Source organism: Drosophila gunungcola (genome assembly GCF_025200985.1).
Source record: "Drosophila gunungcola strain Sukarami chromosome X unlocalized genomic scaffold, Dgunungcola_SK_2 000043F, whole genome shotgun sequence".
Taxonomy (NCBI): domain Eukaryota; kingdom Metazoa; phylum Arthropoda; class Insecta; order Diptera; family Drosophilidae; genus Drosophila; species Drosophila gunungcola.
Window position 1 is genome coordinate 571145 of NW_026453191.1, and position 135101 is coordinate 706245.

At 45.2% G+C, this 135101-nt stretch overlaps 21 protein-coding genes across 39 annotated transcripts in view; 13 read left to right on the top strand and 8 right to left on the bottom strand.

Annotated features, from left to right (window-relative positions):
• The first annotated feature begins 1203 nt into the window (after positions 1-1203).
• LOC128260907 (neuropathy target esterase sws) lies at positions 1204-15877 on the top strand. Of its 2 annotated transcripts, none has more exons than XM_052994241.1 (11): positions 1204-1980; positions 4972-5706; positions 6242-7191; positions 7250-7821; positions 8349-8767; positions 9495-9770; positions 10116-10302; positions 11477-11593; positions 13205-13416; positions 13886-14230; positions 14870-15877. In XM_052994241.1, exons 1-11 carry the CDS (start codon positions 1879-1881, stop codon positions 15242-15244), a joined length of 4290 nt encoding a protein of 1429 aa, XP_052850201.1. In that variant the 5' UTR covers positions 1204-1878; the 3' UTR covers positions 15245-15877. The 2 variants fall into 2 exon arrangements, with proteins under 2 accessions (XP_052850201.1, XP_052850202.1); XM_052994242.1 differs by lacking the exon at positions 11477-11593 and adding an exon at positions 12468-12584.
• Positions 15878-16284: 407 nt separating this feature from the next.
• On the top strand, positions 16285-19734 carry LOC128260904 (DM7 family protein GE17493-like). The gene is given in 5 exon segments (XM_052994222.1): positions 16285-16479; positions 17104-18516; positions 18908-19236; positions 19238-19390; positions 19393-19734. Coding segments are annotated over 5 exon segments (2121 nt in total). The 5' UTR covers positions 16285-16454; the 3' UTR covers positions 19594-19734.
• Positions 19735-19920: 186 nt separating this feature from the next.
• Positions 19921-38766, bottom strand: LOC128260899 (E3 ubiquitin-protein ligase Ubr3). Of its 2 annotated transcripts, none has more exons than XM_052994214.1 (11): positions 37226-38766; positions 34451-35187; positions 34141-34369; positions 33664-34076; positions 33354-33512; positions 24121-27072; positions 23621-24041; positions 22687-23504; positions 22487-22618; positions 21650-21789; positions 19921-21571 (listed from the first exon to the last, which is right to left on the bottom strand). In XM_052994214.1, the coding sequence occupies exons 1-11, from the start codon at positions 37872-37874 to the stop codon at positions 21454-21456; spliced, it is 6768 nt and encodes a 2255-aa protein (XP_052850174.1). In that variant the 5' UTR covers positions 37875-38766; the 3' UTR covers positions 19921-21453. The 2 variants fall into 2 exon arrangements, with proteins under 2 accessions (XP_052850174.1, XP_052850173.1); XM_052994213.1 differs by having other exon boundaries at positions 23621-24044.
• LOC128260900 (uncharacterized) lies at positions 27853-33285 on the top strand. Of its 2 annotated transcripts, none has more exons than XM_052994215.1 (5): positions 27853-28542; positions 28728-29051; positions 31534-32252; positions 32310-32696; positions 32757-33285. In XM_052994215.1, the coding sequence occupies exons 1-5, from the start codon at positions 28273-28275 to the stop codon at positions 33049-33051; spliced, it is 1995 nt and encodes a 664-aa protein (XP_052850175.1). In that variant the 5' UTR covers positions 27853-28272; the 3' UTR covers positions 33052-33285. The 2 variants fall into 2 exon arrangements, with proteins under 2 accessions (XP_052850175.1, XP_052850177.1); XM_052994217.1 differs by lacking the exons at positions 27853-28542; positions 28728-29051 and adding exons at positions 29791-30824; positions 30895-31059.
• Positions 38767-38872: 106 nt separating the features above from the next.
• Positions 38873-40045, bottom strand: LOC128260903 (40S ribosomal protein S14a-like). 2 transcript variants are annotated; one of them, XM_052994221.1, is made up of 3 exons: positions 39961-40045; positions 39243-39492; positions 38873-39183 (listed from the first exon to the last, which is right to left on the bottom strand). In XM_052994221.1, the coding sequence occupies exons 2-3, from the start codon at positions 39477-39479 to the stop codon at positions 38965-38967; spliced, it is 456 nt and encodes a 151-aa protein (XP_052850181.1). In that variant the 5' UTR covers positions 39480-39492; positions 39961-40045; the 3' UTR covers positions 38873-38964. The 2 variants fall into 2 exon arrangements, with proteins under 2 accessions (XP_052850181.1, XP_052850180.1); XM_052994220.1 differs by lacking the exon at positions 39961-40045 and adding an exon at positions 39688-39841.
• A 171-nt stretch (positions 40046-40216) lies between these two features.
• Positions 40217-41223, bottom strand: LOC128260902 (40S ribosomal protein S14a). The gene is made up of 3 exons (XM_052994219.1): positions 41131-41223; positions 40631-40892; positions 40217-40571 (listed from the first exon to the last, which is right to left on the bottom strand). The coding sequence occupies exons 2-3, from the start codon at positions 40865-40867 to the stop codon at positions 40353-40355; spliced, it is 456 nt and encodes a 151-aa protein (XP_052850179.1). The 5' UTR covers positions 40868-40892; positions 41131-41223; the 3' UTR covers positions 40217-40352.
• Positions 41224-41317: 94 nt separating this feature from the next.
• LOC128260901 (dehydrodolichyl diphosphate synthase complex subunit DHDDS) lies at positions 41318-43074 on the top strand. Its single transcript, XM_052994218.1, has 2 exons — positions 41318-42109; positions 42528-43074. Exons 1-2 carry the CDS (start codon positions 41453-41455, stop codon positions 42771-42773), a joined length of 903 nt encoding a protein of 300 aa, XP_052850178.1. The 5' UTR covers positions 41318-41452; the 3' UTR covers positions 42774-43074.
• A 455-nt stretch (positions 43075-43529) lies between these two features.
• On the top strand, positions 43530-54227 carry LOC128260834 (coronin-7). Of its 7 annotated transcripts, none has more exons than XM_052994098.1 (15): positions 43530-43568; positions 45408-45981; positions 46846-47032; positions 47105-47661; positions 47718-47870; positions 48042-48608; positions 49354-49537; positions 49632-49705; positions 49962-49994; positions 50074-50246; positions 50313-51236; positions 51306-51651; positions 51716-51851; positions 51909-52009; positions 52074-54227. In XM_052994098.1, the coding sequence occupies exons 2-15, from the start codon at positions 45673-45675 to the stop codon at positions 52164-52166; spliced, it is 3837 nt and encodes a 1278-aa protein (XP_052850058.1). In that variant the 5' UTR covers positions 43530-43568; positions 45408-45672; the 3' UTR covers positions 52167-54227. The 7 variants fall into 7 exon arrangements, with proteins under 7 accessions (XP_052850058.1, XP_052850056.1, XP_052850055.1 ...); XM_052994096.1 differs by having other exon boundaries at positions 43535-43609; XM_052994095.1 differs by lacking the exon at positions 43530-43568 and adding an exon at positions 43636-43741.
• A 548-nt stretch (positions 54228-54775) lies between these two features.
• LOC128260864 (uncharacterized) lies at positions 54776-60950 on the top strand. The gene is made up of 9 exons (XM_052994147.1): positions 54776-54983; positions 55602-56519; positions 57367-57785; positions 57999-58150; positions 58210-58426; positions 58487-58837; positions 58898-59689; positions 60360-60580; positions 60636-60950. The coding sequence occupies exons 1-9, from the start codon at positions 54845-54847 to the stop codon at positions 60784-60786; spliced, it is 3360 nt and encodes a 1119-aa protein (XP_052850107.1). The 5' UTR covers positions 54776-54844; the 3' UTR covers positions 60787-60950.
• On the bottom strand, positions 60811-63602 carry LOC128260865 (AF4/FMR2 family member lilli). The gene is made up of 3 exons (XM_052994148.1): positions 63388-63602; positions 61800-63231; positions 60811-61737 (listed from the first exon to the last, which is right to left on the bottom strand). The coding sequence occupies exons 1-3, from the start codon at positions 63429-63431 to the stop codon at positions 61321-61323; spliced, it is 1893 nt and encodes a 630-aa protein (XP_052850108.1). The 5' UTR covers positions 63432-63602; the 3' UTR covers positions 60811-61320.
• Positions 63603-63764: 162 nt separating this feature from the next.
• On the top strand, positions 63765-65571 carry LOC128260882 (probable dolichyl pyrophosphate Glc1Man9GlcNAc2 alpha-1,3-glucosyltransferase). Its single transcript, XM_052994191.1, has 4 exons — positions 63765-63896; positions 63948-64865; positions 64923-65033; positions 65100-65571. The coding sequence occupies exons 1-4, from the start codon at positions 63829-63831 to the stop codon at positions 65551-65553; spliced, it is 1551 nt and encodes a 516-aa protein (XP_052850151.1). The 5' UTR covers positions 63765-63828; the 3' UTR covers positions 65554-65571.
• Positions 65572-65590: 19 nt separating this feature from the next.
• On the top strand, positions 65591-67312 carry LOC128260883 (ataxin-1-like). The gene is made up of 3 exons (XM_052994193.1): positions 65591-65993; positions 66050-66263; positions 66878-67312. The coding sequence occupies exons 1-3, from the start codon at positions 65893-65895 to the stop codon at positions 67241-67243; spliced, it is 681 nt and encodes a 226-aa protein (XP_052850153.1). The 5' UTR covers positions 65591-65892; the 3' UTR covers positions 67244-67312.
• Positions 67313-67525: 213 nt separating this feature from the next.
• On the top strand, positions 67526-85166 carry LOC128260912 (serine/threonine-protein kinase Smg1). The gene is made up of 9 exons (XM_052994253.1): positions 67526-68196; positions 68257-68620; positions 68705-70994; positions 71479-75048; positions 79394-79704; positions 80444-81797; positions 82320-83297; positions 83357-83717; positions 84152-85166. Exons 1-9 carry the CDS (start codon positions 67782-67784, stop codon positions 84349-84351), a joined length of 9843 nt encoding a protein of 3280 aa, XP_052850213.1. The 5' UTR covers positions 67526-67781; the 3' UTR covers positions 84352-85166.
• On the bottom strand, positions 75418-78003 carry LOC128260913 (histamine H2 receptor). Its single transcript, XM_052994255.1, has 2 exons — positions 76963-78003; positions 75418-76192 (listed from the first exon to the last, which is right to left on the bottom strand). The coding sequence occupies exons 1-2, from the start codon at positions 77619-77621 to the stop codon at positions 75541-75543; spliced, it is 1311 nt and encodes a 436-aa protein (XP_052850215.1). The 5' UTR covers positions 77622-78003; the 3' UTR covers positions 75418-75540.
• Positions 85167-86452: 1286 nt separating the features above from the next.
• LOC128260863 (E3 ubiquitin-protein ligase znrf2) lies at positions 86453-91304 on the bottom strand. The gene is made up of 8 exons (XM_052994145.1): positions 91244-91304; positions 90091-91178; positions 88814-88940; positions 88631-88726; positions 88439-88544; positions 87556-87626; positions 87216-87393; positions 86453-86971 (listed from the first exon to the last, which is right to left on the bottom strand). Exons 2-6 carry the CDS (start codon positions 90601-90603, stop codon positions 87569-87571), a joined length of 900 nt encoding a protein of 299 aa, XP_052850105.1. The 5' UTR covers positions 90604-91178; positions 91244-91304; the 3' UTR covers positions 86453-86971; positions 87216-87393; positions 87556-87568.
• Positions 91305-91879: 575 nt separating this feature from the next.
• LOC128260915 (TATA element modulatory factor) lies at positions 91880-96033 on the top strand. Its single transcript, XM_052994257.1, has 5 exons — positions 91880-92724; positions 92779-94294; positions 94696-94990; positions 95057-95284; positions 95354-96033. Exons 1-5 carry the CDS (start codon positions 92145-92147, stop codon positions 95570-95572), a joined length of 2838 nt encoding a protein of 945 aa, XP_052850217.1. The 5' UTR covers positions 91880-92144; the 3' UTR covers positions 95573-96033.
• Positions 96034-96467: 434 nt separating this feature from the next.
• Positions 96468-98917, top strand: LOC128260918 (uncharacterized). The gene is made up of 3 exons (XM_052994269.1): positions 96468-97304; positions 98033-98348; positions 98415-98917. The coding sequence occupies exons 1-3, from the start codon at positions 96472-96474 to the stop codon at positions 98700-98702; spliced, it is 1437 nt and encodes a 478-aa protein (XP_052850229.1). The 5' UTR covers positions 96468-96471; the 3' UTR covers positions 98703-98917.
• Positions 98918-98933: 16 nt separating this feature from the next.
• On the bottom strand, positions 98934-110076 carry LOC128260916 (chondroitin sulfate synthase 1). 8 transcript variants are annotated; one of them, XM_052994265.1, is made up of 8 exons: positions 107330-107787; positions 106938-107262; positions 106542-106591; positions 105176-106074; positions 104479-104619; positions 104234-104399; positions 101203-101616; positions 98934-100789 (listed from the first exon to the last, which is right to left on the bottom strand). In XM_052994265.1, the coding sequence occupies exons 4-8, from the start codon at positions 105938-105940 to the stop codon at positions 99789-99791; spliced, it is 2487 nt and encodes an 828-aa protein (XP_052850225.1). In that variant the 5' UTR covers positions 105941-106074; positions 106542-106591; positions 106938-107262; positions 107330-107787; the 3' UTR covers positions 98934-99788. The 8 variants fall into 8 exon arrangements, with proteins under 8 accessions (XP_052850225.1, XP_052850226.1, XP_052850222.1 ...); XM_052994266.1 differs by lacking the exons at positions 106938-107262; positions 107330-107787 and adding an exon at positions 109841-110076; XM_052994262.1 differs by lacking the exons at positions 106938-107262; positions 107330-107787 and adding an exon at positions 109302-110076.
• On the top strand, positions 102132-104294 carry LOC128260917 (alkaline phosphatase, tissue-nonspecific isozyme). Of its 2 annotated transcripts, XM_052994268.1 has the most exons (3): positions 102132-103544; positions 103871-104149; positions 104197-104294. In XM_052994268.1, the coding sequence occupies exons 1-2, from the start codon at positions 102299-102301 to the stop codon at positions 104122-104124; spliced, it is 1500 nt and encodes a 499-aa protein (XP_052850228.1). In that variant the 5' UTR covers positions 102132-102298; the 3' UTR covers positions 104125-104149; positions 104197-104294. The 2 variants fall into 2 exon arrangements, with proteins under 2 accessions (XP_052850228.1, XP_052850227.1); XM_052994267.1 differs by having other exon boundaries at positions 103871-104203.
• A 1298-nt stretch (positions 110077-111374) lies between the features above and the next one.
• Positions 111375-112674, top strand: LOC128260862 (uncharacterized). Its single transcript, XM_052994144.1, has 2 exons — positions 111375-111523; positions 111736-112674. The coding sequence occupies exon 2, from the start codon at positions 111748-111750 to the stop codon at positions 112597-112599; it is 852 nt and encodes a 283-aa protein (XP_052850104.1). The 5' UTR covers positions 111375-111523; positions 111736-111747; the 3' UTR covers positions 112600-112674.
• Positions 112675-129100: 16426 nt separating this feature from the next.
• The window catches only part of LOC128260861 (dorsal-ventral patterning protein Sog), an 11827-nt gene continuing 5826 nt past the window's right edge, over positions 129101-135101 (bottom strand). Inside the window, exons 3-5 of the mRNA XM_052994143.1 lie at positions 133828-133887; positions 131378-133695; positions 129101-130979 (exon numbers count right to left, since the gene is read on the bottom strand). Of these exons, the coding sequence (XP_052850103.1) occupies positions 130779-130979; positions 131378-133695; positions 133828-133887 (2579 nt within the window). The 3' untranslated portion in view covers positions 129101-130778. The remainder of the gene's footprint in view (positions 130980-131377; positions 133696-133827; positions 133888-135101) is intronic.

The following is a 135101-nucleotide window of genomic DNA, read 5'->3' on the forward strand; positions in this document are numbered from 1 at the left end:
GAGATGAGATTCGGATTCAGATTGAGACATGACTGAGCCCCCGGTGCTTTATGCTCTAATAACCCGCGCTGCACTTGCTTTTATTGGATGTTGCACGTTAGTTTCGGACCTCCGATTCGGGTCCGGATTTCACCAAAATCCTTTAAATCAACACACATGAATATTTATACCGATTTTAGATTTTACAGTTGTTAATCACTGAATATTACCGTCGACCGTCTCCGCTCTTCACGGCTCCTTGGCTGCCAGCAATCTTAAGAGGAGTTAATTATGCTTTGCAAATTAATGTTCGACTGCATGCCAAGTCATTTTTGATTCATCTGTGTTTTTTGTAATTTAAACTTTAACAGCGCGCGCAATGTACACAGTTTGTCGCCCCGCAGCATCGATATTAACAGCTGTCAATAGCGTGTCGTGATTACCTTGAATAATACAGTTATATTGTTAAAATTTGTTTAAATAATACACAAAATATAAACTATATGTTTTCTATAGATAAGAAATTAAACTATTTCGAGTCATTTTGTCATTTGACAAAAGCATAAACAGCATCTACTTTCAAAACATTAGCTTAATTTTTAATTCGGAATAAGATCTTTTTAGTCAATTTCAATTTCGTTTTCTTGCCGAATTAAAAGGAAAATATGTTTTCTAATTAGAATTTAAAATCTCGAACAACCTTTTGGTTTTCGAATAGGAAGAAGACACATGATACTGCTCAACAATACGTTTATATAGTTTATTGCATGAGATTTTATAGTACGAATTTTATCTGCATTGACAAATTAGTTTTAAATTTTAGGTCGACTTAAAAAAAAATACAATAGTTCGACCTGATTCAAAGATAAAGATTATAGCTTTTAAAAAAAAGATTACCCAAACTTTACTACACAAATAAAACTCGATTTCGGATTTATTGTTTTCTCTATAATTCTGAGTTCAAGTTTATGATATTTCCTTGCAATTATAATGATTTTAAAGAAGTGGGTAAAAACTGTTAGTGTATTGCAAGTTTGGCATAGGAATTAACTCAATTTAGTTAATCTAAAATTTTACTTTTTGAATTTAACTGAACCGCGCATTAATCCGCACACAACGAAATCTGGTCACACTGTTGGGCTTTGTGCGTCAGCTGTAGAACAATCGACTTTCGGCCTATCGATGTTTTTCGATCTTTATTAAAATCCGGAATCGATGTTACCATCGACGTTTTCACATCCTTAGTTATTAGAACCAATAACAAAAATTCTAGAGTGCATTTGATTTTATTAGTTTGTAGTTAAGTTACATAGCAAAATGCTCGTCTATTTCGGATCCCTAAATTAAAGAAGCTGCCGTTGCACGTTGCCACGCCCCCACCCAAACCAGCCAACCACCCCCCGCCTCCGCCCACGACCAGATAGAAAGAGAGAGAGGGATACAAAGCAACAACAACACATAAAGAAAACGAAAGATTTCCGCAAGGAACCACCAATAAAAACAACAAATTGCTTTGGTTACGAGTAACTGCAAAAACAACAAGAGATTAAATCGGAATAAAAAACTGTGCTCTCTGCGTGTGTGAGGTGTGTGTTTGTGTGTGTGTGGTGCGTGCATTACAATAATTGCACAAAAACCAAGACAAACGTGGGGCGGGGGTGTTTGTAAGCGTGAGCGAGCTCGACATTTAGTAAGAACGACGGAGGCAGCACGACACGGCAACAACAAAGGGCTGTGATTTTTTCCCCCCCGCCCCGCCCCCTCTTCACACTGGCGTATTTACCAAATAAACAGGGCATAAGCTAGAACAACAAAATTACCAGTCGGCAACAACAAATCGAAAAGGTTAACGAGGGTGAAGAGAGTCGTTGGAAAACTGGCTGTTTAATAAAAAGCGCAATGGATGTCCTGGAAATGCTGCGCGCCAGCGCCAACGGCGGCTACAATACTCTCTTCTCGGACGCGTGGTGCCAGTACGTTTCCACGCAGATCACAGCAACGGTAAGTGCACTTCACCCCTTCTTTGTCTTTCGGTTTGGTTCGTAGCTGCGAATGAGTCAATTGCGTTTGGAGAGTGTGTGTCAGAACGAGAGGCCGCAAAGGATAGCAGCTGGAAAGTTTGGAATAAATAGTGAATGTGAGGGAGTATTACAGCTGTTGGGGCTTGTGTTCAGGCTTAAAAGGGAAGGATTACAGCTGTTAGGGGTTTGGGCATAAAGAGCGGGAAAGCGGGAAGCCAAATGGAAAGTGGATCAAAAAGTGAAGTGGATTTTATGCAGGATAACAGCTGTGGGAGCTGTGTTCGTGGCCAAACTAAAGATATAAATTTAAATTAACTTTGACCAAATTCATTTATTAGCTCGCCAGGTATAATATCTTGATTTAAACATGTTGTAAAACATCTTCTAGTCTAAATCCCAATATAAATATTTCAAGTTCACCCAACAATTCATTATTTTTATATAATTCAACATTTTTATAAAGAAAGCAGCTTTATTTTTGTGATTAACATCTATAAAGATTAGGAACCCTGATAAAAAATCCCTGAACGACAGATAAAGCAAGTCTTAACGGCTAAAATAAGGTAACAAACTTTTTGAAAACCCACTTGAGTATTTAAGGTAAACACCTGGTGATATTAAATTGTATCGGGACTGGAATATATTTTTGTATGTGGATGTGGGTAGCGTTATCTTTATGGAAATTTTATAATAATATGGTACAACAATTTAAAGTCACTACTTTGTCGACTAGAAGTCACCTAATTACATGTATAATTTTTAATAGCAGCTAATTTGCTATTTTTGTTGTCATATTCAATTGTTGTAAATCATTATATCTAACCCTAATTTATATTTTTAACATGAATTTCTTTTGAAAAAATCGAAACCAGTTGTGGAATTCGAATATTTTTCTTATTGGTGGTTGGTGTGGATTGCAGGATTCTAATCAGCTGCAATTGGTTGAGGTCCCAGCTAAATGATAAGAGCCAGGAAAAGAAAATGCGATAAGTTTAACCTCTTTTTTTTTTGGGGAACTTCCGTGTTTTGATTTGTCGCCTTCAAAACGGAATTGTTTTGTGGCCTTACATAAAACCAAAAAGAAAAGCAAGAAAAAAAGCCTCTGACTACGGTAGCCACATGATAACGCCACACGGCCAATAATATTGATAGTGACGGGCCTGCCGACCCCAAAAAAAAAAAAATAAACTAAGCCGCAAATGCTGATAACTGTAACCGGTTGCTAATCAGAAGCACGTGCAATTGTGGGCTGAGGGGTGCGTCCCAAATCAGTTTCCAATAATTCAATTAACCCCTTGGGGCCAAATCAATTTGGCCGCCTTGTGACTGCGCGAATTTTATCGTTATCATGTTGCCATGTGTATGTTTGTCCGATCAGATCCAAAGCAAATCCAAGTGGATACATATCGGCGTGTGTGCCATCGGTTTCTAATTAGACCGTCTGAGTCAATTGGAATTTATTGCATTTTTTCTTGTACATTTTGCAAACCTGTTGTAAAAATAAACTGTAAACAAACAATTAATGCGAGGCGTATAAAAGTAACAGTAGCTACACAGGAAGAAATTGATGTGCCATTACATAGGGAAAACATTAATATATATTTCAATACCATTTGTTATTCAAATATATTTATTCGGGATAAACAATATATAAAAATGTATTGGCCACCAGTATGATTCGAGCCCAGTTTTAAAAATAATCTTTAATATAACCCCGGCTAACCTACAAAAAATTCAATTGATATTTAAATATTTATGTAAATATCGGGCGGTTTTTTTTGTTAACGTGTAATATCAAATGAGTGAGTACAATGCGGAAACTGCAGACAATAACAAATGGCGAGCAACAACAAACCACTCGAGAAACTACTGTCACAACAGCAACAACAACAACACTAACAACAACAACAACAACAACAACAACGGTACACAAGAACAACTCGCAGAACCGCAAACAATAAAAAAAAAAACAAAACAAAACAAGTGCAGCGACGTCACGTCGTCGTTTCAATGTCAAAGTGCCTGAACGCAATAAAAATTGCGATAGCAACAACAAAAGCTATTAGACAACAACAATGTGCATATATAAGAGAAACCAACAACAAAACACAGCTGATGCACTTGATAATGCGGGCGTGACACTTGCTGGAAATAGAATTTTGAGAAATTACAAGTGTCTTCGTTTGTGCTGAATAATTTATCAAGTGTCTCAGAGAGTAGAGTGAGAAAATCACAGAAAACCCATATGAAAATTAAATTTGATTTATAATTGAAACGTTTTGAGTCCTGCCATTTCATACGCTCAACTTAGGAGTCGAAAAAATAAAAGTTGTAATCAAACAATTCATTCAATGTATATATGTATATTCCAAAACTATTAGAAATAAATTTGATTTATTTGCTATACTTTAAGAGCTTTCCTATTCACCTGAAAAGGTCAATTTGGCTGAAAGTTCAATAGAGGCGTGAGTACTAGTTAAAAATTAGCATTTGGGAAACTACAAGTGTTTGTTCTGCATAATTGATTTAGTGAAAAATAGCACAGTAAACCATATGCAATCTATAGCTGCTACACCTACATAGTTATTTTTCTTTCAAACCGCATTGGACACCATTCACAAAATCACTTATAAGCAAATATCATAATAAAAACTAAAATATTCTATTCAATTAGATTATAAGTACGGAGTCTCAAGGCCATAAAAAAGTAAATTTTTTGTCAACTTGTTCCCTATGAAAGTTCCGTGAAAATACATACATATGTACTCGTCTTTAATAGAATACCTGTGAATAATCGGTGACACTATCAGAACCATTGGCGATTTATCAAATGTCAATGATGCGGTCCTATCAAAAACCCTTTTTAGTACTGTGTAGCAATAGGAAGTTCAAGAACGATGAAGCGGAATAACCATTTTCGGAATCCATACATTTGCTAATTTCTTTGCTAATATGGCCAATTCCCTTGCAGATGTACATGTACTGCGCGTTGGGCGTGCTGGCCATGCTGTTCCTCGCCTGGTTTATGTACTTCAAGCGGCTGGCGCGTCTGCGGCTGCGCGACGAGATTGCCCGCTCCCTCAGCGCAGTGACCTCCTCGTCTGGCGGGGATCTGCGGGGCCTGCGATTCCGGAAGCGGGACAAGATGCTCTTCTACGGACGGCGCATGCTGCGCAAGATGAAGAACGTCAGCGGCCAAATGTACAGCAGTGGTAAGGGCTACAAGCGCCGGGCTGTGATGCGATTTGCCCGCAGGATACTGCAGCTGCGGCGGGACAATATGCCGCTGGAGATGCGCACCGTGGAGCCGCCGGCGGAGTATCTGGAGGAGACCATCGAGGGCAGCGACAGAGTGCCGCCCGATGCCCTCTACATGCTCCAGAGCATCCGCATCTTCGGGCACTTCGAGAAACCCGTCTTCCTGCGCCTCTGCAAGCACACCCAACTGCTGGAGCTGATGGCCGGCGACTATCTGTTCAAGATCACCGACCCGGACGACAGTGTCTACATCGTCCAGTCGGGCATGATCAACGTGTACATCTCGAATGCCGACGGCAGCACCCTGTCCCTGAAGACGGTGCGCAAGGGCGAGTCGGTGACGTCGCTGCTCAGCTTCATCGATGTGCTGTCGGGGAATCCCAGCTACTACAAGACGGTCACCGCCAAGGCCATTGAGAAGTCGGTGGTCATTCGGCTGCCCATGCAGGTGGGTTTACTCTTTGGGGTTTATATATTAATCAACGGTGTGACAACTTTATTTATTTGATTTTCTGTTCCTTCCTAACGCTTAAAGTACAAAATACACTAATTGTTTAGTGTGCTAATCACGAAGTGTAATGCTTCAGGAGATAATTAATTAATTCAGGAGATAATTAATGCTTGTAACTGTATACAGAAAGGCAATATTGGATGTATTTTTGATTTTGCTTGAATTTTTTTTATTTTTTTTTTTTTATTTTTTAATGTTATATTTTTTTTGTATATCCTTGCAGAGGATATTATTTAAAGTATATATATTCTTGATCAGCATCACTAAAGCAGTCGGTCTAGCCATGTCAGTCTGTCCGTCCGTTTCTACGCAAACTAGTGCCTCAGTTTAAAAGCTATCTGCATGAAACTTTCCCAAAAGTTGGCTTTCTATTGCAGGTTTTTAATCTAGTGGTTTTGTGGTCTAATGGTTTTACCCTTTACCCTTTTTAGTGTACCCTCTTTACCCCAAGTTCCGTTTACTTTGCTTGCAGGCCTTCGATGAGGTGTTCCAGGACAATCCGGACGTGATGATCCGCGTCATCCAGGTGATCATGATCCGGCTGCAGCGTGTCCTCTTCACCGCCCTGCGCAACTACCTCGGCCTGAATGCCGAACTGGTGCAAAATCACATGCGGTACAAGAGCATCTCGACGATCGGTGGGCCGATGAACTCGCAGTGCTCGCAATCCTCCCGCCAACCGCCCAATGGTCCCCCCACGGTGGTCACCCAGCTGAATCTGATGCAGTCTGCCGCCTCGATGCCCGGCTCGGTATCCGGATCGGGAGCGGGTGTTTCAGTGACCGTGACCCGGCCACCGCCATCGCCATCGCGACACTCGCGCGAGGAGCACACGCTGTCCGATCCGAATCCCAATCCGGACACTGGCAGTGTTCCGGGCGCGAGCAATCTGTTCACCGAGGTGCACGGCGATGCACCCAATGCGGACCTGTTCCACCAGCAGCAGCACTCGGTGGGCAATCTGTCGACGCGTCGCGGTTCCATCACCCAGGTGACGCCCGACGGGGCCCAGTCCCATCACAGTCACGTCCCGGGGGCAGCTCCCTCGATAGACATGCGACTGGTGCAGTCGTCGGCGGTGGATAGCCTGCGCAAGGAGCTGGGTCTGCCCGAGAAGGATGCGCACATCATTGAACCCTTTGTGGAGGTGCGCGAGCTGGAGCCGAACGTCACCCTCATCACGGAGGGCAATGCGGACGATGTGTGCGTGTGGTTCGTGATGACCGGCACCCTGGCCGTCTACCAGAGCAACCAGGATGCCACGCGAGCCAAGCCGGACAAGAGCGACATGCTCATCCACTTTGTGCATCCCGGCGAGATCGTTGGCGGCCTGGCCATGCTGACGGGCGAGGCCAGTGCGTACACCATTCGATCGAGGAACAACAGCAGGATAGCCTTCATCCGTCGCGCGGCCATCTACCAGTGAGTTGGGGTCACCTTTATACCATATAAATACTATATCATTGCCTCTTCCTGTCAGGATAATGCGACAGCGACCCCGCATCGTTTTGGATCTGGGCAATGGGGTTGTGCGCCGCCTGTCGCCGCTGGTGAGGCAGTGTGACTACGCCCTGGACTGGATCTTTCTGGAGTCGGGCAGGGCTGTCTATCGCCAGGACGAGAGCAGCGACAGCACATACATCGTGCTGAGCGGACGCATGCGGTCGGTGATCACGCATCCGGGCGGCAAGAAGGAGATCGTCGGCGAATACGGCAAGGGGGATCTCGTGGGCATCGTCGAAATGATCACGGAAACGTCGCGCACCACGACGGTGATGGCTGTGCGCGACTCGGAGCTGGCCAAGCTGCCCGAGGGCCTGTTCAATGCCATCAAGCTGCGCTACCCCATCGTGGTGACCAAGCTGATCAGCTTCCTCAGCCACCGCTTCCTCGGCTCGATGCAGACGCGCTCGGGCAGCGGGGCGCCGGGCGCGCCCGTCGAGGCCAATCCCGTCACGCACAAGTACTCTACGGTGGCCCTGGTGCCCATCACCGACGAGGTGCCGCTGACGACCTTCACCTACGAGCTCTACCACTCGCTCTGTGCCATAGGTTCGTATAGATCCAGTCAGCTCTTCCATCCGTGCGCCTATAACTATTGGTGGTAGCTTATAATTGATTCTAAAAACAACAGATTTAAGTGGATAGCTAGTAACACTTTTGGTTTGGGATATAAACACAAGTTACTTTCGATGGAAAACTGAGGAGAAAGTTCATAATTAAGTTCATAAATTAGTATCAAAACCATTCTCAACTTTCTTTATTTTTACATACTCTTCAACAATTGCAATCATGATTTGACTCATTTGATTTTAATTTATTCTTTTGCGTTTATTTAACAGCCCTATAGTGCTCTTTTATTTAAATTTGTAACTCATTTATTCATTTATTTACTCTATGGGAATAGGAAAATGTAATAAGAACAGAGTCAGATTTCAGCTTATAGAATATTTTATATTTTTTCCGCTAAGATTTATTCAGAACACGATGGATAAGTCCGGTAAAGTTTTACATTGCTGCCTTTGTGACTCACGTATATCAGACAATTCTAATGCTTTCCTTCCCGGTTTTTCGATTAGGACCCGTCCTGCGTTTGACCTCCGATGTGGTGCGCAAGCAGCTGGGTCCGAACATCTTCGAGGCGGCCAACGAGTACCGGCTGACGTCGTGGCTGGCGCAGCAGGAGGACCGCAACATCATCACGCTCTACCAGTGCGACAGCTCGCTGAGCCCGTGGACACACCGATGCATGCGGCAGGCGGACGTCATCCTGATCGTGGGCCTCGGCGATCGCACCCATCTGGTCGGGAAGTTCGAGCGCGAGATCGACCGGCTGGCGATGCGAACGCAGAAGGAGCTGGTCCTGCTCTATCCGGAGACCACCAATGCCAAGCCGGCCAACACGCTGAGTTGGCTAAATGCCCGGCCCTGGGTGACCAAGCACCACCATGTGCTGTGCGTCAAGCGCATCTTTACGCGCAAAAGTCAATACCGCATTGTGAGTGAGATGTAATCATTAAGGCTAATAATCTTTTATGATTCATCTTGTAACAGAGCAAACTACCATTTATTTGCCTTAAAAAATAAACAATGTATTTAAAGCAGTAGTTAGTTAGTTAGGTAGTTATTTTATAACGACACAAAGATTTGGTTAGCTAATATCTTGAAGTATATGTAATTATTGGTCATTATTTTTTTAGTTGTTTATGTGCCATGTCCAAACTTAAATTTTAATCATCGATCAATCCCCTAACTATCAGAATTTCCCAGAACTATTCCTTTAGTTATACCCTTATTTATGGTACACGCTTTGTAAAAATATTTGAACAATAGGCAGTTGCACAGAACGTAAACATAGCTATTAATGTTTATCGGTTAACTAGGGCTCATTGACATCCGCTAAGCTTCCGTAGCACCTCGTAATAAAGATAAAGCAACCTGATTTCGTAGACAAATAGCCCATTATCAAATGTTTCACCAGAAATCATAAACTTGTGAAATGTTATTATTCCATATCAAACCAACATTGAAGCAATAAACGAATGATTAGTGTGACAGCCATGGAGATTAGGCATTTATTGTCACCTCTTAAAGGCTCATGAATGATACAATTGTCGAGATAGGATAATTTTATCTAATGCATAGATCAGTGTCATGTTTTATAGCTCATATTTAAATGTATAATATTGTAATGCTTATATTTGAATTGATGTCTTACCTTGCAGAATGATCTCTACAGTCGCGTCTTGCTGTCCGAGCCGAACATGCATTCCGACTTCTCGCGTTTGGCCCGCTGGCTTACGGGCAACTCGATTGGCCTTGTGCTGGGCGGCGGTGGGGCGCGCGGAGCCGCCCACATTGGCATGCTGAAGGCCATCCAGGAGGCGGGCATACCCATCGACATGGTGGGCGGCGTGAGCATCGGCGCCCTGATGGGAGCGCTGTGGTGCTCGGAGCGTAATATCACCACGGTTACGCAAAAGGCGCGCGAGTGGTCAAAGGTGGGTCTGAATCACAATTAGCATACATATGTATGTACATACAGGGGTAGTCGAAAGTATTTACCCAAATCCATTGAAGATATGCTTGTAAATTGGACAAATACTTTTGACCACCATTGTATATGTTATACGTGGCCTTTTTTCGGGCTTATCTTTAATACCAAGAATTCCATCATAATGAGAATACTTTAAGAATAAGAATAAGACAATTATGTACTTATTTTTGATTTAAGTTAAATTTTTAAACTTGAATTGTTTTAAAAAAATTCTTGATTTCCTAAATCAATATTATTTTCTACAATTAATTCAAAACACCCCTTTTTGTTAAATTGATCAATTTATTAGAAAATGACAAAATGGTTCCTACAACTGCTGGACCTCACCTACCCGATCACATCGATGTTTTCTGGACGAGAGTTCAACAAGACGATCCACGACACTTTCGGGGACGTGAGCATCGAGGACCTGTGGATACCCTACTTCACCCTCACCACCGATATTACCGCCAGTTGCCATCGCATTCATACTAATGGTGAGTCAATCGCGCTTCGCATTTGCCTTCTCTCTCTCTCCCTCTCTCGCTTTGTATGTGTCTGTCTCTGTCATTTTGTATTTGGTGCAGTGGGTATCGATTAAAAGAGTTTTCGATTTGCTAAAAGCCTAGATTTTTATTTAATTAAATTCGGTATTTGGTGATATATTAGTGCTTAAAAAATCAGTTAATGTAATAAAGTGAAATTAACATTAATTTTACTTAGACTAATTTATAAAATTAATTTGATAATATAAATTTTGTAAAATTGGCAATGTTGCAATGATAAAGTGTAGTTTTTTGGATAATTAGAAAAGTCTAAACTATGTCTTAATTCGTAATTTTTATTAAACATATACTTTTTTTTAATTTTGTAGGGCTAATCGATATCAACTGCATTTAAAATAAAATTGTTTTGTGTGCTCTTTAATACTGTCTTTAAAATTTGGACTGCTTTCTGCGATAACTTTTGGTTTCGTTCGATAAACTTATCAATTATAGTTTCTAGAACTTTTATTAATCCTCTTTTAGTTCCTTCCGATTTGCTTTTGTATGGTTTTGTGGTGTCTGATCCTTTTGTATCTTTGGTAGCCTTAGAACTGAGTGTACCCAAAAATAAAAACCCCCAGACAATGAGACACCCACACAAGCTCGCACACACCCACACACACAGCCTCATTCCATGGCCCGCAATTTTTTAGAGGCATTTTTACACTACCAACTGTTACTTTCTGCCTTGATATCGACTAGTTATCGGCGTTGCGCTGCCAATCGATTATGCCGTTATGTTTGAATTCAAAAGTTTTCGAAACAAAATCAATCTCATTGTTGTTGCTATTGTTGTTGTTTGAAAAGCTTGTGCCAAAAGTCGAAAAAACGGATCTTGTGCTTTTTGCTAGAGACTAAACCTGTTGCTCCCAGTTTAAATAACCCCACATTGCTGCTCCCATTAAAACCCATTCCATTGGTGCTCCCCATACCAATATTATCCATTCCATTCCTCAAAATCCTCGCCAAAAAAAAGAAAAGATTGCCCAAAGCTTTTTTCTCTCAATCTCTCTTATTTTTCTCTTCTCCTCCCCCAAAACACACAAAAACACACCCAAAAAATACACATATCCACCGACTTATCATTACTGGCATGTGTCTGTCGTTGATTGATATATAATACCAGGATCTCTGTGGCGTTACGTACGCTCCTCCATGTCGCTCAGTGGTTACATGCCGCCGTTGTGCGATCCTAAAGATGGGCACCTCTTGCTGGATGGCGGCTATGTGAATAATCTGCCAGGTAATTAGCAACTAGCACTTAGCAACTAGCAATTAGAATACAATTTAACAAAACAAAAAAAAAAAAAAAAGTACTTAACCCCGAGCGTTAATCCAAAATCTCACTTTCAATTTCCAATCTAGAACTGAGTTTTTCGGCACAGAGAGCGCGCAGAGTGTTGGAAATTCCTCTTGTTCGATCATGCTTGCCTGCGTACCGATTTCCTCGTTTCCCGTTCCATTCCGCTCCGTTTGTTGACCTTTGCTCCGTTTCCAAAAATCCTTGAGATGCTGTTATATTTGTTGTTCTTGTTCATATATTCTTTTATAGATGTATAAAAGTTTGAGAGTTTTTTCGGGCTGGCAATGTTGTCAATAGTTTGCGTGGCCTGCATTTCTAACGGTAAAAAGCGCATTTGTTTACACCCTCTGTCTCAGTCCCACTCACATGACCACGCACACACTACTCACACATTTACAAACTTACACCTACACCTAAGATTGAGTGCACAAAGTTTCTTTGGTTTATCCTCTATTTATTTTAGTTTTTGATGGTATTTTTGAGTTGCTTTTTAGTTTGATTATTTCCCCGTTGTTGTTCTTGGACATTTTGTTGTATGCGTATAATAAACCCGATATCATTTGTAGTTGTAGCACTGAAGTATACCGTTATTTCGTGGATAAAAGTGTGTCTATTTCTCTCTCTCTCTCTTTATCTTTGAAACATATGACCTCTCTCTCACACACACACAACAATTGAATAAACAAACACAAACTCACGTGTCCGTATTCGTGTCCGTGCCATCAACACCCACTTATACAATGCAATCCACAATTTTGTGCTGTTGTTGTTTGTCCCAACTGTGATTTGATAATGGTGCAAAACAAAAAAAAAGGCCACCTGTGGCGGTACTGCCGCGCCAGCATGTCAATTGCGGGAGTCTTCCCGCCATTTTGTGATTACCGTGACGGCCACCTGCTGCTCGATGGCTGCTACACGAACAACGTGCCAGGTAAAAATAGCATCCACTCCGACTGCCCACGATCCAACAACCCAGACCTGCAATTCCCGTTCCAACGCTCTGCGCCGCCAACCCTGCGTTCGCTCCAGTTTTGGGAATCGAATTCCACGAGAGTCCTAAATCCCCTAGCATTTCTTTCAGTCCGATTCATTTGCCTCAAATTCCAGATTCTCTACTAAAGTAGTTAATTTTTGAATTAAATTATCTTTGGCTTGACAATCCAGAGCTGAAGAATTCGCGAAAAACTATTTATTAAATACAATATATGTACATACATACATATGTATACGTAATCGTAAAGTATAAAATTGGACTGAGATGCTGGGGGAAAGAAAGCAAAAACTTTAAAACCGTTTATATCTGCGTCTTTTATTTAATTTTAATGTCATTTGAATATACCGATTTTTTATTAATCACTATTTTGAAAAGTTAACGAAAAGTACATTCCCAGATTAACAGCTATAAACGGGACTTAAAAAATTAATGTTTCAAAAGGGTATAAACCAATAACAACAACTAATCAAACATTTGCATTGCATCCACTTGGACCACCCAAAAAAAAAAAACACCACACGCATGCTCGCCACTCCATTTCCCTGGTCACCATTTAGCCGATGTGATGCACAATCTGGGGGCTGCTCACATAATCGCCATCGATGTGGGATCCCAGGACGACACCGATCTGACCAACTACGGCGACGACCTCAGCGGTTGGTGGCTGCTCTACAAGAAGTGGAACCCGTTCACATCGCCCGTGAAGGTGCCCGACCTGCCGGATATCCAGTCCCGTCTCGCCTATGTTTCCTGTGTTCGCCAGCTGGAGGTGAGCTCTCGAGACCCCTATTGTAGAGATCCCTATGGCCAGCCCCTGGCTTGTATTTATTTTTTTATTGACATATGACGCTGTTGATTTCGAAAGGTTTCAAAAGTCTGACTGCTAAATTCTAAAGAATTCGCGTTTTTTATAAATAAAAATAAACGAGATATTTCGTAATGTTGCTCTTCATAAATCAAAATAAATAAATCATTTCGTAATAATTCTTTCGCTACTAAATAAACAAAGTATTTCGTAATGAGTTTCTTGGTACTAAAGAATTCGCGCTTTTCATTATAAACCAAACTAAACGAAAAGCTTACACTCGCTTTAGGTAGGCTATTTCAATGATTTTCAAGTCAGCATATGTACATACATGTTTAAAAGTGGTCTGCTTAAGCATTATTGTTATAATATTTGTTTTAATAAACACAGAGTTAGTTATAAGGACTAATGCGATACCCGTTTCTCCTTGCAGGAAGTTAAGAACTCCGACTACTGCGAGTACATCCGACCGCCGATCGACAAGTACAAGACCCTGGCCTTCGGCAGCTTCGACGAGATCCGGGACGTGGGCTACGTGTTCGGGAAGAACTACTTCGAGAACATGGCCAAGGCGGGTCGGCTGGGCCGGTTCAACCAGTGGTTCAACAAGGAGCCACCCAAGCGGGGCAACCACGCCTCCCTCAGCGAGTACACGTTCATCGATCTGGCGCAGATCGTGTGCCGGCTGCCGGAGACGTACGCTGTCAATACGGCGGAGCTCTTCAGCGAGGACGAAGACTGTGATGGCTACAACTCGGAGCCAACGACGCTCAACACGGTAGGTGTCCCACGATTCGGAGTGTCGACGGCAACGACGGGCTCTGTTTGATTTGTAATATATACATACTAGTATGATTTTTCGTTGTAATAAAATTAATTATGTGCTAAGAAGAAAATGTAGCCAGTATTAAAATTTGATTTTTGTTCGCAATGATATCTAAAAAAAAATATTCCAACTTCCCTCTGCTGGTTTAAGGACATTCAAGATCACAAAGCAAAAAAATCAAGATCACAACAGCAAAAAAGTTCTGTAAGCATTTTATTTAATCAATTTTTGAAATTTAATTTAAAATTATTGGCATCGCTTTAGTCAAAATAGAAAGGAAATTCATAAAGCCATTTAGGAAATAGAGATCGTAATGCAAAATATGGAAAATTTTATTAAGTATTTTATCTAAATATGAAGGGAGTAAGTACTTGGCCAAAAAGTTTTCAAAAAGGCATCAGCCTTTTATTGGCATTGCTTTATTAATTTTTTTCTGCAAAATTGGTCATTAAATTATAATTTAATATTTTACAGTTAAACTGGTTGATTGTAAGCAGCTCTAATTTGTAAGACAATAATATAAGGACAAATTATTGGATTCCAAATAGTTCGACTAACACATCAACTTCCTATCAATCTATTTTCGCACAGGATCGACGGCGCATCCAAGTGACGCGTGCCGGCAACTCGTTATCCTTCTCCGAGACCGAACTGGACTCGGACGTGGAGATCGACCTGAAGCTGGAGCGCAAGATGGACAGGGCCACTCAGTCGTCGCCGCCGACGTCCAGCAGGTCGGCCCGAGAAGAGGCTAGACGGATGGAGGACCATCGGGAGCATCGGGAACATCGGGATCGCAATTGGCATTGGCACAATGACGCGATTGATAGCGGAGCCACTGCAGCTGCACACACTCTGACCGAGCAGAACCAGCAGGATCACGTGGCGAGGACAGAGCAGCAGCTGGTCGACAAGGATGAGAACAAGGAGAACCGGAGCAGTGCGAATAACGAAACCAAAAACTAGCTTTATAGACAAAACCAATCGAGGCGGGGATATCTACTCAACAAATGGCGGCAGGAGCTACAAGCCGAGGATGACGAGGTGCCTTCCGCTTGCCAGACGCCCAAATGGCCAACTTCAGCAACCAACCAACCAACCAACCAACCAACCAACCAACCAACCAACCAACTGCAACTACTCAATCATCCAATCTCCAACGAAACAAAACTAAATGGCAATGACAAGGAAATTTGTTAACCTCTAGGTTTTATAGCAACCAAGACTTAGGCTTAGCTTAGCATTTGGAATTATAACCCATTCTGCATCCTGCATCCCCCATCCAATCCTCATTCCATATTCCCCCCATCCACCCACCCACACACAACACACTCAATACACATTGTAATGGAGGCACAAGAAGTCCACAAACTTTGTATATACATATAGTTATATATTTTTACTGAAGCAACCGATATTGTAGCCTCGAAACTGAGACTCCTTTGCAATGAGAGCCCCCAACAAAATCCCGCCCCCTGTTTGCCGCACACTTGTGTAGTCTCTCTATTATTTTAGGTAAGCAAATCGTTTGTTTAGTGGTCGGATTTTTTTTGTAAGTGCAAGCAAATAAATTTAAATAATTGAAAGTACAAAAACCAATGGGAACTTGTGTTAATCTTGAATGGTATATTTCAGGTCTATTATAGAAGTTTGAAAGGGTTTTGTTGGGAAAGACATCAGCGCCTGCTGACCGCCGCTCATGCGCATCCAAATCCGCTGGATAGGATCGCGGAGGAGCAAATCGCTGGACCGCTTGGGGCGTCTGCCGATCCTGACCCACTCCTTCCTTTGGCGCTGATATGCCTGCTGTAGTCGCAATGTGTTGACTCGTTCATTTTTTATCTGGTCTTACCAAAAAAAAAATTTTTTTTCTTCCCATTTCTTACAAGGGTTGTCGCCCCAAAATATTTTACATTAGAGATCTGGTATCCCTAGTAGGCCGTTTTTTTTTGTCGTAGTAGGCCACTTTTGACAAAGTGACATTTGTGACAGAAAATTACTTTTAACTCGGCAGCTGGAATTTCAGTACTCAACAGGATTTTCATACGAACAAACCTATATATGGGAATAGCTCCCGTTCGCTTCAACATTAATTCATCTGATACCTGAATACACAGTGAAATCGGTCTTGTATATTTCGCTACCCCAATCGTTTTCACTTTACGTTGATGTCGAAATGAAGAAGCGTACGACAAAAAAAGGTGAGGGAAACAGAACACTCAGGATTGGGGAAACCCGCCTTCAAAGTTCATCTGAGAATCTTCACCGCAGTTAAAACATTTTTCACATCGGTTAGCTGTCATACATATACATATAATGTCAATGTCAAAATCATATTAAAACATACATATATACAAAACATATGCAAAGAAAAAAATTGTATGACATTGCAAAAAAAAAACAGAAGAACATTTTTTCATGTGAAGTTTCTTGCTCAATTCACCATAACAAAAATACTTAATTTCATTCAAATAATTTGTTTTTATGTACATATTTATTTTAGTTAGTCCACGATCTGAAGACCATAAAATAATAAGCTACAAAATTAAAAAATAAAACGATTTTTTTATCGTTTCTAGTTTTTTTAACCCTGCTCGAACGGGAAAAATATCGTTTCTTGCTCTATTCAGCATACAAATGTTCTTAAATTTCATGAACCAATTCTTTTTTTATTTTTGTCTGACAAGTTAGTTAAAGCCCTAATCCTTAGATAGCTTATTTAATTGTATTAATTTTTTTTTAACAATTAAGGATTATTTTTTATTTGTAATTTGAAAAATGCAAAATGACACCGAGCACCACTGAAAATCCCTCTCATCCAACAGTGGTCAATAAGGTGACCGAACCCCAGGTGAAGTTACAGGAAATGACGAATACGATGGTCTTCAACCGACCCAGGTACATGCCCAACCTTGGCAACCTGATCATGCCGAAGATCGTGTTCGAGCATGAACACCGAATTGTGATGGTCCGGCTCTTCCTCGACGTCCAGAAGCACGATCAGAAAGCTTCGGACTCCTTTAACGGCTGCCAGGTGCAGTGCTTCCAACTGCCGAGCTTCCTGTTCCCGCAGGGTGCTCCGCTGCACCGGATCGCCTTCATGCCGGCGAAGCTGCTGCCGCCGGGCTTCGACGCGGGCGGAGTATTCGGACCGGGCATCCTGGCCCGACGATTCTATCCCGTTAACCTGCTGCCCGGCGACCTCAGGGGCCATACCCCGCCCCTTTTTGTGGGTCAACGCAGCCTGGATCCCCAGTTCTCACCGGAGGTGAAGCGACTGATTGAATTCTCGCAGAATTTTCTTCCTGCACCGCCGCCCGATCTCCAGGCTCCCGCGGCTCCCGCGGCTCCCGTCGATCCGCCAGCTTCGACGTCTGCCTCTGCAGCTGCCTCTGCCGCTGCCGCTCCCGAACCGAAGAAGTTGCCAAAGGCCAGCAAGGAGGTGATCAATCTGGAGAAGCGGCTGGCCCGCAATGACATTACCGTGGCCATGGTGATCACTCCGCCGCCACCACCGCCTACCCTGTCGCTATACCCACTGCGCAAGATCCCCGAGCAGTATAACATATATGTGCCGGATCTGACCAATGTCCGGGTGGTTATGCCGCGCATCTGCAACCTAACGGTGGCCATTCTTTCCACGGTGATCCATCCGCATGTGCCCGCCGTGGCCTTTGCCACCATGGGCGACGATGAGGTGTGTCCGCGTTTTGAGCTGCCCGAGGATCTCTTTCCAGCCAGCTATGCATTGAAGCGTCCGGTCTTCCTGCCCAAGCGCAACCTGCCAAAGGGATTTGAGGCTTGCTGCATCTTCCGTCCGGGCACCCTTCCGGAGGCCTGGTTCCAGGGAAGTCTCCTGACTGGCACACCACAGCCCCAACATAGCTCCGTCATCACACCACCGCTTCTGGTGGGCAAGTTCTCCAGCGAGGAGAATGCGGGTCGCCTGCTTAAGGAACTCCAACTGGAGGCCGAGGGATACAAGCAGGAGCTCGAGCCCAAGGCGTCCAGCGTGGATGAGGCATCTGAACGGAAATTGGAGCTATTGAAGTCCAAGATGCACAACAGACCCAAGGGCCTAATTTTGCTGGTGACGGATCAACAGCAGTCGCCATCCGAACCATTGAGTTTGGACGACACAGTCGATGCCTATGATGTCTGTAATACTAACGCCTTTATAAAAATAACCCGAGCTGATTCCACTGGACAAGATGAACCAGAACCAGATAAAGACACTGGTAAGTATTTTATACTCAATTTAAAAAATATTTGTCGCTATGATTTTCATCCATTGCGATATTTAGTTATTTTAAAAAGAAAAAAAGGTTTTCTTTATAATTTCATTTGACTTTCATATAGATTTAAATATGTGCACATTTTCTTCCATACACAAAAGGTATAATTGATTTAAAACAAATAGGACTTGTAAATGACATTAATTTAAATATTTGAAAATTAAATCATGCAATTTAATAAGTATTGTATTTAACCTTTTATATGGCATGAATAGTGATAGATAAATACTAATTTATTTTTTCCTTTTTAAATTTTTTTTAACATCGGGAAATAATGTTGCAAATATGCATCACTGCCACATATTTATTTTTACTATTACATTTTTCTTTTCAGTGGTGTGCTCCTGTTGCGGCTCCCGATATGTCCAGGAGGAAGGCAAAGTCGATGCCGCAGACGATGACGAAGCTGAAGTCAAAGCTGAAGTCAAAGTTGAAGTCAAAGCCGAAGTCAAAGCCGAAGTCAAAGCCGAAGTCAAAGCCGAAGTCAAAGCCGAAGTCAAAGCCGAAGTCAAAGCCGAAGTCAAAGCCGAAGTCAAAGCCGAAGTCAAAGCCGAAGTCAAAGCCGAAGCCGCTGCCGAAGTCAAAGCCGAAGTCAAAGCCAAAGTCAAAGCCGAAGTCAAAGCCGAAGTCAAAGCCGAAGTCAAAGCCGAAGTAGAAACGGAAACCGAACAAGATATCCACTTGGACACTTCCGCATCCGAAGGTGGTTGCCCAGGAGGCAAAGACGAAGTACCTCCGGTTCTTCAAGATCGATACCAACATCGATAGGTTGGCCGAGGCTGTGGGCGATGTGAGCAAGGCGCAATTCGAGCTGGTGCTCACGATAATGAGCAGGCGCCCGAGATCAATGTCGAGCGCGCCATGGAGCAGCTACGTATGGTACTCAAAGCCCGGAACGAGATCCGCCTGGCTACCGCCCAGCAGATGCAGGATCACATCAATAGAACGGAAACTGACATCCAGAAGGTGCTCCACAAGAATGAGCGTGATCCCTGTTCCCAGTGCGCCAAGCGCCACTAAATATTGCCATTATTCTACTAAAGAATGCTTGCAGCAATTATATATTATTATATATATTCTCTTTTGTATTGATTTTTCAATTTTATTCAGGGTTTTCGGTTTGTCACTCAGAATGCAGCATGTTTACATTATCTTTTTTGGGTGTACTAGAGTACTAGGGGGTGTGTGTGTGTGTGTGAATGAGTGTGTGTCTTGCTGTGCTGTGCCATTTAATCTCTTAAATCGTGTGTGTTTTTTGTTGTTTGTAGTTTGCAGAGTAGTATTTTTAGTTAGTCTAGGAGGCCAACCGAAACATCTAGATTTGTATAGCTAGCAAAAACAAAAAAAAAAAAAAGGACAAATGTGATATTTTAATATATAATTATACAAGATAGTGTATTTACAATGCGCAGCAATATTTTCCATGTCTTTTGTGTGTAACTCACATGCAATTGTTCTATAACTCGATGGAAATTCAAATACCAATTACTAGACAACCAGGTTTTATTTATGTTGTATTTCTTGAAAAACCTTAAATATTAGTTTCTAGTCCTGCAACTCGAGTCATTGAAATATTAGCTAGTCTTTGCAGTTGTTCATCAATTTGATCGTTCAAACTGAGAACATTTGGATGTAATCAAGTTTAGGATTGAAACAATATCGTATTTCCATTGCAGCGCCGCTAACATAACACACAATTTGTAAAATCTAATAACAAATTCACTCCCAATTCAGATTACCCTCTCCATCAATCATTTTTTTTCTTTATGCTTTATGCTTCCACGCTCTTAATTACATAATATTTATGTGTAATGCGGTATATGCAAACTAATTTCTACGCAATTCACAATTCGCTTTTCGTTTATTGGTTGTTTTCTTTTTGTTTTCTTTTTGTTTTTTTTTTGTATTTTTTTTTTTTCGTTTTTGTTTTGCATTAACTTTAGTGTATATGGTATTTATTTATATTAACTAATAATCGTTTTTCATTTTTTACATGCACATACTCATGAGGCCAAAGTTTACAATTGTTATATTGTGTATTATGTATTGTGTATCGTGTGTTATTTGTTATTTGCTTTCTTGCCTTTGTTTCCCTAAAAAAAAAAAACCTATCAAGTTAAGGACCTAAGACTTAGTTTAGGTTGAACGCAATTAGAGAGACCCGCGCGGTGCTTACAATTCGGTTTCTTTCGGGTTTTTTATATATATATATATGTATATATTTATAAGTCGCACTAAATTGGTTGTTATATATTTTGTTGTTGCTCGCGAGATTAGGCGGATTTCTATATAAGGTGTGAGTGTGTGTGTGTGTGTGTGTATTATGCGATTCTCAGTTGAACAGTTTTGACAACAAAACAATCGAATAGCTGTAGTTTTGCATCCATATTTATAAGTATTGTTATATATAAAAATGTGTAATATCAATTAATTGCAAATTGCCGACGTTGCTTCTAGGTGCGTGGGGGTATGGATGGATGAATGTATGGATGGCTGGATGAATTGGGGGGTGACCGTAAGCGAATACGGACGCAGACAGCGGACAGAACGTGACCTGGTGGTCTGGTGTCCTACTCCTACTCGTAAACGAAACTCGCTTAAACTTAGGGGACACATGGTGGTTGGGTTGGACTTGGTTTAGTTGGGTTTAGTTGGGTTTAGTTGGGTTTAATTGGGTTTAGTTGGGTTAGTATGGGCTAGTGATTGGAGGGGATGTGGGGTTGTGGGAATCTCGAGAACGAAGGGTTGACTGGTTCGACTAGGCGGGGAGCTGCTGGCGGCTGACTGTTGATTGTTGATTGTTGACTGTTGCTCGCATCCAATCCCATCTCAGATCTGTCCAACCAGCTCCTGGATGCTGCGCAGTAGGTCTTCCATATTTCACAAGAGATCCCGATGGAAGACCCAGGTGTGTTTTGTGTGAGCAAACTTATGGGACAGCCACTGCGACTCCAGCAGGTTGAAGCGATCTTGGCTCAAATACAATGGTTTGCCGCGCCTGCAAAGGGTTTGGGTTTTAAAACGGGGATACTTAAATCATCTCTATCGCTACAAGATAGCCGGCACAAACACTCACTTGAGATCGCGATCCTCCTCGTCGAAGTCGTCCAGATACAGCGAGCCCCAAAGGCAGGCGCGTCGTCCGCGGATAACGATAATGTACGTGGAGGTGACCACCAAAAAGATGCCAATGCCGCCGCCACAGGATAGCGTATGCTGTTTATGGCCAGAAATTAAATGGTATTTGATTAGATTTAAGTGATATTATTTTAAAATAAATTAAACCCTCCAAAAAAATATGTTATCTGACATTTTTGTAACAAAACCTACTAAACTGTTTTAAACGATAAATATGGTATCTAATAAACCATTTACTAAAAATATTTTGGTAAACTGTTTATGAAAATTAGTTTTATTATTGAACAATTATATTAAATAAGATTGTTTAGTAAATGTCCTTTCTCTGATTTTGTTTTCGGTGTCCAAAATTGAATTTAAAAAAGTCAATAGATTTATGTTAATAATACTCCAAAGCCAGTCTTTTGCCGAAGGATTTATATTATATGCATAATTAACTAAACAACAATTTTGTATACTGGTACAATTAAAGTCTACCATTTTATTATTAAAAAAGCATGCCAAATTTACAAAAGTTTGCTTTAATGTAATTTTTTGGTCACCAAATTTCAAATGCCATTTCGGGAAAACCTTATTTAAAGTTTTAAGTTAGCCCCCTATACAGTCGTCTTGCTTTTTTGTATTTTAATGGTCATATCTTTGTCGATTTTGTTAGAACTGACTTTAAATTTTAAGCTATTGTACAATTTAAAAGCTACATGAGGGGGTACCCCTTTTAGTTAGCTTTGTAGAATTAATTAAACCCGAAATAGGTATATACAGAGAGCCAACTCACCCGGACAGCCTCGCAGCAGTCGTTCTCCGCACAGCAGTTCTGCTTGAGGCACACGATCTTCCCGCACAGCAGGCAGATGGAGCTCTCCTTGGGCACTTTGTAGCAGTTGAGGCAGGGCCGCTCGTGGTAGTACTGCCCGGAGGGGGGGATATAGAGAAATCAGTATATATTATATAAGAGAATAGCAATCCAAATCGTACCGTGAACAAGCGTTCGTACTCGCGCGGCAGTTCGAGCAGTCGCGGCTGATGCCACTGCGAGTGCTGATTGATGAGCACCAGTTCCCTGACCGTATCCGACGGCGGACGCACTTCCATCAGCTGCTGGCACCAGAACTGCGGCAGCGTCTGCTCGGTGCCGGGTATAAAGCACAGGCCCTTGCTGGCATTGAAGCAGTCCCAGTCCATGGAGTCGGTGACCAGTTCCAGGTAGTAGACGAGACGCACAAACTCCAGTCCCGGGGCCGAGATCTCGGGCATCTCGTGGCGATAGAGATGCTGACGCAGCAGGGCAGCCACTCGCAAGAAGGGCAGGCACAGCGACTGCAGATGCAGCTCCATGGATTTGAGATACACATCGTTCGGCGACGAGTTGCTTGAGGAGGAGAAGGTTGATGCTGTTGCGGAGGTGGAGATTGACGATCCCGATCCAGATCCACATCCTGAGCTAGAGCTGGAGCCAGCTCCTGCCGCCGCTGCCGCCGAGCTGCTGGTACTGGGTATGCAGTCCCTGCGCAAGTGAGCCAGCTCATTGGTCTGGCTCAGCACCAGGGCCATGGCCTTGCCCAGCTGCGAGGAGCTCTGCTGCTGGTTGCCACCGCGACGGCGATTGTACGAGCCACTCGACTCCGGTTGGGTCTCCCCGCCGGCGGAAGTGTCACTGCTGCCACTGCCACTGCCACTGCCATACACTTTGAGAATGTGTTGGCACTCGAAGTCCGTGAGGGTGACGCACAGCTGGACCACAATCTGGTAGTACAGCAGGTTGTACATTACCTTCACCATGCAGGTGAAGTAATCTAGAGGGGGCAAAAGAAACCCATTAGCATTCATGTATTAAGTAGCATATAAGGGAAAGTTGTTATATATATATATATAGTATATATATATATTTATATATATATATAGTACTCACCCTGGTCCAGATGCAGTGGCGCCAGCAGGATGAACTTGAGCAGCAGTGCAATGGGATCCGCCAGCAGGCTGGGAATCAGCTCGAGGCAGTGCGCCGGCAGTGGTTCCGTGTCGCTCACGGGCAGGCCGGCCAGCGAGGCCCAGCTGCTCCACAGCGGCCACTCGACCAGGACGCGCACATGCACCGACAGCACGTGCAGCAGCGGCACAATGCAGTCCCGCTTCGGCTTGTAGCGCGTGGCATTCGCCGAGCAGAGCGATCCGCCGCGCTGGATGATCTCCGCCTCCAGATTGGTGCGTGCTATCGACGTCACGAAGATGAACAGCTTGCGGAACGTGATAGAGGCGCACTTGACCTTGCGCTGGGCGATGTTCGTCATCACCTCCATGGCATGGCCCATGGCCTCTGTCAGCTTTGTGGGCTGCTGAAAGTAAAGATTGAAGGTAGTTGTTGGAAGGTAAAGGCTTTCTTTTGCCAACTGAAAAGTCAATCAATCCTACCGGTATCGTCTCGTTCTCCTTGATCAGATCGGTGAGGTCGGCAACGAGGCGCTCGAAGGGCTGATTGCCGGAGCGGACGAGGTGCGTGGGCCTGTCCAGCTGCGGACTGAGCGGCAGCACCGAGTTGGAGAGCTGACGGCACACGGGGCAGTAGAACTCGCCGCGATCCTGCACCGGCTGCCGCTGGGTGGTGTACAGCGTCTTGAGGTACGCCTCCAGGCAGCTGAGATGCACGTGGTGGCCGCACGACTGCACGTGCACGCCGTTGTCGTAGGCCATGTTGTTGGACAGATACCAGGACTCGTCGCCGAACTTGAGGCTCAGCAGCTCGGTGCGCCGGGTAAACTCGACCGCCAGTCGCGTGGTGCGCTCCAGCCGGGACTCATCCTCCGCATTGAGAGGGAGCGGCAGTCGCTCGGCGATGCGCCGTCGGTGGCCCACAATGCCGCTCGACTCGACCAGTACGACCAGGCCAATGGGATTCGATTCCGTGCTGGGCGTGGTGCAGTTGCAAATTATGCAGTCGTATTCCTTCTCGCGCGGCTGCTCCTCGTACAGCTCCTCGTCGTCGTCGTCCTCGGGGCCGTAGTCCATGCTGCTGGCGGCCGCCGCCGCGGACTGCATGAACTGCTTCTGCTTGTTGGCAAAGTCCTGCATCATCTTCTGCTGGCGCTCGCGCGCCTTCTTGCGCCGCTCCTCCTTCTCCTTGGTCTCGCGCGCCTTCGCCTCCGCCTGCTTCTCGCGCTGATTGGGCCAGAGCCGGGCCCGGATGTCGTCAATGCTGACGGCGCACTGCTCGTCCTGCTTGGCGATCTTGCGCAGCAGATTACCGATGAAGAAGGGCCCGTCGCCGATGCGGGAGGCGGACACATGGATGTTCTTGTAATTGCGCCTGCTGCTGCGTCCTCTTTCGGCCAGTGCCGTGCTCTCGGCCGCCGCCATCGAGGTGCTGGCCTCGTTGCAGTCCACATCCATGGAGGAATCCTCGCCAGTTGATGACTGCTGCTGCTGCTGCTGCCGCCGCTCTTCGCCATCGCTCAACGAGAAGCTATCCAGTGTGCCCGAGAGCTGAGAGTGCAGCTTGAGCAGCAGCGACAATATACTCTCGTCCAGGTGCAGCTCATCCTTGTTGCTGCCGCCGATGGCAATGTCCACGGATCGCTTACGTGCCCCGCCCGTCTCGTAGTTCATGCGGCGGCCAGTGCCGCCACCGCTCACGCCGGAGGCGAAGCTGCCGCCGGCACCCAAGGCATTCGAGGGCACAATGTCCATGTTGACGCTGCTGGGCACCGCGACGGGCTGGACCCGCTGGAAGGGCAGCAGCATGCCACTGCCCGTGGGCGTGGTGGGCGAGAACATCTCGTTGGAGGCCACCGCAGGCGTTGTGGCCGATGGATTGGCTCCGCCACCAGCTACTCCGCCGCCCACTCCTCCCATTGCGCCCATATTATTCGTTTCGGCCAGCAGTAGATCCCGCCGAATGGCCACCTCCATGCCGCTCTCCGGCAACGTGATCTGCTGCAGCGGAAAGTGGAAGTCCAGGGCGGCCGCCGGGCTCATGTCCATGTCATGGTCGCCCTCCCGCAGCAGCTCATCATCGCTGCTGTCCTGCCGGATGACCACGCCCGTTTCGGCCACCACCGAGAGATCCGGTGGCAGGGCCACCTCCATCCCTGGCACCCGCATCGGGACGAGTGCCTGCGAGACATTCCTCCGGCTGAGGGCTCCCGGGCCCAGGCCAACTGATCCCAGGGCTCCAGTCGCTCCCCCCGTTGCCTCGTCGTTGCTTTCGGTGTCGACATGACCGATCATGCGCAACGATTGCTCCGGATCCGCCTCGACGTCGAAGTCCAGGTCCGAGTAGAAAGGATTCGAGCGGTAGCTGGAGGGTATCACTTGCGGATCGCGCGACTTGAGCGACACCTTCTTGACCACATGCCGCAGATTGCAGCTGAGATTGTCCGTGGGATAGCACTGGAAGAGCTTGGGCGGCTCCTGCCGCCCCGAGCCGTAGCCATGATAGCCCGGTCCGCCCGAGGACTCCACCATGGCGGTCAACGCGGGCGGAGCGCGATCGCCGCCGGTACCACTGCCGCCCACATCCTCGCTCGTCTCCACCGCGATCTCCAGCAGGAACACGGCCAGGGCCAGCAAGTGCTCGGACACGTCACGCGTGTGCACGGCCCGGAAAAATATCGACAGGATGGTGGAGTGAAAGACGCGCGAGTTGAGAATCTTGCAGGGATCGCTGAAGGAGCTGGTCGCGGGCAGGGCCTGCGGCAGGCGGAATGGTGGCCACAGGTTCCCACTCGCCGGCATCTTCTCCTTGCTCTTCACGTAGTTCGTGAAGCGGTCCAGCGAGGACTGAAAGTCCCGCCGATGCACTGCCCGCAGGAGGACGTGCAGCGGATCGTAGTGCTTCTCCCATACCTCGTCGATGGGCGTGAAGAGACCCTGCTCCAGATTCTCGCTCCCACTAGATGGGGCCTTGTACACGGAGAGCTTCTTGAGGAAGGTCTCGAAGTTCTTCGTGTGCACATTGCCCGACCGCTCCGGCATCAGTTCGAGGAGCTGCGAGTGCGTCTTGTTCTCGGTGGCCAGCAAGGCACTGATCTCGATGATGCACTGGGTGGCCTCGTCGTTGCCCAGGTTCGTGCGACTCGTCACCAGGGTGGCCAGGAAGGTGAGGAATCCCTCCAGCATCGAGGACTGCTCCGCCTTCTGCGGCTGCTTCAGCGGGGCCGTCTCCAGCCACTGGCCCACGTCGAACAGCTCGATGGTGTTCTGCAGGAAGAAGTACTGCGGCAGGTTGGTGGCGCAGATCTGCAGGAAGAACAGATCCATGTCCGCCATCGAGTTGCAGAAGTTCGCCTGGATATAGGTCATCGCCTGGCCCTTGATCTGCAGCCCGTTGCGCACCCATTTTCCGGCCAGGATCTCGTAGAAGAAACTCTGCAAATGGCAGGAATATAAATGTATAAATAATTATGTACATATATAAGTTTTAAACGTATTGTTTCGAAATAGACAATTTAAATTCTTTAAAAATTGTATCATTATCGACCCTACATTTTTAGTTAATTAGTCAGCGTTAACAATTTTTATAACATTGTAAAACAAGTTGATATTTTTTAAAATTGACACCCTTTTTTTAATAATAAAAACAAAAATTTCAGTTTTTTCAATTTTCGGTGAAGTAAGTTACAATTTCTTTGTGATTATAGAACTTTAAAGTTTAAACTATTTTAGCTTCTAAAAGCCTTGAGCCGGTTTACAAGCTTTTAAACTGTGAGAATAAAAGGTTTTTATAAATATAAATCAAAATCATATGATTGAAATAAAAATGTTATTTTCGGTGTCAAATTTGTTATTAATGTTCTTACATTTTATACAAACAAATATATAAACCAAAAAGAGATAACATTAATAAAACATTATTTATTTCTGTATGCTTTAGAAAGTTAATAAGCTACTTATAATAAAATAATAAAAATATATAAACTATTGAATGGAAATAACGGTACACCATGGAGCGCGATAGCCGTGACACATCGATGACACATCCGACGAGTTATCGAAACTCGTTTCGAAAAGTCAACTCTGAGCCTGCCAGCTCGCTCTCGCTCCCACTTATGCTCTGACCTATGCTGCCGCTCTCCCCGTCTTTCTCCCACCATCCAAAAAAGAACCGTAGAAAACAAAGAAAAAGAGCATTTCTTCATGTGTGTGTGTGTGTATGTGTACGAGACAGGGTGTCTGCAAGCGGTAAAAAAGAAAAAAAAAATAGAACAAGACGAATAAAACCCACATCTGTAAGTTTCTTAATCAATTTCGGAGGCAGCGAGAGCAGAGCAACGAAGCCGATTAAGTCCAATCCCAGAAACTTGACGCTCGAGACTAAACTCAACTCTCTGTTTTTATGGCGGTCGCATTCGCGTTTTGATTTTCAGCTGGCGCAGTTGCGTGTCAGCCTGCGTGTGTGCTTGTGTTTGTGTCTGTAAACAATTTTTGTATAGGCAAAATTTAATCATAATATTTAAAAGGCAACCCCATCATCTTTTCATCCCCACCGATCGGATTCAACAAATAAAATCCAAAATAAATATACATACAAACACACGAGTAACACACACGCATAGCCGCATCTGCAAAATGGAATTTATGAAATGGGGACTTCCCCTGCTGCTGGCCACTCTGGTGGCCCTCCAACAGCCCACCCAAACGGAGGGACTGATCGAGGATGTCCTGGACATAATCCACGTGGTCAAGGAGGTCACCTCAGGGGTCCTCAAGGCCTGGGACATTGTTCAATCCTCACCACTGGCGGCCAACATTGATTTCCCCCTGATGCGGGAAAAACAGAAGAAGGTCTTACAGCGGCTGAAAGAAGTTAGCAAGCAAATAGATCACACCGAAGATCAGGTGAGTCAGCGGGTTAAAACCAACTCTTTAACTCTCTTTATACCCTTGCACTGGGAATTACCATGATGGTATGGTTTTTAGTTTTTTTTTTTTATTATCGAGTTTTCTTATTGTCGTAACTGCAAGGGTATAAAATAATTTCATTATTCCAATGCTATGATTAACCTCTAAAAAACCCACTACAGCACGCTCAATATGTTGCCTTGGCCATCGAATCGGTTACTACTTTCATGCACAACAACGCTCCAATTATGGCCAAGATGAATGATATCTCAGACACTATTAATAGGATCTCATCGCGCTATCAGCAGATGCAAAAGTACGAGGCTTACAAAGATAAATTGGAAATGTCTACGCTTATAACATTTGCCGAATGGACAGTTACACCAAATGCCCATTCAGTGCACCATCTAATGGATCGACTGCATCTTACACTTCTCGGCAGCGAGGATAGGACGTCCAACGTAACGTCCAGCAACCTGCTCCAACAACTGACCACCGCATATGAGGTAATACAGACTGACTTTTACATGTTATCTTCTTCACAGGTCGAATTTTTGGGGGCTTAAAACATTTAAAATTAGATTTTTTCTATAGTATTACAACTATAAAAACATAGTAGAAAGTCACAAAAAAATATTTGAAAAGACAATATTTTCTAGGGTGGTTTGAATGCAAACACGTTCCACTGTGAAAATACGGATCGTGAATGGGGTGTCAATTGCGAATTGCTTCCTGCATGCCTGCTAACCGGATGATTCACGAATGATGCTCTCCGGTGGATATAGGTCTAGACACAGGGTTTAAAGCTTTGTAAACTCGACTTTCCGGTTGACGCGTCACTTAAATCTTCTGTCTTTTCGGCAAAAGAAAGTCTTTCAGTGTATTAGTCACCGTTTCTTTTGTCGCCAAATAACGGTTAAGGCCTCCACACGCACTCTCTCAAAATGCTCCCCCTTTTTTTTGTGAGGGTGTATGTGTGTTTGCGTGAGGTCAAAGGTCTTGTGTCAACAAAGACTGCGAAACAAGTTAAACAAAAACAAAAATCCACAAACAAACGTCTGAGGGCAATGCAGCATGCCCCCATGCTGTGAACAGAGAGCAGAGAGCGCAACTCTTTGTTTTGTTAGTGCATTGCGTCAAAGAGAGAGTGTTGGAGCAAGTGAGAGCTGCTACGCACTCTCAGCTGTTTGCCATACCAATTAGACAACAAAAACAGTGCGGGCACAACTTTCTAGTTATCGATTGCACCTGGTTTGCATGTGCCAAAATGATCGCCATCGATTTTATAATTAAGCTCGCCCCCTTTGTGTAAAGTGTAGTGTATTTTTTCAGTCTATGCAACCGAAGAATCAAACAATTTGCTCAAATCGTGATTGTGCTGTTTCACACATACCTTAACAGTTGCTTATGTGTGTGTGTTTACGCTTCTCACATTCGTCGAAAGAACAACAACAATGCTCGAAAAAAGAGCTTCAGTCAGCGATTTTTTTATTTCCAACGAGCACAGCACACACTAATACACAAACAGTCGCTGAGCGTGGAGCGCTTTAAAACAGAAACTGAAAAATTACAGTAGCCGAACAGCACTCAGAACAACAACATCCAGCTGAAATTATATGGCAAGGGGCGAGCGCGAATTAAAGTAAATCGCAAATAATAAAAAGTCGTGAAATCTGTTAATCGGGAATCCTAAAAACGGGATTCTTTGTTCCAGTATTGCAAAGCAGTTGAAGGAAGTCTTACTGCAAGCAAGCAGTACATGCTGCTCTTGCCCTTCCAACTAGAACCTAAAAAGTAGAAGTAGAAGAAGAAGCAGAAGCAGAGGAGCTCAAGGCTGAACAATTTAGAAATTTATCCCAGGAAATCCCCGATTTATATTCGCTGGGCGGATATAACTTATCGGGCGAGTCAATATGGCGGCGCCTATCGCAACGTTAGCTGCTCTTGTTGTTGTTATATTTGTGATTTGTGGAACGAAATCGGCATCGGGCGAGGGATGGATGCACCCACGCACCCCACAACTGGAAGTGGACGCCATGCGTACGGAGTATATTGCCCTGGAACGTGCCTTATGGGATTATCTGGCCAAAACGGCCGATAGCCAGAACAACAAGGAAACGCAGATAAAGAAAGTATACGATTCGCATCTGGATTTCGATGCGAAACCCCAAATGGGTCGCACCTTCGAGGAGCATCGCTACGAGGTCCTCAATCACTACGAATGGTCACTGCTGGAAAAGGATCTCATCTATATCAGCAAGCTATACGAGGCCTACAAGGTATTCTGCCTCGCACACTGGGCATTATATTCCGGCGAGATTATAATCACACATACTCCTCTCTACATAGGACACCTTTGTTAAGCAGAGCAACAGCGCCCAACTGGATGAACTGGCCATTCTGAATCTCGCCAGGGAACTCCTGCGCAACGATAATACCATCTCAATGCCACGCATCCTGCAGGAAATTGAGCGAGTGATGGTCCAACAGACCCTCTACTACCGGGCCATGATAGTTAGTTAACCAATCAAGTACAATAACAGATCGGTTTGATATAGACACGAGCAGATCCAAAGATATATCACATTTCATTATCATTATTAGAAGAACAGGTCCTTTGAAAAAAAAACTATACCAGCTACTCAAACCCCCCAACCAACAGCGATTCAAATGCATCATCATTAATTTATAATTAAATAATCTTAACATCATCCAATTTTTTTTATACAACACCCAGGCAACTGCTTATCTTACACCCCCACGCGATCTGTATTTATATAATAATACTAAGGGTATTTCAGCGATTTTAACAGGCAGATGTGACGGCTAATTAGAGCTAAAAACAAGAGTTACAACAAAAGCAACTAAAAGTTTCATACATTTTTAAGTGTAAACAGTAATGAATGCCAGGGGGTAAACCTACAAAACAGCTGGATATTAACCATATTAATGACTTTCCCAATAATGCGACAAATTTCTTGTTTGCAGGTGTCGAATAATCAGATTTGCAATACTCTGCAATCCGCCCAACAGTTTGTGTACTCCCTATATGCGGATATAGCCCTGACCGAACTGAAGGCCTACACCATGATGGAGTTCTCGTGGATGATGTTGCGTGTCTACGGCAAGGGCAACTACACCCAGGAGGCGGAACTGATGCGATCGGACTACGAGAAGAGGACGGAACGCACACTGAAATTGCTCAAGGACGTGATGCTCCGGGCGGATCGTATCGTTTATCGCTGCGATCCGGGGAAACATGTACAGGGTGTCACCTACGACGAGGTCACCCGGCTTTTGCAGGGCTATATCGAAAACGAGGTGGATCTGAATAACGAGGAAACCTGCCGAGAGACGTGTTCCTTTTACCAGACCACCCGCAGTGAGGGCTGCTTCAAGGAACTCTACTGTGCCCGCCAGCCGAGATGTTCGGGTCGTCTCTACAACTGTCAGTTTGTCGACTCCGACATGTGGGTGTGCCCGTCGCCACAGAACAGCACCAGGCGCTACGAGTTCATCGAGTACGAGAACGGACGCGTCCTTGGAAAGCGGGGAAAATGCACCAGGGGCACCACCAAGGTGGACAGCTGGTGGCGTTACCTTCTCTGGCACTGCAGCTACTGCTTCTGCCTGTGCGATGAGCAGGGACTCAAGTCGGACCGATTCTTCAACCTTCGGGATACGATCGCTGATGTGAAACGCAACAGGTAAGTTATCGTTATGTTATACAATTAACAACTTTTAAATCCCAATTAATCTTTCAGAATCGTGACTGGCTTGCGTTTTGTGAAGAAAAACCGCATTTTCCACCTGCAAATCCAGGAGGGCGAACTACTGCCACGCGGCGCCGTCAATCAGAGTACCTTGGAGTGGAAGCCCGTGGAGAAGTACAACTTCTTCGATCGTGATGTCAAGAAGGGCGTCGACTATCACATGTTGAGCTACGAGAACCGCTCCATCGATCTGGACGATGTAAACACGGATGACAATAGCTTTGTGATAACCGGTGTTAGGTTCCGAGTGGTGGGCGCCCATCTGAATCTAGAGGCTTACTACAGCGAGTTCGACTTCAAAACGGGCCAGCTCATCCAGCCGGAAGCTAATAGCTATTGGAAGTCTAACGATAACACCGATGTCAGCGGGGCACGCAGGTGAGAGATCTTTTCCTGAATCATGAAAAAATTACTTTAGCTCTGGGGTTTGTTATTCAGAGAGAAACTGCGCTTGGAGAACGCCGACGTGTCTACGCGGACGATCACCCACTCGATACCTCTGTCGCGACACAATCAGTACATCGACTTCACCAACACGGGACTGGACAAGGATGCCGCCCAGAGCACTGTGCCCTTCATTGACATCCAGGACGTGATCTCGAACCCACCTGTACCACTATCCGGCATTGGCATCTACTACAAAGGCCGCAACGGTTACGGCGGCTTCCTGGGCCCCAAGCTCATCACCTACGACTACACGCCTCACGTTCAGGTGCCAAAGAATAAGTTCTAAGGTGGATAGAGTGGGAGAGGCGGTGCTGTTTCATCCCGCACATATGTCATAGCTTTCTTAGTTGTACACTACCTATCAATACACACTTGCAATTACTTTCGCGTAGTCTAAGTGAGATCGAAGGAGAACGAAGCGCAAGAGACGCAGAATTCGGCAAGACAAGAATATAACTAAAATTATATTGGAATTTAGCCATAAAACAAGAAACAAATAAAAAGAATCTGAATCTGAGAACACACTAAAAAAGAAAAAACATATGTTCCATTCAATACAAAATGAAATTAGAAAGGAAGAGAACTCACCTGGACACGCAGTGGATGGATCATCAGCAAGGGCAGGAGATAAGGACGTGAGGGCAGCACGTCGTTCAGACTGATTCCCATTTTGGTGACCGCCTGGCATACAAAGGCGGCTAGATATCGATGCAGCGGAAAGTGGAACGAAGCCTGCATCATCTCCTCCTGCAAGGATAAATCAAAGTATTTTAAATAAAGATGATTTTCCGAGTTTTAAATTAAGAATAGTTAAGATTAGTTAATATACAATTGCAAAACAATTGTTAATTAAAGCCAGCTCTGTAGATTTTCAAACTTAAATGTAAAAAACACCCACCATCGATAGGCGCGCTTCCATGAAGTAAATAGAGTCCAGCCACTCGTGAAGCGTCGTCACGCAGTAGTTGATGATCTTTTTGGCCAGGTGGGCGTGAGTTCCATCCTGCAAATGCGAGATAATCGACCACATGGGATAGGCACTGGCCTCCAGTTCGCAGGAGAACGCCGCATAGTAACTGTTCGGCTCGAATTCCACATGCGAAGCCGTCTCCCGCACGTTGACATTCATGCCCTGGAGCATCTGCAGGAACTGGAACCACATGTCGATGAGGTTGTCGTCCCTCAGAAAGACCAATGCCACCGATTCGTGCGACAAAACGTTGTTGAAGTCCGAGACTAGCGGCCAGTAGCAGTGGTCCTTCATCACCTGTCGCGTGCAGTCGATGACAAAGTGGAAATTCTTGCTGGGATCTACAGGGAAACCATATTTAACTTAAGAAATGGAAAAGGTACGAGGTTACAAACTAAATCTCACCATGCAGCGTATTCTGTATGAGTATCTTGGACATCATCAGCTTTAGACTGATGATCATCACGTGCAGCAGCGACAGTTCATTGACCATCTTGAGGGCCAGACTTTCGTTGGAGAAGAGCTGGACGCTCATATGGACCACCCGGTTACTTAACGTGTCCGGATCGCGGGACATCTCCAGCACGGACGGTATGCGGCTGTAGTGCATCACAAATGTGCGGGTGAGGTGTTCCTTTTGGGGGGAAAAACGAATTAACATTACAAGTTCGAAAAACCATTCTATTGGCATAATAGATGGCATATCTGCACTCACCTTGTAATCCTGATCGGGGAGCATGTTGAGCAGGAAACAGACTAGTGTCTGTGGGAACTCGAACTTGAATGTCCAGAATATGAACTCCTCGAGCAACGTGGTGTGGACCAGTTTGTCGCCGAGCGCCGGCAGATCCCTGTACTCATCGGGCGGCTCTGGATTTGGGAATCTGTTCACAGCATCCTCATACTTCTCCCGGTTCGCCTTCAAGAAGCGCCCATTCCGTGTGTCCTGGCAAGGCGCCTCCATAAAGTAAGCATATACCTCCGGATTGATCAGGGTACGCGTCATCACCTTGCGCATTATCTCGCCCATGTTGTTCAGATCGATCAGCATGTTGGCAAACTCCTCGCACGAGTACGGCGTCATCGCGTGCACGTGGAGCGTGGTGTCGCTGTGCTCGCGGAAGTGCTGCAGCAGGCGAAACAGCAGCTTGGGCATTATGGCCTCGGCCACCGCCAACAGATTGTTAGGCACCGGGTCGCGGTTGACCCGGTTGTTGATGCCGTGATCGCTGCAGAAGCCCTCCGCCTTCATCACAGAGGTGTCGCCACAATCGCAGGCACCGCCCGCCTGCGACAGGAACATGTTGAAGTCGTGGTTCGTGTGGTTGCCCTTCTTGAAGCAGTCGCGGCAGATGGACATGCAGGGCGAGATTCCGCAAGTGCGGCACCTGTACGCCACCACATGGGGCACCCAAACCAGTCCGCACTTGGCGTGGTTGTCATAGCTGCGCACTGCAAAATTAAATTTAAAACATTAAAAAAAAAATTGTAAGGATACCAAAAACAAGACATAAACACACACGCCAAATTTGTAAAAAAAAAACAGCTAGGATATCTCTTCGACCGCAGATACTACAAAGTTACCATGTTAAACCAACTGATACTTTCAGTCACTTAAAAAGTTATAACTTTACTATGTATTTATGTGTGGGGGGTCAAACCTTGGGCCAACTATTGATTTTCTAAAGTGTGATGGCTCTTGAGGTACATATATTAAGAGAGCAATCTGCTATTCAGTGCAATTTATTTAAACGAGTTTCAATAGCGATGCATGCAAATAAGTATAATTTTTTTTGGAAATCATATAAAGCAAATTAATAAAAAATTTATGGGCATTTAAACTTTTTATATTAATAACTAACAAAACCAACACGCCTTAAAATTATCAAATGAACTCAGAAAAAATAAATCTTTTTGACTCATATTTTAAGTTTTACCTTAAGATTTAACTACAATCAAAACTTGTATCTCATTCAAACAGTGATTTTAAAGAACCTTTTAAGGCTTTTAAAATCAAACCATGATAAAAAAAAACAACAAACATTATTAAAAAATATTTTCTAGATTTTTCTATTCAAAAAAACATCGAAATAATCGCTCGACTGCAAATGTTCATGCCACATCTAAACACCAAACGATAAGTTATCGCACAATCGAAAAACCTGTCGAGGACAGCTGTTTGTCATTGCTTTATTTTATTTTCTGGCTGCCTTGCTATTGCTATTGATTTGATTGAGTTCCAAAAATAAAATGATGCACTCATTGCTTAGTTAATTTCGCTTGTTGCGTGACTCTTTGATTTTTTGTCTTCTGGGGCGTTTTTCGTTTGGACCTTGCTAGCTTAAAAGGTCAACTTTGTCGGCCGCCGCATGCGGAAGGAAATCACTTGGCAATTACAACAAAAATATGGCTAAAACGCAGTGCAGCAAAAAGTTGATTGACAATTTAAATGGCGATCGATCGACAGACAAGTTGGCAACTCTCTCTCTCTCTCAGCCTGCTCGGCCACCCGCGCTACCCTCCCTTTCTAACTGAGAACAGAACTTTTAGGCAAGGTCGGCGGGGGGTAAATAAGGGAGAGGGGTCGAGGTGATATGGGAACGGAAAGAAGGTGCACTCTCTCACCCTCACCCACACCAGGGCAACAGCATAACGGTCTGTCGGTCAATTGCCGATGACAACTTACAGTGGGCCACATCACACTTAACCGCCCACTTAGCTCCACTGTGCGTAAGCGACAACATGTTGGTGTGTCAATCAACAGCAATGACGGTCAATCAACTTTTGCCGCAAGAGTGCAATTTTGCAATTGTTCTGCACTTTGTTGCAACAGAGTAGCGAAAAACAAAAAATAGGAGCACTTGGCGGTGACAAAAGGTGCCAGCGCACGTAAACAAGCCTCTGGGCGCTGGTGTGCGTGTGTTTTTGGGACGGATGCTGCGGAAACAGTTATTACGCAAGGCGAACCGAACAGCTGACACACAGCCACAAGGTGCAAGTTGCATTCCACTGTGCGTGTGCGTGTCTGTGTGTGAGCTGACAAGTGGGACAAACAACCATAAACGATAAAAGCAACTTTGGCGACATACGCAGCCTGGCACAAAAAATAAGTAATCATAAAAAATATGCACAAATACAGCCATTGCAAATAGATGAGCAGTTGAGATTAAATTGGGCTAAAGTCGAATAAAGTTGACTCCCCTAATCAGTAGGTGTGTGTGCGCGAGTGAGAGCGCTTGATAGCTGTTGCCATGGTGGTGCACTCGTCGCACTGGCACTCTTCACGCCGCCTTGCACCTTGCTGTTATGCTCTCTGCCCCTCTGCCACTCTCTCTCTCTCTCCCTTTTCCTTGCGTGCCCTACAACCATTACACACATATACACTTCATACAGGTATTTCGCACACACACACATGCAGAGTTTCAGGGGCAACGGACTTGCGATCAGCTGTTTGCGATAGGAAATGCAACACATTTATCGATAGACGTACCAATTTTAACAAACTCCTGCGGCGTACGTCCGCCGGCAATAAGCCATCGTATCCACTCGATGTTGTCCAGATTGTCAATGGGCGTGCCCGGATTAAACAGGGTGTCCATTATGGAGTCGAGATCGGGCGTGGGGCTGCCGCGGCAGCATTCCGTGTTGATCAGGGCGGCCACTTCCTTGCGGCTGCGCAAACTGAAGGACGAGGCGCCAAAAAAGAAGAGGCTCGGCTTGGCGCCAGCATCGCCAGTGGACGACGAGGAGGTGGAGGAAGCGGGATTGGCGCCAGATCCAGCTGCAGGGGCTCCCCGAGGCGGTGGTGGCGGCGGAGCACCGGCCGCCACACTGGAATCCCAGTCGTGGAAGGGGGAATGTGAGTTATCGGTGGCTGCAGTTGTGGCTGCAGCTACTCCTGCTCCTGCTGCTCCTCCCCCTCCTCCCGATGATCCTCCACTGGCGCGCACTGGACGAGGTGGTGCTCCGCCACCTATCGCGTCTATTGTGTACGTCCTCCGGTACACCGTGGAAAGATCCACATCGGAGGACTCGTCCTCGTCCTGGTTCTGATCCTGGTCATCCTGCTGCATGGCCTCGCGCGCCTCGTCTTCATCGATGCTGATGTCGGCATTGGACAGGTTGTCATCCTCGTCCATGGTGATGCGTATATTTGGTGACGTCGCTTGTGCTCCGTTCCTAGCACGCTAAAATTCTCGAAACTCCGACTCTTTTTCTTCTTCGGCTCGGCCTTTTTCAAACAAGTTTTCTTTTCTTTTTTTCGGTTGCTGCTGCTGCTGCTGCTTCTTCTCTGCGAGATTTTTTTTTGTTGTTTGGCCGCTAGTGGCCGAATTTTCGATTTTTGTTTATGGCGGAGTTGCGTTCAATTGAAAATTTTGATGGGGGGAATCAATCGCGGGGAGTTTACGATTGCGGGGGAATTCCGAGCTGGAGACGGAAAATTTCACAACACCACAAAACACTTGACTCAGTGGAGCGGCTTTGACATCTCAGCTCCGTTCCGTTCCTGATTTTCCAACTCTCGACGTCGCCCGACCGACCTACTGTGGTGCGGTTGGCTATATGGACAATATCTTCTATATCCCCATCGTCCGCATCTGTATCCGGATCGAGTTCTTTGGCTGGGCTGCCCTTTTCCCGATGTTTCGCTCACTTTTCACGCTGTTTCATCCGCGAGTCTTGCAAATATACGAGATACGCACACATACTCGTCGCGGCCACACAAACACGCACACACGGACAGCACTCACACACACGCGCGCGCACGCACACTGGCAAGTGTGGCCAAATATATTAGTCGTGCATTGAACTTGCCAATTACGCTGATTTTTGCATATTAATCGCTTGTTAGGGGACCTCTTAGCTGGCTAGTTAGTGTTCTTGATGCGTGGGCAGCCCTCTAGCCGCTGCCTGTGCGTTCGCGAATGCTTTTAATCCTGCCAATTTCGATTTGCTCCACGAATCCACATACGGTCGTTCGTTCGCGTGTATGTGTATATGAGTTTTTTCCAGTGTGACCGCGCTGCGACTGCTTCAAATATACTGAAGTGGCCGAGCGGGTCTATCGCCTATCGATAACAGCCGCGAATGTTGCCACTGGTCAAAGAACACACCTGAGGGCAACCAAAACAAGCCATTTCCACTGCATTTCCATTTTTTATTCTATATTTATGCTGTATTTCATAGTATAAAAAATAACGCATGGCCAAAACAATCAGGCGTACATTTTTACAGACGACGACCACGGCGACCGCCCTTCCTGCGGGTGGAGTCCGAGGGGATGGGGGTCACGTCCTCGATGCGGCCAATCTTCATGGACGAACGGGCCAGGGCACGCAGAGCGGACTGAGCACCGGGTCCGGGGGTCTTGGTCTTGTTGCCGCCGGTGGCGCGCAGCTTGATGTTCAGGGCAGTGATTCCCAGCAGCTTGCACTTCTCAGCCACGTCCTGGAGGGGATCACAATGGGTTACACCTTGTTGCGGGTGATAAATCAAGGGTAACTCACCTGGGCAGCCAACATAGCGGCGTAGGGCGAAGCCTCGTCACGATCGGCCTTCACCTTCATGCCTCCGGTGACACGGGCAATGGTTTCACGGCCAGACAAATCCGTAACGTGCACGAAGGTGTCGTTAAAGCTGGCGTAGATGTGGGCAACTCCGAAGACGACCTCGCCCTCGCGAACCTGGGGTCCCAGCTGGACCTGCACCTCCTCCTTCTGAACTTTAGCCTTCCTGGGAGCCATTCTGGATCAGCAACTGGAATGGACAGAAAAACATTTTGTTTAAATGCCGGCTTTAGTCACAAAATCAACAAAAAAAAAAAACAGAAACAAATTAATTCTGCCGCATGCACACTGTGCCAAGGAGAATTGTCTATATCTCATATTTTTGCCGAGCAATTTGCCGAAATTCAATAAAATTACAAAAGTAACTGGGAGAGAATAAACCAACCAATTGAGTAAGCAAAGTTTAACACGCTAAATCGTTTTTGGCGACTAAATTTTAAATTGCCAGTTAAGACCACGTTTCTCCGGATGAGAAGCGGAAAAGAAAGAGGAAGAGGCACTAGAGGTGGGCATGGAAATTAATGTAGCTGCATTGGCCTGTCGCCTTTTGAAGATCTGCGTCGATTGCACTAGTTGCGACATTGTTCCGTTCTTGTCACTCAATTCGCAAATTGCATTAAAATCACAAAAATAAAAAGAGAAGAAAATTGCAACGAACCAATTCGTGAACCGGATACGAAAAAAGAAAGCAAAACCAGCACAGCTGCTGAGGCGATAGTTATCGGAGGCAGGGCTGCTTTTGCGGGCCTATCGGGCTGCCACTGCGCAGAGTCGGCACAAACGTGTGGCATCTCTGGCGGCTTAAAACGGGCAGTATTTGTAAACATTTCGCCAAAAACCTTAATTTTGCACTTATTACTCTGTCTAAGCAACCCAAAATAGAACCAAAAACATGCAAAATTGTCTTGTAATCATTTACATCATATTTCCTGGTTTATTACAGTGCACCTATGCACACAAACAGAATATCCTTCTTGTCATATACACAAATGCAGTAGTAGACCAAAAACAGGGACTCCACCTGCCTTCCGAATTCCTCCATTTGGCCATTTACAGACGACGACCACGGCGACCGCCCTTCCTGCGGGTAGAGTCCGATGGGATGGGGGTCACGTCCTCGATGCGGCCAATCTTCATGGAAGAACGGGCCAGGGCACGCAGAGCGGACTGGGCGCCGGGTCCGGGGGTCTTGGTCTTGTTGCCGCCAGTGGCACGCAGCTTGATGTGCAGGGCGGTGATGCCCAGCGTCTTGCACTTCTCGGCTACATCCTGGAGGGGATCACAATGGGTTACACCTTGTTGCGGGTGATAAATCAAGGGTAACTCACCTGGGCAGCCAACATAGCGGCGTAGGGCGAAGCCTCGTCACGATCGGCCTTCACCTTCATGCCTCCGGTGACACGGGCAATGGTTTCACGGCCAGACAAATCCGTAACGTGCACGAAAGTGTCGTTGAAGCTGGCGTAGATGTGGGCCACTCCGAAGACGATCTCGCCGTCGCGGACCTGGGGTCCCAGCTGGACCTGGACCTCCTCCTTCTGAACCTTAGCCTTCCTGGGTGCCATTCTGGGGTTGTTTGTCGATCAGCAACTGCGGGAATAGCAAGGGAACGCACATTTATACCACACTGGCCTTTCACACAAACAAAAACAATGGCGTGCGCACAAACAAAACAAAAAACGTAAAAAAAAACGTGCTGCCGGGCAGCTTTTCAATGGTTTTCAGTCGGCCCATTGAGCCCGCTTGAGCGGAACACATTTTGGGGTCTCAAAAGGGCTCAAATCCGGGATTTTAACAAAAAATTGAGGGGCAAAAGTTAAGAACGAACCACTTGCGTGAACCGGATATCAAAAAAGAAGGCTGTCGTAGCTGTCAAAATGACAGGGTTGCTGAGTTGCCCAAAATCCGGCGATAGTTATTCGATAGGTGTATCGGGTGCGGGTGGTTGCCGTACTACTGTCATAGGTTTGTGCATGTGCTAAGGTTATATTTGGTGTTTATTAAGGAAGTAAGAACTGGCCACACCGGTCAAATGGTTTGAGTTCGGGCTGCAATCACAAGACACCCAAAAAAAAAAAAAAACAAAGTAAATAAATAACATAAATACATCCAATTGCAAACGAACGAGCAAAAGTCCCAGCCAAGCGGCCATGTCGTGGGTCTCCGACTACAAGTACACCTGGACGGAGCGGTTCGCGATGCGGACGCTGCGCGCCTGCGGCCATATTCCGCACCACGTCGCCTTCGTGATGGACGGCAATCGGCGGTTCGCCCGCTCGCAGCAGATAGATAAGATCGAGGGCCACTCGCGGGGCTTCGAGAAGCTGGCCGATTGCCTGCGCTGGTGCCTGGACATCGGCGTCCGCGAGGTGACCACCTTTGCCTTCAGCATCGAGAACTTCAAGCGCTCCAGCGAGGAGGTCGAAGGTCTCTTCAACCTGGCCCGCGAGAAGTTCGCCCGCCTGCTGGAGGAGACGGCCCGCCTGGACGAGCATGGCATCCGCATCCGGGTCATCGGCAACATCGAACTGCTGCCGCTGGACCTGCAGAAGCTGGTGGCCTCGGCCATGCTCAGCACGGAGCGCAATGACAAGCTCTTCCTTAACGTGGCCTTTGCCTATACGTCGCGGGACGAGATTACGCAGGCCGTGGATACGGTTCTGCGGCACGGCTGCCGGGATCTGGCCGCCGAGGACATAAGCGAGCGACTGCTGGCGGAGTGCCTCTACACACGGCATTCGCCGCCACCGGATCTGGTGTTCCGCACCTCCGGCGAGACCAGGCTGAGCGACTTCATGATGTGGCAGGTGCGTTTGGACTTCCCCACTCCATTTAGCTTGTGTAGCCATTATTTGATTGCTTTTTATGACAGAGTTCTTGTATTGTATTAACAAATTAACAATTGCTTGAATTCCTAATGAGCTACTTAGTTTTGATGCTAATGAAATGCCAGATTATTTGCCAAGAGACTTTATTTTAGGACCAACACAATCCATTTCCTTTTCCATGCATTTAGTTCGTTTGGTAAGAAGCCCTTATCATTGTTTATTCATTTTGATATATTATTTTGAATTTTTTTATTTTTAAAACGATGTTTTAAAAGTCGGCTTTTAAGCACAGACAATAAAGGTGGCTAGCACCAGAAATGAATGCACAATTTAAGAGCTCCATCCATCTTTGATTTTTAAATATACCTTATCAACCTTATATTCCCACCATTTCCAGCTGAGCACCTCCGTGCTGTACTTTAGCAACGTCCTGTGGCCGCAGATCACGTTCTGGCACTTCCTGGCCAGCATTCTGGCCTATCAGCGCGACCGCTGGCAGCTGGAGGACTTCCGGCGGGCGGAGAGGATGCAGAGCGTTCAGCTGGCCAAGACGAGCGACTTCTACAGCGAGCGGGTGCTGAAATTCCTGGCCACCATCGACGAGGACCGGCGGAAACTGCTCGTCCGACTGGCCGCCAACTAACGTCCTTAGCTCCCTCCGATTTCTGCCTGTGAATGTTTGTAATATGAGTGGGGAATAAATTCGTGTAAATACCATATACATATACGCACGGCTGCGACGGACTTGCAGCCTACTTCGCCAGGCTTTCACATTTCAATATGTGTTACCTACGAAATGTCTTCACTTAGTTGCACTTGTTGAAGACATCCAACTGGTTTGTGGCCGATTTGTGCGCTTATATAGCTTATTTGCAATTTTCAGTTATATAATAAGTACCATAAAGTGTTTGCCTTCCGTTTGATTAGTAAATTATGAAATTGAACGAGAAATTGTTTTAACTGGGTGGGGAAAAATGATTTTTTGATAAGATTACCATTCTAAAATATATCAATTTCAAATGGATAAATCTCAAAAGACAAGTGTTTGACAATTTTAGAGAAAACCTTACAAATGGGACCGGATCTGGTTGTATATATATGTGTATATAGTTCTGACACGGCGCAATCGGAGATATTTTTTCGGTTTGCGGATGTAAATTTAAATAAGCCGCCAAACCGACTGGTGGTAATACATAGTGGCAGCACTTGCACAGGCGTTGCCAGATCAACGGTACCTGGCAGCCTTCCATCCGATAGTTTTAAATAAGCACCTTAAAACAAAAGAAAAAAGGATACACTATGCAAACTCAAAATTAATTGAAGTTTAAACAAATTATATATAAAAATTTATATCGATATTATAATGCAAATTCCCAGAGGCCTATCGTAAAATGCAATCGATATCGAGATGCAACTGTGCAATCGATAAAAAGAAAAGGTTGAGTTGATCTCGCATAGTTTATTTTATTGATTGCATTGGTAATTAAATTGCAAACAGGATTCGTTTTTAATAAACTATTTTCGGCACTTTTATTGCCGTCTCGCGCGTGTGTTTGCGGCGTGTTTTCGTGTGTGTGTGCAGTTGCAGTTCTGCAACTTTCATGTGTGTTGGTGTGCGTGCAAAACTGCTCCTTTGTTTGCCCATAAAAAGCGGCGTCGCCTTTGCACAGTTTTTGTTGTTGTAGTTGCCGCCCCCACCCCCGCACCCTTTGTTGTTACATTTGTAGTAGTCATTGTCATTGCCGCCGCTTGAGCTTCTTCCTCTTTTACTTCTGCCGGCGCTAGGGTGTGTGCTGCAGAAATAAGGAAAAGGAAAATCGAGAAAAAATCAAATCAGGAACTAAAAAAAAGAAAATCGCCCCTTTTTAATTAATTGCACGCAACAAGAAAGTAACACCCAATAATCGTTTGCAATATATGCAAAAAAAAAGTAGGAAAACGCGAAGAAAATGTCAATAAATGCATATAAGTAGCGACAACAACAACAACGTGACCAAAAACCAACCACCAGGAGTGCATATATTTGTGTATGTGTGTGTTTAGTGGGTGAAAACAACAAAAAAGCAAGCCGGCTTGCTTTTAGCCACCCCCAACCAAGCGAGAAAGAGAGGAGAGGGATGCCGCTCCTTTTCGTTCTGCTCTCCCACGCCGCAAAACGTTCACCGTTAGCAGCCTGCAGGTTGCACCTGTCCCTGTATTGCTCTCACTTTGTAACATCGCTTGCCTCTGATTTTTGTGTTGGACTCGGTTTTTCTAAATCACTTGACCCCATTACCTGGTGGCTGGCCAATACCTGCTTTTCCGCCCCGGCCCCACCCCTGTGCGCCTCCTTTTCCCCCAGTGGTCATTTGTTTTGCCGCTTTCTAACAAACAGAAACAGTTGAATTGGCGCATGCTCTCTCTCCACCTCTCTCTCGATTTTTGCTTACTGCACTTGGAAAATTACAGTGCGGACTCGAAGAGTAACAAAAAAAAAGAATAAATAAAAAAAAAATATGATTAAAATTGCAAAAAAATCTTAAATTTGATTTGGTATGCTAAGGAAAATTTCTAAATTATCATAATTTTTTGTTCACTCGATACAGTGTTTACTGTATTTACCTATGGACTTCAAGATAGGTGTGTAAATCTCTTCATAACATTTATCATAAGGATCGTTAGCCCTTAGGTGTGGCATATTAACCCTTACCGCTGGTTGGATTGTAATGCTTGTGTTCCCATTTTTGCCAAGTGTTTTTCCTCGCGTTTCCTTTCTGCAAAGTGCACTTGGAAAATTACGGGGCTCACTTAAAGTAAAAAAGCTAATCAATTTACTCTCCAATACAAAGTGTACTTAGTAAACTGTTTGCAATTTAGAGAGAGCTCAGTATTTGGTTTTACAAGGATCGCTCGCTAACCCGTAGGTGTGGCATACTAACCCTTGCTGCCGGATCGCACAATTTTTGTCCAGTGTTTTTCTTCGCCTTTCCTGTTGTACAAACAAACATTGACATACAAACACACACACATATACGCCGCAGCGAGTGCGCCAGTGTTGGTGGGGCTCATCCGGCTTCAGTGGACACCATTCTTGTCCAGCTTTCTCTTTTCAATTGTCGTATCGTCGCAATAGCAAGTGCATCTCTATTTTATTTTTGTTGTGTTTATTTAATATCGCCTATTGTTTGCCTTATCGGATGACGATGAGTCAGGAGCGGCAAACCGATAACAAACTGTGGAATGTCCCCCGCGCCCAAGTGATATATGTACTTATACGGACTTGTTTGCCATTTTCCAGAAACGAAACGGAGAGGCGAAGGAGAGCTAAAGAGAGCAGCGACTGGAGCGAACGAGAGGGAGCCACTCTAGCCACCGGACTAGCGACAATCAACAATCGACAAGTGACACTCGGCCAGAGAACATCATCCAATCCAATCCACTCGACCAACGACCGTCGACCAACCATATCCACATTCACATCCACATCCGCCAGAGACGCACACCGCATCGGATCACAATCACATCGGATCGGATCGAAGCCCATTTCTACCAACTAGCCAACCATGGCCTGGCGATTCAAGGCTTCTAAGTACAAAAATGCCGCACCCATTGTGCCCAAGGCGGAGGCCTGCGTTCGCGAGATTTGCGTGGGCAGCTACCAGACGTACGGCAACAACATCGCCGCCTCCGGCGCCTTTATGGCCTTCAACTGGGAGCACACCGGCTCCAGCGTGGCGGTCCTGCCGCTGGACGACTGCGGTCGCAAAAGCAAGACCATGCCGCTGCTCCACGGCCACACGGACACAGTGACGGACCTCAAGTTCTCGCCCTTTCACGACGGCCTGCTGGCCACCGCCTCGCAGGATTGTCTGGTAAGGACTTTGGGACATAGATTCGGGAAAGCCTCTTAAAATTTAAGCCCCAAAAACCTCCTACTTCCCATCTCTTCCTGTCATCAGGAAACTTGGTCTCTGAGTCCATAATTTCCAAAATATAAGCCTGATAAAAACTGGCTATTCGTATTCGAATATTTTTGATTATTTAAAATACATTTTTTTTTTTATCTGAAATAATCGTATGTACTTAGTTCCATTGAAATGTGAACCATCAATAACTTATACTTTCTGTTCCCTATCTTTCATTTACTTTTCAAGAATATCCATTAGATATTTGAGATAACTATAATTCATTTTCCTTAACCATGGTACTTTTTGATTTCTATTTATTTTGAACTTTACTTTTAAAATGTTACATTTTATTAATTTAAATAAAAATTTTAACTCAATTCAAATTCATACATAATTTAAAAAAATTTAATTCAATTTGCTGTTCTATATGTATGTATAGAATAATGTGGTACATATTTAATGTATTAGGTCATATATTGCTTCTCTACATGATAAGTACAAGAAATGCTTTTATCCTAATTTGTTGCTAAATGCATAGAACCAAACAAAATTAACAAATTATTCCAGTGTGTCTCACTTTTGTGTCTTTTTCCTTTTTTTAATATCTTTAAGCTTTATTTGAGAAATTACAAATTTTTGTTCAAACATATTGATAACTATTAGAGAACAATAATGTTTATTCAAAGCGATAACGCCGCAGAAACCACAAACCATAAAGTCAAGGCAGTCATATCAAATTAGTCACAAATTTGATAGTATTGGAAATAGATTGTGACGAATAGGGATAACTTCCCCTGCTAATCGGCCAACTCTAATTGTCATCCGCAGGTTAAGATCTGGCACATACCGGAAAAAGGTCTAGAACAGTCCCTTTCCGATCCGGAGGCTATCTTCTCACACAAGCAGCGACGCGTCGAGACGGTGGGCTTCCATCCAACGGCCGATGGCTTGATGTACTCCACAGCCGCCGGTTGCGTGGCACTCTTTGATCTCAGCACCCAGAAGGAGATCTTCTGTGAGTCAACAGCTCCTGCTGCTCATTTAAAACAAACTTCAACTAACTCCAACTTATTTTCTCCGCGAACAGCGAACAATGAACACCCCGAGGTGATACAGTCGGCTAGTTGGCGCGAGGACGGTTCCGTTTTGGCCACCAGCTGCAAGGACAAGTGCGTGCGAATCTTCGATCCCCGAGCTGCCGGTTCACCCATCCAGCTGACTGCCGAATCGCACCAGAGCATCAAGGATTCACGGGTTGTGTGGCTGGGCAATCAGCAGCGCATCCTAACAACCGGCTTCGATGCGGCCCGACTGCGTCAGGTGATCATTCGTGATGTGCGCAACTTCAACACGCCGGAGAAGACTCTCGAACTGGACTGCTCAACGGGCATTCTCATGCCACTCTTCGATCCGGATACCAATATGCTTTTCCTTGCCGGAAAGGGTGACACGACTATAAACTATTTGGAGATTACGGACAAGGATCCGTATTTGATTGAGGGACTGCGACACACCGGCGAGCAGACGAAGGGAGCTTGTTTGGTGCCCAAGCGGGCACTCAAAGTCATGGAGGCAGAGGTCAATCGAGTGCTGCAACTGACCTCAAACATGGTCATTCCCATCATGTACCAGGTGCCCAGAAAGGTGTGTATTCGGGTCCCCTTAAACTAAAGGCAAACCATAATCGGATTACTCTTCAGACATATCGGGATTTCCATGCCGATCTCTACCCGGAGACCACTGGCTACAAGACGGAGCTGGTGGCCGGCGAATGGCTGGATGGCAGCAACCAGGCGGTGCCCAAGATGAGCCTCGATCCTGCCAAGCGCGAGCATGGAGATGAGCCCATTATCGTAAGTTATATTTCCATAAAGGGGATTTTTTATACCCTGACTTATAGAGTCTAAGGGTATTTCAGTCAACAAAGAGGACTTAAAAAAGGCTTTAAAGTTTAAATTAGCTAGGGTTTCTATAGTCAGCTTTTGTTAGGTGATTCGTTAACCCTCCTTTGGCCATCAATGTAGATTCATCGCGGCAACCTTAGCGATTTCGTCAAGAACCTGGAGAATCAACGGGCCAAGAGCAACACCACCGGCAAGCCGATTCCCAATCAGCAGGCCAAGCGCAACGATAACGAGCACTTTGTGATGCTGAACAAGGGCAATAACTTTGAGGAAAAGAACGGCAATGACAACAGCAGCGAGAGCAATGGCAAGAAGAGCACACCCTCGCAGTCGCAATCCCAGCCGGATGGCGAGTGCAGTGAGCTCATACGCAAATTCGAAGCCAAATACAAGGTGGATTCGGAGAAGGAAAAGGCCCATGCCCATGGCCATGCCCACGCCCAGTCCCAGGAGGATGATAAGGAGTCGCCCACCGAGCAGGAGCATTCGACGGGCAGCAGCGAGGAGGTCTCCTCGTCCGGGGGACTGGACAACCACTCGGCCAGCGGCAGCCACTCGCCGCCGAAGCCCATGCCGCGCACCTCGCGCAACAATTCCCTGCCGGAGGCCAGCGACTCCGCTGGGGAAAGCAGCAGCACCACCACGCCCCGCCCGAGGCCACGCACCACCGCTGCGTCCGCCTACAAGGTGCCGTCACCACCACAACATAATCCACTCCTAGCCACTTCTGTTGTTTGTTTGTTACTTTTGTTTAAGGTTTTGTGTTGATATTCTAATGATTTATTGTTATGCCACATTTTTCATTGATTTGGTTTCAATTAGGTTTCATTTTGTTTAGTAACCAGAGTTATCAAACACAAGTTCTTGTTTCTTCTTACAAAAAAAAAAAAAAAACAGAAAATTAGTTCTCGTTTTACATTTGTTTATTTTTGTTTTGTAGACAATTAGTTACACAGCTGTTTTGTATATTGTTTGTATGTTTTGATTACTTTGCAGCATTCATATTATGATTGCGAAAGGAACCCATTCTTACTTTTACGTTTTAGCTACTGTATTCCATTTGTTTTTATTATTTGTAGGCACAGCACACGAAAATGTATATTTATTTGCTTTTGCCAATAATCAAAACAACTCAATCAACATTTGTTTCATATTTCTGCGCTTTTGATAGGCTATTTTATTCAATTACAGATGGTTTGAAGTTTGTTTTCCTTGTAAAACGAGTAGGGATTATGTTTTCAGTTAATTTTGTTTTCTTATTGACACATTTTCAGTTTCTTAAGATATTGATTGTTTGCCCAGGCTATTTGTAGCTTTTCTCAGTTTTTATTTTTATGAGAAACTTTGTATTTTCCTAGGGGCTACTTTATCAGTTTTTCATTAAAACCTATTGTTGCGATGTTGTCTAACAAAATATTGTATTGATCCACAGCCACGTCTGGGTCCGAAGCCCTTCTCCAGCACCACAGGTGACGTGTCGTTCGACAAGGTTTTCGCCGTGCCCCTGGCACCGGGATCCCATGAGAATATCTCGAACGTGGGCCAGGACAGCGCAGTGGAGATGACACCCGCCCAGGGGGCCAAACCGGATCTCATTGTGGAAATCGAAATCAAAAGTAAGGGGACTTGGGAAACTTGTTTGCCATATTGCTAATTATTTACTTTCATTTCCATTGCCAATTGCCATTGCTATTGCCATGGCCATTGCAGAGAAGCACGAAAGAGAACCCGCGGTGGCCGGCAATGGAGTCCAGAAATCGCTGACCACTTCGGAGCGTCGCAAGGTAAGTCCGCTCTACGAATGCCGCTTCTATATAATCCACTCCTATTCTACTATAACGTTCTGCTCGCCCTCTTTTACATGCCTGTGCCAACAACAAAATTCGCCCCCTTTCGCCTAACTAATTTTGAAACGTTCCCGATTCCGATCCCGATTCCGACCACTTCCAACTAACCCCTAAAAAAAAAAAACAAAACTTACTCTTCTGTACTTCAACTACGGCCACATCTGTAATGGGAACTACTATAACAACTGTGTAGTCCTCGGCTGACGATGATGAATCATCCGACAAGGTCTGCTAAAGGGTTACCCAAACTGGACTATCCAAGCAAACACTAATCTCTTTTCTTGAATTTCTCCAATCGTTCTTAGATATTCGAGCAGAACTCGGAGTCGTCGGAGAACTCCACGGAGGGCGAGGATCGCACGGATGCGGACCTACGACGGTTCTCCTCCTCCCGGAGCAGCTTTGCCGAGCGCCGGCGTATATATGAGAATCGATCCAAGAGTCAGGTGGACGAGAAGCCCCAGTCGCCAGTGCCATTGTGAGTGGGACCTTCCGAGCGCAATCAATTTCATTCACTTACCCTTTGCCTCTCTCCAAACCGCAGACGTCGCGAGCACTCCAAGGTGGAGCCACTAAAGCCCAGCCAACAGCAGCAGGCGCAGCAGCAGCAGCAGGGCAACGTGATCGACACCAAGCGCATTTCGGTGCCGGAGGGCAAGCTCATGGAGGAGCATCGCCGAGGAAACGGGGCTGGACTTAAGAAATCGGCCACGGAGACGGCCTTCAGTGCCGCCAGCACCAAGCGCACCTCCACCGTCTTCGGCAAGGTGTCCAAGTTCCGTCACTTGAAGGGCACTCCCGGCCACAAGTCCACGCACATCGAGAACTTGCGCAACCTGAGCCGCCAGATACCGGGCGAATGCAATGGCTTCCACGCCAACCAGGAGCGCGTTGCAGTGCCGCTTTCGGGACCCGGCGGCAAGATAGCCATCTTCGAGTTGAGCCGACCGGGCCGGCTGCCCGATGGCGTCATTCCCTCGCTCGTGAACGGCAGCAACATCATGGACTTCCAGTGGGATCCCTTCGATGCCCAGCGACTGGCCGTGGCCTGCGACGATGGCATCGTCAAGCTCTGGCACATTGAAGCCGGTGGATTGAGTGAGCCGACAAACACACCGGCCGGCGAGCTGACCGCTCACCTGGACAAGATCTACTTTATACGCTTCCACCCGCTGGCCGCTGATGTTCTGCTCACCGCCAGCTACGACATGACCATCAAGCTGTGGGACTTGCGCACCATGAGCGAGAAGTGCTCGCTGTCTGGCCACACGGATCAGATCTTCGACTTTGCCTGGAGTCCCTGCGGCCGGCTGGGCGCCACCGTGTGCAAAGATGGCAAGATCAGGGTGTACAATCCGAGGAAATCGGAGACGCCCATACGGGAGGGCAATGGACCAGTGGGCACACGCGGAGCTCGGATCACCTGGGCGCTCGAGGGGCATTACATCGTCTGCACTGGCTTTGATAAGTAGGATATTAGTGAACCATTGCTTAGCGCATGAAGATCTGACTGGGGTTTTTTTAAATTATTTTTTAGGGTTTCGGAGCGACAGATTAGCGTGTACAATGCTCAAAAGCTGTCGGCGCCATTGAACACGGCCAGTTTGGATGTGTCCCCCTCGATACTGATCCCCTTCTACGACGAGGACAGCTCCACTCTGTTTGTCACGGGCAAGGGCGACTCGACCATCTACTGCTACGAGATCACCGACGAGGAGCCGTACATCTGCCCGCTGTCGCACCATCGCTGCACCTCTCTGCACCAGGGCCTCAGCTTCCTCACCAAGAACCACTGCGACGTGGCCAGCGTGGAGTTCTCGAAGGCCTATAGGCTGACCAATACCACCATTGAGCCCCTCAGTTTCACAGTGCCCCGCATTAAGGTGGGTTTTTGGCTTATGACCTTAAGGATGTATTGATTCTAATTGAGTTTCTTTCTTGGCGCAGAGCGAGCTGTTCCAAGACGACCTGTTCCCACCCACACGCATCACCTGGAGCGCCACGCTAAGCGCCGAAGATTGGTTTGCCAGCAACGACAAGGCGGCACCCAAGGTCAGCCTCAAGCCAGAGGGCATGGAGACATGTGAGTGTTTCGGATTACAAACCCCCGACTGATTACTGACGGGCATCCCTGTTGCAGTATCTTCCATACAGCAAGTGCCAGCGCAGCCCATCAAGAAGCCCGATCATGCCCAGTTCGGTGGTCAGAAGTCCGAGTACGAGATCAACAAACAACAGGAGGTGAGCTTAAACAATCCTCATGGCCGCCTGTATGCAGTGCTATATGTCAGTGGTCCCCTTACAGATCCAGAAATCGGTTAGTGCGCGCATGGAGTTCACCACCAAGCTGGAGCAGGACGACATGGAGGGCGTGGACGAGAACGAGTGGCAGGAGTAGCAGTGTAGCCAGCGTCTGCGGCGGACATGAACCATGGAAATCAGTTCACAATTTAGCGTTTAATCAAGGGGCGTAATTTTTTTTACCAATCTAGACATGACGCGGCATCATGACAAGACAGCAAACAGCAAAAAGCTAAATATGCTCGACAAACATATATATATATATATATATATATATAGACTTGTGGCTCGAGCCTATATAGAAAACTCGTAGTAAAGCCGAAAGTAAAAAACTAACACAGTATCCGTATCCCCACACTCAAGTACACACACCCTCATCCCTCACTCATCATTCATCATTGACAATTCATCACCATCACCATCATCACCATCATCATCCCCTGCATTCAGTTCCTCGCTTCTCCGCCAATCACTGCAGTTGCTCAATAATTGCCAAATTACACATCATAAGCCAGTTTTGTTCGTTTTGTTTAACGTTTATTTTTGTGTGAGGTTTTTTTTGTACTTTATGTGAGTGTTTTTTTAATTTTTGATTTACCCATATACATATATGTTCGTGTTTTTTGTGTGCTATTTAAGTAGTTAGTCCAAAATTAGTTTAGCCTATTTAGGTGTTTACACTTACGATTAATTTCCTGGGTTCTCCTGTGTCCTCCAGATTGTGTGGCCATATAGGAAAAGTGGGGAGAAGGACTTTTAGCTGATACTTCTTTTACATATGTATTGTGTATTGTTTTTCCCTCTCAGTTTGTTTCATGTTTGCATGCCAATGAATGAGTGAGAGAGAGAGGGAGTGTGTGTGTGTCTTTGTCTGTTTGTCCCTGATCTTTCACATAATTTCATCCACTTTCTACCAGCCCACTCCATTCCAACCCATTATCCCAAGATAAACCCGCCCAAATCGAGCCGATGATGTCCCCGCCCTCCCCAGAAACATCTCTTCTAGTCTTTCGCATCGCTCGATCCCCTCGAGAACCGCCATTCATTCCCTAAAACATATAGACTGTAGCCAAAAAAAAAAAAAAAAAAATATTGCTGATAATTACAATCAAGCCAGACAATTTTTGTACTGTATAATGCGTAAATCAAACATACTGCAACAGCCGAATCAAACTGAAAAGACATGCAAAAAACAATTCCAAAATGTATAACGAAAAGACTTGAACAGCGGATGGGTCAGTTGCCCAGCTGCCCATCTCCATCCTCAGAATCCTCCTGCCCCCCAAATATCCCCTACTAACGCAAAATATTATTAAAAAAAAAGAAAAGAGGAAAGAAAATGTGGAAAATTAGAAAGGGGAGAGTAATAAGTTGCCATTGAAAACGTTTGTAATACGTTTTGTAAACGGAAAGGCAATAGAACGTAACTCGAGTAGCATACCCATAGGCAATAACGTTTTGTACTTGCAATAGAATTATACATTTACACATATACATGATATATTATATATTTTGTATACCAATCGTAACTAAACAGGCCAAGACTCGAACTCCTGGCTAAAAACGACTGATCCAAACCACAAAGGGCGAATAGCGTGGCAAATTCAAATTTAAATCTTTCAAAACAGACCAACAACCAATTCTCGGGTAACGGGCAATATTGTGCTAGACAAGGTTCTATTATACAGATATATATATATATATATATACCATACGCATAGTTATAGGCATATATACGTCGCAAAGCCAATTCCAGCAATTCCAAATCGAAGTCCAAGTTGCATTTAACTCCAAACGCCATGGAACGACTGACAGACAAGTATTTGCTAAACATTCTGATCTTAACTGATCTGATCTGCCCCGCCCCCATTACTAGTACTTATGTCAGATATTATCCCAAAAAAAAAAGATGAATTTCAAGAGGTTGGCAAGGGATCGATTGAGATCCTATGTCCAAAAAAAAAAAGAAAACCCATCTCCAATTCCAATCCCCTGAACCGACCGTCAGCCCGCAGATATTATGTCATTCTGTATTTATTAGCCATATTCGATTACGATTTTCGAACGTCTCTCTTATTTATATTTATATTTATATATATCTATAACAATACCAATATACGAAAATACAACTTCAAGCGATATATAATACGATGATAAACGATTGATTGATTGATTGATTGATTCAAGATTTACAGTGGATATCGAAGCGATTAAGTGTACGAGTACGAGTGTAAGCAGAAAGTAGAAAGGATGGATTGAGAAAAAGTAGAAGCAGCAGCAGCAGCAGAATCGGAATCAGAAGCATACACATTATTTATACAATTTATTTTACAGTACGAGTATATCCGATAACCCCCCATCCGATACTCTAGCACTAAGTTATAATTACAATAATAATAATGAAGGCAAAAATATATTTATATACATATTTCAATAAAAAACAAACTGAAAATATAAATAAAAGCAAGTGTTTTTTCTTGAGTTTTTTGTGTTCTTAACTACACCCGATATATAATTAAATATTTCAAAATATTTAGGTCACAATTTAAGCTATCATCTAGCTGAAATCATAAGCTTTCGAGTTTGTTGGTCTGAGGCAGTGGTTAGCTCTGATTGGATTGGCCAGGTGGTCACCAGGACAACCAACGTGTTGTCTTTCCAGCTTTTAATATCATCATCGTCATCGAACAAACAAGCTGAGGAAGGTTGTGGTGCGCACTTTCCCAAAAAGGGCCAGTTGAAGGCAGAGCACGGATTGGAGTCCAGGCGGCGAAAATGAAGTTCCTGCTGAAGAAATGCCTGCGCAAGAAGGCACCGGAGATGAAACCCGGGGCCATTCTGGATGCCGTCATCTCGCAGTCCTCGGCCACCGCCTGCAAGTGTCTGCTCTACAAGCTGGCTGACTACAAAAGGGGTAAGTACTCAATGTGGCCATGGTTGGGATGCACTGAAGATGGGATTTGGTGACCCCGATCCATTGTCATTAAGGCTAATGGAAAGGTTTGCCATATCAAATTTGGATTAATAGAGTTTGGATAAGTTTAGGGTTTAGTTATCTAATTGTCTACGTCGATTTCAATAATGGTTTCGGAAAAATTGACCCAAAATCTCCACTTTACCAAAGATGGCAAACCTAATAATACTAGTGGCTTGATTATCTAATAATTTTATTGTAATCTGCATTAAAATTGGTCCATATTAACGTTCAAACATTTTTTTCCCCATTTTCGTATTAGTAATTGTCAGAGATTGAACTCTCAGAGTCTATAACTATACCGATTTAAATTTGTATACCTTTTAAAACTTTTATAAAATGCATAACAATTGTTTTTTCATATGGGTAAATTTTTTCTAAATTTTAGAATAAAGGTGTATATATTGGCACAATTTATAATGTGCCTAAGATAGACTTGGTGACCCCAATCCATTTGAAAAGATAGTGGTTAAAGGTTGAAACATCATTATTGTTGACAATAAAAACATGAAATTAGATACATGAGAAACCCCAGATTAATAAGCCCATCTCGGCCAGGTGGTGACCTCATCGACGCCATTAACTCGGGCGGACTGATTGCCGTGGAGCAGCTGATCCGCGAGCAGTTCGGCGTGTTCATGTACAACGACGGTAAGGGCCAGGTGATTAACCGGGCGGAGTTCCTGCGCTGGAAGTACCGCGACCACACCGAGGTGACCATCCCGATCGAGGCGTCGCTGTCCATCCACGATCCGCTGGGCAAGTGGGAGGACCACAAGGCCTGCTGGCAGATGCAGTACCGCGGCGCCCTGGGCGAGAGCCTGCTCCACGTGCTGATCATCTGCGACTCCAAGGTGCACACGAAGCTGGCGCGCGTACTGCTCCGCGTGTTCCCCAACCTGGCGCTGGACGTGATGGAGGGCGAGGAGTATCTGGGCGCCAGTGCGCTGCACCTGTCGATTGCATACAGCAACAATGAGCTGGTGGCGGACCTCATCGAGGCCGGAGCGGACATCAATCAGCGGGCCATCGGCAGCTTCTTTCTGCCACGCGACCAGCAGCGGGCGCATCCGGCCAAGAGCACCGACTACGAGGGACTGGCCTACATGGGCGAATATCCGCTGGCCTGGGCCGCCTGCTGTGCCAACGAGAGTGTCTACAACCTGCTGGTGGACTGCGGCTCCGATCCGGATGCCCAGGACTCCTTCGGCAACATGATCCTGCACATGGTGGTGGTGTGCGACAAGCTGGACATGTTCGGCTACGCCCTGCGACATCCGAAGACCCCGGCCAAGAATGGCATTGTCAACCAGACGGGCCTGACGCCCCTGACCCTGGCCTGCAAGCTGGGCCGGGCCGAGGTCTTCCGCGAGATGTTGGAGCTCTCCGCCCGCGAGTTCTGGCGGTACAGCAACATCACCTGCTCAGGATATCCCCTTAATGCGCTGGACACCCTTTTGCCGGACGGAAGGACCAGTGAGTACAGTGAATGTGGAAATAGACTTATAGACTTGACACGTATAATTACAAATTGATCCTATCTAAAGTTGCTTTATGTGTATGTAGATACCATTATTACTTACAGACTATTATTTTTTTTATAGATAAATACAAATGAACTATATCTCATTAAAAATACAACTCATATTTTGAATTTGGTTTCTAAAAATTATGTAGATATTGTCTAAAGAATTTTAAGAATTTGAAATTATTATTTACTTACTCATTATTTTCATTTTTATTTACTTTACTTTACTTACAACTCATAGGAATTACTGAACATAGTATGCATTTCTTACCGAACTTGCTATATATTTAGATATTGTCGAAAGAACTTAAAAGATTTGGCGTTATTACGTACAGACTATATTCTATATTTTCTATATTTCGTACCTTATAGTTATAGTTATTGATCACAATATTTTTTTACATTGATATTAATTTCTTTTCAGAAACTTTTAGATTTGTATGTAGATATCGTAGAAAGAACCTTAAGGATTTGACATTATTACATACAGATTATTTGTTTTTACTTTACTCATACTTATTTTACTTGTTTCTCATAAGAATTATTGATCATATTATAGACATATTTGATATTTCTATATTTGGAATTAATACTTACAAATTATTTATTTTGATTATAGATATGGCATGTAAATTTAAAAATTTCTTGTATCTCATAGGAGTTATTGAAAATATACTGCATATCTTATCTGAAGATGCTATATATACCTATGTCGATATCAATTGATATAAATAAAGTACTTCAATTAAAATGTTGTTGAAAATAAAACTTCAAACTATACCTATTTCAAAACAGACTGGAATTCGGCATTGTTTATCATCCTGAATGGAACCAAACCGGAGCATCTGGACATGTTGGACGGCGGCATCATCCAGCGCCTGTTGGAGGAGAAGTGGAAGACCTTTGCGCAGAACCAGTTCCTGAAGCGCCTGCTCATCCTGTCCACCCATCTGCTGTGCCTGTCCGTGTCCGTTTACCTGCGACCCGCCCACGATGGCGAGGCCGAGGGCGATGACTCGGAGGGATCTGATCCGCTGGCGGCCGCTCTGCAGGATGTGGAGCCGGGCGAGGGAACTGATGGCGACTACAATGCCCAAACGGTGGCGCGTTATTGTGCCGAGTTCGCCACCCTGGCAGGAGTCCTGAGTTACGTCGTCTTTCAGCAGGGCGACGAGATCAAGAACCAAGGACTATCCGCATTTCTTAAGCAGCTGGTGAGGATCTCAGTACCACTTTCTATTATATCCAAGAATGAATGAATTCATTTTTTTTGTTATTTATTATGAATAGAAATTAAATTTTTTAAGTTGCATTGTATTCGAAGTATATCACTCATACGTACTGTTGCCTTTGTTGAAAAACTTGGTTTTATGATTTATTTATGAAAAGCGATTTCTATAATATTTTATTTGGCCTTAACCTTACAGTCCCATGCGCCGGCTAAGGCGATTTTCCTGTTCTCCAACCTGCTGATCCTGGCCTGCATTCCGTTTCGCCTGATTGGTGACACCGATACCGAGGAGGCTATCCTGATCTTTGCTGTACCGGGCTCCTGGTTCCTTCTAATGTTCTTTGCGGGGTGAGATTACCAAGTTTCCACTGAAAGCGTTTTTTACCCATCCCGAATGACGATTGCAGGGCCATTCGGTTGACGGGTCCCTTTGTGACCATGATCTATTCCATGATCACGGGCGACATGTTCACCTTCGGCATAATCTATTGCATTGTGCTGTGTGGCTTCTCGCAGGCCTTCTACTTCCTGTACAAGGGACATCCCCAGGTGCAGTCCACCATGTTCAACACCTACACCAGCACCTGGATGGCCCTGTTCCAGACCACTTTGGGCGATTATAATGTAGGTATCCCCCCTTAACTAGATATCTACCTCTTGTATGCATACGATTTTCTCCGATAGTATCCAGATCTGAATCAGACCACCTATCCGAATCTCTCGAAGACCGTGTTCGTCATCTTCATGATCTTTGTGCCCATCCTGTTGCTGAACATGTTGATCGCCATGATGGGCAACACCTATGTGACCGTCATCGAGCAGTCGGAGAAGGAGTGGATGAAGCAGTGGGCCAAGATCGTGGTCACCTTGGAGCGGGCCGTGCCGCAGGCGGATGCCAAGGGCTACCTGGAGGCCTATTCCATTCCGCTGGGTCCGTCCGACGATTCGGGATTCGAGGTGCGCGGCGTGATGGTGATCAAGAGCAAGAGCAAGACGCGGGCCAAGCAGCGCAAGGGAGCCGTCTCCAACTGGAAGGTGGGTAGAGTGGCTGCAGTGCTTCCATTTTTCATACGTTTCTGGACCAATCCCTGACAGCGTGTGGGTCGTGTGACGCTGACGGCACTGAAGAAGCGCGGCATGACCGGCGAGGAGATGCGTCGACTCATGTGGGGACGTGCCTCCATCTCCAGTCCCGTGAAGGTGGCCAAGCAGAAGCTCAAGGATCCCTACAACCTGCACACCGACTCGGACTTCACCAACGCCATGGACATGCTGACCTTCGCCAACGATCCGGCCTCCTCCAATGGGCTTGTCCTGCGCACCGCCGTGACAGCTCCACCGCCCGCTCCGCCAGCTCCGGATCCCTTCAGGGAGCTGATCATGATGTCGGACCAGCGACCGGAGACCCATGATCCCCACTACTTTGCCGGACTGCAGCAGCTGGCCAACAAGGCCTTTGATTTGGTGGAGCAGACAATGAAGACGCAGCCACAGCAGCCGGTGGTCAAGATGATGGATCCATTGCCTGCCGCGCCCCCAGCTACTGTTCCTGCTGCTGCTGCTGCTGCTGCAGCTGCTCCTCCTCCCGACCTAATGGCCATGCCCCTGCCAATGTCCAACTTGAGTAACCTGTTCCAGGACCCCAAGGACATCGTCGACCCCAAGAAGCTGGAGGAGTTCATGGCCATGCTGGCCGAGGTGGAGACGGAGGAGAGCGACAGCGGTGGGCCCATTCTGGGCAAGCTCTCGCTGGCCAAACGGACGCATAACGCCCTGTCCAAGGCAGACATACGGCGGGAACAGCCGGGTCTCGACGAGGGTCACAGCCATGGCCAGTTCCAGCCCATGTCCTCGGTGTGGGCACCACCAGGTCTGGACGTGGACACGGTGAGTGGAGCTGGAACACTTTTAATATATTGAAAAAACCACTTACAGTTGCGGGAAAAATAATAGTAGTTTTCAATCAAAAATAGTTTTAAAGTTTTATAAATTTATTTCAAAACTAACTTATTAAATAAGCTAACAGAATAATATCATCAAAAATGCTGCAGAAACAAAGTTATTCGAGAAATATCGCAAATAATATAATATTTTTTTTGAGTACTTTTGTTTATTTTATAAACAATTAATAAATGATTTTATTATGTCACTGTTAATGACTGGGACCATAGTGCTATAAACTAATTGGGGTTAATATAAAAATCCACATTAGCAAAGGTATAATATGAAACTAAAAATATATACAAAAAAATGTTTTTAAATTTGTAATTTAAGAAAAAATGGGATATTAAAATTTTTTTTTTTTTATTACAAAGTGCAGATGAACGACGATTTAGAACTATTTTTTAAATTGTCATTAAATTGTTTACTACAATTAAAACAAAAATAATATCAAAGGTTTTTAGGCCACAATTTGTAAATAAAAAAAAACTATATTTTCAAAATATATATAGAAAAGTGGTTCTATGCCTTTTGAGCTCTTTGTGTTCTCCCACCATTATTATGTTGACCGCAACTGTATGTTTTAGTGCAAGAGTTACTACCCTTAATCCTCCAGGGCTTCCACTTTGATGAGGCTGTGGCGGAGGAGGTGCTGACCATCGAGCAGGAGGCCGAGGTGGAGACCGAGGACGGCAATGGGGGCCAGGACAGCGAGGATCTGCCCACGGCGGAGGAGGTGCACGCCACCATGAAGCAGTTCCATCTGCGCAAGTGCCAGCCAGCGCAGGATGAGGCTGCGCGTCGCGCCAAAAGCGCTCGCGTTCGTCGTCGGAACAAGTGAGTAGTAGTAGCCCCAATTGCATCTCCCTAATCCTTAACCTCCGGCCCACAGAGTTTCGCCAGAGCAGAGCGATGATGCGGAGGAGCGCAACCAACGGGGACGATCGGCTTACGCCCGGAAGACGCAGTCGCCGCCCGATCCCCTGGAACCGTGGAGCACCCGCGAGCTGCAGGACATCAACAAGATCCTGGCCAGAAAGTGAACGCAGAACAGAACGCAGATAGTGTCTGGCACATAGTCCTTGGTGGCTTATAATTGTTTATCAGAGCTTAGCTTAGTTAGAAGTACAAATACATAATAAACCGCGGATGCCACACGAAACGCTGGGTTATGCTTTGGATCGGTGGCATCCGCGTCGTACACTAAGGTTCCCAATATTCTCTCTCTAAGTGCTAGGTTTAAAAGAGGTGGTGGATGTGGCGGTGTTTTCTTTTTTGAAGGAGGTGAAACCTGCAGCCATTGGGGACAGCAATAAATTACAATTGAGAAATCTTTTCTACACACATGATGCCTACGTCTTAGACACTAGCTATATATAATCTCCTCCGATATACAATGGTATACACCTACGTAAACTATAATATTATACATTGTGCTGGATGACAGGGGATGGCGCAATCAATGCCCGTTGTTGCCAATGCCCGATTTCCGATTCCCGATTCCAATGCCTCCCGATGCTTCGATATGATTGCCAACTGACCGTCCGTTCGGATTGAGTTCTCTCCCGTTCTCTCTTTTACCGAAATCCGCCGGTTAGTGTGCGATCCGCGGACATCGTGGAGATCGTTTGCACCTGCTGCTGCTGTTGCTGCTGTTGCGCCGCCTGCTGCTGAACCTGCGTAGCCGCCTGGGCACTGGACATGGTCGAGTTGATGAAGATCGGCGTGCCACTGGCCACTGCGCTGGCGTTGCCCTGGCTGAGATTGGCATGCTGCTGCTGGACTTGCACCTGGACTTGCTGCTGCTGCTGTTGCTGCTGCTGATGCGCCACCGTGGGTGCTGCGCCTAACTGCAGCAGTTGCTGCGCCGTCAGCAGCTGGGTGGGGATGATGACCTGTTGTTGCTGCTGCTGCTGTTGCTGCTGCTGTTGTTGCTGCTGCTGTTGCATTTGCAGCCGCTGCAGTAGATGCAAGTGGTTGGCATTGATGGCGATCTGAAAGAAGAGCAGCCATCTCAATGAGTGTTTCTCCAACAAAAAGCCTAAAGAATACACACCGGTACATTAGTCAGCTCGCCGGTGGGCGTCACCACTTGCTGGAGAAGCTGGATCTGCTGCTGTTGTTGCTGGTGCTGCTGTTGCTGCTGGGCGAGATTCTGGAGCAGGGCCGTCTGCTGCTGAGCGGCCGTTTGCGGCGCTGGCGTGGCGGTCAGCTGGCCATTGGGACCGGCGGTGAGGATCAACTGCTGCGTGGGTTGCTGGGCCGAGACTATGTTGATGCCCAGGCTGTTGGGCAGATGGTTCTGGGCGGGCTGCGGCTGCTGTTGCACCTGCTGGACGAGCTGCGCCGCCTGCTGGCCGGGCAGCGCGATGAAGTACTGCAACTGCTGACCACCGGCGCCCTGCTGAATGATCTGTACTTGCTGAGGATGCGCTTGGTGATGCTGCTGCTGCTGTTGTTGCTGCTGCTGTTGGGCGGCATGTTGCTGCTGCTGCTGTTGTTGCTGCTGCTGCAGTTGCGCTGAGAAGATATCCGGATTGACGGTGCTAAAGCCGAGCACCTCCGCGGCTGGTGCTGTGCCCGTGGTGTCCAGCTTGAGGCCGCCAGCCGTCGCCGCAGGTACATTGGATCCACTGGCTACAAAGTTGCCCGTGGCGGAAGCAGTGCCAGCCACGGAGGCGGCCGCATTGGAGGTGGCTGAGTTGGACGTGGAGGCGGCATGGCCGCTGGCCGAACCGGCCATTCCGCTGGAGCCGGAACTGCTGCCACCATCCTTGCCCTTCTGCGCCGACGACGGCTTGATCTCCTCGCGCGGCACAATGTCGATGAGGAAGTCGAACTGGTCGTAGTTGGCGATGGCCTGGGCAATGTCCGAGCGCTGGAGCGTGCGCCGCCGGCTCTCCTCGGTGTGTACCCAGGCGTGCATGGTCAGCTCCTGGATGAAGTACTCGCAGGCCTTGGCAAACAGCAGCGGCGCCTCGCCGGCAATCATCTTGGCATTCTCGTCCAGCTTCATGATCTTCTTGATGCGCGCCAGCGGCAGCACCTGGTGCTTGGCATCCACCTGGCCAATTCCGTGCACCTCGCTTACAATGTTTGGCCAGAAGTTGTCGATGGTGGGCGGCGGTTTGCGGGCCACCTGAGCCCGCGTGGCCTTGGTGGTCTTGGGCTCCTTGGCGGTGCTCCCGGTGGTGGTGGTGGTGGTGTTCACCGTCACACTCATGCTGGGATTAACCAAGGTGCAGGCATTGGATACCAGACTGCCCATGGGTATCGCCTGATGCTGTTGCTGCTGTTGTTGGTGTTGTTGCTGCTGCTGTTGTTGTTGCGCGGAGGAAGAGGAGGACGTGGTGACCACCACTGCATTGGGAGTCCTTCGCTGCATGGCCACCGCCGCCGCAGGATTCTGTGACTTTGCATACGCCTGGCCCAGTTCCACCTTAATGGGCGTCACTGTGATGGTGTTGTCGAACATGGAGGTGGCATTGCTGGCGGGGATTGGCCATCCGCATTGGTTAATTGGAAAACATAAAACGAAAACAAAAACAAAAAGGAGCGGCGCAAATTAAAAATCTCGGCTGTACCGCCTGTTTTGGGGGAGGGGCTCGCAAATGCGAGATTCTCGATTTGTGGCCAGAACTTACCTGTTTGGCGCCTTGTTCGTGCCGCCATTGTTCGTGGCGTACATGGCCCGGTTGGCTGGATACCTAGGCTCGGCGTTGGCGGCAACCGTGGAACTCTGGCGACCGGCTCGACTCCCAAATATTTGTTTCAATTCGACGCTCTTAATTCGCGTAATAATACGCGTAATGCACACATACACGCGAATCTCAGTGTGGCCAGGCGGCGTTGAGGGCAAAAAAATCCACCACCCCCACACCGATAACACCGAAAATCGATAGCTGCGGTTTGGCTAATTTCAAGCCAGAAACTAGCTAGATCCGAAACCCTAGCCCCACACCGATAACACCGAAAATCGATAGCTGCGTTCTGGCTACTTTCTAGCCAGAAACTAGCCAGACCAATCGAACCCACACCGCGATAAGAAACGGAATCCCAAATCCAAATCCCCACCAGAAACGAAGATGAAGGATCTCTTCTGGCACCTGGTGGGCATAGCCACCGGATTGAAGATCCTCCTCATTCCCGCCTAGTGAGTGTGCTCGCGCTTTTCACTAACTTACTAAATTGACCATCCCCACAGCCACTCCACTGATTTCGAGGTGCACCGCAACTGGCTGGCCATCACCCATAGTTTGCCCCTGGAGCGCTGGTATGTGGAGGCCACCAGCGAGTGGACCCTGGACTACCCGCCCTTCTTCGCCCACTTCGAGTGGCTGCTGTCGCAGGTGGCCAAGTACGTGGATCCGCGGATGCTGGAGGTGCAGAACCTCAACTACGAGTCCAAGGGCACCGTCTACTTCCAGCGGCTGTCGGTGATTGCCACCGATCTGGTCTATGTGCTGGGCGTGCGCAGCTGCCTGGGCTCATTGGGATTGGCCCGGGATACGCAGCAGCACTTCGCCGGCTCCATGCTGTTGCTGCTCAACGTGGGACTGCTGTTTGTGGACCACATTCACTTCCAGTACAACGGCTTCATGTTCGGCATACTGCTCCTGAGCATCGGCTCCCTCATCCGGCAGCGATTCCTCTGGAGCGCCTTTGCCTTCGCCGTGCTGCTCAACTTCAAGCACATCTTCCTGTACTTGGCCCCGGCGTTTGGCGTCTACCTGCTGAGATTCTACTGCCTGGAGCAGGCCACTGTGCTGTCGAAGGCGGCTGCCTTGGCCAAACTGCTGGCCGTGGGACTCACTCCGTTCGGCGTGTCCTTTGGTCCCTTCTGGCAGCAGCTGCCGCAGGTCCTCGCCCGCCTGTTCCCCTTCAAGCGCGGACTGACGCACGCCTACTGGGCGCCCAACTTCTGGGCCCTGTACAACACGGCGGACAAGGTGGCCGCTGGCGTTCTGAGGGTGCCGGTTGCCGCTGGCACCTCGACCACGTCGGGATTGGTGCAGGAAGTGAGGCACTCGGTGCTGCCAGCCATCACGCCGCCCGTAACATTCGCCCTCACTGTTCTCTTCATGCTGCCCATTCTGGTGAAGCTCTTCAGGAGTCCCAAAAAGTAAGCCAGTCCCCTGAACCCAAATGATAATCCAAACTAAAGCTTATCTTTTTGTAGTCAAAGTCCTTTGGTCTTCCTGCGAGCCGTGGTTTTGTGTGGCTGCTCCTCCTTTGTGTTTGGCTGGCATGTCCACGAGAAGGCCATCCTCATGGTGCTCATTCCGCTGTGGTGAGTTAACCCGCATTAACCAGGCAACGGACGATGACCCACTAACACTGCCCCGCCCACTTACAGTCTGTTGACCCTTGTGAACCGCGAGGATGCCAGATACGCCTACATCCTGGGCATTGCCGGCTACTTTTCCCTGTTCCCGCTGCTCTTCGCGCCGGATCTGTACATTCCCCGGTATTCGCTGTACATGTCCTATGTGGCCATGCTGTACGGCCAGCTGTATCGCATCTTTCCCGGCTTCCGGGGCTTCCACCCGCTGGAGTGGCTCTACATGCTGGGCTTCCTGGCCATTCCGCTGTACGAGCACCTGCTCGCTTTCCTGCTGCACCTGGACAGGCGTCTTCCGTTCCTGCCGCTCCTGCTGACATCCGTGTACGCGGCACTGGGTGTGATCTACTTCTTTGGGGCCTACTATCTGTACGCCCTGGGCTTCAGCTGGGGCAAGGTGGCCATGAGCAGCTCATCCTTATCCTCCGCTTCCACGTCGGCTGTAAAGCGAAAACGAAAAACCAAATAAACAGAGCAGTAGAATGGACTTCAGCAGAAATCTAGTGTTGGTGGCCAGCAGTCGGCAAGGCGCCTGGCGCAACGCTGGCCGGGATTCTCTGTTCCCAGACAATGGCTGTTCAGCGGAATTTTGCACGCAGGTAGCATCGCCGGCGTCTAAGCGGCGTACCTGTTGCCGCGACCAGATTATGGCCGGGTGGGCCATAAAACAGGTAACAGCCGGGCTGCTTGAGTGGGCGACGTTCCTGGAAAACCCGTGGAAAACACGCTGGCTGAATGAATATACATATGTATATATCTGAATGTATCGCCTCAGTTGATAGCTTTCCGTCCAGGCGAACAGGTCGCTATGCAGATGCACATGAAGTTCTCACATGGCTATGGCTACGAGCCAATCAGGAGGCCACCTCCGCCGCCTCCGAATCCGTCACAACAGCAGTTGTCCAGCAAGTAAGCAGCGGGATTAGGTTGTCCCCATCGCAGTGTATCAATTGATTCCATTGCAGTGACTCCGATGCCTGCTTCCGACGGGGATCCTACATTGAGCTGGCCAGCGGTGCCATGCGTCGCGTGGAGGACATACGCACAGAGGACTTCATCCAGTCGGCGCTGCGCAGCCAGCTCTTTGAGCTGCGGGAGGCCACTGTGGTCCGGATCAACCGGGCAGTGTCCCCCAGCCACGTGACCATCACCTTCAGCTATGACACACAGCATGCCAAGGTGGGTTTTCTCAATGACTTATTGTTATATCCTTACAGAGGGTGTTATAATTTCAGTCAAATGTTTGCAATTAATAAGTACAAATGTATATGTATGTATTCTTAAATAGGATCACTAAAAGAGTATATCTGTATGTCCGTCCATTCGTCTGTATCTCAGTTTCGAAGCTATCTTAATGAAACTTTTTCAAAAGTTTGGTTTCTATTGCAGGCAGTATATAAAATAGCTGACATAGGAAAACTCGGGGAAAAAAATAAAAATAAAATTATTACTTTGTTGTTTCTTAACAAACATCATTATTTCGGCATATACAGTGAGCAAAAAAAGTTTACGAACATTTTATATGGAGTTTCAGTGCAAAAAAATGGTACGACTATATCATTTAGCTCCAAGAAACAATCGGAAAAATAGGAAATGATATTCAAAATATGGACATAGCTTCATTGATTTGAAACGTTAAAGCACAAATATTAAAATATAGTCGTATTAAATAACATTTATCTTTTGTACTAGTTACATGTACATATATATAAATTTCGGCTTGCCGAAGTTTACTCCAATTCTTGTTGCACCTATGTATTTTAAGTGATTCCGATTCGCTTGGCTATTCACAGTTGGACTTGGAGGTGCTGCCGGGCCATCCGATGTTTGTTTATGGACAGGGCTGGGCCTCCTGTGATCCCCGGTTGTCGCTGCAGCTGTACGAGCTCAAGTGCCAGCAGCTGCAGGTGGGCGACATCTGTTTGTCACTGGTGCCCCGCGAGCACCCGGTTGCTCCTCCTCCTCCGCCGCCGCCACAACCATGTCATCGTCCTCCTCCTCCGCCGGTGGAATTTCCAGCTCCAATGGCTTCTCCGCCCGCCGGAGCCTGTGCACCGCCGGCGTTCAAGCATCCCTACCAGGTGTACGCCCAGATGGCCAGTTTTGTGGCCGTCTACACCCAGCATATGATAGAGAAGTTAAACCACCAAGCAAATTAACTCATATTCTTATATATTCAAGTCGTTTTATGGATATTTTCAGCGCTATCCCCAGAAAACGTCGCACACATTCCAAATCATTTTTTGTATATTTATGTATTTTTGCTTAATTTTTCTTAAATAAAGTTTAAAAAAACATTGCCCGCCAAAAAATGATAATGCGCGGTTAGCCGATAACCACCTGTATTCAACAGTTTCTAATCGAAGGACCCAGCTTTCGTGTCACGTCATTGAATATGCTTATCAAGGAGTTCTCGAGCAGTTTGTCCACAAGTAGTCACATGAAATGATCTAAATTTAAGGGAAGTTCAGATAAGTAGGGATATTGATAACGGGGATTTTCCAAAGAGGGCTTCCTCCGCAAATATATCGATAACCGACGGTTCGCTGAGCGCCCCCGCCAGATGTGCTTCTCGATAGTTTATTGGCCCACCCACTAACTGATGTTGGAGCAAATAAAAAGAAAAACCAAATTACTTTCGTAGTGCAAAGCGAAACCAGAGTGATCACGATTGATGCCGAGATTCGAGGAGACTTGATGTCTGCGCTAGCGCCGCCAATGCCCTCAATGAAGAACGCGCTCGGGCAGCCGGACAACTACAATGGTTCCTCCACGGGAACTGGGACGTCGGAGGAGGAGGCGTCGTCCGCGTTCCACGCGGAGATCGACCGCGTTCTGCGGAACAACAATGGCAACAACCAGGGAAACGACGGCAGCAGCGGTAGTGGGAGTGCCAGTGCCTCCGGGTCCGGATCCGGATCCGGAGGTAGTGAGTCCATGCTGTCGCTCGGCGGGAACAATACGCACGAGGCTGCGCAGGCGTTCGGCAATACGCTGGTGCTGCGCACCATGAACCACGACATGGCCATGTCGATGGGGATGGGGATGGGGATGGGGCCGCCCAAGGGGCAGGTGATGACCCCGAATCACCGCAAGGTGTTCCAGTGCAAAGGTGAACTGTTTGGATATGCTCTAGAGCCTTGACCTTAATGTGAATCCCATTCAAAACCAGGTGATCCCGTCAACGTGACGGCCAACGGTGAGGATCTGCGCCTGTCCAAGATCATACGACGCCTGAGCAACGAGTCCAATCCCGCTGTGGCCTTGGAGTTGTGCGCCAAACTGGACCAGGCCGTGCGCACGCCCATCAACATGGGCTACATGTCCTGCTCGTTCGTGTGGATCCTAGAGAACATGCTCACCCTCTACAAGCAGTGCTCGCCCGCCGTTCTCGACGAGTGCAGCAAGACGCTCGGCCTGATTGGCTACATCAACCGCAAGTCGTACCCCATATACGAGGAGTTCATCGTGATGAACTACAGGAGCTGCCGGCGGATGCAGCGGTACCTGATCGTGGCCTTGCGCACCACTCTGAGGTGACTCACTTGACCAGCCTTTCGTTTCGTTTGCCCTAATTCATGCCAATCCCCCGATTCCCCCAATTCACCATCCAAATGTAGCTGCGACACCAAGGGCGAGCTGCATGTGTACGCCGACAAGATCATGCTGCTGCTGAAGGACTTCCTGGAGAATGCCGAGAACGCGGACAGCTTCACCGCCGTCAGCAACACGCTGGTGCAGTTCTCGGCCAGCTATCGGGAGGCCTTCGAGTGCCACTTCACCGACGTGGTGGACATCATCATCGGTTGGCAGCTGGAGGCGGGCCAGCCGGCGCAGCTGCGGGCCCACTGTGCCCAGGTCCTGGAGCAGCTAACGCCGTACTTTAGCAAGCAGATCGAGTTCAGCTACGGCCTGTTGGCCCAGTTCGTGGAGGACATCACCGGGCTGGAGGAGGAGGAGCCGGCGGCAGTGGCGGAGCGAGTAGGCGCCCTTGTGGGCGCCTTCAACACACTGCTCAAGTGCCTGGCCCGCATGCAGATATTCGTGGGCATGCCCACGTGCGAATGCATCGTCCAGCTGGCCGTGGATCACCTGACCAAGATAATGGTGCCGCACACGCACTCCGATGCCCATGTGAACATCAACGAGCTGCTCTGCATCTGCCTGCTAAACAACTTTGGGGGCTTGGATCCGAGCACCTTGGAGCAGCTGCTGCTGGGTCAGATCGAGCAGTTGGCCTGCCTGAGCGAAGCCCATCGGCAGAGCGTTCTGTATCTGCTGCTCTGCACGGTGCGACGGCTGCGGGCACGTCTGCCGCCCAGCCTCGTGCACCTGATCTTCCAGTCCAGCTCGTATCTGACAGAGGTGCGCCGCCAGACGCCGGGTGGCATTGAATTCAGGCTGCTGCTGCGTACCTGTCAAGAGACGCTGCTCATCCGGAATGTGCCCCTGCTGCAGCAGGCGTACAAGCACCTTGTGGACGACATCGACGCCTGTCTGCTACAACTGCTCTCGACTTCACCACCAATTGACGGCATGCAGGAGCAGGAGGAGGCCAAACGGAGGGCCGACGAGGCGGGCGTGCTGCTCGTCTTCCACTTGGCCGCCCTGGCTGCCCTGGCCAAGCAGACCTCCTCGATCATCGGCATGTACGCCTGCAAGCCCTCGATTCTGGAGCTGCTGCTCACCAACTGCCGGGCCGACGAGCTGACGCTGTGGAGCCGGTATCCGGCCGCCCATCAGGCCATTTTGGGCCTGCTCGTGGTGCACTGCCAGGCGAACCACAACTTCCGCACCAACTCCAGCCTGCTGCGCGACCAGGAGCTGGCGGCGGAGAACACCTCGCCGACGGCCAATAGCTTTGCCAGCATTCTCCGCTTTCTAAACTCGGTGCTGGAACAAGCTGGCCAGCTGGCCGCCCATAACCTGAGGCTACTGCTGCAGTGGACGCAGCAGCTCCTCAGTGAGTGTCGCGAGAAGGCCGATCTGCTCCTGGAGCAGGAGCACTTCGTGGGCATTTGTCGGCACATGGCAGCAGCCGCCTCCAAGTGGACGCCCCTGGAGAGTGCGGCCTGCATCCAGACCATTTTGGAGTACGGCCCCGAGAGGCTGGGCCATCTGCCCGATCTGCTGATCCTGTACCGCGACACGGCACTCCAGCAGCTGCAGGTGCTCTCCCCGAACGGCCATGCACCCTATGCCCAGATCTATGCCCAGTTGCCCCTCCACTTGACCATCACCGGCAGTGAATCATTGGCAGCCGGCATGGCGAGCCGACGTGTATGCGTTTGGCAGCAGCGGATGAGTCAATGCAGCGCCGTGCGCGACACCGTCTTCCGGGACTTCTTCGAGCGCCTGCAGAGGCCGGAGCAGGAGTCGCTGACGCACAGTGTGCGGGAGCTGTTCGTGCGCAGCTGCCAGGTGGCGCCGCAGGACGAGCGGCAGGAGAAGCTGTCGCAGTGCACGAAGCGCTGCCAGCGCTTGGCCACCGCCTGGCTGCAGTTCGAGGCGGCCAGGTACTGTGTGGACCAGCGCCTGCGGACGACGCTGGGCAAGCCGCAGGAAACGTTCCTCGGGTTCGAGGCCATCATCATGCGGCACGCCCGACTGCTGAGTGGCTGTGCCAAGGAGCTGGAGCGCTCCGCCCTGGATAGCTTGTCGCTGGAGCAGCTCGTCAGCATGCAAGGCAATCTCGGCCTGCTGCTGGGCTTCCTCGACGCCCTCGAGAAGCTCATCTACAACGCTGCCGAGGGCAGCGCCTTTGCCCTGCGTCCGCCGGAGAAGCCAGTGGCCGCCTTCTTCCGCCTGAACAACCCCACCTGCCAGTCGTGGTTCAATCGCATCCGCATCGGTGTGGTCATCATCGCCATGCATGTGCAGCAGCCGGAACTGGTCATACGCTATGCCCAGGTGAGTGTCCTCCGCGGGGATTCTGTATATCCACAACAACGCTGCCAGTTTAGGGTGCTAAAAGACGTCTCATTAATGGTTTACAAAGATAACTCGTGGGTTTGTAAATGTGTTTGTTGTATTTTGCGGTTTTTTTGTGGTTTAAAATGCAAATCACCCTAATTATGCTCTCTACCTTATAAGTACTTGACATAAATAACTGACAGTCACAAGTGCTGTCATTTAAGTGAAGCTGGTGAACTATAAAGCCTTATAAGTATTTTTTAATTAAATTTTCATTTTTAATTTTAGTAGTTCAAGTTGTTATTTTCATATAATTAATGAATTCGGAATTCATGTTCCTTTTCAACTTGCATGCAATTTTTTTTTGAAATTTTTTCATAATTTGTAGCAATTACTAGCTTATTTTTTCCAAATCTAGCGATGTTTTGCTTGCAGATTCTGGCAGCACTGATCCACAACTAAACTTTCTATGTTTTTGCAGCAAATCCTGCTCACCCAGAAGACGCAAGATGCCACCTACAGTCAGGCCATTGTGTACCTGGCCTGGGCCTGGGTCAGTTGCCAGGAGGCGGACTCCCTGCGCGGCCTGTGCCTGTGGGCTCGCTCCAGGAGCAGCAAGTCCTACCAGTGGCTCTGCTGTGCCGCGGATCAGGCGGCCGGCAAACTGGAATCGGCGCTGGCCGGCTACCGGAGCATTCTAACCGAGGAGGAGGAGCGGCAGCAGCAGCAGCAGCCGGAGCTGGAGCCGCACACGCGACAGTTTGTGCTGGCCCAGATGATGCAGTGCCTGCAGGACATGGGCCAGTGGTCGCAGCTGGTGGAGCTGAAGCAGCAGCAGCTGACGCGACCCGAGGACAGGGAACTGAATCCCTTCCTGCAGCGCAGCAACGTGGAGGTGAGTGCCCTGGAACGGCTGCTGGCCAAGGGAGAGGAGTCGTACGCTTCGTCCATGGACGAGTTCGGCGGAGCCCTGCAGCAGTTGAGCCTGTGGCCCAGCGACTGGGACGGATCTGGATCTGGATCCGGATCTGGAAGTGGCTCCTCAGGTGGACGTGCCAGCTTCTCGACCGTCCATGTGAGCCAGCGAACCGAGGACATGGTGCTGCAGAAGCTGATGGAGGACCGTTGCCTGCCCGATCAGGCCAGGAACCTGCTGGATGTGCAGTGGCGTGACAGCCTGCTGAACCCCAGCTGTGATCAGAGATCCTGCCGAGAGCTCACCCTTCTGCGGAACATTGTCCAGGGTGTGAGTGGCGGCCAGGAGTTGTGCCTGCTGCCGCTGTCCGCGGAGAGGTGCCAAAGCCGCTCAAATCCCATAAACAGCGCCATTTTAATGCGCTGCCTGGCCTGGACGCAGTTGCTCCGCCAGCACTGTGCCCCCGGCAGCTGGGAAACGCTTTGCTTGGATGCCGCTGCCACAGCTCGAGAGGAGGGAAACCTACAGCTCGCGGAGAACCTGCTGGCCCAGTTCTTTGGCCAGCCGCTGGAGGAGATTGCTGCACAGTTTGGCGCACAGGAACAGGGCGTGCACACGGAGAGTCCGGAGTTGCTGCGTGGCTACAGTGAGCTGGTCAAGTGCCTGCATGTGCAGCAGACGCAGTGCGGCGACCTCAGCTCCTCCGTCGATGTGTGTGCTTCGCTCTGCCTGAACATCCAGCGGAGCAGCCATCACCCGGAAGTGGGTGCGGATCTGTTGCTCAACCTGTCCGACTGGATAGCCGCAAGGACGTGCAATGGCCTGGCCACCGGCCAGTCGCCAGCCCTGCTCCAACTGCTGGACCAGCTGCCCGAATGTCCGCTGACCTGTGGCCCGGCCAGCCAACCGCTGGCCATCCCGCAGGCGGAGCGCCTGGTGGCCCGCCTCATCCATGCCAGCCTACAGCAGCGTCCCCACTGCGAGGCGGTGATCGCGTACGGCAACTGGTGCTATCGCTGGGGCAAGAAGATCATCGACAGCGGCTGTGTGCTCACCCAGGCGGACGTGACGGCCCTCGGCCAGGTTCTGGACACGGCTCAGCCGCTGGACAACGAGCAGCTGGGCGAACTGCTGCAGGCACTCAGCATGGAGCAGCCGCCGGCCAACTGTGTGGAGGTGTGTCCGGAGGCGGCACGTGCCCGGGATGACGAGGCGGCCAGGAACTGCCTGCGCCGGCTGAGCCTGCTGGCGGATAAGTCGCCGGACGTGCTGGATGCCGTCCTGCAGATTTGGCGGCGGGCCATAGCGAACACATATGATTACTACAAGGATGCGGCACGCTCGTACTTTCAGTATCTCAGTTTGAAATCGGGATCGGTTTCGGTTTCGGGATCGAGGGAAAAGTCAGCAGAAGGAGGAGGAGGAAAGGAACGTTACCATGTGGATGACAGCAATCTGGTGACCACAACGCTGCGGCTGCTCCGCTTGATTGTGAAGCATGCCAGCGGACTGCAGGAGGTGCTGGAGCAGGGACTGCAGACCACGCCGATAGCGCCGTGGAAGGTAATCATACCGCAGCTGTTCAGCCGTCTCAATCACCACGAGCCTTATGTGCGGAAGAGCGTGTGCGACCTGCTGTGCCGCCTGGCCGAGAGTCGCCCCCAGCTGGTGATCTTTCCGGCCGTGGTGGGTGCCAATCGGGAGGAGCAGCAGCAGCGGCAGCAGCAGCAACAACAACAGCAGCAGCAGAATGCAGCAGTGGCGCCCAGCACGGAGGATGCCTGCTGCTATGGCTATCTGCTGGGCGAGCTCTCCAAGCAGGCGCCCGAGACAGTGCAGCATGTGCAGCTGATGGTCAAGGAGCTGCGCCGCGTGTGCCTGCTGTGGGACGAGTACTGGATCCACTCGCTGGCCCACATCTACAACACGTACGTGAGCCGGGTGAGTGCCCTGGCCACCGAGTTCCGGGCCGACGACCACGAGGGCAAGAACAATCGCTTCAACGTGTGGCGGCCGCAGCTGCTGGCCGATCTGGAGGCCCTGGCCGCGCTCACCGCCCGTCCGGCGGAGACCAGCTACGAGCGCAGCTTCCGCAAGCGCTTCGATGGCCCCATACGCTCCACGCTGGACGCCCTGCGCACCCGCCGCTATCCGGAGGCGTGGGACAAGCTGAAGCAGCTCTACCACATCCTGCAGTCGAACATGATCCGCGGCACGGGCAGCACCCTCAAGATGCAGAGCCTCAGTCCGGTGCTCTGCGGCATTGGACGCATGCGCATCTCCATGCCGGGCCTGGACGCCCATGGGCAGGACGCGGATCAGGTGTACATCGAGAGCGTCGAGGGCTCTGTGTGCGTGCTGCCCACCAAGACGAAGCCCAAGAAGGTGGCCTTCTACGGCAGCAATGGCCAGCGCTACACGTTCCTGTTCAAGGGCATGGAGGATCTGCATCTGGACGAGCGCATCATGCAGTTCCTGTCCATCTCGAATGCCATCATGGCCTGTCGCAGCGATGCCCCCGGCAACGGCTGCTATCGAGCGCACCACTATTCCGTGATCCCGTTGGGCCCACAATCCGGATTGATTAGCTGGGTGGACGGAGTCACTCCGCTCTTTGCGCTCTACAAGAAGTGGCAGCAGCGACAGCCGCCCCAGGTCACCGGAAAAACTGGGGCAGGCGGTGCCGTCGTCAATGCCAATGCCACGCGACGTTTCACGGATCTGTTTTACAGCAAACTGTCGCCGCTGCTGGCCAAGCACAATCTGCTGGTGAGCGATCCACGCCGCCAGTGGCCCATTTCGGCCCTGCGCCAGGTGCTCGCGGAGCTGTCGCAGGAAACGCCCGGCGATCTGCTGGCCCGCGAACTGTGGTGCCAGGCGGGCAACGCCGCCGAGTGGCGGCAGTCGGTGCGGCGGTATGCCCGCTGCATGTCGGTCATGTCGATGATCGGCTATGTTATCGGACTGGGCGATCGGCACCTGGACAACGTGCTCATCAACCTGGGCAGTGGCGACATCGTGCACATCGACTACAACGTTTGCTTCGAGAAGGGACGCACTCTGCGCATCCCCGAGAAGGTGCCCTTCCGTCTCACCCAGAATCTTGTGCACGCAATGGGCATCACCGGAATCGAGGTAAGATCATGATCATCTCTTTTCATTGGGTGCCTCTATGTACCCACTACTCGTAGGGTATATTGTAGTGTGTAACAAATCGTTTATCTGTGACGTGATAGCGGGCGATATATATATTTATTCGGTCAAGATCTATCGACACACCAAAAATTGTCTTAATCCAACCAATATTTTAGAAGTTATTGGCAATTAAGTTATTGTGACGTCACTTTATACTTGAAACTCCTGAAAGTTCAGGAGTTAGCCCGCTCTTAGCTTGTTGTGTTTACCCTCCAGTTCGGCAGATGGCGCCACTTAGAACCCGATTGTTGTATTGTTATATTATATTGCATACTTATCAGTTCGAAATAGGATACCCAATCGCCCAGTTTCACAAATCTATATTATGGGTTAAACATGAGTAGTGCTCTAAAAGAAAATGCTTTAATTGCTATCATCTGAACATAATCCTACCAAGTCAGGGGATGGGTATTTGGGTAATCCCGATGCTGATCACTGAGTGGCCTTGGGCTTGATCTCCTGCTGGTAGCCCGTGGAGGAGGAGGTGGCCGCCTCCATGCGGTGCTTGCTGTCCGCCGGCAGTTGATCCTCGCACTGCCTCGCCGACCGGCAGCAGAGGGTTTGGGCGAAGGCTCGCCGGAAGCCGGAGTTCTTCCACGAGTAGATGATCGGATTGAGGGCCGAGTTGGCGATGGCCAGCGAGAAGGTGGTCTTGTAGATCATCGAGCTGCTGCGGCAGATGCTGAACAGCTGGGCAATGGCCACGCAGAAGTAGGGCAGCCAGCAGAGCGTGAAGCAGCCCATGATGAAGACCACGATCTGGACGCTCTTCCAGTCGGGATGGAGCAGCAAGCTGCGCATGGTGGTGGCCTCGTCCGTGCTGTACACCACCGACTGGCGCAGTCTCTGAGCCTGCTTGGAAGCCTCGCGCATGATGCGCCAGTAGACCAGGAGCATGCAGATCCAGATGATCACAAAGCCCGGCGTGATCACCCCGGCTATGTAGCCGGGCGAGAGGACCTCGTCGAACTCGCAGGCGTGCGCCTCGGGCCACCGGTTCCAGAACACGGGCAGCAGAGCCACCAAGGCACCCAGGCACCAATTCGAGATGATGATGCTGTAGGCCACGCGTCGGGTCATGTATCTGTGGGCGGATTGGGAGGATAATTAGGGATGCCTCTTTTTTGGGGGGAGCAAAAATACCAACTTAAAAACAAAACTAAATTAACTACAATGCTTTAAAAGGGAATGGTACAATGTCTATTCAATTTAACATTTTAAATTGCATATTTAAATTTAATATAAAATGACAAAATGAAAATATTTGTGTAAATGTTAAAAATATGACACCTATTTCTGCATTGATTTCAGTTTAATATGCTTTAAATTTAAATTTCAATTTCAATTACTAAAATCTGTTACGAAAATGGTAAAATATAAATCATAATCTTTTAATATTTAAAATAACTAAAAACAGCAATGAATTCAAATCAAAGCCTCTGATATTTAACGTAATCCTTTTTCTTAACAGTGCAAATTAATTGATTTAAATGACTGTATATTGAGAGGCGAATGGGGATCAGTAAACATTTACTATTTAAAATATTTATTAATAATTAATATGATTGATGATTCATACAAGAAAATTTGCCTACAATGTTTGGGATTTTTAAACAACTGAATCATCGAATTTGAATAATGCTCTTGAGAAGCCTTGAATCATCTAAATAATTGAAACACATGATACATATTTTGTTAATAGATAATTATTTTTATATTATTTGGGATTTAAAAAACATAGAGTCCCAAAAAAACAAACTACGACAGACAAACCGACTTCTGTTAATAGCTCTATTATGAGTAAAGTATTGTGTTTCCCGTGGCCTACCCATTAAGCAATAGTATATCAATTACCTTCTGTAGTGCAGGGCGTAGACCACGGCTATGTACCGATCCACCGCAATGGAGATCAGGGTGAGCATGGACACGCAGCAGGCGCAGATGAGCAGGAAGAAGCGCAGCAGGCAGGGCGCCCGCATAGCCCCAATGTCGGAGCCCATGTAGAAGACCAGGTGGTAGGGCAGGGCCAGACCCACACAGAAGTCGGAGACGGCCAGCGAGAGGATGAACAGGTTGGAGATGACCGATCGCAGGTGGCGGCAGGTGCGCACCGCCACGATGGTCAGTACGTTGCCGCCCAGGATGAGGGCGAACAGCAGGGCATTGATGGCCAGCCAGAGGAAGTGACCGGCTCCCAGGGTCGTCGTCTGAATACCCAGTTCCGTGGGAGTGACAGTGGCATTTTGACGCGGCCACAGGAGACCGAGCGGTTCCGGAGTGCTCCGATAATCCCAGGCGGACGATGATGAGCCACTGGAAAATGCCATTGCACACACGACGCTAAAAACGAAGCGCACGCGGAGCCAGTGTGAAAGTATCTGGTGCCCGTGGGACTCGACGTCGGAGCTGTGCGCTTTTTGGCCCAGGACTTCGGCTAGATTCGGAATCGGATCCAATTGGGGTTCGGCTGGAACCGTGGGCGTCGTTTGTTTACGTTTCGCTGGTGGCTCCATGACATCGTCACCGCCAGTTAACTGATAACGCGCTCAGATCCAGCGTGAGAACCGCAATCCGTCGATAAGCCAGCCACTTTGGCCCGGGCCAACCACCCAACCACCCAACTACCCACCAATTGAGCCCCCCAAACCACCCATTTTCATCCATTGTCAACCATTTGGAGTGCCCGGACTCGGACTCCCGGGCCGAATCAATGGCCAAAACAGATCGCTGGGGGTTTTAGCAGATTAGCCCAGCTCCACAGACCAAAATAGAACGATAAAGCCGAGGGCAGCAGTAACTGGGATACATACTATAGTGTACTACGCTTCGCAGAAACATCTTTAATTTGACAACATTTCCAATAGAATCGATGGCGTCTTCTAGCCATTGAAATTATATGCCTTATAAGACCACGGGTGACACAATGGCAACGTTTCCAAAGCCTTATCGTTTCATATAAATAAACCCAACAATTGACCATAAAATATTATCAGAAGCAGAAATGGATAGATATTGCTTAGACCTCTTTCCAAATACATGATGTCTTTTAAATCCGATAACCAGTTACACAATTGCAGGCAACACAGTAAATGATATTAGTCTCTACATATATAACCATTTTGTTGGAAACATCTAGTAGAAACCTATGTTTAAAAAAAATGCAAGTGATAAGATATTAAGTGCTAAACATATATCATTTGATATCTTATGTATTCCCAATAGCATAGGGAATCTAAGATAATATTTATAGCACATCGTTTTCAAAACTCAAACGAAAATAATTATATTACAAAAATATTATCCAGATAATATATATTAATCTGGGCAGATAAAAGTAACAGTTACCAGATTTCAATGATATATTATATATTATCGCAGACAGGGCAGAAAAATTTGTTTAATTCCACAGTTAAAACCATTTTGGTGGATACATCTAATAGATATGATAATAATGACATATTTTTTAAAAATGAGATGTATACAGATGGCATAGCTAATTTTAATGATCTTTAGGTAAAATTAAATGCCAAATGATCGACTCTTCAATTTAGAATATACATATCTATACAAAGATAGTCTATATATAATGGTATATATCATATCATCTATAGCAACAGTACTCAAATCTTTTCCAGCTAATACCTTTTAATTTAGGCAGCTATTGAAAAACAGATACTAGACAAATATAAATCGAAGAAGTTGAAAGTAAAGGTGCCCCTGCTAGTTCCCACCGTAATAATAGATATATTTATCTGTTATCTTGCAACAGATGACACATATTTAGACTAAGCCACCCGTTTCAATAAGCCATGCACTTTTGGCCTGTTTGATTTTGGCCACACCGCTTTGTCGTGTAGAACGGATCGAAAGCACAAACCATCTAAGGATGGCATGGGCAAATGGATCAATGGGGGTAAATCTGAACCCCAGATATATGTGAACAGACATCATGGGACTTATCACATAAATTACCATTGCCAATCTACAATTGTAAACAGCGATTAGCTTCGATGCCAGTGGAGGTCGTATATGTAGAACATGGTTATGGTTCGGGTTTTGTTTCTGTTTCTGGTTTTGGTTTGGCTTTGGCTTTGGGTTTGTGTTTGTTTTCCCATGCAATCAGCATTGCTTATATATCGAATCGCATATCTGTGCGATGTACGACAGATGCAAACGGTTCCGCCGTACATTTATGGACCCCAATGACCCGTTTATGGGTGTGATAGACATTCGTATATATCATCGCCTAACCACTAACCACTAACCCCGTCTTCGTCTTTTGCAGGGTTCCTTCCGGCTGGGCTGCGAGTATGTGCTGAAAGTGATGCGGAAGGAGCGGGAGACCCTGCTGACCCTGCTGGAGGCCTTCGTGTACGATCCCCTGGTCGACTGGACCATCAACGACGATGCCCAGGCCCTGCGACGATCCCTGAACGCCAAGCAAGGAGCTGGCGGAGCAGCAGGTGGCCCCGGTGGCGGAGAACTCAAGTGCCACAAGAAGGACAAGAACAAGGCAAAGATCCACGATTGGGATGCCAAGCGGCAGCACTTCCTCAGCAAACTGGGTGTTCTGCAAAAGTACTGGGCCACCAACAAGTAAGTAGCTTCATAGATTATTATTTTGAACCTAAAAACGGGGTAGCTGGATTAAAATTTAAGAAAAAATCATTTCTTGATATTTTGAAAGGAGAAAAATTGGAACCAACTCGACCAAGAACAAGATATCAGAATTGTATACTGTTGAGATAGTTTAGAATAGTTTAGAATTTATAATTGTAAACAGATTAGATAGTTTAAAATGTTAATTAGGTTACTGTTAGGGTTGGAATTAAATCCTCAGGTCTCTTTCTCCAAAAACATTTTTCGGAATTTTAATAGAAATACCATTATAAAATGAGTTTCTAATTAGTAAAGGTTTTGAATCCAGAAGTGAACATATGTGTTGCTTTGAAATTGTCTAAAATAAGAATAAAACTAAAACCTTATTATGGACCATACATATTCATAGATATACCAGTTAAAAATCAGTTACTAATAAGTAAAATTTAAACCTTTAAACCAACCATAGTAAGAAACAAAATTAAACCGAAGGTATATCCTTTAATGATGCATTATTCGTAGACCCTTATTGAAAAGTATGTATATGTTTATGTTCTTAATCAGCATCTAGTCATGCCCTTTTGTCCATCAGTCCGATTCAACGCTAACTATCCAAATTTTTTTATAAAAATGTGATATTTGTAATATTTGCTAGTGTGCTGCTTGCCCAACTTTACTTCCTTTCTTGTTTAAACTAATGGTTGCCCATCACTGTTTTCCCTTGCCAACTTTGCAGGACGGACATGATGCTGCAGCTGCAGGAGATGAACCACGAGGTGGGCAACCTGCAGGCGGCGCAGACCAAGCAACTGGCGGCCGAGCAGGAGCTGGTGGAGCTGAACCAGCGGAGCGCCCTCGTGTCGGAGATCAAGTCGCTGGGCACGGCGATGGAGAGTCACAGCTTCAACACGGCCTCGCTGCGTCATGCGGTGCGTCGCGGGCACTCGGAGGCACTGGCCGCGCTGAGTGCCGAGCGCCTGGCGGACTTTGGCCAGGTGCAGTGCCTGCTGGGCACCTACGGCCAGTGCCTGCAGCCGTACCACCTGGCCGAACTGCATTCGCAGCTGGTGCAGTGGCAAATGGAGGCGGAGAACGATAGTGGATGCATGGAGTCAACTGCCTTGGCGGAGGCTCTGCCGCTAGCCGGATACGCGGCCATGCGTGTCCAGTTGGAAGAGCTGCTGGACCGGCTGGTTGGGGTGGGCCTGCAGAGCTCGGAGCACCTGCAGCAGTATGCGGCGGTGATGAACTTCTTCCCGGAGCAGAGCCACCGGCAGAATCTGTTCGTGCGCTTCCACGATAGCTTCGGGGCGTACATCCAGCACGGCGGGGCCATGGACTCGTCGGGCAGCAATGCCCATTCGCCATCCGGCTCCATTATCTGCACGGCCGACGTCCTGGGCGTGGCCGATGCCCTGGAGTCCGCCTGGATGCGGCTCAGTTGCCAGCTGCACGACGCCACGCAGCGGTATGCCGCCAAGCAGGCGCAGGCCTTGACCCTGGGTGCCCCGCCCACTTCCACCCTGCTGGCCATGATCGGCCAGAGCGGCTGCAGCCTGCTGCTGCTGCAGTCCAGCTTGGTGCGCACCCTGGACCGAGCTGGCGGTGCTTTTGCCGCCTACGAACAGGTGGCGCTGGCCAGCCAGGATGAGGAGCTGCTGCAGCACCAGCTGCACTTCATCCACATCGTGCGCTCCATGTGCCAGGGTGTGCTGGCCCTGGCCGAGCAGGAGGATCTGCATCTGGGCCAAATGGAGAGCCTGCTGGCGGCACTGTCGCATCTGAAGCAGATCTTCGAGTACGACCTGCCGGCCAGCATATATCGGCTGCTGCTGCTGCAGCCCAATCTTGGCCAGCTGAGTGCCTTGTGCCACCTGAGTGCCTCCAGTCTGGGGCAGCTGTATCTGGAGGCCACGCTCGAGAAGGAGCAGCAGCCGGCGGAGGAGTTCCCAGCGGAGTGCAGATTCCTTTTGTCGCTGCAGCCCGCCTACGAGCAGTTCCAACTGGCGGCCAGCTCCTTGGCCTCGCTGGTGCGGAGCGTCAAGATGATGCTCGAGGATGCCCACGATTCGCAGGTCCAGCAGTTAATGGTAGGTGCATTATATTTAATGTTGTGTGTGTGTGTATTTTATGCTATGTTGTGTTCGCTAAAAAAAAGTATGTCGCAGGTAGATATTTTTGATCAGGATCAATAGCCATGTTGACTTAGCCCATGTCCGCATTTCTGTCCGTTTGTCCGTTCGTTAGAACGTCAAGATCTCGTTAACTATGAAAGCCAGAGTTTTGGGATTTAACATGCATGCTCTAGCTAAGTTTATTTTTAAATATGGCCACGCCCATTCTAACGCCCACTAATCGCAAAAGTCTGTCATGTCAATTTGAGATTTGGGAGAGGACAGCTGTTAATATGTATACAAAAATGTTTCAAATTTAACCATTATTATAGAAGTTATTAGCATAAATGTAAGTTTATGAATATTTGTTTTTTTATTGTAGTAGTTAACCTGCAGTTCGGTAGATGGCGCCACCCAAATTTAGATTCTTTTTAAAATTAATAAACTGATAGTCATGTTTTTTTCCTTCTTACGCTTATATTTTCTTGTTTGTCCCAGGAACTGGGCCTTCTCAAGTCTTGCCATGTGGAGCTGGAAGACGAGTGCTTCTTCGGACTGGTCAGTGAGGCACTGGAGTCCAGCCGCAGCTGTGATGTACATGAAATGGCGCGACCCGTGCTGGGCCTCGTCCAACGCCTCCAGGCGGAGAGTCTGGCGGGTCTGCTGCCGCTCCTGGCGCGCAACTTCTACACCGCCGTGGGACCGCAATGCCAGCCCACTGCGACCTGCGGCGTGCTGGGCGATGCAGCTCAGGCGGATCAACTGTGCGAGGGTCTGTTCATCTCGCTGCAATCGGATGGCGGGCTGCAGCAGCAGCAGGCGGAGATGACGCTGCTCAACCAGCAGCTGGAGCTACACACCCTGGCGGCATCGGCCCAGTACTGGGCCTATTCGGAGGCCCTGGGAGCCCAGTTGCGCTGCGGCCACCACATCGTCAGTCGCCCCAAGCTGGCCGCCATCGTTGGCGAGGGTTGGCAGGAGCTGGACCAGAGCCTGGCTAGCCTGCAGCATCTAGAAGCTGGCCTGGGCTCCCTGGTCGGCCAGTTGCAGCCGCAGCGCAGCAGCTGGAATCGCAGTCACATCGAGAGCTTGCTGCGCATGGAGCAGGGTCGCAGCCACCGGGTGGGCGGCCTGGTGGCGGTGGTGCGCCAGCTGGCGGATGCGGCCAGTGCCGTGTCCCGGCTGGAGCAGCATGAAGGAGCCCTCGGCGAGGAGGGGCGGGCACAGGTGGACCATCTGGAGCAGTGGCTGGCCGCGCACGGCCAGTGGCAGGCGAGCAGCTCGCGGATCAGCGCGGTGGAGCAGGCCGTGGTGGAACTCCTCGATCCCGAGGGCGCCATCGATCCCTATTGGCTGGAGAATGTGCACGGATTGCTGGAGGAGCACACGTGCAAGGTGCAGCGTGAGATTGCGGCCCTGGAAGGCGAGCAGCAGAGCAAGCATCGCTTCATCTGCACTCTGCTCAAGGAGACTCTGGTAGGATTGTGCTAGAAAAGCCACTAAATTTTGTTTGACTAACTCCCATATTTTCACAGCGTCTGCAGGACAACATGCCGCGCTTCCATGTGCGCAGCCTGTGCTCCGAGGCCCAGGCGCAGGGTCAGGGTCAGGGCAGACTGGTGCCCACCGATGTGCAGCTGCTCGGCGGCCACTTGCGCGACTGCCAGCGCCTGTTGCAGGCGCTCTTCCAGCGGCTGCAGGACCTGCGCAAGGATCTGTGCGCCGAGCGGCGAGGAGGATCGCTTCAGCCCGCCGTGTTGCAAAGCTGGCGACAGCAGCTGCAGCTCATACTGCTGACGGCCAGCCAGGAGGTGAACGAGTTCTTCAAGAGCATGGACGACTTCCTGCAGCACGCAGCCGAAACGGACTCCTACGAGACCTTCACGCACTCCAAAGGTGAGCTAAGCAACCCATCTTCAAGGGTCTATTTCAGGGTAACCCATGAAAATTTGGCCAATTTTTGGGCAACTTTTGTTGCGAAAACTACCTAAATCGTTTTAAACGATCAATATATCCCAAAATAAATACATATATTAAATACATTCACGCAATTTTGTGATGTAGATGTTTTCAAGTTAATTTCGGCCATTTACCATTTGCCATTTCGAGAAAAAATCGTTTTAAGTTTTACGTCATCGATTCCTTTATTTTTAGAAATTTTGTTTGAATTGCCTTGAAATTTAAAGGACGTATTATTTACTTATTTAAAATGTTCCAAAATCTTGTTCTACTAAAATGTATCTTAAATACAACTGAAACAACTGTTTTTTTTTTTTAAGTTTTAAGTAAAGAGTAATAAAGGGATAACTAAACTAAATCCGTCTTTCCAGGTGCCAGCAATCTGCACGAGCAGAAGCGCAACGCCTACGGCGTATCCGTGTGGAAGAAGATACGGATGAAGCTGGAGGGCCGCGACCCGGATGCCAACCAGCGCAGCTCCGTCGCCGAGCAGGTGGACTACGCCATTCGCGAGGCCACCAATCCCGACAATCTGGCCGTGCTCTACGAGGGCTGGACGCCGTGGGTCTAGACCTCCACAGTGGTCGGCCGCATTTTGGGCTTTTGACATCACCACGCATCACAACTCGGAGCGGATAGACTACATTCAACGTTGGGGCGACCTCTGGACCGAATCGAATCGGATCGGATCGGATCTCTGGTCCTCCACCGGACTAGAAGCAGTCGCATCGCACAGCCTGACGGCAGACCGACTCGACTCCCCAATGAAGGCCGCGGCGGAACCAATTTGGCCAACGCCGCCAAATCCCAACCAAGTGTAGTTGCTTAAACGATAGGAAACGAAAACGGAAACGGAAACGACCGACAGACAGATGGACGCGGAGATTTGTCGAAACCGGACCCCGTGCTCCCTCGGATCGCATTCCTCCGAAGTGGACATAACGAGTAGCTGTCCGGATGCCGGATCGCCAGCAGCAGTAGCAGCTCACATAGCTCCCGATTCCCGATTTCAAACGATATTGGCATTACGACGTTATCGGAGGATTCAGATTAGCAATTTACGTTTTCCGGTCGCAGCCTTTTGCCACTCTCAATCCTCCCTTTTGTTTTTGTACGACTTTTTATATTCGATTCGATTATACTCTATATATTCAATTACGCCGTACCGGATCTGTTTCATTATGTGTTAAGCCAATCTTAGTTTTTTTTCCCCCTCTTACTTTAGTGCAATATCTGTAAGTGTGTAAGCCGATTGAATTGTGTCTCCAAATTATTAAATCTGTAGCAATATTAAAACTCTATATATACAAACCCCTATATAACCGAGATATCCACGCCGCCCGTTCTCGTTTTAGTTATTTCAATAAACGCAATGCTGAATACAAACGTTTTGCCCTTTTTTAATGCCAAGAAAAAACAAGTAGACTGTAGACTTTTGTGGTATATATAATCACTCATTTATTTTCTAAAGTTCTTCTCGATTTGCTTCCGTTTTACTTGACAATTGTTATCCTAAATCGTTTTTATTTGCTCTATTCGCTTTGGTTGGTTATAAAAGTTCAAATATTTTCTTTTACATTTTTTTTTTTTTTGCTTTTGCTTCGATTAGTTTACCAATTTTGCCATCGGGATACAAAAAACCATTTCTCAAATATAACCAATATGGAAATTTTTGTTTAATTGTTACGTTTATATCGCTTTTGCATTCGCTTTTATTTTCTCGTTTAGCTTTGGAGTGAAATCAGTTGTATCCTCAATCGCTCAATGCAACGCTATAGTTATACAGTTACAATTTATATATATATATAATATACATATACAACGTTCTATATATATATATGCATGGTTTATGGGGTGTATATCTGTACAGTACATTAAAGTATATCATTTACAAAATAGTTCTTACGTGCTGCCGCCGTCGCTGCTGTTGCTTCGGTTGCTAAGGAAACTTTGGCGGATCATCGACGCAATCTTCGCTGCGATCCGGTTATCGATGAGCAAGGATAGTAAAAATAATGGGTAGTAAGGTCGTAATTTACATACAGTAATCATACAGTAATGATAATAAACGCACAGCTTCAAGGCAATCGGCGTTCCGAGACTAAAGGTCTGGTGGTGGCAATTGGTGCAGCCATTGAATTTAGCTGCCGCTGCATCGTTTACAACCAGCTCAAAATGTCTACGGATATCGGATATATGGCCAGATTGAAGCTTTTGACAGTATAAAAAAAATTGAATTGGATTTGTCCTTAGCTTTCGTTTGACCAGAACTTCACATTGACAAATTACAAATAATGGCGAATATTTAAAATATTACTCATTCGATCTCTGTCAATTAAAAAATTTTTTTTTTGTTTAAACAAAAACACAAACAAAATGTTGATAACAAACATGGATATAAAAAATTACATTAATTTAAATATAACTAGCCATAACTAATGGATAAACACAAAGAGAATTGATTGCGATTGTTAAACAAATCTTAAAATACATCGAAATTGGTGAAAATTGTTTTCTATCTTCGTTACATTTCATTCTTATTTGAAGTGTATTTTTTTTTATGTTTTTGGTTGCTTTGCTTTTCGTTTTCGTTTGTTTGTCTTCTAATTTAGCATAATTATTAATAGTATTTGTTATTGTTATTTCTTTTTGTGTGTATTCTCTCCTTACGCTTGTTTTTTTTTTTTTTTTGTGTTTATCCTACTTTAGTCCTTTTTAAAATAATAAATACATACATATACATTACAATTACAATTACATCATTATCCATAGTACAAAATATAAAATTTAACATCACATTGGTTGACATTCTTTTGTTGGTTGGTTGGTTGCTTCGCTTTACACTCCCCCGTCATCTTAATCATCTGGTTGTTGCTTCTTGTTGTTGTAGTTTTGTGGGTTGGTTGATTTCGTTATTTGATTTCTTTTTTTTTTTCATTTTTCTCTTACTCTGTTTATTATTATTATTTTGCCAGTTTAGCATTGTAAATTATTTTGTTTCAATTGATTTGTGTGTGTTTTTTTGGGTTCCGTCAGCAGTCGATCGGTCGGTCGGTAGGTCAAATGATCGATGGCTCGATCCCACTCTTTAGATCAGCATTTTGTGGCATAGCCTCTCCCATCCTATATCTTTATCCTAAATCCTTAACGCTCTTTATTTTCAAGCTCCAGCTCGTCGCGGTGTTGAACAGCTGAAAAGGATGGGATATTATGATTTTTAACATTATATATCTTAGCTCAAAATACATATTCTTTAATTTAAAAAAATATGACTTTTGAAAATCTATTTAAAATTGATTTTACTTTTTGGGGGTATATTGTCCTTTAAACTTTATATCTTTTGCTTTCTATTTGTGTAAATTTTTAAACACAAGTTTTACATCTGATCATATATGAATCTTTGATAGTTAATTGTGTTATAACTGATCAACATACGTGTTAGCTATTTGGTCACTGGGCTTGGGGATCTGCGCCCTAACCCAGCGATAAAACCCTCCTTCGCACCGCGTCCGGCTGGTCAGTTGCAGTTCCAGATCCAGTTCCAGTTCCATTCCTGCTCCAACACCGCTCCTCCTCGCTTGCATAACGCACCACACAAACAACTCGGCGAGCTCTGCAACACATAAATGCAAATACAAATCCCATTATAATCAAGAACCTGCCCTCTCGCAAACGTTAGTATTCCAACAGCTGGTCGCAATTAATGCCGGTTACCAGCTTTTTTGTCCGGACATCCAACACATATGTGCCAATCATGGGGGTTGGGGGAGCTTACCTGGCGAGGATTACTAATCTCCAGGATGCTCGGGACAGGAGCGATTCACCTCAAACCAACGGTCGATGCATCTGTGGGGGGCACAAAAGTCGAAAGTATTGCATTTAGTAGTGGAAAGTGGGAAGTGGGGAATGGCATAGCCCTCCATTATGTGCACATACTTATATTTAAATTTATTGCCCCAAAGGGGTGAGTTAAGGGTAAAAACGCAAACTGAGACACTCCCCAATTATCTTTGTTCCCATGTGTTTTTAGTTCATTTGCCGTTTATAGGGTTTTGTGGTAAAGAGTTCTCTTCGGTGGTTAATTTAATGATTACGCTAAAGATAAGATATCTAATTCCTACTGTGCAGTAATAACCGATTAAAAAAAACTAGCTGCTCAGATAAGTAAGGAATTAAAATAAACCAACTTGTTTTAAATATATAAAATTATGTTTTATTAAATTATTTTATTATTATATAAAATGTAAATATATTTATAATTAACTGTATTGTATTATATGATTGATAATATTTTGACTGATTAATATCTTTTAGATCCATTTTATCCAAGTTTCATTAAAACATAATATATTTCCAAACAACTACGATCTTTTAGATCGATTATAGCCTCAAAAAGTACATCTACCGATACCTCATACTTAAATTTGTTAAGTTCTTACCTATTATATCAGAGTATTCTATTAATACTATTTTGATTGACTAATATCTTTTAGATCCCTTTTATCCAATTTTCTTTACAAAATATTATATTTTATTAAGATCGGTTATAGCCCCACTTCCATGAACCATCGATACCTTAAACTTAAACTTGTTAGGCTATTATCAATTAAATTAGACAGTTCAATATGAACTCAAAAACACCCCTAGTTTGAACTCACCCTTTGTGATATATGCAGAGACATGGCAGCCGGGCGATGGTGTCCCCCGGACTCAGGTCTTCAAGGCAGATGACGCACTCGCCCTTGGCGTCTGACAAAACATCCTCTGGAATGTGAACACATAGAGAAGGTGGGTAAATAAATATATATATTCCTGGGAATCGGGGGTTTGGAATTGCTGTATATGCATACCGTTATATGAGAGTCGTGGTTTCGTTAGGCACATGACTAAATGGCATTCAATGTCGTCCGGCAACACAAACTTATTGCACACAGGGCACTTGATACCTGCAATTATTCGGGGAATTACATGGAGAGATCGGATCAGGTGTAAAAATGGTACGATGGTACGGTGGTACGGTGGCTCACCCTTACCATTGAAGGACCAAATGTGCGATGGAAGCGAGGTGGCCGTGTAGACACGGCCGATCCCATTGGCGGACGTGGCGGAAGCGGCCAGGGCGATGCTCTCGGCGATATTGCTGCCGGTCATTGACATGTCCTGTAATTAAAGAATGCCGGAAAAAAAGGGTAAGTGAAATAGGTGCCATGGTGCGTATACGTTATATTTACAATATTACAATCGTACATGTACGATTATTCTAGTTGAAATAAATAACTTTTTATTTGCCTGTCTAAAAAAGCCATAGATCAAACTAAAATAACCTATAAGAACACCGATCTGCTATTTAAGTTATATTATTTAAAATGTAAATGAATTTATTCCTGTTAAAGTAACTTTCAAAAAAATTCAAATACATACAATGGTAATAGTCCAGCTGTCTCATTTTATATCTAGATTTTTATTAATAAAATCTGTTTTGAAAAGTGATCTGATTTACCGCCATTTATTTTTACAAAAAAAATACCATAGATGCAATTTTTGAACAAAGTTACGTATACGTTATATTTTCCAATTATCAAATTCTGCAATCTATGGAATGTGAAAAGTATAAAGTAACAAGCATTCTATTTGATCACATTAAAGGTTTGGATTAAGTTAATTTTACTATAAACAGAAATACAAAGATATGTAGATTACGAAGAGCTTTTAAAATACCTAAAATATGATAAATTAAATGATTTTAATTAAGCTACTATACAATAATAGTATTATATTAAATAATGGCACGGTATTATTGAAATGACCTTTGGCATATCTAATGCAGACCAAGAGTAATCAAAGCTAGCCCCGAAGACATTTTAATTTTGTGTTTGTTTGGATATTACCATGCCATGCCATAATTTACGATCGTTTTGGGAACTTAAAAAAAAAACCACGAATCTACAAGATTTTCTATATATGATACATTATCATATTTGAATTTGAATACAGATATACAGATATACATAAATCATTTTTTTACTCCAGTACTAATCTACGTTTTGACCTTTGGATTGTCCAAATTTTGTGTATTCACTGTCTCACTAAATTAGATTAATGAATTTAGAATTCTACTCCTGTACCAGCCACCATTTGACCTTTCGAGCATCCAAGTATTGTGTTAAATGAGATACTGGCTGCAGGGTACAAGAAGTTCCTATTTACTAGGGCTAATCTCCTCCTGAATCTCACTCACTGATACTGACTAAGAAGTTTCTACAGCTGGTTACATAAACTTGGGCCCCATCTCCTCCTGAATCTCACTCACCCGTATGGAATCGCCCAGGGTGCGCCTCTGCTGCATGTAGGGCTGCGTGGCGGATCCATTGTTGTTCCCGGCGGCCGGGAAGCTGCTGTTGCTGTTGCTGTTCGCATTGGCCGCGTTCGCCGACACGGAGACGCCCACGGCAGGGTGGCCGTGGGCCGCGTGCGGATGCGAGTGCGGACTGCTGCCGGACGAGGTGATCGAGCCCACCTGCTGCTGCTGGGCCGCCTGCTGCTGGATGTCCGGCACGGAGCTCAGACTCCGCGCCCGCTGGCGATCGATGGACGTGGAGTTCTGGTTGTGGTTGCTGTACACCTGCAAACCGGGCAGGGTGCGCAGCAGGTTGAAGCCCTGGCCGGCGTCATTGGGACCGCCGCCGCCGCCGCCACGATTCTGACCGGGATGCGTCGTCGGCTGGGCCGTGTGGTCCGCTGCTCCGGTGGAACTACTCGAGAATGTCCTGGAGCGAGGGCTCTGCTGGCCACTGGTCGCCGGAGTGCTCGCCTTCTGACCCATAGATGCAGGATACTACTGGATGCCTTCGGATCCTTTGTCGGCGTCTCCTCCCCTCCTGCACCGCCTCCTTCCCCTCCTCCTCGGCGCGTCCTCTTTGTCTGCTCCTTCGCGTGCAAATCGAAGCAGACAACAATAGCAAACAATGCGATGTGCGATGTGCGGATGATAAATGCGGTCGGTTTTTTGTCGCTCGGATGATAAGTATATATGTGTTTTGGTGTTTTTTTTTTTGTTTCTGTTTGTTTTTTTGTTTTTTTTTTTGATGTGTGTCTCTGTGTTTGTGCCAAAAGTGCGGGCGTTCCGGGGGGCGTGGGGGTTGTGGGAGGCGGGGCTTTGGGGCCTGGCAAGGATGAGGGGTGGGTGTTAATGGGTGCGTAGTTGAATTAGAATTGTTGTTGTTATTGTTGCTGCTGCTGCGGCTGCTATCGCTGCTGCCCCGTTATAATTCGCCTGCTGATTGGGATTTCAATTCCTGTATTTCGCTGCGCTGGATGCTCCAAATTCTACGCGCTACTGCTGCTCTCGCCGACAAAAAATAAAGGTGTGACGCGACGACGACGACGCTGCTGCCCAATCTGCCTTGATTACACTCTCAATTTAAATGACCGTTTTCATTTTTTTCTTTTATTTTATACATTACATTAAAAAGAGTTTTCAACAGAGGCGTGCAAATTACGATAGGCTGTCAATCGATTGTCGCCGAGAATTCTAATAAGAATGGTGGTGGTCCTGTATAGATATTCAGCGAGGACTCAATCCCAGACTGGGGTTTTTTTTTTGTCTAAGGACATTTTCGACGCTTTTTTATGATATGCAATTTATATGAAAATTATTATATTTGTTATATCTATGGGAAATTTTTATATTTATGTGTTCCTATAATATAAACTCATTAGCTGGAAATAATTTAATTAATATATTATATATTATTATATTATTCTGTCAATTGTGGTTCTTACAGTACGAGTCACTTACAAATTATGTCCCATATAAATATTAAAACAATTATAAATTGTAATAAATGAATTGCAATCATAAAAGTGCCGAATAAAAGGAATTCAAATTATCAAGTCATATGAAAAATTCACAATTGAATTATTATTTTTTGAGTATTACTGAATCGATCACAAAATAATTTGTATAAGAATAATAATAATATAATAGTTTTTACTTAAAATTTGGCTAGATGTCGGATACATAAAATTAATTTGTTCATTATATCGAGCGAGTACTGTATTAATCCGTAAACGGCCACTCTGTTTCATCTCCAGCTGATCTATCGAGAAATTAATCGATAAATTAGAAACAGGATTTTTGTTTTAATTATGTGTTCGTAAATCAAGGAGATCCCAATTGGAATTCCACAGACAGCGCCACAAGCAGGGATTTGCATGTGCCCCCCAAGGAGCAGGCGATTGCAGCAGCAGCAGGAGTGGGATTAGGCCTTGGTTATCGCCAGCCGCCTGCAGCGACGTCAACAGTATTGATACAGTGGGCATTGGGACTCCACAACCACATCCACATCCACATCCGCACCCACCATGAGCTGGTTCGAAAAAGCCAAGACGGTGCTGATTGAGGCGCTGGACATCCAGGACGACGACAGCAAGGCGTCGGAGAAGGACTCGCCGGCCGCCGGAGCTTCGGGCGAAAGTGGCGGACCTGGGCACACCTCATCCCCGGAGGCACAAGGAACTGCGGCCACGCCCGCATCGGAAACGCCCACTTTCTTCGACAATCCGCATGCCAACGAGATGGTCACCATTCCGCCCACGCCCACTTCCGTTCCGGGCAGCGTGGCAGCCTACGGCAAGCGGCAGTCGGCCACCTCGGATTCGGTGGACCTGCTGTCCTCGCCGACGTCCCCGATCTCGGCCAGCGGCGAGGAGGGCGCGTCGGTGGCCAAGCGCCTGTCCGAATCCTCGCTGGAGCTGATCACGGCCACCACGGCCAGCGAAATGGAGATGTCCCCGGACACGGAGCCCTCGCTGCCCGACAGCATAGTGATCATCGCCAGCAACGACACATCCGACAACGCCGAGGGCGATGGCGAGGATGACGACGACGACGACGAGGACGGGGGCACGCAGCTGGAGCGGCACATGGAAGATCACCTGAACGGTGGGTACTTGCACAAGCAATCAAACCACTTTCTCACCATCTAATCCCCTGCAGACTCCACCAAAACCATGAAGGCCCTGGTGCTGAGCGACATCCAGGCAACTGGGAATGCCGACTCCGACTCCACGCAGAGCTTCGAGGACATCCAGCTGCAGATGAGCCACAAGTCGGGCAAGTCGCCCGCCCCCGCCAAGGCGGAGGTGGTGGACCAGAGCTACTCGTCCACCTCGTCGGACATCGAGATCATCTCGAATCCGAACGGCGACTCCAGCACCAACAGCACCACCACGCGCACCAGTCCCCAGAAGTTCAAGGAGCTGGCGGCTGGCAAGGCGGGCGGGCCCAAGCCCAAGGGCCACCATCGCGAGCCCTCGGAGATCTCGCTGCTGTCGGAGGACTCGCAGTCGGAGCTGGACAAGCTGGTGCAGCGCATCAGCGAGCTGAACCAGGTGATTGAGGCGCGCGAGCAGCGCCTGCTGCAGTCGGAGCGCCAGAATGCCGAGCTGCTCGAGCGCAATCAGGAGCTGCGCGCGCGCGTCGAGGCGGCGGCCAACAGCGCCAACAGTCCGGACGCGGCGGATGCAGTGCAGCGTCTGTCGGCGCTGGAGAAGAAGTTTCAGGCCAGCATACGCGAACGCGACGCGCTGCGCATCCAGATGAAGAGCCTGCGCGACGAGCTGCAGAACAAGATACCCAAGGACGAGCTGGCCGAGTGCAACGAGATGATCGCCGGCCTGCAGTCCGAGGGCGAGAAGCTGTCCAAGGAGATCCTGCAGCAGTCGACGATCATCAAGAAGCTGCGTGCCAAGGAGCGCACCTCGGACACGCTGCTCAAGAAGAACGGCGAGCAGATATCGCTGCTGTCCAGCGAGTCGGAGCGCCTGAAGAAGTCCCTGGCCGCCAAGGAGGAGATGGAGCGCACGCAGATCGAGGCCGTGTGCCGGATGACGGCGGAGAAGAAGCGTGTGGACGAGGAGAACCTGGAGGGTCGTGGCCGCATCGAGGATCTGCAATCCCGACTGGCGGCCCTGCAGGCCAGCTTCGATGGCCTCAAGGGGGATCTGCAGAAGCGCACGCGCAACGAGCAGGACAGCCTGCGTGCCGAGCAGCAGGAGTACGTGCAGCAGGTGTCCGATCTGCGCGAGAAACTGCGCCTGGCCGAGCACAGCCTGGCCAGGAGGGAGCAGCAGATGCGCGAGGAGAACCGCCAGCTGCTGCGTCGCCTGGAGGCCGCCGAGCTGCGGGCGGAGAGCTCCACGCAGGAGCTGGGCGCCACCACCACGCCCCTGATCCGCCAGATCGAGTCGCTGCAGCGCACCCTGGACCAGCGGTCCGCGGGCTGGAATCGCGAGGAGCAGCAGTTGCTCCAGAAGCTGGACGACTCGCAGCTGCAGCTGCGCTCGCTGCAGCAGCTGGAGTCCGTGCACTGCGAGAAGCAGGAGCTGCTGCGCACCCGCTGCTCTCTGCTGGAGGAGAAGCTGTCCAGTGCGCTGATGGAGGCGGAGGCGGCCAAGATGGCCCTGCGCCAGCGGGACCTGGATGCGGCCCACAAGGAGGCGGATTACAAGAGGTGCGTTCTTGATTAGTATACCTTTGCAGAGGGCATTATAATATCATTTAAAAGCTTGCAACGCAATCAGCGCGACAATTCCGACACTATAAAGTGTATATATTCCTGATTAGCTAGGGTTCCGTCTGTCCGATTCTATACAAACTAGTCTCTCAGTTTTAAAGCAATCTGCATAAAACTTTCCTAAAAGTTGTCTTTCTATTGCGGGATGTATATAAGTCGATACGGGCCAAATCGGCCAACTATATCATAAAGCTCCCATAGGAACAGTTGGGAAAAAAGGGAAATAAAATGATAACTTCATTGTTTCTTTAAATATATATATCTTCGGCTTGCCGAAGACAGTTTCCTTTTTTGTTCTCATTCATAAACCATATTTTTTTTGTTGCCATTCCTGGCAGGCAACTCAGCTCGCTGCAGGAGGAGCTTGGGCAGCAGCTGGAACAGGTTGCCAGCCTGGAGCAGCAGTGCCAGCAGCAGCAGCAGCAGGCGGAGAAGGAGCAGCCCAGCCTACTGACCGTGGAGGCGGTGAAGGCCAGCAGCGAGCTGCAGCCAATGCAGATGCAGATGCAGATGCAAATGCCAATGCAGCTGCCCAAATCGCAGGCACCGCTGCGATCCTCGCCGCCACTCAGCCTGGCGGATGATAGTGGGTCCAACGAGGAGGCCCTGGGCGGCATCATCGACTGGCAGGCGGTAATACCTAATACTAAATGAAGCAAGGCCCTGCCTCTCAACCGACTAATTCACTTGTCCATGCAGGACGACCTCGACTGCGCTTCCAACTCGGGCCGCCATCCATCGGGCATCGTCCAGGGTGTGCAGCTCAGCTTCCTGGCGGCCAACACCAGCACCTTCGAGCACCTGCAGGCGCTGCTGAAGCAACGCGATGGTGAGCTGACCCACCTGCAGTGGGAGCTATCGCGCCTGCAGGCGGAAAGGGGCGTGCTCGACGGCGAGATATCCAATCTGACCATCGAACTGGAAACGGTACATAGAATTCCAACGCCTTTTGTCAAATGTATTACTTACTAATAAGTTATGTATCGATCATCGTAGATGAAGGAGAAACTGCAGGTGTACGAGGTGATGGAGAAGGGATACGAGGACCTGCAGCATCGCTACGATGCCCTGCTCCAGATGTACGGCGAGAAGGTGGAGCGCACCGAGGAGCTGGAGCTGGATCTGACCGAGCTGAAGGCGGCCTACAAGCTGCAGATTGACGAGCTGCTGGCCGCCCCGCCGCCCAACCTCCAACGGCCACCGAAACAGACATGATTGCCGGAGCGCAGGATCGTCTCCCTGCCCGAATTGCCATGCCTGCGGCGAACTTGGCCACCATAACGTTCCCGTCTCCGTCTCCGTGTCCGCTTCCGCTTCCGTGTCCCATTCCCAGTTGCAATGTACTATGCTTTATATACTTATCGATTAGCCAAGCGATCCGGATCCGGATCCACTTCCACTTCCACTTACCCATCCTCCAAACAGCCACCACAACACACACACACACCATGTACATGCGACTATATATTTGTATGATTTGCGTACGTTGACACTTTCTAGTTATATTATGAATTGATCGATTGTGATAATTTAATTTATACTTATATATACAACAAGTTATCGTCTATGACTATGTACAAAACTGTTTCTGTTCCGAGCAGTTTGCCAGGCGGTTGTGAAAAAGCAGCTCCAACAGCCTCTTGCAAATAAATCAAATATCATTTAATACAGAGTAATCGCAACGCATTCTTAAATATTTCTTCAATAGCCTTTTTTGTGCTGTGAGCTTATAACAAAGTTTGCATCGCAGGCGATGTCTGTTTGGAACTCACAAAAAATCCACTCTTGCATGACACCTAATTTGAAGATTTGCTGAACAGTTCATCAATTTGGAAATTGTGAGGGGTTAGGGATCTATAACTTTTGATTAAAATATTTTATTAATAAAGATCATAAAATGAACAATTTGTTGCAATTTATAGGAGTAACAGTCACCGTTCGACTGTGGATGGTATTTTGAAGGAAATGTAATAACAAATTTAACGCTGCATGGCATTTTTGTTTTGTTTTGAATTTGCTTTTGGCTTGGCGGGCAGTTTATTCGATAACATCGATGTCTTGGAAACACAGATAGCATCGATATTGGCATAACCATCTCTAATCGATGTTTCTCTATGCCAATCGATGCTTGTCCACCTCTATTGAACGTGCTTGTCACTTCGAAGCAGAAAAAGCTAAAAAATAAAGGAACTTTTACTAAAAAACTTAAGTTAATAATGGATTGCAATCCGCTGTCGCAGTTCAGCCAGCAGCTCCTTGCTTTTTTCACCCAGTCTGTGGATGAGGCGGAGAAGGAGTCGGCTTTGGCTCCGGTGCGCTTGCGCAAATGCGGCGACATCATCCGGAGCCACGACGAGGATCTGGCCGCGAACGGGGACCTCAGCCTAGCGGCCACCGCGCGCTACTGGCAGAGCTTTGCCAAACGGCAGGGACTCCAGCTGCGCCTGGATACGGTTGTCCTGATGCCCGGCGAGGAGCAGCGCGAGGAGCTGATCCGCCAGTCCAAGGAGTGGCGCTTTCCGCTTTGCAGGATCACGATGCTGCACAAGGACCGATATGGACTGCACTTCCAGCGCAGTCCGGTCATCGCCCATGTGCTGAAGACCGTGCTCGGGCATGGCGCCGACTACGGGCGTTCCCAGAAGACGGAGCACTCGCCCACCATGTGCCTGCGCTGGCAGACCGGTGCCGGAGCCACCGATGGCTCCCAGGAGCTGCGCCACTATCGCCAGCAGGAGCTCTACAAGATCGTGTTCCGGCTGGTCGACTACTCGCCCTGGCGCCTGGTCGAGGCCGAGGATCGGAAGGAGGACACCCTCTGCGTGAACGTTGAGGCCCAGAAATGCTGCCAGGTGCAGCCCAAGGACCATGTCTGCCTCGTGAGTGGTCCTGTGGTGGAGCCCGTGAAGAAGACAGCCACCGCTTTGATGGTGGACGACTATTTGGAGTGAGTATATTCAGCGTTGATTAGAATACTCGCCTTTAAATACGTAAAGCTGCTGGTTTTATATAATTCTTTGTATTTTTTGTAAATTCCGTAATAACATAATTATTATAATAAGTAGTATCCGTAATTTTAGCATTTTGATTTTTTATTAATCTATGTATTAAGCAAATTTCCCTTTTTTGGGCTCTTATTTGCCATTGCTAAAATGTGAGATAATTTGTTACAAAAAAGAAAATTAATCATTGATTTTAGTATAATTTTATTGGAGCTTTATGTTTAGTTTACTTATAACATTTAATTGTAATTTTGGCATATTGATTTTTAGTAATTTAGCATTAAATATAATATTTCATTTTATTGAACTTTAAATTACATTCCTAAGATCATGATGTTTATAAACTATTATACACAAAAGAAACAATCATTGTTTTAAGTATCAATTTTAGTAATGCCATGATAAGATCTTTAATGTATGAGGTTTATAAATTGAATTCAAAGAACTAAAGAAAGAATCTTTATGGTCTATAAATTCATTCTTTAATTCTTTAAATTTCTTTCATTAATAAACTAATTTGATGTAGTTGAAAAGTTTTTTTTTCGCTAGTACCAAAGTACTGGCACATAATTTAATTTATTTTAAAAACTTATTACTTCTTTTATTTTCTCGTATTCTTTTTAAGTATCTTGCTTAAATGAAATGTAACTTTGCTCTTTTTCTGTTCATACAGGCTGCGTTCCACGCACATGCGTCTGATGGCCTTGCACCGCAGTGGATACCGTCCGCCCGGCATGTGCAACCTGAACACGCTGATGAAGCGTCTGGGGGCGGCTGCCGTGACCGTGGATCTGTTCGAGGTGCGCCACGCCTCCGCCGCCTGTGTGGTGCGCAACGGAGTGGGCAGCTCCAAGGGGGCCTCGTACATCCTGTACAACTCGGCACGTCTGGAGACCCTGCTGCGCACATTTGCTGCTCAGGTGAACGCTGGCGTCTACGAGCCACTGCCCCCGCTGGGGGAGATCGATCTCAGCGTTCTGGCGGATGATGTAAGTGGATGTTATTTCGTTTCTTTCAATTTGTATGTAAATGTATGTTCCCATCCCTTCTTCCAGATGGACTGGCAGCTGATTTACGGCTACCTATTGACTTTCCCAGAGCTACTTGAATCCCTGATGGATCAAGTGCAGCAGGGACAGTGCGGAGTCCATCTGTTGGTGCACTTTATCGGCAATCTGGCCAGCGCCTTTAGCCGCTACTATCGCCACAAGAAGGTGCTTGTCCAGAAGCGCGATCAACTGATGCCCACTCTGTATGCCCGGATCTACCTCATCATGGCCGTGCGTCAGGTGTTGAATGTGGCCTTGTCGCTGCTCGGCATCGAACCGGTGGACTATGTATAGATCTCCACTAAACGAGCATCTTGTACAACTTGCAAGGGAAGCCAAAGAGAAGCTTTTAACTTGACGATAACATGAATACTGTCTAAACACAACTTGGTGATGAATAACTGAAACCATGTGATATATTTAATATATATTTGATATAGATAATAAGATTTCCATAATCAAATACTATGTTGGATGCAGGTCTCCACCTTTCCCATACTTATATTCTAATGAGTTAAACAAATCAAATGAAAGACGTTTGGTTTTATTTTTAAATAAACATATCCCTAATACAATTAAGTGTTTATTTGAGTGGAAAATCAAGTATTAAGTTAACTTGTTGTGAATGCATATTTTTTGTCAACACGTTTTTGGCTAGTGAAATACATGGCTATCTACAGTGATGGGAAAAGTGTTGGTGGAATAGATGGTAATATATTAGGAAAGAATTTCAAGATTTTAAAAATGTACTCTTGATCTGCTCCTGCCACCATTACTACCTTTACTTGACTTAAATTATATAATATATTAAAAAAAAAGTATTCTCTAAGGTCTATTAATATTTTAAATACTAATTAATGATATTTATTGATTCACTTCTCTATGTTTTTATTTTTGTGGCAAGTCTACATAGGAACAAATTGTATTTATTTATTTGGGTCAACTTGATCTCAATTTACTCTTATCAATTTTGAATTGACCCCTATGCATATAATTATTATTATAAACTCAAATATTTAAAATAGTATCGACATTTTTCAATTGTTTTTTTTTTGACATTGACTTATTTAATTTTGTAATTTAATTTAATTAAATTTAATTTATTTCAATGTTCTTCCTAACGCTACAAGTTACAAAGATATATTAATAATAAAAATACTACTACTACTAGTTTACCCATACCAATCCCATCACTGTTCATCTATGGATGTATGGATCATTAGATGTCTAACTTAGCTTAAAGGACTAACGAACGAATTGATTTGGCATATCGGTCGCTTGGCTCACACTCACGCACTAGTTTAGGAAACATTAAGCATAATACTATGTGGCAGAATCGCTGGTGGGGATCGGGTATGAAGGATCACTGCATTTGGATGATCACCTGGCCTGCTGCTGTTGCTGCTGCTGTTGCTTCTGGCGATTGAAGTCCGCCGCAAACTGGACGTTCTCCGGACTGCTGAGGAAAAGCTGCTCCATGAGGCGCGTGCTGCCCAGTGAGTTGGCCTTGGTGCCCAGGCACATGTTGTACTGAGGGGCGTCCAGCTGCACGTCGCAACTGATCTCGTGGTAGATGTGGACGAGCGTGGGATCGGGGGCGCGGAAGACGCTCAGGCGGCGCCACTGCTCGGCGGCCTCGTTGTAGTCCATGGCCACCTCGGCGGTGTTGGCCAGGAAGCCGCGCTGCCGCGTGCCCACCCGCACGATCTTCTCCAGGAACTTGACATCCTCCAGGCCCCAGCCGGTGATGTCCTTGTCGAAGCCGTTGATGTCCTCGTCCAGGATGTCCGACTTGTAGATGGCGCATATGCCGAAGCCGAACTGCCGGAAGTAGCCGCTCTCGTCGTCGATCCGGGGGGCCTCATCCTCGCCAGAGCCACCACTCCGCCTCTGCGGATCGTACTGGCTGAAGACGATCGGCAGGTACACCTGCTTGCCGCGCTGCGTGTGCATCCGCACCCGCTGCAGCGTCGCCACCTCGAAGACCATGTCCACGTCGATGAACAGAATGATGTCCTCCTGCCGGATGTACGAGGACCTGGCCGCCACGTCCAAAGCCACGCCGCGCGAGAATGCGCTGCTCCTCTGGATCCAGTTCACCTGCTGGTACACATGCCTGCCGTGCAGATCGTGGAGCAGCTGCAGGTGGTCGCCCAGCTCCTCGGGCGGGCCGAAGATCACCACCAGCAGGTCGCAGTGCTGCTCGCCGCGCACACAAACGCGCTCGTAGGTGCGCAGGAAGCGCTCGAAGGTGCCCAGTCGCCCGGCGATCGGCAGCACGAACACGATCTTGTCCTGCGTCGGCGACAGCAGTCCGCTGGGCATCGTGAAGTGGCTGCTCAGCCGGGCCATTCCGTTCTGGAAGAGGCTGCCCAAGAGACCTGCCGACGGCGAAGGGAAAGGTGAGGAGATGTTAGCCTTAATGATTTAGCACCTCATTGAAAGAACCCTACCGCCAATAAAAACGGATATCAAAGATTGTGCGACAATTATCTATTTATCTGCTTTGCAATGTTTAAAAAATATTTTTAATACCTTTTTGGATGTTCCTAAATTTTATAAATATACTGCAAAAAAGTTGTATGTTCATAATGTTAAATAAGTATGTATGTACTAAAAATTTGAGGTTTAACTGTCTGTTAGTCTGCAATATAATACGCTTAGGTGTTACCCACATTATATACATATATATGTATATATATTGATATCGTTAAATATCTTGTTATTTTTATAAACATTTTTTTTTATATCTGTTTACCCCTGATGTCATAATATTCTGATATCCAGTACTCACTTTGCTGCAGGGTGACGTTGTAGAAGTCCTCGTCGAACTCCTTGACAAAGATGCCAGTGAAGGAGCGCTGGACGTAGAGATGCCTTCGCACCGGGACCGTCATCTTCTTGCCGCGATACTTCTTGTAGATGAGCAGCAGGTCGAGGATGAGGTCCTGGCCATGCAGCGCGTCCAGCCGATGGTATCCGTAGAGCAGCTCCCGGAACTCGATAACCCGACCCCGCTGGCGGGAGTAGTTGTTGATGTTCTCCATCACCTCGGTGATCACGTCCTCCAGGCCCTCCCGCATCGCCGAGTCGATCTTCTGCTTGGGATTGGCCGAGCTGGCCGAGTACAGGCTGCGGGCGATGAAGGACCAGTCCAGCAGGTCGTCGGTGCTGCCGGGCACGAACTTATTCAATTCCGGACTGATTCCTATTAATGAGAAGGAGGAAATACATAGTTCATAATAGAATCAGATAGGAGGAAATCTTAGATTATAAATTATAAACTTTATCAGATTAGCAATGGCTGACCTAGCTAAACATTTTACATTTTTAAAAATATAAATAAATAGTTATAATAACATATAAATGTCCATATACGTATTCCCATTTAATAGTCTAATTGTAACTAATTTAAGTCCAAAATGGAATTTCACTTAAATTAAATAAATTAAATTTGTAAAAAAGTTGCACTCACTTTTTATTAAATAACTTTTGATTGGTTAGACATATCTTCTTGCATTACATTATTATTATTATTTACATTAAAAAATTGTTAAATATTTTCTATGATTAACACAGTTCTATTTATTCATGTCTTATAGGTAAAAAAAAAGGAAATCCTGAAACTGATCTTCTGAATTCATTAACTTTCACTCCTTATCTAAGCAATTTGGATGATGCCAAATCGGCGTAAAACCCTATCCATGGGCTCCCTTGAATTTGGGCCAATGCTAATGGCAAACCGCCCCGGGTGGTTACTGATATTCAGTTGGATTCACTTGACTTTGGGTAAATTCCCCGACTGAGTTGGCCCTTAAAAAACGAAAGTCTGACGGCGTTGACAGTCACATGGGATTGGCTGTTACACAGGGCATAGAATCGCAGCCGAGATGTTGTCCCAAGCCAAGCGAGTGCCGATCCTGCCGATCCTGCTGATCCTGCTCCTGATCCCAACCTCGTGCATCCCCGTACAAACAGAGTCCGTGGAGGAGGAGCAGTGGTCCTCCTTCTGGCTGCATCAGGCGCAGGATCAGTTGCGCGAACGTCTGGCCAGGAGCAGGGACTCCATCACCGATGGCCGGCGGGCCAGGAATGTGGTGATGTTCCTGGGCGACGGCCTGTCCATTGCCACCATGACGGCCGCTCGCATCCTGAAGGGCCAGCGGAGCGGCGGACGCGGCGAGGAGGCCCAACTGGCCGTGGAGCGCTTTCCCTTCGCCGGACTGAGCAAGACCTACTGCCTGGATGAGCAGACGCCGGACTCGGCCTGCACGGCCACCGCGTATTTGGGTGGCGTGAAGACGCGCAGCGGAACAGTGGGCCAGAGTGCCGGTGGCGAGCAGGTGGACTCCATCCTCCAGTGGGCCCAGCGTGGGGGCAAGGCCACCGGTGTGGTGACCACCACCCGGCTGACCGATGCCAGTCCCGCCGGCGCCTACGCCCATGTTCGGAGGCGTGGCGAGGAGCTGGAGATCGCCCGCCAGCTGGTGGAGGAGCAACCAGGTCGCACCATGAACGTCATCCTGGGCGGTGGTCTGGGTAAATTCGCCGATGAGCGAAGCGATGGCAAGGATCTGCTCTCCCAGTGGCGCCAATCCCACCCAAATGGCTGCTTCTCCAGATCCCTGGCCGAGTTGAGGAACTGCAGCAGTGGAACTGGCGACCTGCTGGGCCTCTTCAGTGACAACCACATGGCCTATCACCTGGCCGCCAGTAGGGAGCAGCCGCGCCTCTGCGAAATGGCAGCGGTGGCCATTGAGAGGCTGGAGCATAAGTCACGGGAGGCGGGAAACGGTGGCTACTTTCTGTTCATCGAGGGCGGCCGGATCGATCATGGACACCACGAAACGAGGGCGGGCTACGCCCTGGACGAGATGCTGGAGCTGGATGCGGCAGTGGAGGCGGTGGCCAAGATGACCGATGCCCGGGAAACCCTGCTGGTGGTCACCGCCGATCATGCGCACACCCTCAGCATGGCCGGCTATGCGAGAAGGGGCACCCCCATCCTGGGAATGGACGAGCAGCAGCGCGATGTGAACGGAGTGCCCTACAGCACCCTGAACTACGCCATCGGCAAGTGGCAGAGTCTGGACAAGGAGGGCCGAAGGGAGAGTCCCGCCAGGACGCTGAGTCCAAGTGAGTTATATATAGTTATATATATATCATAGTTAATATAACGCTTTTAAATCTATATATGATTAGGACCCATTTTAAATTACATATTTCCCACATTATTTTATATATAATTAAAATTCCTACCGAAAATATGTGAATTATGGTTTTTAAACAGTATATCAACCCGCCAAAAAATCTAGCATATGTTCCTGTAAAAACTCCTACCTAAAATGAGACTTATGCTTTATAAAAGCTTTTAATTCACTAGTTTTAAAGTGAACTACATATGTTGGTACTCTTGTTATGGCATTATGTATATCTGATACCCGTTTTGTTTCCCTTGACAGCCTCCTACACTCCCAGTTATATTCACGGACGCAAGGGTGTGCATTCTGGCGAGGATGTGGCCGTTTTTGCGATGGGACCGCAGGCGCATCTGTTCGGTGGCGTCATGGAGCAGAATCTGTTGCCCCATCTGATGGGCTATGCCGCCTGTCTGGGCAGTGGTATCACCCTCTGCAACCACGACCAGGATACGGATGCTGATACGGATGCGGATACGGATGCGGATGGTGTTGGTGACCAGCTTAAGGTCACCTAAAACCTTCCCAGTTCCACAGACATATGTAAATTTTTGTTCTCAGTTGTTTTCAAATATATAACGATTTAATAGTCCTTAAGATTTGGTTGCTATAAACACCTGGACTCACCCAATATGTTGTGGTCCTGGAAGTGCCTTTTGCCCGAATCGCTTTCCGGTGATACGCTGGGCAGCATGTAGGTGCTCTCGTCCGGAACCTCCAGATACTTGGCCATCCGCTTGATGTCCCGATGCAGGAGCAGCGACTCCTGGCGCATCTCCTCGGCCTTCAGACCCTATTTAAAAAAAAAAACATTAATAATTACATTCCTAATCGATTTTCTCATGACATATATATAGTAAAGTAGGACCCACCTGTACGTAGGAGTGCAATCGGTACATGAGTGGCGCCTGTTTAATGGGATGCAGGGTGATGGCATTGTGGATCTCCTTCCGTTTCAGTTTTCCCGTGTATGCATTTCGGCCGCTTGAGTTGTGCCGCAGGATGTACTGCATCTGTGAGTTTAATTAAAATTACAATTTTACATGGATAATGGTTTTTTTCTGATATGAAACAACAATTGAATTTGAAGATTCCGCTAGTATCTAAGATTGACTTTTATAGCTTCAATAAATAAGATTCTTTGAATATGGGATCTTGTTTAGCTCTCGACGTAACACTTAACAATTATTGGGATGAGTTTTTTGGACTAGCTGATTCTGAAGAACTCGTAGCAAATATGAACACATAAAAGTACTACTAAGCTTAACGATTCCTAATAAAGCTTTTTTTTATTACTTATTCCGAAATGGTATTAAAGAAATTGGTGAGTATAAAATGAAATGTAACCTTGAACATGATTTTAATTTGAGAGTCTAAGTCAATTTGTGAAACTCTTAGGGTAAATACCGGTAGAACTCTTATTTAAAGTTTTTTTTTTTTAAATAACGGGCATAGGCTTGTCTACTTTTTTTAATAAATATAAAATACTATCTCAAAAATGGCAATTTCAGAAGATTTAAATAAGATTTGAAACAAAATAAAATAAGATAAAGCAGCAGGCAAACGCACCTCGTAGTTCCAGGTGCAGGGAATGCCGGCGAACTTCTGCACACACCGGCCCACCTCGACGTCCTCGTGGGTGCTGTAGAGGTTCTTCAGGCAGGTGGGAATGTGGGGCGCCACGCGGCGCAGGGTCTCGCTGCTCAGGATCACCCCTGGCCCGCCCATGCAGAAGTTCTCGTCGAACTCGAGGGACAGCAGGCCGAACTCCTCGCTGTTGCCCTTGCCCGCCTGGCCGATGAACTGCGGCCGGGAGCTGTCGATGGAGCGCAGGAAGCGCTCCAGCTTGGCCGGCTCCATGTAGACATCGTCGTCCGCCCGGATGAACCACTCGAAGCGGTCGATGTAGTGCTCGTACATGTAGTACAGCATCATGAAGCTCTTCTTCTGCGGCGGATATCGGTCGTCGACGTTCTTCAGGCCCACCACCGGCAGATCCTCCGAGTAGCTGCCCTCGGAGCTGAAAAAGGCCATCCGGCCGGGCACCTCTTTGCCCCACGTATCATACACCGCCCGCGCCCTGCCCTCCAGGAAGCTCTTCGCCGTCATCACGCCCACGAAGACCAGATTGCGCTGCGAATTCTGGATGCTGTCCTCCTCCCGCAGGCCAATGATCTCCGCCGGCGACTTGAGGTTCGTGGGCCGCAGGCTGCACCGCTTCACGATCTCCAGTGCCCGATAGTTCTTCAGCACGGTGCCGATGCACAGGCCCAATGCGATCCCAAAGCAGGCGATGATCAGCGTCTTGCGCTTCGTCATCGTGTGCTGCAGCATCGTGGATTGTGGGTGGAAGTGGGAGTGGTAGTGGTAGTGGGATATCCCGGCTAAATCGTAGCCAAATCGGTGGGGTTCAGGTCGGATGGGGGATGGTGGCAGTGGTACTCAGTAGGCGCCGTTCATGGAAATCTCTGCGTGGGGAAAAACAGAAAAGGGGAGCATTGCTTAAATGAATGGCACGTGCCGCGTCAGCCGGAAATATGTATTACTCATCTGGTCTGTCCTATTTCTACGCTGGAAAAAATTCGATCAATTTGTAAACACATACACATATATTCAAAAGTAAACAAAAATATCACTCTTGTTTTTAACACAACTAAGATATTTATATTTTTGCTCATTGATAGTAATAAAACATTAAAATAATTAAACCTCAAGCTTTTATTTAGCTAATTTTTTTTTCGTTTTAAGGTACTTTTCTGCAATGTTGTTTTTTTGAAAATTTAAAAATTATATTATTATTTCAAAAAATTAATAACCAAGTTTTACTTATGTCACTTTGAAACAGGACTCCAGATAGAAAAATTATGGACTTGAAAAGGTTTTAAGAGTTTAGCGAGGAGCTTTAACAAGTATACCAAAACGAAATCGAACTTACCGAGCCCGTTAAATCTTGTATTTATTATAATCAGAAGTTCTGGACAAATTCTAAACAAATTGAATGTAAAAATAAGTTTTTCACTGTATTTGCTCTTCAGTTTAACAGAAATAATTGAAATAAATTTCAGGAGAAGGTAAAATTTGTGCGGGTAAATAAAAGTGGTGGTTAAAAGTCAACTCAACTTCATATTAAATAATAAATTCATAAAATTATAATGTTGATTTGGTTTTCACATCTGAAATCTTAATTAAAAGTTAGCATGTAGTTTCACATTTGTATATTTGGTTATAGTACAACAAAACAATTTTAAAGGTATTTTTAATTTCCTCTTCTATAAAAACAAATATAAAAAAAATAAAGATAAGCAGCCAATAACTTAATAGTTTTACCTACAGCATACTTGCTGCTGAGTTATAATTAAATCCCGAAAATTCCCCGAATTCGGATTCCATCTGCCCGTGATTCGAGTTTAGCCGCACTTGCTGCGTGAGTAAAATCGAAATTTGATTTTTGAGTGGTTTCACACTTATTTGAGTTTGTACTTTGCTTTCCTGGAATTGTTTTCCATTAGCCGTGGACGCACTGGTGCGGTTGTGTCCGGTGTCCGGTGCACGTTGAACGATTCCCATTCCCCCAGCCGGCAATCTTCGAGAGACGCGGACACTTGAGCCGAGATTGAGATGGAAAATAAACGGTTTGCCCCGTGGGGAATCTAAATCTATTTATAAATTAAGGCGATTGCGTTGGCGGTCCCGGGCTTAAATTGGACATCGTACGTTACGTACAATTGGTCGGGTACCACGTCCAGTTGTCCGGAAATTTTCGAACGGACACCTTGCGAAAAGTGTTGGAGATTCTAGCGCTGATTTCACTTCTCCAGTGCGTCGGCCCCACCGTCCACACATAACCAAATGCTAATTAAATAAACAAACAGCTCGGGAAACTATTTGGTTTACAAATCAAAGGCCGGCAAGCGTAAACTGGAGCACACATCAGAAATAAACGGAAGGCGCTGGCATTCCATTAGCTTTGCAACTATTGGTTTTCGGTTGAGGAAAAAAAAACGTTGGTATTCTTGCTTTAATTTAAAAGCAAAAGAATGATAATAGCACTAGTTATTGGTTTTTGGTTAAGCACAAATTTGTAAAGCAACTGATACTGGAATAATATTAATACTTTTGGCTACATGAAGGCAATTTTAAAAGGTACCACAATGATTATAATTTTGAGACCCGTTTTAGCTTTTGTTTTTGACCGGATTTCGTAACAATTAGCTTATCTCACTATGTATTTCTATTATGTATATATATATATATATAATTTTGGTTTATGTAATGCAGTTTTTTTTTTTACATAATTATAACATTGCAAGCTAAATAAAATAGTCAATCAATTTAAATTAACAAGAATTTCAGCTTGGAAAGTAAAATTAAAAATATAAGTTACATTAAATAAATATTAGATAAGAAAAGTTCGAAATTACTTGGAGGAATTTAAACTAAATAAAAATTTAAATGGTATAAATAAAATTTCTTTTGAGTGATAAAAGTTTCAATTGATTAAATTAATAATAAAAGCATCTAGTTGTGGTGGGTGGCTATTTTGTGAGGTCTACTTTTTTTTCTGTGTAATTTAGCGTGGTCTTGACGCACAAGCTGACCTTCTCTCTACTCCATTACCTGACTCACCTGTTCAGGTGCTACCTTAGGGGTCTCTTAGTCGTGCCTCTTATGCAACATCTACATTGATCCTAACTCGGCTTTTATTTTGTATGTCCCACTATCAATTCGATTCCCCATCCCCGATAAGGTTCCGCATTAAATTCTATTTTGATTTATTGAGCGTTTTCGCCCAGACAGATAAGCCTCTGTTTTTTGAATAATCGGCTCTGCCGGTGGAAGGGTATGAGTATAAGAAGCCAGGCAGTCGCTGAATTCGTTGAATGAACTTTTTAATGCCCAAGTGTTTGAGTCTCAGTGCGGATTCTCGGACCTTGACAACAAGTTGAGGCATTTAAGCGGTCTGCGATCTGAGGTCTGAGTCTGAGTTTGAATCTCGAAATTTTGCCTATGGCTGAGATTTCTGCTTTCGATAGTAAGAACTTTCGCGTGGCAAAAGTAATCTACTCGAACTAATTTTGTGTAGTAGCAAATTAAATAAAATAAAAAGCATGTAACAAAATTAGTAAACAAACTGAAGACACATATACTTGAAGCAAATCTGAGGTGAATGAATTTGATAACGGTCCGTATGCAAGCCAGATTTTAATGTTGTATATATTTTAATTGGAATAATCAGAGTTTGTTAGCAATTTCTTGTGAGTGTTGTGATTGAATAAATTCTTAAGAATTCGTAGCCAAAATTGAGTGCTGACTAAATTATACTTTATCTAATAATCATTGTTGAAGGTGTTAATATTATGGATCTATAGTTTCTGCTACTTCCACTTAAAAGTCCAGTGTACTTTAAATACACGTTTAAAGGTACTCAATCTACTTTTTATAATGTTTCTTTTGGCGAGATTAACTTATTATTGTTTTTACTGAAATAATTAAAAATAAAATCTTCTTTAGCTTCTTGCCTAATTTGTGGTCTACTTATACATATGCCCCAAGAAAAAGATACATTTCCCTCAATTAAGCTAAATATTCTCCAATAGCTTGGCAGCTATATTTCTGTGTGTAGGCCTCGGGTATCGACCTTAATTGAAATACTTAACAGTACTTAACACACTGTTCTTAAGTCACCTGTTCCTACCCGATCAAGTTGCCGTCGACTGCAGATTTAGCACTTTTTTTCCTCTTTTTCGCCGTCTTTACTGTGTTCGGGTGGGCCGGCTGTTGGGCCCATGCAAATCGCATCGATCGGATGATCGGGGAATACTTTATACCATATACTATATGAAGTATATGGGCTAAATGGAGTTTCTGGAGGACTGCGGTGGGCAGTTGGAGTATCTCTTGAAGTTTTGCGCCTCGACTGTTGAATGTTGACAATTGGACGGGTCGTCTTCGCAGAAAGACACACACACTCTGGCCCAGACAGCACACACACACACTCGCTCACAGATACACGGTCGCACGCACACACCGATTTTTCAGTGAGCACACAACAACAACACACGCTGTTTAATTATTATTAGCCCCCGTTGTTGTTGTCATTGCTGTTGTTTTTTTTTTTTTTTTTGCTGGTTACGACGATAAGTCCGCAAAGGTCGATTTAGGAAAACAACAACAAAAAAAAGGCTAAGATAATAAAACTCTAGCAAGCACGCACAAAAAATAATTAAAAACCACCTGTTATTAAACCAATTTCATAATATGCTATTTCACTTTTTCCCTCAAAAACGATGAATTTATTTATTTAACAAATTATTGTTTTATTGTTGCGTTTTTTCATATTCATATTCATTCTCATTTTCGTTTGCGATTTTGATTCTTTTTTGTTTTCTAATTGAGCGTTTTATTTTTTGGGCCCGGTGCAAAGAACAAACGTCGAAAAAGGTTGAATTTCGTCCAAGAACTAAAGATCCGATCCGATCCGAAAAGTCGTAGCCATTGAGCAGCGGTGAGCGTGAGAGCGTCAGAGCGTGAGAGCGACTACAGTGAGCGGACTAAAAATGAGAGCGCCTACGCTCGAATAACAACAAAACTAAAGTTTCTCTCAGAGACTTTTCACCATCTGCTTGCGCCAGTGATGGGCACGTGACCGTGACTCCAGCGAACGATCACTGCGAACGATCACTGCGATCGAAAGCACTAAAGTCATTTTGGCCATTAAAATAAGTTCACAAAACAAAACTACAAAATACTTATCACTAAATAACTCAAAGCCCTACCACAACGTACTTATTCCATTATAATTCCATTAAAGTATTGGAAGGTGACGTCGAATTAGTCTTTTAAAGTTTTTTTTTTTTTTTTTTGGATGATTTTTAGAAAGGATAAAGTGATGTGATCAAGCAAATGATCACGAAAATCAAAGGAAGTACAGTTCTTATTAGGACACAAAAAAAGTTAAAAATAATACCACATAGGCAATAAAATATATTACATATATAAATCTAATTAGGAGCATGATCAAAAAACCATAGCCTTAATATTAGTATTAGCGTATTTTTTTTATGTGCATTTATACGCAGAGTAATTTATATATGGAGCCTTAGATCTTATTGGTATATTTTTGTTCATTGATTATATGAAATAAATATATGTAATATAGTTATTTGTAGCCCCTGGCCAAAATAAAGCTATAAGTTTGCGAAAAGTCCGAGTCACACTTTTGTTTGTTTGCGCCACCTCCCGGTTTTGTGTGTGAGTATCTGTGTGTTTGCCGTTCGCCGTTCGCTATCTCTTTCTCTATCTCTATCTCTATCTCTATCTCTATCTCTATCTCTATCTCTATCTCTATCTCTATCTCTATCTTCCCCATGTGGTGCGCGATGTGCGGTGTGCGTGGTCATGGCAACATGTGGCTCCGAATTGCTTGCTTTTGCTTCATTACTCCCGGTTTATAGTTCGCGGAACTCACTAAAAATTCGTTAAGCCGAAAATAAATAAACAAACTTGCGGTATCATTAGAAATCGTATTTCCATCTTATAGTGCAATCAAGTCAGCGAAATTTGGAATGATAAATTATAAACATATGTCCTTAAATTATTCAAATGTGATAATAGCGATGAGGTGTTTTTACCCTGAAGAGCCAATGTATGCTTTAAAATGAAAATAATCAAAAAACAAAAGTCAGGCGACAAAGTAAAAAGGAGAAGAAATCGACCCGAAATTTGGCGGATGTCTGGCCCTGCTGATGCAGCCCATGTGCGGCCCAGAAATGACCAAAAAATATATATTTTAGTGTGCCTTGAAAAGTGTACAAAGGCTTGAGTCTCAGTTACCCATGCCATAATGGTTGCCTAGTTTCACTGATTTATTCAGTCATTCAGTCATACAGAAGGAAAGAACACCTTTCGTAATTCAAGGCAAGTATTTTATTTTTTTTTTTTTTTTTTTTTTTTTTTTTTTTTTTTTCAAAAATTTTGTTGAAAAGAAAATAGCTGTGATATGAAGTAAGTTTGAGCTCGGCAAGAATATTCTTTCACATTTTCACAAGAATCATTTGCATGCCCTTCATTTCACCATATTTTCTTTTCGGCACTTTCTGTTACCAATAAGATAACACTAGAATACGCAGAAATATCACACAATGGCGCCTGTTTTGAGAAAGAAGATTTTGAAGCGACCAACGCCAGGTCGAGGCACTCGAAATGTGTACGAGAACTGTTTGGCTTCGGATTCGTCGACTTTTACCGTCCGGGGTGACGTTCGTTTTCCCTCGGAGAATGCTAATCGGGAAGAAAATATTCCAAGATCGAGTTCACAGCAAAAGGAAAATTCATATTATGGGCTAACTATGGCCGAAATAAACGAAATGTCCAATATCGGCGTGTCGGTAAGGAACAAACCATTTGCCAACTTTCTACAGGACTATTCCATGACTCACGGCATCAAGCTCAATGATAGTATGGGGGCAGCATCTGCCAGTTGGGGCCAAATGACAGCGGTGCAAAAGAGAGCCTTTCAAGCCAAAAACTATTCCCTGAAGCTATTTTCCTCCGTGAAGAATCGTAGCGTGATTATGAATGCGCTTGGAGCAAGCGTTAAGGGGTCCAAAAAAATGACCAAGGAGAAAGGCGCTAAGAAAGTTCCGAAGAAGCTAAGAAAGCCGTTGAAGCGGTTAAAAGCAAAGGCCAAAAAGCCGGAAGTTCAGAATAAATCAACTTCTGCAAGTCTTCCCGAGGAACCCTTCGAACTTCCTGAAAGTAGCAATTCTTTGGAGCCAATGCAGCAGGCTAACGATGGTCAGATCCAGAATTCGACGATCCAGGATTCGACGGTCCAGGTTTCGACAATTCAGGTTTCGACGATTCAGGTTTCGACGATCCAGGATTCGACTATCCAGAATCCGACCGCCCAGGACTCGACGGATGTGCAGAGCTCGGATTCAACTGAAAACAAGCGCGGTTTCATAGGCTTCGTAAAGGGTTTTTTTAATTAATTGGTTAATTTTCAAATGTACATGTAATTGTAAAAATTCAAAAAATAATAATGTTTAATAACTTGTCGGAATCAAAGCAAACAAGTATTTCAGAGTATCTCCTAAATTAATTTTGCGTTTTTTGAGTTGTTCAGCAGATTGTTAAATGATTTAAGTAATTCTGGTTACTTTTCAGTTGTGAAATAGTCAATATCATTTTTAAATAAAATTTAATTGCTAATTTTATTTAATTATTACTACCGTTTTTAATGGAATTCAATTGACACGAATGTAAATATTAAGTCGGCTTGAATAAACATTTGCTAGTGAAGTTATACCGTAACCAGTCAGATAATATTATATAATTAAATTGTTCAAATTGCTTTAATAATCTGTATAAAACTGTAATCGACTTTGAGTTAATTGTATAAATAGTACGAATGATTTTATAAGGCGACAATGGCGAGAACAGGATGCAGTAGAAGTTGCAGAAGCTTACTGTATGTTTGATTTAAAAAAAACAGAGTCGATTATTCAGTTTAAAAAGCTATTAAAATTTATTTGCCCCAAAAATTGAATTTAAATTAAGAACCATGGAGTTTATCTTGTAATAATTATAGCAGTTATAAAAATTTTTAACAAGAAACTATGGTTATAAATTTGGTGTGTTTCCAAATAAAGTGACAACTTGTTGACGACTTGAAATAATAAATATTAATCTAAAATATTGTAATATAGTATTTATTACTATGAAATGGCATACTGTTGGGCAGCTGAATAGTTTTAAATTTACAAAAATATGCATTGCCTGCCATTGGGCGTTTTTCAAGCGCCATCTAGGCGGCTAACTGCAGATATATGTTAATACACTGTTATCGCTGAACATATGTTTCCACTCTAGCTACAGGGACTCAACAGAATTCTGCTAACTAACAGATTTACGTTATTTAAATTTAATTATTTATTGTTATTAATATATTTATTTGAGTAAATATTTATATATTATGTGTAGCGGTTCGATTTTAATTAAATATATAACCTTCATATTTCTTTTTAATCATAAGGTATTTTTTAAAATGTTATTTTGTAAGTTGTTGATTTTTTATTAAATATGAGTATTGAAACATTGTTAATTCTTGCAATAAAGCTATTTTATCAAATTGCAAAGCCATTACCGATAATTTGTCTTATTAATTATAATATCATTTTTATAAAGCAATGTGGCTTATAAAGTTGTGTGAGTACTGGTGTGACCTAAAATTAAAATATTTACCTCCCTGGGCAGGGAGGACCTTTCAAGGTCCCCAACTAGAATCCCCCGCCCCCAAAAACGATCCATCAAGATCGAAATCGCTTAGCTATCATTAGCTGATGCTGGATAAAAAATGGGATGTGAGAAACAAATGCGTTCCAGCTAAACTGACAGCGGAATACAATTAACCATGCTAATGCCAGGCGAATATTCAGGGGGCTATGCCGAATCGGGGGTGGTTATGTTGTGCTTCGTGTAAATTACAACTAACACTATAAATTTTTGCATTTCTAGGCTTTAAATGTTTTTGCATTTAACATTAGCTTAATGCCATCATAAATTTTGTGCTCGCATCCAATGGCAATAAATACATTAGCGATATGTCTGAAATGAGCAATGCGGGCGCGAGGGCGGCTCATTGAATTTCAAAATGATGCTAAAGTGAGAAAAGTTTTCAATTGAATTTAATGCGAAAAGTTGATATGCAAATGCGACGCGGTCGATCGGTGCGATGTTGTTTACTATATTTATTATTTATTTATTTATCTATCCATCTATTCTGCTGTCGCTTGGCTTGTAGCCGGGTTATATATTTAATCTTTAATAAATGGGAACATTTAGCAGCCCACAGTTTAGTGCTTATCGAATTTATCGCGCCGACCTCTTCGCGCTCGCCCCGATCACCCCGATCAGTTCGATCAGTGCGATCAGCCGACCGACCGGCAATTAAATGCACATTAATCATTCACCATCACCCCTCTCTTTCTCCTGCCCCTCGTGTCCTCGCTTTCTGGCAGGAGCAGTCGACATGTGTTTGCCCATCGGCAACTCAGATATATGTCCACATATATCCCCCAGATCCCCTATGTCCCTAGTCGCTATCTCCATTTCCATTTCCATTTACACCGTGACAATCCAAGTGACGTACGTCATGATGCCATGTTGAACTATTAAAGGGCTTGCATTGGGGGCTGGCAAAAATGTTCGCTATGGATACACTTAAACGAAACTGCTACTGCTTATTCATTTAAAGTGCAAATTTTTATTGAATTTACTGTAAAAAATTGTTCTGTGTATTAATATCTATTAGATAATCCCAAAACATGATTTTATAATTTGACTCACATAATTTTAATACATATATAATTTCAGATTTAACTTCTCAATTATTGTACATCTTAAGTTTACATGCTAATAACGAGAACAAGAACAACCAGGGGGCCACAACGGTTTACGAGGGGGTCAAAACAGCCACTTTAACCGCCAGTTGCCTGAACATTTTCAGCTATTAATTGAATCGCCCGAACCAGTTACCATGTGGCTAGTTTCAGTCTCTCGATCCGATTAAGTCGGGCAAACCACTTGATGGCTTAATTATCTACTTAAGAATATTAACTGTTTTGCGGTGACTTGGTCATCACAATTGCTTTTAAATTATTTACTTATCGATGGGAAGTCATTTCATTATTATTTTAATAATGCAATAGGTATTTGTAATAATTGCCTTTCGTTAGAGTAAAATCATTTTGATTTTTAATAATCCAGTTTTTATTAACATATTTATCAAATATAAACTTTGGTTTTAATTATAATGAAGGTATCAAGGTTTTTCTCATAATTTTGGATTTATCGACAGAATTGATATGTCTTTCTCCTTCTAAAAGATATTCTTACTTCTTTTTTTTTAAAGAAAATCTAAAAAAAAACACCATGTCTTACTCAACCTTCCTCGCAAAAGTAGTTTCCCATGGTTCGGAAATCGGTATTTTACTATCCATATAATTTGTCAGCATTTTGTACTCTCGATTATTTATTTTCCCCCATTTATTTATGTATTTATTTTTGCTGCTGCCGCTGTTACAGTGGGGCAACGAAATGTGCAACTCAGCCACCGTGTTGTCCGCTGTGCCCCCTCCCACCATTCAGTTGCCACTTTGCTTGTTGTTTGATTAAATTGTTTCAATTGTAAACGTTGCTCGCAATTTGTCAAGTCCAAGTGGCGTGTTTGTGTTGCCGTTGTTATTTTTTTGTCGTTGTTTGTGGCGCGTGGCGCGACTTCGAATAAAGAAAACAAAAAATGCAACAATGCAGCAGGATGTGGAGTGCCAGACTGCCCAATACCTAGTATTTTCGGTAAGCATGTGATTTTATCCTGAATTAAAAAAAAAAAGAAATTTATGGCAAGTTTATTAATTAAATCGTTTTTGTTCTGGTTCCTAAAATATATCCCAAAAATAGATTTGTTAGATATTAAGATTACACCAACAATAACAATATAAAAATACCTTATATTTCTAGATATACATGTTTATTTACACAAGATCTGATTTTGTATATATTTTTTTGATATTTTATTAGTTAATTAGTTATCTTCAACATTGGAGCACAGTCGCGAACTTCTACCAGCTTTAAAGGGTAACTACTGTCAAAAGCAAACAACAGACTCAAATTGCCAATTTTTGTGCATTTTGTGCTCCTTTTCAAAACTAATCACGTCTAATGAAAGGCAACAGCAACTAGCAATGGCTTTTTGGGGTCGGCCACGCCTCCCAATATATATAATGGCTATATATAGTATGTTATGGTATAGCCGCCAATCCGCCCCCACACCCGGTGATTGACAGAGCGCCTGGGCACGGCCGAAACAATCGAAGCCGAACAGCTTCCACTTCCATCTGGACCCACGAGTAGAGTCACTCAAGCTCTGGGCCCAGTCATAGAGCCAGATTCAAAGTCGGCCCCAGATACAAAGTCGGCTCTAGATACAGATACAGATTCAGATACAAACTGTCCTCGTTTGGTCACCGGGCGCTGTGCCGGCCATAATTTAAGCAAATGTCGTGCCAACGACAATGACGTCGCCGCTGCCACTTAGCCACTCGATCACGCTCTGGTTCTGACTTCGATCCATGTACCCTTGCAAGACCTATCTTTCCAAGCTCTTCAGCTACATCGCCATCCACTATCTTCATATTATCTGAATCAAATGCCATGCCATCTTGGTGTCTTAATCATTAAATCTTCACTCCAATACATACAATGGTGAAAAAAATCTCAAAATTAGCCCAGCCGATATATTTAAGGCTGTGCATTTTTCCTGCAATTAATTTGAACAATTCTTTAACAGACACAAACACAAAGAAACAAAAAACGCTTTTTTAAAATCAGGTTTTGTATCACCACCCTGAGAAGTAATGATCAAAAGCTGGGATGTCATACACCGTTGAATTCGTTATAAAATTGTTTGAAAAATTGCCAAAAATCCCAAAAAAAATCATTAAAAACTGGTTTTTGTGTCAAAACCCTGGGAAATAATGGTCAAAATGTGGAATGTCACACACCGTTAAACTCGTAATAAAATTTCCAATCGAATGTCATTCAGAGTTAAAATTTTTCAGATTTTCAAATTTCTGCAAAAAATGATGATGTACCCCCTTACAAAAAAGTCGGAAATTTGGACATGAATAAATTTTTCAGAAATCGTTTTTCAAAATTCGGTTTTTGTGTCAAAACCCTGGAGAATAATGGTCAAAATGTGGAATGTCATACACCGTTGAACTCGTAATAAAATTTCCAATCGAATGGCATTCACAGTTAAAATTTTTTCAGATTTTCAAATTTCTGCAAAAAATGATGATGTACCCCCTTACAAAAAAGTCGGAAATTTGGACATGAATAAATTTTTCAGAAATCGTTTTTCAAAATTCGGTTTTTGTGTCAAAATTAAATTAATTGTTTTCAATCGACCAGGGATGGATGACATAGGTTGCCAGCTGTTCAAAATAGCAACTCTTTTGACTTTGGGTTTTATTTTGGAGAAGTTACAAAAAAAAGACTTCAAAAATAATTTTGTTTGAAAAATCGCCAAAAATCCCAAAAAACACATTAATAACTTGGTTTTTGTGTCAAAACCCTGGGAAATAATGGTCAAAATGTGGATTGTCATACACCGTTGAACTCGTAATAAAATTTCCAATCGAATGGCATTCACAGTTAAAATTTTTTCAGATTTTCAAATTTCTGCAAAAAATGATGATGTACCCCCTTACAAAAAAGTCGGAAATTTGGACATGAATAAATTTTTCAGAAATCGTTTTTCAAAATTCGGTTTTTGTGTCAAAATTAAATTAATTGTTTTTAATCGACCAGGGATGGATGACATAGGTTGCCAGCTGTTCAAAATAGCAACTCTTTTGACTTTGGGTTTTATTTTGGAGAAGTTACAAAAAAAAGACTTCAAAAATAATTTTGTTTGAAAAATCGCCAAAAATCCCAAAAAACACATTAATAACTTGGTTTTTGTGTCAAAACCCTGGGAAATTATGGTCAAAATGTGGAATGTCATACACCGTTGAATTCGTAATAAAATTTCCAATCAAGTGGCATTCGCAGTTAAAATTTTTTTAGATTTTCAATTTTCTGCAAAAAATGATGATGTACCCCCTTACAAAAAAGTCGGAAATTTGGACATGAATAAATTTTTCAAAATCGTTTTTCAAAATTCGGTTTTTGTGTCAAAACCCTGGGAAATAATGGTCAAAATGTGGAATGTCATACACCGTTGAACTCGTAATAAAATTTCCAATCGAATGGCATTCACAGTTAAAATTTTTTCAGATTTTCAAATTTCTGCAAAAAATGATGATGTACCCCCTTACAAAAAAGTCGGAAATTTGGACATGAATAAATTTTTCAGAAATCGTTTTTCAAAATTCGGTTTTTGTGTCAAAATTAAATTAATTGTTTTTAATCGACCAGGGATGGATGACATAGGTTGCCAGCTGTTCAAAATAGCAACTCTTTTGACTTTGGGTTTTATTTTGGAGAAGTTACAAAAAAAAGACTTCAAAAATAATTTTGTTTGAAAAATCGCCAAAAATCCCAAAAAAACACATTAATAACTTGGTTTTTGTGTCAAAACCCTGGGAAATTATGGTCAAAATGGGTTTTATTTTGGAGAAGTTACAAAAAAAAGACTTCAAAAATAATTTTGTTTGAAAAATCGCCAAAAATCCCAAAAAACACATTAATAACTTGGTTTTTGTGTCAAAACCCTGGGAAATTATGGTCAAAATGTCATACACCGTTGAATTCGTAATAAAATTTCCAATCAAGTGGCATTCGCAGTTAAAATTTTTTTAGATTTTCAATTTTCTGCAAAAAATGATGATGTACCCCCTTACAAAAAAGTCGGAAATTTGGACATGAATAATTTTTCAAAATCGTTTTTCAAAATTCGGTTTTTGTGTCAAAACCCTGGGAAATAATGGTCAAAATGTGGAATGTCATACACCGTTGAACTCGTAATAAAATTTCCAATCGAATGGCATTCACAGTTAAAATTTTTTCAGATTTTCAAATTTCTGCAAAAAATGATGATGTACCCCCTTACAAAAAAGTCGGAAATTTGGACATGAATAAATTTTTCAGAAATCGTTTTTCAAAATTCGGTTTTTGTGTCAAAATTAAATTAATTGTTTTTAATCGACCAGGGATGGATGACATAGGTTGCCAGCTGTTCAAAATAGCAACTCTTTTGACTTTGGGTTTTATTTTGGCAAAGTTACAAAAAAAAGACTTCAAAAATAATTTTGTTTGAAAAATCGCCAAAAATCCCAAAAAACACATTAATAACTTGGTTTTTGTGTCAAAACCCTGGGAAATAATGGTCAAAATGTGAAATGTCATACACCGTTGAACTGGTAATAAAATTTTCAATCGAATGGCATTCAGAGTTTAAATTTTTCCAGATTTTCAAATTTCTGCAAAAAATGATGATGTACCCCCTTACAAAAAAGTCGGAAATTTGGACATGAATAAATTTTTCAAAATGGTTTTTTAAAATTCGGTTTTTGTGTCAAAACCCTGGGAAATAATGGTCAAAATGTGGAATGTCATACACCGTTGAACTCGTAATAAAATTTCCAATCGAATGGCATTCACAGTTCAAATTTTTTCAGATTTTCAAATTTCTGAAAAAAATGATGATGTACCCCATTACAAAAAAGTCGGAAATTTGGACATGAATACATTTTTCAAAAATCGTTTTTCAAAATTCGGCTTTGTGTCAAAATTAAATTAATTGTTTTCAATCGACCAGGGATGGATGGCATAGGTTGCCAGCTGTTCAAAATAGCAACTCTTTTGACTTTGGGTTTTATTTTGGCAAAGTTACAAAAAAAAGACTCTTCAAAAATAATTTTGTTTGAAAAATCGCCAAAAATCCCAAAAAAATCATTAAAAACTTGGTTTTTGTGTCAAAAACCCTGGGAAATAATGGTGAAAATGTGGAATGTCATACACCGTTGAACTCGTAATAAAATTTCCAATCGAATGGCATTCACAGTTAAAATTTTTTCAGATTTTCAAATTTCTGCAAAAAATGATGATGTTGTACCCTTACAAAAAAGTCAGAAATAATTTTGTTTGAAAAATTGCCAAAAAACACATTAAAAACTTGGTTTTTGTGTCAAAACCCTGGGAAATAATGGTCAAAATGTGGAATGTCATACACCGTTGAACTCGTAATAAAATTTCCAATCGAATGGCATTCACAGTTAAAATTATTCCAGATTTTTAAATTTCTGCAAAAAATGATGATGTACCCCCTTACAAAAAAGTCGGAAATTTGGACATGAATAAATTTTTCAAAAATCGTTTTTTCAAAATTCGGTTTTTGTGTCAAAATTAAATTAATTGTTTTCAATCGACCAGGGATGGATGACATAGGTTGCTAGCTGTTCAAAATAGCAACTCTTTTGACTTTGGGTTTTATTTTGGCAAAGTTACAAAAAAAAGACTCTTCAAAAATAATTTTGTTTGAAAAATCGCGAAAAATCCCAAAAAACACATTAAAAACTTGGTTTTTGTGTCAAAACCCTGGGAAATAATGGTCAAAATGTGGAATGCCATACACCGTTGAACTCGTAATAATTTCCAATCGAATGGCATTCACAGTTAAAATTTTTTCAGATTTTTAAGTTTCTGCAAAAAATTATGATGTACCCCGTTACAAAAAAGTCCGAAAATTAAACAAAAAATATATTTTTCAAAAAATTGTTTTTTTGTATCAAAACAAAATTAGCTTTGCTAAACAGATTGTGAATGAATAGTATAGGACACCAGCTAAACAAAACAGTCACTCTTATGGCTGTGCGTCTTATAATGCCAGAGTTACAAGGAAAAAATTTCAAAATTTTATAAACACAAAAATGCTCCTTTAAAAAATTGAGCTTTGCTTAAAACTGCGTAACATATCCAATCTATTGTCTCAGCGGAACAATTTCATTTATTCCCATTTTTGGACAAAAATTCCACACAAAAACATAACAAATTATTTTGGAAAGCCTTAAGGTTCGTGTTTAAGTTTTTACCTCTACAAAAATTTGTTGTTGCAGGGAATTCAGTCTTCGCTGTATTAGATTTGGTGGATTTTCTTCCTGTTTTTGTTACCATGCCTAGCCCGACATTTGTTTTCTTGACTTACGGCCAAGTGACCCACCTACCTCCCACTGATCCACTGAACAACTGAACCACCGACCCACCGACCCACCACCACACCCACTCTCAGACCACGCTCCTTAGCGGCCCACAAAGCTAATTGGAGCATTTGTTAAATGGATTTTTTACCTCCGAACGGCACAATTTTTTTTGCTGTTTTATCATTTCAATTAGGCGCTAATGGTAAATGCAATAATAACTATGACTGCATTAAGGCTTTCCATATTTAATTCGAATCGATATCGGCAATGAAATATGTTCTCAGATATAACGATTAAGAAATGAATAGTAGAATTAAGTTGCAGTGGTACAGGAAATAATTTTATTTCAAATGTATTTTTTGAGCAAAAGATAATTTATTTAAACATTCTTTTTAGACTTTTCAGATCTAGCCAATTTTAAAAATTATTTAAGCTGTATTAAAACTATTATCCTTGATATATATCATCTCCCTTTCTTTGTTTTCCTATATTTTGACCCATTCAGCTTTGAGTTTTTTTTTAATTAATGACTCAGTGAGGTAATCAATTTGTAATTTAATTTGCAATTTTATTAACATAGCAATTGATTTTGATTGTTGCGTTACAATTACACAGCCCCGCGGCACTCGGCTTTTTGGTCAGCCTAAAGGGGGGCAACGGTAGCGGGGGCGGATCGACACAGAAGCAGAGACATATAGCTACCCAGTCGGGCCAGATCGGACTCAATCCCCGGTCCCCAATCCGCGATCCGCGATCCCCAATCCCCAATCCCCCATCCCCAATCCGCGATCCCCGTTCGGAGGCCATGTGTTTGGTTTCGCTCAAAGCGGCTGCAATTGCATACGATTTGCATGCAATTGGCACTGAAACATGTTTCCCAGTTCGCGGGAGTGATTGGATGGTTGGGGGCTGGCTGCTGACTGCTAGCTGCTGGTATCATAAATAAATCAAGTATCGAAATCTGACACTAAACTCAAACCGAAGTCTTGAGCACCCTCAGCAGAAACAGTAAATATCGCAGAAGAATTTACCTAATTCTTCAACAAGGTTACTGTATCAAAAAAGAAAGTACAAGTTAAGTTTCATTTATATTTTAAAAAAATTTTTTAAATGGCAAATAAAAAAAACCTTCTACTTCTATTAGTCTCCTTAGACAAAAATAAAAAAAATATAACTACACTGTTGATCAGAGATTGATGATAAAATACATCAGAAAAGACACAAACATTCAAGGTTCAATTTAGTTAATTCTATGTAAATACAACATAATTTTTAATAACTTGTATTTTTGTTATTATAGATCTCAGGAAATCATTTTTATTGCTAAGTAAATAAAATCAGATTAAAATATTACCATGCAAGTTTTATAAATAAAACTAATGTTGATTACAGTCCATATTTTAAATAATATTGTATTTCATATTACATATCTTATCTATTGCATTTCACATAATTCCCAAGCATTTAATATAAACGATAATTCTTTTTTATACCCCATTAGCTAAATTTGTGGGTAAGTTTTTTAAAGCACCACAGAATTTTTCATTATAATTTTTTGTTTTTCTTGAAATATTTGGGCATATAATAAAACTTATTTCTGTGTTTACTTGGGATCTTGAGAGCATCATTCATTTGTAGGTGCATCATCCTTCGCCTGTCCAAACTGATCGATAGACCAAAACAGCATTTCCTGCGATCCATTCAAGTGCATATACCCCCCGCGATCAGAACTGCAGGCGGGCATCGAAATAGATGAAATTCCAGCGCCGAAGGTGTTAAATGCAAGCGAGTGCAATTTACATCATCGATTTTATTAGCCAGCAGCGTTTATAATTCAATTAAAGTGAAATAGACAATTTCCATTCGTCAGTTGGCGCTGCCAATTCATTTTTATTGTACTCCATTCCGTTTCGTTCCCCTCGATGGCATTAATTCCGCTTGTTCCATGGCCAAATCGGTGGCGGTTAATTGGCGCATTTTGTTGATGTTTATTGAATATTATTATGATGTTTATGGCTTTTGGCTGTTATTGTCATGCTGACAAATTAGTTTCACACTTTGCCGGCGACCGCCAACGCCCCAAGCCGAACACCCACTCCATTCCCATTCCATTCCCGCATCCACATCCACATCAACATCCATCTGGGCATCGCATCCAATCCGGGGCTTTCATTCATGACCACTCCATGCCGGTTTGGTTCAGCTCGGTTCATTTTTTTTCCGCTTTTAACTGTCCGCCCACCGTCTTTGGTGGTTTAGTACACTTAAAAAAATAAAAGCCTCAAATGTGCTATTAAAAAATGTTATTACGATAGGTCTCCGAAAATATAAACATTGATTTTTGGCCACATTTTCTTTTGCACCAAAATAAATATGAAAAATATTAAGCTTTTAATAAAAAAACACTTACCACTCTTAAGTATGCAACATAATTGAAGCTTCTTCAATAGAATATAATTCTAAATATATTATATACAACTTTTTAACTTTCTGTAATAAGTTAAATAAATCGATCGAAGTATACAGTTTTCTTTTCGTGTACTTATTTTCAATTTAAGAGTTGGTACCCGAACACTAAACACTAAAATCTGAAAACTGAAAACTAAAACTGGAACGGAGCGCTCCACTTTTGGCTGGACCGCCTGCATTTATAATTAGTTCCAAATTTGTCGACGCCATGATTTGTTTTGGCCCCTTTTTATGGACATGTCCAGGTCCGAGTCCAAATTGGCTTTCAATTCATAAAAATGAAATTTTGTCGGTCTTTAGATTTTTTTGTTTTTCTTGTTGCAGCTGCTGTTGCTGTTTATGTTGATTTTATTATAAAAGATCGCGTGGCCACAAAAATAATCAACAATCAACGGCAGCATTTCAAACATTCGATGGATGGCTCGAATTGGAGCGTGGCATTTGGAGAATTTTGGGTTCGTGTTAATTTTACGCAGAAATCTCCGGCATGCTAATCGAATCTGTTTTACAATTGCTGCCCCATACTTCGTAGTGGGTTTGGGCAATTGGCTACTCTGTTTAATTCCGATGCGAGCCTGTTCATTTGATACCCAATTGGTTGTGAGATCAAAACTGTTTTCTTTTCTGTCCTGTCCGGAGTTCTGACCATTTATTGAAAACAATTTGTTAGAAATTCCCTAAGAGACAGTTTTCGGGACATCGGCATAACTTGGAAATCATCAGCACATCATAAATGCTACAAATGATTAAATAATACAAATTTAAGGAACAGAAAAGCATTATTGATCAAAAGTTAAAAGCTTTTATTACATAGCTATTGTTGTAAGTACGAAAAATATTTCAAAATATTTTTGTAACAGTAAGCAATATCTAGTGCTTTTATTTGTGTGGTATATTTGGTAAACTATTTTATTTGATTCATGGCTTAACGAGAAGCAAAGTAACTGGCAAACCTAATTATTGGCCCACTTTTAGAAGTTGAATCCTTTAGCAGTTGATCGGCAAATGGAAGAACCCAACCCAGAGTAACCCAAATAACCCGAGCTGTTCTGCGTTGTGGAGCTTGTTGCGGCAATTAGCCGGCGACACGAGTGCCAACATGATTTGACCCCTTCGGAGCTTGAGCTTATTTGTATGCAATCAGTTAACAATCAGCGATGGCCGTGGCCAAGGCGATCCCACAGATACAAGATACATAACTTTTGCGGGAGAGACACTAACAAATGTGGCAAGTTCATGTGGGCAGAATGAGCATCTAAAAGCCTGAATCGGACAGAATGGATTTAAGTCTTCTTAACTTTTGCGATTTTTCTGAAAGAGTAAAACTTTTTGTATAAAAAACGAATTTTTGAAAGGCTCAAAGTTAAAAAAAAACAGCTCATACTAAACCAGATACTTATTGATGTTTTCTATACATGAATAGAATCAAATAAATTACAATCCTTAATTGTTATTATGAAAAATTTATTTTCGAAAAGCACAAAGTTGAGAAAACCGTTCATTTTGCCAAGTACTTATTAATATTTTCAATGCAAATATATTTTCTATACGTGAATAGGATCAAATAGATGTCATTCTTATAGTTTTAAAATTGGTACATATGTTTCATATATTTTTAACACTTCAAATAGATAATTTAACGCTCTAAAATTGTTCCTGTGTATTTGCAATCTTTTAAAATGATGTATATTTTTTTAAGGCCTCTTTGTATTTTCACGAAGATACATTTTTGATAAGCGATTAGCTAAACCAGTTATCATATATCATGACATGGAACTCCATAAATTCTATCTATTTGATAGACCAATTATAATGGCGTTCGGTTTGTTGTTATTTCCATTTCAGTTAATTCCGTTTTAATGATCTTGCATTGCCTGATATATGGATCAGCTTGCGGAGCAATTGCAGTGCTGATAGATGAAGTCATCGCCTGTCTTAGAGGCGATTTCTCTAACGTTTCCTATATCTACTAGATCTGTCCGCTGAATAAGTGCGGCGGTATCCGACAGATATGCGATTTGGCCCAGGCTCGATTTTAGCTTGGCTATCGGAAAAGACCTGCCAGCCTTGCGTGATCTTGTGTTAGATCCGATAATCTGTTTTGTGGCCAGGGAAATCGGGCTGTACACTGAGAAGTAATAAATTCAAAATTAAATATTAGATAGCAGTTCAGAAAAGTTGTATTACAACTATGATTAACGAAAAAAATAGACAAAAGTGTAAAGAAAATGAATATTTTATTTAGGCAACCGATTTCATAAAAACTTTAATTGTAGGCACTCCAAAAAGCAATTAGTATTACCAATGATAAGATTAAATACGGCTGTAAGGGGTAGCAATAAAAATATCATAAAATGTTTGCAAACAGGTACAAAAGTGATACAATCAGTATTAAATGATAATATATTTACGCAGAATTTGACTCAGAGTTGATTGATAAAAAGTTTTCTGCAAAGGTCATAAAAAAATGATGCAAAATTTGTTCACGTTTTGATAAAAACTTTATTGCCACTGTTTTTAAACTTTTTTTTTTGAAAAATGAATGAATATAAAGGACAGATAACTTTTCTAGATATCCTCTGCATGACAAACAGTAAGATTAGGAATTTGATATTTACAAAGAAACAGCTCATAATTTATTTATTTAAGCTTTACAAAAAGACCAAAAAAATTAAGAAAATAAAATAACAATAGCTGATGCTATTTTCAGGGACCATAATCGTTATAAATTGTATATAAGAAAAATCGCAATCTAATGTTTATTCTTTGAATATTATATAAGTATAATCGAAAAAAAGTATGTATTATTGTTTTGAATAAAAAAAAATGAGTCAAGAAATATTGATATTTTTTATGGTTTTTTTTTTGCTCACAATATTTTTCTCAAAGTCGGGTTACCTTTTTGAGCAGAAATTTGTATGTTATATTTTAAAAAAGAAAATTTTTTAGGTTTGCGATATATTTTCTACGCCTTTGTTGAGGAATGCATGCATCAACACTATTTCAAGTACAAGTTTTAGTATTTCAGTGTAGACGTTTCGTGATCTATTTGAGCGTTTAATCGGCTGCAATCGGCAGCCCGGGCCAATAAAAGTGTATCGCAAAGTCGTGGCCGGGCTATTGAAAGGTGAATTGATTTCAGTGAGTGCGCTGCAGTGACAGCTGCAATCAAAACAAAGTTAGGCAAACGTTTATTCACATTGTATATCAATAAAGTTTTACACATGCTTTGCATATTTGCGGCAATTACCCGCGCGACTGCGAATGAAATTCAGACAGCAGCGGATAATTGATGATTATGAGTGCGACAACGAGTACGAGTGTGAGTTCGAGTATTAGGCTGGCTGGTTGCTCAAATGTCGTGAGCGTGTTCGGTGTGACACATAAATAAGCGAGTGTAGATATCATCTGCGGTGCATATTACAATGGTGTGACGGGGGCTTATCGTCGATCCGAAGGGTTTGGCCGGGCCAACTCAATTAATTGATAGCGCCAAAATGCAAATGCCAGCTCCCAGATGGGCCGGCGATCGATATCCGAAAGATTCTGTCAACACGAACCGCGGAACGCCAACGCCAGCGCCATGGAAGCTGCAGATTCGAATCTCCTCCAACTGCTTTCGGTAGCTGCCACACCCACAGTCACCACCTATCACCTACCACCACCCACCCACACATATGCACGGCAATAAAAATCACCATACTCTCCAAAACCCAGATGCAATATTGGAATGTTAGGGAAACTTTTGTCTTACTACACCGAGAAATAGTCTATAACCATTTTTGTATATTTTACTAAGAAAACTTGTAATTTTGTAATGCGTGATCGTCATTACTTTATGTAGAAATATTTTGCATAATAAACCATTTAATGAGAAATTATATATGTAGATAGATAATTTTTAAATTATTCACATCTTGTTATAAATTAGAAAAAATGTGTAATAGCGCAGCTAAGCATTGAAAAGCGTAACATAATTTTAAAAAAGTATGAACTTATAAGTCAGGGTAATTATTTAAAGAAAAACCCAGTTAATATAAAGTCACATTTTGTATTAAAGCAGATAAATTATATATATATTTATTTATATAACATATTTTAAAAGCACAGTTGTAAGAATAGAACTGTATCTTTGTAAATGTTTCTGTAAGCTGCAAACATTCATATTTTTGTACTATGTAACCCCTCCGATAACAAATATATAATACTTAAGATTTTTTAGCTATCCTGAAATAAAAAACGAAAAATCAAAGGATTTTCCTTAGTGTATAAAACCCAGACCAGAGTCACAGGGCAGATTCAGATTGTCGTGCCACTGGGCCGCGCCCCTCGACAGCTCAAAAACGGCAATGGCTAAAGTATATTCATTTGTTTGCCAATCAGCCTGTCAATAATTGTCAACAAGGTGTGACTATGCCAATATTTAATTATTCGATTTCATTCAAAGGCGACCACATCGACTGCAGTGTCAACAACTTGGCTCGCAAAGTTATTCTCTAATCTGCTGGAAATCTAATGTGGACTCAAATTTGAGGAAAATTAAGCATAAAAGGTATATGCAAGTACCCCAAAGTAATGTATATTTTTTTGGGACTTAAAATATAGGATAGTTTAAGGTAGATATATATAATGGTCATATTTTTAAGTGTTTCTCATGCTTCTCAGAATTTATTGGAATTTTGCAGCCTAAACGAACTTAAAGTCGAGAAAATGGTCTTAAGATTTAAAACTCACCATTTTTAAACTCCCTAAAAGAGCACAAGAAAAAGCTACAATTTATTTGTATCTCAACTAGATCGTTTAGAAACTTTCTGTGGCAATCTAATCAAAAGAAACGCCGGAAATGTAAAGAACTTTTTGACATAAAACGCCGAAAATCAGATATAAGGCATTTGACAATCATCATTCTGGGCCATAAAAGCTATTTGGATAATTTGGTGTGTCGGTTATAAAAACCAAGATATAATTGCTCTATAACAAATTTTACGGGTATAATTGTCTGAGTGTCTGCAAATTGCTATTCCGAAAATTGAGTTACCTAATAGGACGAGGTCGCAGAAAGAAAAAGAAAGAACGCTGGCCTATAGATCAGTAAAACGAGCAGAATTTGATTGTTATTGCGTATATACCTAAATATATACATATATATTTTTCGAACATATTTCGTCAATATCTTAATTCACTCTTTTGTATTTATATTTTTTCTTCTTTTTTCGTAGTTCGGATTTGTTTTGTTTAGTTGTTCTTGCTTTTGCGCATTGCATAATAATCAAATAAATTCATCATCTCTCGACCGTCGTAAATAATAAAAAATAAAAGCTTTATGATTTTGTAGTTTTTTGTTTATTCTCTGTGTGTGTGTGTTTTGTTGTTGTTTTTGATTTTAACTTGTTGTTTAATTTATAAACACTAAATTTAAGTTATTAGTACAAGTTTTTTTAGCTCTTCATCATTTTTAAATATTTTTGATTGCATTTAATCAATTATTTAAAATTAATCAATCAATCATTAAATATAAAATATATATATAAGTATGTTTATACAAGCTACAAAAAAAAATTTTATAATAATAATAAACATAAAATAATAATAATAAGAATAATTTAATAGAATAAAAAATTAATACAATTTCTGTCTGTGTATGCGGTAAATTTCCTTATCTTTTTGTTTATTTTTTCGTTTTGTTCGTTTTATGTGTGTATGTGTGTGTTTTGTGTATAAATATGTGTACATGGCATTTTTTGAAATAGTTTTCTTTTTTTTTTTAACAAATTTTGTACATAACTATTGAAAATTTTCCATAAAATGTATTATAATTTAAAAATATACTCCTAAAAAGAAATAAAAACATTTCAATGTGTATGTGTGCATTTCGATTTCTAAATGTATGTGTGCTTGTTTGTGTGTGTTGGTGTGAGTAACAATTAGTACAAAATAATTTCACATTGAAAAGCTGCGTTTTCAATTTCCTTCACTTTCATGCTTGCGAAAAAAACGTATTTAAAGCTAATTTTATTTTTGCCATTCAGTCAATCAGTTGAAACTTTTGGGTTGCTAAAATATATATATCGATACAAATGTCGATAACCACATAATGCGCCAAATGCGTTTCCCACTGTGTTTTGTTTCTCATAAATTATATAGATATATTTGTATCTGTATATATATATATATATATATATATATATATATATATATATATAGATGTGTGTGTATATATAAAAAATATTGTATATATGTATAATCAGAATAATTAGTTTAAGTTAATATTCCCACGATAGCTGCTGCGCTATCGATTGCTTTGCTTTCAAACTTCAGTTTAAATTTGAATTTAAATGAATTGAAAAGGTTTAAGTATTTCAATAAGTCAAATGTGTGCGTTTTCAAAACTCAGTACAGTTTCAATTTCGAATTCTTTTTGTTTTTGGTTGTTTTTTTTTTGTGTGTGTGATTTGTATGATATTTTTTAATAAATTAAAATTTAATTTTAATGTTTTTTTGTTGGGTTGGGGGTGGTATTAATGTGGGGTGGGTGAGTTTTTTGTGAAAAGAAATTCAGAAAATGCTTTCTATAGAAAATTCTGCGCTGGAGAATTTAAAGCAAACTGCACTGGTTCGTAAATGTCCTTTTCCAAGGATCTCAATATCTCTCTATCCCTCTCTTTCTCTCTTTTTTCTCCATTTATATATTTTTTTTGTATTTTTGTTTTTTTTTTTCTCATGAGAATTCTCGTTGTTTCTCCCTTTGTTTTCATATATATAATACAAGTTTTCCATTGCTGCCACATAACAACAACAACGATCTATGCAAGTCCTTGCACAAGTGTGTGTATGTTTGCTCGATTGTGTGGGTGATGTGTGTGAGTGTGGGTGGAGGGTGGTGGTGTGAGTGTGAGTGTGTGATTAGGTGGTGCACATCGCACTGAGTGAGTGAGTGGTTTCCCCGGTGGATCTGGATCTGTATCTGGATCACCATCTGAATCCTGTGGATTGATTGCTCAGCTGGAGGAGCGCTGCTGGTGGTGCGGCTGCCGCTTGTGGTGGCGCCTCGTACGGCGGCACTGAGTGGAGCAGCACTCGTCGATGGCCGGAGCAACTGCGTCCGGCTTCTCGAAGAGCCGCCGCTTGCTGGTCACTCGCGCCTGCTGCTGGCACGTGGAGCGGGAGCAGCGCTTGCGGTCACAGTTCACCTTGGAGTCCTTTAAATAGAATAAAATGAATAAAATTTCATTAGTTGCTAGCTCAGGATATATGGCTTATGGTTTTCGTTAATTGCCAGGATATTAATATTATTATTAATACTATAACTTTTATACTGATAAATCGTTTAGATCGTTAATAAACTTAGTTAAGTCACAGTTGCTAAATGAAGTAAGCATCTAAAATCGTGAATAAAGTATTAAAATGTACAAACACTTTTCCTAAATTTTAATAATTTACACAAAAAAAAGAAGTAATTTAAAGTTTTTGAATGTTTTGGAGTGTTTTGATTATAAATCCCTTTTTAGTGGCTTTAAACTTAACAACTTCTATGCAAAAAACCAAAGAAAAAGGCAACCTTTGCCATAAACTAAGAACATAAGCTATCGAAACTCACCTTGCAGCGGCACTTGATGCACTTCTGCTCGCCGTGGGACATGAGGATGGGGTGCCACTCCTGGCCGTTCTCGTAGACCTTGTTGACCACCTTGCAGCCGCCGTTGGCGAGCACCTCCTCGGCACTGTGGCTGGGCGATCGCTGCATGGCCTGGTCCTGCAGCACGTTGGGATTGTTGGGCGTGGCCTTGTGTGCGCCGGAGCTGCTCTGCTTGCCCTCGGGGCACACCTTGCAGCAGGCCTTCTTGTCCGGCCGGTAGGCCAACTTCTCGCTGCACTGAAGCGGCGGGCAGACGAGCCGGGGGCAGCGGATCTCCAGGGTCAGTGGGTCACAGCTGCAGGTGGTGCAGGTGTCGAAGCCATTGGGCGGCAGGAAGGGATGCCAGCTGGCTCCGGCCGGATGGAACTGCTCGCCCAGGCGGCAGCCACGTCGCTGCTGCAGCAAATCCGAGGCATTGGTGGCCGCCGAGGTGGACCACTCGGTGGCGGCCTCCTTTTTGGGCACACAACTGGGACAGCACTCGCCCTCGCGCTGCAGCAGCTGCTCGGTGGCCTTGCACTTCAGGGCGGGACACTTGATCACCTCGCAGCTGGACTGACCCCTGAGGCAGGCACACATCTGGCAGGCATCCTGGGCACTGCGCCACTGCTCCGACTCGTTGTAGAAGCGGCCGGAATGGAAGCACTTGGTCTCGCCATTGGTCAAATGGTTGTCATTGTGGTCGCCCGGCACGGGCACATTGTTGTCCGTGTAGACGGGGAAACAGTGGCCCGGCACCTTGGTGCTCTTCAGCTTGCCGCGCAGGAGCAGCTGATGGGAGTGCTTGGAGTGCACCTCCAGATAGCACACACTCATCTCCAGCTTGATCAGCTCCGCCGAGGGCATGCTGAGGAAGAAACCCTCCAAATAGGAGCCGTTGAACTCCTCCAGCAACTTCCGCGTCACCGGCGCTCCAATCGCCTCGATGGGCTTCTCCTCGAGGTACAGCTGCAGATCCTGGGCGGGCACTCCGTTGAGGGTCACCTCGTAGTGCAGGTTGCACTCGTTGTCGATGGACATCCAGGCCATGCCCACGGCATGGGGCTCGGCATGCTCCTGTCGCTTCAGCAGGATGGGTTCCGCCGAGTCGCGGGCATCGGCCACGGGTCGTGGCACCAGACGGCCCCGGATCAGGCTGCTCTCGTGCTCGGTGGCCACATTGACGCCCAGCTCGCCGCCGTACAGGGACTCCAGGACCTTGGGCCCCAGCTTCTCCACACTGCCGATGGCCTGGTTGAAGTTGAAACTGGGCGTGAGGTCCTCCAGCTTGGCCTTGCGCTTGCCCTGCTCCTCGATCAGGCTGATGTTCGGCCTGTCGCGGGTGTTCACGTGCTCCGTCTCGATGTTGTAGGCCAGCGAGCCGTCGGTGTTGAGGTACACCCAGGCCAGGCCGCTGCTCTTGGTGGCCGACTCCGAACTGTGCGGCGCCAGCAGGGTCTGGAAGATCTCGCAGCTGGCCCGCGTCACAATGTGTCCCTGGATGCGCAGATGCGGATACTTCTTGGACTCCACCGTCAGCAGCAGTTTGCCGCGCGACATCAGTCGCAGGTTCTGTATGGAGATGGGCGAGGACAGCTCCAGCACATTGATCTCGGCGGAGGGCTTGCGCACTCGCGGAATCTCATCGAAGATCACCTCCTTGCGCTCGGGCAGCTCGATCCTCACACTCAGGGCGGCATCGGCATACTCTTCGGCCCCGAAGACGCCATTGAAGACCAGGGTGAGGTGCATGGACGAGGCCGCTCCACTGCTGGTGGACACAATGGCCGTGCCGCCGGCTCCGGCCAACTGGGTGTCCGTCTTGCCATCTGCCAGCGTCTGCGTCTGAGGCGCCTCCAGCAGCGCACTGAACAGCTCCGTCTGCAGGGCCGTGTACTTGGCCACCTTGCCGGCCAGGGCCAGCTCGGCCTGCTGCTTGTTGCCCCACAGCAGGACCACATGCAGACGGTCGTCGCGCAGGATGCGCTTGTAGTCACGCGGCACACGACGCCACACGCCGCAGATCTTGCCGGTGGCATTCTGGTAGACACTCAGCGTGCCCGCCAATGTGGTCTCCAGCTGGTGCTCCTCGAGTATGACACCGGCATCGTCCACAAACTGAATGGCCCGCGGACGACCAATGCGCGCTGAGGTGTAGAACGAGTAGTAGAGGTTCTTCTTGTGGAACAGAAAGCGGGCGGTGGCCACCACGTTCTGCGGATTGTAGGTGGTGTACATGGACTTCATCTCCTCGCCCTTGAGGAAATAGGAAGTGCGGCCCGTCAGCAGCGCAGCGTAATCTGTATAGATGGGAAAGGGGGATGCGAAAACAAAAGGTGAGATGGAGACAAACCAGGTGTTGGAAGAGATTTCCAAATGGCAAATGGGAAATGGGCTTACAATTAGGCCTCACAGGATATCTTTGTACTTACGTTTCATGTTGCGCTCTTCCTCTTCGCTGGGCACTGGCACATCCAAGGCCACATCCGTATCTGCAAGATAGACAGGAATAAAACAGAGAATGAGATGCTGGGCGATAAGGTATTAGGGCCTTAAATGGAATTTAGATAGCAACAAACGCTTCAAAGCAGCCGCACCGCCATTCACTATTCGACACTGTTCACCATCCAGAATTGTCTAGTTATAGTTTCAGTTTCAGTTGAATGGCCGAATCCGGTGAATCGTGAATGTGAATGTGAATGTGAATGAATGGCAGGGGATCATCATGAATGGCAGCCAGGTAGGCCTGACCCTCGCCTCCTCTTCCACCCAGGTGGCATTCATTAATCGTGCATAAATTGAGGGCAGGTAGGCCGCTGCAATGGGAAGTCTTCTAACCTACATCTAACTAGGGATGTGCTTTGTGTCGCCGTGTTCCCGGTGTTCCCGGAGTTCCCAAATTCCCGGAATCCACATGACACGCTCTTTTTTTTGGACCCGAACCCTTGGCGTGAAAGTGGGTGGACACATTTCCGCTGCTGTCCCGCTGATTGACACCCGGTAACCTGCGCATAAATCACCATCAGCGAATCAGAATCGAAGTACTGGAGCTGGGGGATCTCAATCCTCATTCCCAGTCCTCTCAGTTCGTTAGAAGTGGCAGCCCCGACAAAAGCTGATTAAAGCCAGACGGAGGACTGCTGCTGTCGATGATGCCGCATTGGCATTTCGATTATTTTACGCTGCTCCTTTTCTCCTTCTCCAAATACCCAACCTTTAAGCCGCAAAAAAAAAAAAATAATAAATAAAATAAAGGGAAAAAAGAAGAACTTGGGGCCGGAATCGCATAATGAAGGGCGACAAATCTGACACCTTGTATAGCATTTTATTGAGAGCCCCGCACCAGGGCTCGCCTGGGTCTCCTCAGCGTTCAGCGTACTGCGTTCTGCGTTCTGCGGCTTCTGCTGTCCGATCTTATCGCCTGATCTTAATACGAGCCACTTCGCCAGCCAACCAACCAACCAACCAGCCAGCCATCCAGCCAGCCAGCCAGCCATCCAGCCAGCCATATAGCCAGCCAGTTTTGGCTTTAGCCTCAACTCCAACTCCAACTCTCCTTCTGCTTTTTGCCTTTTTTCAATTTGTGGCTCTACATTCTTGGGGCTTATTGGTGTCTTCCGAACGGAGACCGAAGTCGCAGGCATCACTGCCCTTAAATCGCGCTTGCAGATGAATGAAATTTTCGTTCTTTTTTTGTGGGTCTTTT

Bases quoted from the DNA above. Each gene is read 5' to 3' on its own strand.
- LOC128260907 (XM_052994241.1), top strand. From the start codon at position 1,879: ATGGATGTCCTGGAAATGCTGCGCGCCAGCGCCAACGGCGGCTACAAT. The intron at 7,192-7,249 runs GTGAGTTGGGGT...TCTTCCTGTCAG, and splicing joins CGTCGCGCGGCCATCTACCA to GATAATGCGACAGCGACCCC. The intron at 8,768-9,494 runs GTGAGTGAGATG...CTTACCTTGCAG, and splicing joins GCAAAAGTCAATACCGCATT to AATGATCTCTACAGTCGCGT.
- LOC128260900 (XM_052994215.1), top strand. From the start codon at position 28,273: ATGGAATTTATGAAATGGGGACTTCCCCTGCTGCTGGCCACTCTGGTG. The intron at 28,543-28,727 runs GTGAGTCAGCGG...AACCCACTACAG, and splicing joins TAGATCACACCGAAGATCAG to CACGCTCAATATGTTGCCTT. The intron at 29,052-31,533 runs GTAATACAGACT...TCTTGTTTGCAG, and splicing joins AACTGACCACCGCATATGAG to GTGTCGAATAATCAGATTTG.
- LOC128260899 (XM_052994213.1), bottom strand. From the start codon at position 37,874: ATGGACGAGGATGACAACCTGTCCAATGCCGACATCAGCATCGATGAA. The intron at 35,188-37,225 runs GTACGTCTATCG...TTAATTTTGCAG, and splicing joins GCAGGAGTTTGTTAAAATTG to TGCGCAGCTATGACAACCAC. The intron at 23,505-23,620 runs GTGAGTACTATA...TGCCCCCTCTAG, and splicing joins GCCACTGCATCTGGACCAGG to ATTACTTCACCTGCATGGTG.
- LOC128260903 (XM_052994221.1), bottom strand. From the start codon at position 39,479: ATGGCTCCCAGGAAGGCTAAAGTTCAGAAGGAGGAGGTGCAGGTCCAG. The intron at 39,184-39,242 runs GTGAGTTACCCT...GATCCCCTCCAG, and splicing joins CCGCTATGTTGGCTGCCCAG to GACGTGGCTGAGAAGTGCAA.
- LOC128260902 (XM_052994219.1), bottom strand. From the start codon at position 40,867: ATGGCACCCAGGAAGGCTAAGGTTCAGAAGGAGGAGGTCCAGGTCCAG. The intron at 40,572-40,630 runs GTGAGTTACCCT...GATCCCCTCCAG, and splicing joins CCGCTATGTTGGCTGCCCAG to GATGTAGCCGAGAAGTGCAA.
- LOC128260901 (XM_052994218.1), top strand. From the start codon at position 41,453: ATGTCGTGGGTCTCCGACTACAAGTACACCTGGACGGAGCGGTTCGCG. The intron at 42,110-42,527 runs GTGCGTTTGGAC...CACCATTTCCAG, and splicing joins GCGACTTCATGATGTGGCAG to CTGAGCACCTCCGTGCTGTA.
- LOC128260834 (XM_052994098.1), top strand. From the start codon at position 45,673: ATGGCCTGGCGATTCAAGGCTTCTAAGTACAAAAATGCCGCACCCATT. The intron at 47,871-48,041 runs GTAAGTTATATT...CCATCAATGTAG, and splicing joins ATGGAGATGAGCCCATTATC to ATTCATCGCGGCAACCTTAG. The intron at 49,538-49,631 runs GTAAGGGGACTT...TGGCCATTGCAG, and splicing joins TGTGGAAATCGAAATCAAAA to AGAAGCACGAAAGAGAACCC.
- LOC128260864 (XM_052994147.1), top strand. From the start codon at position 54,845: ATGAAGTTCCTGCTGAAGAAATGCCTGCGCAAGAAGGCACCGGAGATG. The intron at 59,690-60,359 runs GTGAGTGGAGCT...TTAATCCTCCAG, and splicing joins CAGGTCTGGACGTGGACACG to GGCTTCCACTTTGATGAGGC. The intron at 60,581-60,635 runs GTGAGTAGTAGT...TCCGGCCCACAG, and splicing joins CGCGTTCGTCGTCGGAACAA to AGTTTCGCCAGAGCAGAGCG.
- LOC128260865 (XM_052994148.1), bottom strand. From the start codon at position 63,431: ATGTACGCCACGAACAATGGCGGCACGAACAAGGCGCCAAACAG. The intron at 63,232-63,387 runs GTAAGTTCTGGC...AATCCCCGCCAG, and splicing joins ACGAACAAGGCGCCAAACAG to CAATGCCACCTCCATGTTCG. The intron at 61,738-61,799 runs GTGTGTATTCTT...CTCTTCTTTCAG, and splicing joins GCGAGCTGACTAATGTACCG to ATCGCCATCAATGCCAACCA.
- LOC128260882 (XM_052994191.1), top strand. From the start codon at position 63,829: ATGAAGGATCTCTTCTGGCACCTGGTGGGCATAGCCACCGGATTGAAG. The intron at 63,897-63,947 runs GTGAGTGTGCTC...CCATCCCCACAG, and splicing joins ATCCTCCTCATTCCCGCCTA to CCACTCCACTGATTTCGAGG. The intron at 64,866-64,922 runs GTAAGCCAGTCC...ATCTTTTTGTAG, and splicing joins CTCTTCAGGAGTCCCAAAAA to TCAAAGTCCTTTGGTCTTCC.
- LOC128260883 (XM_052994193.1), top strand. From the start codon at position 65,893: ATGCAGATGCACATGAAGTTCTCACATGGCTATGGCTACGAGCCAATC. The intron at 65,994-66,049 runs GTAAGCAGCGGG...ATTCCATTGCAG, and splicing joins CAACAGCAGTTGTCCAGCAA to TGACTCCGATGCCTGCTTCC. The intron at 66,264-66,877 runs GTGGGTTTTCTC...GGCTATTCACAG, and splicing joins ATGACACACAGCATGCCAAG to TTGGACTTGGAGGTGCTGCC.
- LOC128260912 (XM_052994253.1), top strand. From the start codon at position 67,782: ATGTCTGCGCTAGCGCCGCCAATGCCCTCAATGAAGAACGCGCTCGGG. The intron at 68,197-68,256 runs GTGAACTGTTTG...ATTCAAAACCAG, and splicing joins CAAGGTGTTCCAGTGCAAAG to GTGATCCCGTCAACGTGACG. The intron at 83,718-84,151 runs GTGAGCTAAGCA...CCGTCTTTCCAG, and splicing joins GACCTTCACGCACTCCAAAG to GTGCCAGCAATCTGCACGAG.
- LOC128260913 (XM_052994255.1), bottom strand. From the start codon at position 77,621: ATGGAGCCACCAGCGAAACGTAAACAAACGACGCCCACGGTTCCAGCC. The intron at 76,193-76,962 runs GTAATTGATATA...ATCCGCCCACAG, and splicing joins TACGCCCTGCACTACAGAAG to ATACATGACCCGACGCGTGG.
- LOC128260863 (XM_052994145.1), bottom strand. From the start codon at position 90,603: ATGGGTCAGAAGGCGAGCACTCCGGCGACCAGTGGCCAGCAGAGCCCT. The intron at 88,727-88,813 runs GTAAGGGTGAGC...GAATAATTGCAG, and splicing joins GCACATTTGGTCCTTCAATG to GTATCAAGTGCCCTGTGTGC. The intron at 88,545-88,630 runs GTATGCATATAC...TTCACATTCCAG, and splicing joins ACCACGACTCTCATATAACG to AGGATGTTTTGTCAGACGCC.
- LOC128260915 (XM_052994257.1), top strand. From the start codon at position 92,145: ATGAGCTGGTTCGAAAAAGCCAAGACGGTGCTGATTGAGGCGCTGGAC. The intron at 92,725-92,778 runs GTGGGTACTTGC...AATCCCCTGCAG, and splicing joins CATGGAAGATCACCTGAACG to ACTCCACCAAAACCATGAAG. The intron at 94,295-94,695 runs GTGCGTTCTTGA...CATTCCTGGCAG, and splicing joins AAGGAGGCGGATTACAAGAG to GCAACTCAGCTCGCTGCAGG.
- LOC128260918 (XM_052994269.1), top strand. From the start codon at position 96,472: ATGCCAATCGATGCTTGTCCACCTCTATTGAACGTGCTTGTCACTTCG. The intron at 97,305-98,032 runs GTGAGTATATTC...CTGTTCATACAG, and splicing joins ATGGTGGACGACTATTTGGA to GCTGCGTTCCACGCACATGC. The intron at 98,349-98,414 runs GTAAGTGGATGT...CCCTTCTTCCAG, and splicing joins TCAGCGTTCTGGCGGATGAT to ATGGACTGGCAGCTGATTTA.
- LOC128260917 (XM_052994268.1), top strand. From the start codon at position 102,299: ATGTTGTCCCAAGCCAAGCGAGTGCCGATCCTGCCGATCCTGCTGATC. The intron at 103,545-103,870 runs GTGAGTTATATA...TTCCCTTGACAG, and splicing joins CGCCAGGACGCTGAGTCCAA to CCTCCTACACTCCCAGTTAT.
- LOC128260916 (XM_052994266.1), bottom strand. From the start codon at position 105,940: ATGCTGCAGCACACGATGACGAAGCGCAAGACGCTGATCATCGCCTGC. The intron at 104,620-105,175 runs GTGCGTTTGCCT...TTAAACTCACAG, and splicing joins CCTGCACCTGGAACTACGAG to ATGCAGTACATCCTGCGGCA. The intron at 100,790-101,202 runs GTGAGTACTGGA...CGCCGTCGGCAG, and splicing joins CAACGTCACCCTGCAGCAAA to GTCTCTTGGGCAGCCTCTTC.
- LOC128260862 (XM_052994144.1), top strand. From the start codon at position 111,748: ATGGCGCCTGTTTTGAGAAAGAAGATTTTGAAGCGACCAACGCCAGGT.